This window comes from Podarcis bocagei, assembly GCF_964188305.1.
Source record: "Podarcis bocagei genome assembly, chromosome: Z".
Lineage (NCBI taxonomy): Eukaryota > Metazoa > Chordata > Lepidosauria > Squamata > Lacertidae > Podarcis > Podarcis bocagei.
In genome coordinates, this window is record NC_138140.1 from 50,647,361 (window position 1) to 50,791,539 (window position 144,179).

Genomic DNA, 144,179 nt, shown 5'->3' on the forward strand with positions numbered 1-144,179 from the left:
GTCAGCGATGCCCTTGACTCTTCCTCCTGCACCCACCAGGAAGGATTTGCTTGTTTTCAAAAATCACCAGTGACAAAGTTGCCTGATTAGACTAATTGTCCCATCTCTCTCGGCTCAGGGAAAGGAAGGTGGCATGATGAGGGCCATTAGCAATGCACCTCATCAAGATTGGGTAATTTTGCCAGTCACTTGTCTGGGAATGGAGCAGAGACGAGAAAGCATTGCTTCTACTTCTGTTGCCATACGCTGCTTTTCAGTGTGAGAAAGTCTTCCCTTCTGATGTGGGGGTGGGTGGGCAGGGGATATACGTAATGAAGTGCAAGAAAAGTTTAAACTCCATGTAATTGCTCACTGTTTCTGTAAAATCTGTGGCTGTTGAAGTGTGTGTGTGTGTGTGTGTGTGTGTGTGTGTGTGTGTGTGGATATGGGAAGCGGATGAAGGGAAATGGAATTAGTATGAAAAATGCTTCCATCACATCACTATGGTCTGTGCATTCTGATGTGAACGGGCCACAAGTTCCATTTCCAGCCCCTAAACTCCTAAGAGAAATGGCCGCTCTAAGGAAATTGTAAGGGAATTTGGCAAACAGGGTTACGGTTGCCAGTTTGCTTAATGAAACAGAGGGTGTGTGGCGTCTTGCATGCCCTGATCTGTAGGTCATAAGTCACAGATAGGGAGCCAACGTTGTGGACTCCATTCAGGTCACCAAGACCAATGGTCTAATATTATCAAAACATCCAGAGGGCTGCAGGCTCCTCATCCCTAATCTAAACAGTCATTGCCGCAGTAATAGGCTCTTGAACAGCCACAAACGAAAGGACCTCACCTTGACAACAGGCAGCCCACATCATCAACAGAGCACATAATCTGTATGTGGGAAAGCCTTGGGTTCAATCCCCAGCAGCCCTAAATTAGATCTTGTTCCTAGTTGATTAGCATCATCATCATTATCATCATATAAAAATAAAAAAAACCTAAGTGGGAGGTAGGGATGTCAAAGAATTCTGACAGAAACAGAAGCAGAAGATGTGGGTGTTTGCTTATTTTTCCCAAGTCTAGAATGGAAATCAATTTAGGGAATGCAGTCAGTGTTCACTGTTTTTGTTGCTTTTGGTTTGCAAATGATACCTTATTATTTATATCATGGCCCCACCCCACCCCGCCCTGCCATCACATTTGCACTGTGTTTCCTTTGCATTGAAATGAGCTGAGTGGAAGGAGATGACAATGTAATTGATTATGTCAATAGTATAAGTTAAGTAATTTTGCTGCAATGGGCAAATGAGATAAATGACATAGTAGCATTTGGGGGTGGGAAGTTCAACCAAGTAAAAGAGTTGCAAAAGACCCACCCCACCCCTCTCTGCCTGAAACCCTGGAAAGCCAGTGCAAGTCAGAATATTGCAAGCTTCCCCAACCTCATGCCCTCTAGATATTTTGGAGTTCCATTCCCATCCATCCCAGATAGCACAGCCAAGATCATACGCTGGGTGGGGTTGATGGGAACTGGAGAACCCAGGTTGGGGAAGCTGGAACAGATAGTTCAATTCCCTCCCAGCATTTTCATCTGCCCATGTAAAAAGTAGTATCCACTTCTTGCCTCCCAATCAGGGCCACGACAGTGGGGAGCCCCTCCCATGCCCGTCTCTTAGCCATTCTGGTTGTGAGCCCAGCAGGGCAATTTAAGGGTGCAAAGGGGGTAACTGATCACCATGAGACAAATAATCTTATGCACCCTAAGAACCACCCTCAGACAAGTATGCAAGTAAAACTTCATCTCATGATGTACTAGGGTCGTCCCGGATTATTATTTTTAGCTGAATGAATACAAATTATCTGGAAAGCAAAACAGCTGCATAACATTCTGGAAAGAAATGTAATGTTTGCTTGTGCCTCATTCAGAAGGTCATCACCTCTTTCATTAAGCTGCACGTGTCTTATTTATTTAAAGGTGGCTCTGAGGATGACTTGTTTCTCATCTTGGATGAGTGCCTGGCCTTCCTTAAAACTAATTAGCAACCTATCTCTGCTTATCTAAAAGGGAGAGACTCCATGATTTGCACAGCCCCTGGTAGCTGGCCTGATTTTCCTTGGGGAAAGGGTCATAGCACAGTAGTGGGGGGGGGGATTGCTGTGGCATCTCTAGACAGAGCTGGAATGGAGCCCTGCCTGAAGCCCCGCAGAGCCCACTACCAGTCAGGGTGGACATAGGGCTGGGCAATATCTGGTTTTAAACATTGTGATGCATCACCCGCTAAACATTGTGATATGCCAATATATCACAATGTCTGAAATAAGGATTGAGCTGTGAGGAGGCAATGGCTGGCTTCACGGTTTTTCCCACATTGTGATTTTTGTGTAGCGCGCGCGCGCGCACACACACACACACACACAGAATGATTCATGATATATTGCCAGGTCAAAAATTATGAAACCAATATCACAGTATGGACTTCAAACTAGATTTGGACAATATATTGATATATCACCCAGCCCTGGTGGACAGTATTGAGCTAGATGGACCAATGGTCTGACTCAGGTTAAGGCAGTTTCCTGTACTCCCATTTGAGTAGAAGGTCATAGCTCAGTCTTAGAGCAAGGACTTTGCGTGCTCCAGGACCAATAAAATGATCCAAACACGTTCAATAACGAGGTGCAGCAGCATGGCAGGAAAGGCAGGCAGTAGGAAGGGCAGCCAGCATATTCAATATTTAAAACACTGTGGCTGGGCATCTAGGAGTGTTCATAGCATAGTTGCATGCATGATTACATGAAAGTGGATCTCAGTGGGTTCTGTGCTGACTGATCCTTGGGAACTACGTTTGGGTGCCACCAGGCTATATTCCTTGCCCACCTAGACCAGACTAGGTCTCTGTGTGGCTGTCCAGGGTCTCAGGTCCCTCCCCTTCCCTGCTGCCTGATACTTTAAAATTGTTCTAGCTGGGAATTGAACCAGGGACTTACTGCATGCAGAGCCTGTGCTCTCCAGCTCAGCCATGGGGACTCCCCCACTGCAGCTTTGATTTCTTTATTTCCTTTCTCTTGGCACTTCAGCAGATTTCTCATAGCACCCGGTTTGGGAACTACAAACCTAGGGGCTCCCTAGGGGTGAGTGAATCCACCAGTTTAAGTTTCTCCCAGTTTCCCATTTTATTCTAATCTTAATTTTTCACAGTAATTTGCGGTTTCTTTTTAAAATCCCTGTGAAAATTCTCCAGCAATTTTAGAGCAAATTTCTCTTCATATACGTATTTTGTATGCAATTTTGACTAACGTGCCATTTTTATTTTGCAAAGCCCTCTCCCCAATTTCTGCTTGCTGATGTATTCTTACACACATTTTTGTATCCATAGTTTGGCTAGAGAGCTGCAGCACCAAAATTCAGAGAAGTGTGAATTTCAGATAATTGTGTTTTCGTTCCCGTATTGGTTCAAGAAATGTGAATTAGGCCATTTTTCATCCAGATGCAAAGGGATGAATTTCTCCTGCAGTTCTCGCAATCATTCGCAATCAAGGCAATCAAGATTGCGAAAAACTGGAAAAGTGGTATAATACCGACAAAAACAGAGTGGCTTGCCAAATTATTGGAGTATTACAATATATCCAAAACAATGGAAGAAAGTGGAAGGATTTCAAAAGAAAAGATAGATAGGGACTGGAAGGTGTTTAAAAGATACTTGCAAAATCATATCGAAAAATCAGAACTCCTATTAGAATAAACAAGTTCCGTTTCAAATACTGAAATATCAAATAAGATGGAAAACAATGTGTAATAGAAAAAGAAGAAGGAAATTAGGGTAAAGGTGTGTGAAAGAAAGTAATAGAAGTGGAAAGAAATTGTAATTGAGTAGATTGGAAGTCAAACACAAAGGTGGGGTGAAGGGTTGGTGGATGGTGATGGGGAAAGGAACTATTTGTGGGATTGAGTGTAAGTATGTTTGAACATTTTTAAGGATTGTATGAAATGTATGTTTGCATGCTTGTATATGTGTATTAATGATGAATTTAAATTAAATAAATAAATAAAATGGGGGGGAAAAACAAAAAAAAAATGAATTTCTCCTGCAGTTCTCATGTGCCACCCAGTGCAATTCTGAGCCTCAACTAGGTTGTAAAGTACTAGTGTGAAACCCTCCCCCAACTAATCTGTCTTCTCTCCCCTTGCTTCTCTTCCTCTCTCTCTCCCTCTCTCTCTTTCTGTGTTTCAGATTATGCTTGGCCCTTACCTAAACAATTGTGTCCAATCTGGATTTCCTTAGATGTCCTCTTTTCTACTGCCTCTATCATGCACCTCTGCGCCATCTCTCTTGACCGCTATGTTGCGATCCGTAACCCCATCGAGCACAGCCGGTTTAATTCTCGCACCAAGGCAATAATGAAAATTGCTGCTGTTTGGACCATCTCTATAGGTAAGTCACCCTCCCTGGTTGCCAGCTATAACCTTGTGAATACTGGCGTGGTTTTCTTTTTCCAGCCTCTATTTACTTTGAAAAAACTTCCATAAATTTCAGTTAATATGGGTTGCAATGACTGATGATAATGGACTGTTGCTGCGAACAATAAAGCTTTCTTTTTAATTGGCTGGCAGAGTTTATTAAGCATTATACTTCACCTTCCAATATCAATTATGATACCCATATGGGCAAGCCAATCAATATCTGAAGCTGGCCAAAACCCAGCCTATTGGACAAGGGTTGTGTGAACAGCATAGATACATCTGCAGCAAAGAGTTGTTGGGCATGTGCAGGTGTGTAATCTTCTGCACAAACACTTAAACATGTTACCTTTAAGATGCCAGCAACCCCTCTGGGTTTTATTTCTAAGTGATCAGTTCCCCTGAAGCCTGAAGTAGTGCCATCCACTGAACCTCCTCAGCATTCTGCCAACTGAAATGTTGCTTGTTCTTCATGCCTTTCACATCCTGCATCTCCCACCAAACAACTGTACATTTTGTAAGTGAGAGAGTAGCATGGAAAGTGGTAAATGTTGAGAAGGTCTTGGCCCACTTGGTGGGTGGGTTCCTAGGGATGTTAAGAAAGCAGAAATATCCATTCCAACCTGCATTCATCACCACCAGTGCTGCTTCCATTCCACTGCACTTTGGTTCCCACCAAGTACTCAGTAGTTCACCCTGCAGCCCGCTATTTGATGCAAGTGATGTGAGTTACTTAACTTGCATAACTCTTTATGAAGCTTACATTCAATGTAAAGGAAATGACAAAACAATGTGGTGGTGACACATTCACTGCTTATTGTTTGCAGACTTAAAAACAATATGAACAAATAGTGATCATATTCACTTGACTGGTTTTCCATTGCTTACCAAAGATAAACACATGAATGGCAGCAATTTTTGCTTCCTTTCCTGTTTTTGGTGGAATTCTCTGACATCCCTAGCTCTGACCCAGGTCAGGTTTCTAGGATGGGCCCAGGACATTTTACTAGCTGAGACAGAGCAGCAAATGGTGTGCCCCCCACCCAAGTCAAAGGGTTGTCTTCAATGTTAGTCCTACTCAGCGTAGAACCACTGGAACCAAAGGACATGACAAACTCAGTAAATTCAATTAGTCTACTTTGAGTAGAACTTGGGTAGAACACAAGACTGGTAAGTGATTTTGTCACCTGAGATGCAGGAGTATCTGACTTTTGTAGAACATTAGGCATGAGTTGGTTCCTCGAAAGTCACACTGTCCAACTTCTGCAGATCAAAAACTGGGATGTCCTTCTTCCTGGATGTGCTCCCTGGTGAGTCACATGGTCTATGCTGTGCTCTCCCCCCCCCCATGTTTTTTTTAGGGCAAAATCTTAGTATATGCCATACCAGCCTTGCTCTTTAAAAGCCATAGAAGTGTCACTGATGTTTTAGTCAGTGTAGATGTAACACAGATATCCAAAGGTTAGCCCTGCCAAGTTAGCATCCTTCTCCACCCCCACCCACAATTTGATGCCATATACTCTGCTCACAAAGGAGCCAGGAATTAAGCCGGATGGTGCAATAGCTTCATCCACTGCTTAATGCAATCTTGGGTTGTGGGAAAGCTTTTCAGGGGAGGGTTGCCTGGAGCAAGTTTTTGAAGGTTGTGGACAAGATATGTGATCCTTTCCTCTGTTTCTTTTGTAGCTGATTAAAATAACAATTTAAGTTGGTGGGTATGGAATGTTTTGGGTGGGCAGTCAGTTCAAGATGGCTGGCCATCCTCTCCCTGTACTTGTGGAGCCATCTGGTGGGCAAGTGGGCTAACCTTGTTTCTCCCAGAGCTCTATCTGTTTAGCCAGTGCTTGCAAGAATGTGTATAAATAAGGGAAATGAAATAGAAACATTAGTATATTGGGAGAAATGTCCACTAAAATGCTGGCAACTTTTAAAATGCAAACTGATGTCTAATATCCGCTAGGAATGAAAGAAACTGACGCAGGGAGAGTTGCTCATCCCTATTGTTAAATGAAATTATCATTATCCATTCCAAGCATATAAGTGAGGTTATAAAATGGGTTATAAATCTAAACTGAAATAACATATTTTGCTGCTCCTGCTGTTGTTTTTGGCCTTCCCTTTCCGAATGGATCTCTTCAGGGATCTCGCTGCCCATCCCAGTCATCGGCCTGCAAGACGATTCCCGGGTGTTTGTGAATGGGAGCTGCGTCCTCAATGATGAGAACTTTGTCCTGATTGGTTCCTTTGTGGCGTTCTTCATCCCGCTCATCATCATGGTGTTTGCCTACTGCCTGACCATCCAAGTGCTGCAGAAACAAGCATCTGTGTTCCTGTACGGGGAGGCGCCCAAGCAGAGGAGGAGCAGCATGAGCTGTCTGAAGAAGGAGAACAACACGGAGAACCTCTCCATGCTCCAGAACCATGAGGCCGCATCCCACTTGAACTCTCCTGTCAACAAGGAAGGGGTGCTGTTCCGGAAAGGCACCATGCAGTCCATCAACAACGAGCGGAGGGCATCCAAGGTCCTGGGGATTGTCTTCTTTCTGTTCCTCATCATGTGGTGCCCCTTTTTCATCACCAACATCATGTCTGTCCTCTGCAAGGAAGCCTGTGATGAGGCTCTGCTGGGGGAGCTCCTGGACGTCTTCGTTTGGGTGGGCTACATCTGCTCTGGGGTCAACCCCCTGGTATACACACTCTTCAACAAAATCTACCGCAGGGCTTTCTCTAACTACATCCGCTGCCGTTACAACAATGGCAAAAAGTCAGCGCAGCGGCACAACCAGTGTCCAAACGTCTCAACAACAGCTTTATACGGGAAAGACCTCAATTTGAACAGTTACCGCAATGGGAATGAACTCAACAGCATGGAGATGGACGAGACAGAGGATGCTTTGGAAATGCATGTAGGAACCTCAGAGCTCTCGATAAACAACTGCAGTGGCAAGAAAACGAGTAGTGTGTAAGACTGTTCAAAGACACACCTATGCTCCGGATTTCGTTGTGGCTCAGCTACAGACAATGTATGTGTTAATCAAAGAAATGATGTAAATAATGCATTCTGAACAAAGCAGTCTCTCCTTTTTTAAAATTTGAACTTTCACATTTGTAACTCATTGCTTTCCATCATTCCTAAAGCAGAATCTGTACTTACTGTTAAAAGCAGAGAAGGCAGAGCCTCTATAGGAACAGTGGGTACAAGACCCAAAGTGGCATTTGTTATTTTGCTTCTGAAATGTTGATTTTTCTCCCCTTGCTGCATGAACAAAAGTGCTGACTATTAATCTCAGGTGGTATTTTTTTTGAGTCCTCAATGGTCCATTATGAGTAGTCACAAATCAAATAAAGGGATATGGGCTTGGATAGTTCAACGTTTCTTGTGCTAGCATTGATAGCAAACCCTGGATAAATGCATGTTGTGCTTGGTTGTGGTGGATGAGTTGATGAAAGTGACTACCTGGATGAATGACAGCTGTGGGAAAAGATTAATCCCAGACTAAGGGATCATTAGAAAAGGGATCAAAACAAACCTGTCAATACCACCATGCCTTTAAAGAAATCATGTTTCCACGTCTTCCTTTTATTTTTTAAAGGATCTTTGTAGAACTGGAAATGGTGCAGAAAAAAGTAACCATAGGGATCAAAGGCCTGGGACAACTCCCCTGTGAATAAAAGCTACATTATATTTGCAACTTTTTAATTTGAAAAAGAAGTTGAATAAAGGTGGCATGTTAGTGGTGTATATGATATTGCATGGTGTTGAGAAAGTGGACAAAGTGTTTCCCCACATCCCCCCTCTCAAAATACTAGAACCTAATGGGGCCATGCAATTGAAGATTCATGAGAGATAGAATCATAGAGTTGGAAGAGACCACAAGGGCCATCGAGTCCAACCCCCTGCCAAGCAGGAAACACCATCAGAGCACTCCTGACATATGGTTGTCAAGCCTCTGCTTAAAGACCTCCAAAGAAGGAGACTCCACCACACTCCTTGGCAGCAAATGCCACTGTCAAACAGCTCTTACTGTCAGGAAGTTCTTCCTAATGTTTAGGTGGAATCTTCTTTCTTGTAGTTTGGATCCATTGCTCCGTGTCCGCTTCTCTGGAGCAGCAGAAAACAACCTTTCTCCCTCCTCTATGTGACATCCTTTTATATATTTGAACATGGCTATCATATCACCCCTTAACCTCCTCTTCTCCAGGCTAAACATGCCCAGCTCCCTTAGCCGTTCCTCATAAGGCATCGTTTCCAGGCCTTTGACCATTTTGGTTGCCCTCCTCTGGACACGTTCCAGTTTGTCAGTGTCCTTCTTGAATTGTGGTGCCCAGAACTGGACACAGTACTCCAGGTGAGGTCTGACCAGAGCAGAATACAGTGGCACTATTACTTCCCTTGATCTAGATGCTATACTCCTATTGATGCAGCCCAGAATTGCATTGGCTTTTTTAGCTGCCGCGTCACACTGTTGGCTCATGTCAAGTTTGTGGTCAACCAAGACTCCTAGATCCTTTTCACATGTACTGCTCTCAAGCCAGGTGTCACCCATCTTGTATTTGTGCCTCTCATTTTTTTTGCCCAAGTGCAATACTTTACATTTCTCCCTGTTAAAGTTCATCTTGTTTGTTTTGGCCCAGTTCTCTAATCTGTCAAGGTCGTTTTGAAGTGTGATCCTGTCCTCTGGGGTGTTAGCCACCCCTCCCAGTTTGGTGTCATCTGCAAATTTGATCAGGATGCCCTTGAGTCCATCATCCAAGTCGTTGATAAAGATGTTGAATAAGACTGGGCCCAAGACAGAACCCTGTGGCACCCCACTAGTCACTCTTCTCCAGGATGAAGAGGAACCATTGATGAGCACCCTTTGGGTTCGGTCAGTCAGCCAGTTACAAATCCACTGAGTGGTAGCATAGTCAAGACCGCATTTTACCAGCTTCTTTACAAGAATATCATGGGGCACCTTGTCAAATGCCTTGCTGAAATCAAGGTAGGCTACATCCACTGTGTTCCCTTCATCTACCAGGCTTGTAATTCTGTCAAAAAACGAGATCAGGTTAGTCTGACATGACTTATTTTTCAGAAATCCATGCTGACTATTGGTGATCACAGCATTCCTTTCTAGGTGCTCACAGACTGTTTGCTTAATGATCTGCTCCAGAATCTTCCCTGCTATTGATGTCAGACTGACTGGGCGGTAATTATTTGGGTCCTCTCTTTTCCCCTTTTTGAAAATAGGGACAACATTTGCCCTCCTCCAGTCTGCAGGGACTTCGCCTGTTCTCCAGGAATTCTCAAAGATGACTGCCAGTGGTTCTGAGATCACATCTGCCAGTTCTTTTAATACTCTTGGATGCAGTTCATCTGGCCCTGGAGACTTGAATACATCTAAACTAGCCAAGTATTCTTGTACTATCTCCTTAGTTATTCTGGGCTGTGTTTCCTCTGCTGAATCATTTGCTCCAAATTCTTCAGGAGAATTGTACCACGCGGTGCACAGTCAGAATATGGGATTTGTTTCCATAAAGTGTGACAATGGCCACCAATTTAGATTGGATTAGACACATTCTGCAACGGCTACTTGTAAGGGTGGCTGGATTTTATCTCCAGGATCAGAGATATCAGGCTTCTGAATCCCACTTCCTTAGGAACCACAGTATGAGAGGGCTTGTCTCTTCTTTGTGGGCTTCCCATAGACACCTGGTAAGCCATCGTGGGCAACTGGATGTTGGACTAGGAAGCAGGGCTCTTCCTATGTTCCTTTATTATGAGGAGCAGAATAAAATGCTCTAACCGGGCAAGATTTTTAAAAGCCTGCCAGTGAGAACCTATCAACAGGGCTGGATGTTTGTGTTGCAATTTTGGTGCATGACATTTCCTAAAGAAATGTGCCTCCTCTTAAGTAGGAAGGGAAGTGACCAAAGTGCTCCCTCCAAAGTGCTATTTTGTTTGAACATTCTCTCTAGCCCTTTCCCAACATCCTAGAAGGCAATGCTTTTAAAAGTCTCATCAGGTGTGAGGAAGGGGAAGGAGAGAGAATGCACAATTAGCTTGCTCTTCCTGTTCCCCATTGTTCTCCAAAATAGATCTTGCACCAGGAAGCAAGGATTCAGGCTGGCACCATACCTGGGATGGTGGACTTGCAGGTTGACTGTAATTCATGCATCCCCCAGAAATGTGATGGAACAGAGAGTGAGACAGACAAGATGGCAGAGAGTGAGAGAACTACATAGTCCTGCAGACTTCACTCACTTTGGTCCATGGCTCTGCCTAGTTGACTTTCTATAACCCAGCAGCCCTTTACACCTTGTCCATAGGGAGATGCACAAGATCAAATATGGAGAAAAGTGTTAAAAAGGAAACTTGAGTTGCTGGAATGGAAGCCACTGTACTTTCACCTAACCGGTGAACTATAGTCTACCTATGGAGTGCAAATGGAAAAAGGAATTCCCACCCCTAGGTGCCTTCTGTAACAAATCTGGTGCAGGAAGGAAACTGTATCCTCACCCTCTGTGACCTTCAAGAGAACCAGACCCGAGGATTGTTCCTTGTTGTAAGTCCAATGAAATTTTGGGATTCCATTGAAACTTTTGCTGATGACTCGCACCAATGGCTTGGTGCTCCTCTGTACATTAATTTTTTTCCATGTAGCTAACTTGCTTAGAATCATTTCTCCCAAAATACTGTAGGTAACCTCACCCTCTGGAGATTTCTGATGAAAGTTACTGCTTTGAATCAGTTTCCCCAACCAATTTTCTTGGGCTAGGCAGGGTTTGCAGGAACATGGAGTTCAGGTCTCTTGAAAAGATGTAGTTAGTTGATCAAAACATTATGGTGCTTGAAGCAATCCCCCATTTTGCCCCCGTGTACTAAGAGGAACTACCTAAAGGAAAGAAGTTGCATGTAAGTGGACTGCTGTGTATAACAGACAAGGTAACATCATTCAGCAAAGCACCACAACTTATTACTCAAAGGAGACAAAGGGATATTTTTCTTTTATTCACAAAAAGCTTTTACCAGCACAAGTGCAACAGAATGGCAGCTTCTTATTGTATTGGAGTGGCGTAGATTCTGAGTGTGCACTTTAAAAACACATAACTTGGTAGGAGGGCAAATTTAAGTATCTAAACAACCTCCAGATTTTTTAAAAATAGCTAGTTGCTAAATGTCATGTGCCTGCAAAGGCTTGTAGGTATGTTGATGATTTAGGGTCAGTGCGAGATTCTGAGAAGTTCAGTCTTCTGTGCCTTGGTATCTGGTGCTGTTTCTCAATGAGCAACAACCAAATAAACAGCGCAAAACATCTCTATAGAAACATGTTTCTTTGTATAATATAGATCAGGTGTAGGGAACTTCTGTGGCACACCAGATGTTGCTGGAGCACTCCTAGGAATGTAAGAAGACATCATTATCCATTGATTATCATTATCCATTCCGTCCTGTATTCATCACATGAAGTTTGTCTTCCACTGAAAACTCCATTATTTGTCTCACACTGTCTGCTATGGCAAAGTGGTAACCTACACAATTTATGTAGTTGTCGTTAAATTATGTATTACATTGACAGGCTTTAAAAGAGGATTAGAGAAATCGGTGTTACAGCTATGCACTACCTCCACAGTCACAGAAAGCAATGCTTACGAGTGCTGGGTTGGCTGGAAGCCACAGAAGGGGAGAGTACTGTTGTGCTCATGTTGTGCACCCTGGTTTCCCACAGGCATCTGGTGGGCCACCTTGAGAGCAGGTTGCTAGGCTTGACGGGCCATTGACCTGATACTGCAGGCTGTTCATATTCCACCCCATCAATTTCAGTACAAAGGAGGTGCATTGCAAATGAAGAGGAGTCACATAATCAATTACATATTGCTTGAGGCTGTTGAATGCAACAGCCACAGCAAATAGTGATCACATACGCTGGGTTGATTTCTGTTCTGGACGTGGGCCAAAGAAAGCAATTTCCCCTCCCATTTCTGTTTTTGTTGGAATTCTCCGATATTCCTAAGTACAACTCCAATCAACCCCAGAAAGCATGGTCAACGGCCATGGACGATGGGAGTTTTAGTTCAGCACCATCAGAAGGGCTGGAGGTTCCGCACACCTGATATAGAAGATTCACAAAATTACTGTATTTTTCCATGTATAAGGCTAGGTTTTTTTCCTTTTAAAAAATGTCAAAAATTTGGGGGCATCTAATACATGGATAGTAAAATACACAATTTTTTCTTAAATCAGAGTCCCCCAAAATTGGGGGCATCTTATAGACGGAAAAATGCAGTAATCATTCCTTGGCACAAAATTTAGATTACCTTGATGGCAGTCTTTAGTTGATTGCTTTATTTATACTTAGCCTGTCTCATGTAGATAATGACATTTCAGTCTAGTTCTTAGGACCTGGTTGAAGCCCAATTTTTTTTTATAAACTGAGGATTCCTTGATGGGTAGATTTATCTAATAATCTATACAGCTCATCATATACAATGACAGTAACAACAACAACAACAACAACAACAACAACAACAACAACAACAACAACAACAACAGTTATTGGTATTAACTGCCAACAACAACAACAACAGTTATTGGTATTAACTGCCAGTGCAGTTCTGTCTAAAGCACCACGTTCATTGATAAGTGTTTGCCACCTTCTTTCAAGCTCTTCAGACTCCTCTTTGCATCTTTCTAGCAGAAGTTACCAAAGAGGCAGCATTGCTTCCTCTTGGCTGTGTTAAGAAGATTATCATTCCAGCATCACTGAAGGCAAGGTTTTTGCAGGTGAGTAGTCCTCAGTGAGGGATGCGGGTGGCACTGTGGGTTAAACCACAGAGCCTAGGGCTTGCTTTTCAGAAGGTTGGCAGTTCGAATCCCCACAACGGGGTGAGCTCCTGTTGCTCAGTCCCTGCTCCTGCCAACCTAGCATTTCGAAAGCACGTCAAAGTGCAAGTAGATAAATAGGTGTGTGAAGGTAAACGGCGTTTCCATGCGCTGCTATGGTTCGCCAGAAGCGGCTTAGTCATGCTGGCCACATGACCCAGAAGCTGTACGCCGTCTCCCTCGGCCAATAAAGCGAGATGAGCGCCACAACCCCAGAGTCGGCCACAACTGGACCTAATGGTCAGGTTTACCCCTTTACCCCTTTAGTCCTCAGTGAACACTACAGAGAACACTAGAGAAAGCAGTACAGTCATAGGCTGCATGTGATTTTTGGTTAAAGACCAAACTTCAGTGCCACCTGTCGACTACATCTTCCACGATCCCAATTTAGACATCTTTGGATACTAGAGATCGCAGGGTCAATCCCAAATGGCTTCTCTGGGGAGGACTGAAATCCTGGATAGCTGCTGTCAGCAAGTGTGGACAGCATTGAGCTAGATGGACCAAGCATCTGACTTTGCATAAGGTGGTTTCCTGTGCTGCTCTGTAGCTAGACCAAAGATTGCCAACAGCAGCAAACACCACAAGTTGCTCTGCCCCTTTCCCCCTGTTTTTGGTAATAGATGGTAATGAACAAAGCACTTGTCAATTGCTGGTATCTTGTTATTATTTGGAAGCTGGCTCGTTTTTCTAGTATTAATTTGTGGTGTTGCAGACATTAATCTAGGAAAAACTGCCTGTCTCATTTTGGAAGCTATATCTAGGAAAATAGTTGGTTCTTAATTTGCTTGAGGGTGTGGGAAGGTTAGTAATACTTGGTTCCAGTACTCTGGGAAGTTATATGGTCTTGTTAATGTGTCAAATGGTTTGGTCAGAATAGGAACCTACCAATAAACATTACATTCAAACACTGCAGAGAGGAGGTCAATTTCCCAGAGGTCTTGCCTTTTTCAGTCACCTTTATATCAATCTCCTATTCAGTTACAGACTCCTTAAAAGGGAACTTATAAGAACATAACGATGCATCTGCTGCAGCAGGCCAGTACAATCTGTGTTGCGGTTCTTTAAGGTGCCGGTTTAAGCTTGCATAGCAATCACTCTTCTGTATTTTATTGAAACCTGAGTTTTGGGGATGGCTGCAGAAGTAAAGTAACAGGCAAATTATTATTATTATTATTATTATTATTATTATTATTATTATTATTATTATTATTATTATTATTATTATATACCGCCCTATACCCAGAGGTCTCAGGCCGGTTTACAGAATAATATCTACTCTCTGTCCACTTTCCCAACACTCTTATCTTGTTCCCACTCATGTAAGCATCTTTATTCTAAACTATTATAACTAGTGACAAATGGAATCTGTGATATAGACACAGGTCTCTCAACAGGCTACCCAATGAAGTGAATTTCCCAGGATGGGTTTGATCACAAAGCAATGCTACAGAGGGGTATATTAAGCCCTTCCCAAGGATCACACAATAATTAGGCAGACATCTAATTTAAAATGCAAACATTCAATATGCATTTATGAAGTTGTACCCTGCTTCTTTGGCACTCTGAAAATATATTTATTTTCTCTGAAGGAATCCCATCATCAGGACCTCTTACCCAGTTAGAATCTGTTCATGTTTCTTTTTTCTGCAATATGTAGTACTGATAGAACCATAGCTGTCAACTTACAGATTTGAAAATAAGGGGCCAGCAGCCTTGAAAATAAGGGACCTGCAGCCAGAATAAGGGATTTTAGTCTACCAGCTGAAATACGAAGTTAAAAGGGACCAGATAATTTTGGAGAGCAGCGCTGGTTTTTAGCCCTTCGTTTCCAGAGGTTGCTGCTCAAGACACCAGCCGATGAAACACTGCAATTAAATAACTACAAGCAGCAACCACTTTTCACGCAAAACGAAGTCCAAGCTACGAAGATGCTGCTGCAGTTCTGTATCTTTTCTCTCGTGCTCCATCTGCAGCTCTCAGTTCCATCAGGTGGGGTGGGGGGAAATAGTGCCCAAAGTAAACCCGCAGATCAGACCATCTGTACTAGTCTACCACTAGTCTACCACTACTAATCTACGGGAGAAGCGCTTGCAGTCCTTCCCTTGTAGCCCTTGGAACACCTGCCCACACCTCCGCCTCCTCCTCTTCCTCCTCTCTCTGAACTGCTTTCTCTATGGTTGCCCTCACTCTCCTCTCAAGGCTCCTCAGCAATTCATAGGCCATGTCAGGCTGCCCATCTCATCTGGGTCCTTCGGCGTCACAGCTGCAGTACGGCCTAGTGCAGGGGTCTGCAACCTTTAAGACAAAAAGAGCCACTTGGACCCGTTTCCGAAGAAAAAACAACAACTGGGAGCCGCAAAACCATTGCGACATTTAAAACAAATATATCTCCGGAACCACGATCTGACAGCGGGCGGGAAGGTGATGTCGGGACGGTGCGTGACTAACGCACGCACCGCCCCCATGCAACGTCACAGCCAGTACAGTGCCCGCCACAGTGAGGAGTGTCGGGGCGCACAATGCGCCTCCTCCCCTCGCTAGTATCCGCCCCGGAGCCGTAGCAAAGATGTAAAAGAGCCACATGCGGCTCCAGAGCCGCAGGTTGCAGACCCCTGGCCTAGTGGGAGCGGGAGCAGCGGTGACGGGCAGAGGGGAGGACCCAGGCAGAGACACTCAGTTCAGCGGCCGGGAGGAGGATGGCGGTGGAAGGGCCAGAGGCTCCTGCCAGTCCTGGTGGAGAGGTGCTCCCAGGGGCCAAGCCTGGTGAGAGGAGGCCGGAGGGGGGTGGGCCGGGCAGCCAATCAACACAGTTGGAGCCTCCCTCCTCCCTGGCTGGCAGGGAGGGAGGGAGAGGAGCTGCTTCCTTTGAAACCCGGGAAATTTAAGGGACATCCATCAGTAAGGGACAGCAGTGGGACATGGCACTGGGATAAGGGACTGTCCCTCCAAATAAGGGACGCTTGACAGCTATGGATAGAACAGGTGCCTCAAGATGTCTCTTGGATGTTTCGTCTTTACAAAATATGCAAATAGCACTTGTCAGAGGCAGCAGTTGGATTTTGATCAGAAGACTGCAGAAGACTCTGACACGTGCTTCTGGGAAATGAATTACTGGAATTTTTGCAATATTGATCCTGCCCACTTTCACCTTACTCTGGCAAACTGCTATGAGGTTGGTAGACTGTCAGAGTGAGGATCCTTCTGCTTTATTTTTTGTAGGAGAGAACACAATTTGAATTTCTCAAAAAGCGTTTCTCCAAATATTCTCCATGCTGAAGTCTGGAGCATGGTAGGAGTGCTGCCACTCAAGTCTCCTCGGCCTTTGTGTGATGAGTTTTCTTGCCGGTTATTTTCCATCTCCCCTTCTTCTCTTCCTTCCCTCTCTACACCATGTCTCCTTGTCTGCCTGAACCTCCTGCACCACACAGCCTCTTAAGTTCAGTCATATTTACTATCCCCTTGCTTAGTACTAGTTGTAGGTATTCCACTGTCAGTTTCACCCTCAGCATGTAGAATGTTTATGAACATTCCATCACATTGCAGCATCACAGAGAAGAGCTGGAGGGGACAGGGCTCTCCCCATCTCAAAAATTACTCCAGGCTAATTTTTGTATAGACCAGCTTTCCCCAGTGTGAGGTCCTCCAGGCTAATTTTTGTATAGACCAGCTTTCCCCAGTGTGAGGTCCTCCTATCAGCATGGTGGTTCTGACCAGGGTTGATGAAAGTTGGACTCCAAAACACTGGGAGAACAGCATTTGCGGAGGCTGCTATAGGAATTCGCCTGTCCTTATCTCTTATTTTCACCCCGCTATCCCCAAATCTCTCAAGAATTAACTCTTAATGGTCCTCATTGCCACATCCTCCTTCCCAGGACAGTCCAAAAAAATGCAGTTGAGCAAAAGTGCAGACTAACCAATTCACTAGGATAGACTGACAATCATAGAATAGCTGTGTATTGAATAAGTTCAGCTTAAAATAAATAAATGTGTCTCTATTAAAAAAAATATTCAGTTAGCAGAAATGCAACCTTTAGCTATTAAAGGCTAAAGAAAGACCAAAAATCTTGCAAAGACACGTGAAGCAGAAACCTCAACAAAGAAAAGGATATACAAATCTAACCTCTTCTTGATTCTTCTCCTCATTCTCCAACCTCCCATATGCTAATCTGTCACAAGCAATGATGAGACCTGAAAGTCTCATTCTCTCCTCATTCCTTTGCAAGGTGGGCTCGTCTGTTACCCTGGTGCCCCAGTGGATGTTGCTATCACATTCCTGCTCTGGAAAGAGTCCCAGAGCTGTGCTCCCCTATATTTCCCCCCTTTCTTAAATCAAAGCCATGCATTAGCCAGGTGGAGAAGTCAGGGAAGAAATAGGACAGTTAACTGCTAAGGGGCTGCTTAGGTTCAATTTTTAAAAAGAACTGAAAATGGCCCTATTTTTTCAGCACTCTCAAGGGAACTGATCTAACTAATTGGGGGTGGAGGCTGTGGTTTTCCTGATAGCATTGGACTCCAATTTCCATCAGCACCTGTGAGCATCGCTAATCATCAGGGGTTATGGGAGTAGTACTCTAATAACATCTGAATGGCCACAGGTTCCCCACCCTTGCAGAAAGTGTTGCTCATGTGTGAAGGCACATGCTGTGTTGTTGCAAAGAGACTGCACATCCTACCTTCTCCTCGGAAGGACAGATCTAGGTTGGGTTCACTGTGGCACAGATGTAGAACAGGATTCTTTTCTGTTCAGCTGAAAAGGGGCTTCCCTGATTAGCTTTCTTGCAGAAATGTTTTTGGCACTGCCCCCGTGTTAACATGCTATCTTGCTCATTGTACAGATTATTTGAACAACAATTTCAGTGTCAAGTCTCAAGTAACTGCTGCACCTGATAGCAGGAGCATTGGAGGTGAGAAAATGAATATTGATCTTGGCACAAAGCTCGCAGAGGCTGCAGCTCTGCAAAGCTGTGCTGTGCAATGTCTCTTGGAGAGTACCTGTGTCATGAGGTGCATGTTCAGAGAACTCTTTCAGGGCTCGCACCAATGCTTAAGTCCATGCCTGTGCATGCACATGTGTGTCTGTGTGCACACCTGCCTATCTGAGCAGCACAACAACCCTGAGATCCTCTTAAAACCACTTGGATCTGAAACACACCCATGTTCAAATGTTGCTCTCCTGCTGGTTCTCTGACGTGATCTACAATGACAAGACTCTTCAGCTGCATGTGCAAAGTGTGTGGAACCTTTCGCAGCCTGAGGGTCTTGTTCCCTTTCCAGGAACCATATGCCAGTGGTGGGCAGGACCAGAGGCAAAAGTTGGTGGAGCAAGAAATGTAAATCTTACCTTTGTACAGGAGGTTAGTGGTGCATGGGGTGCTAGGAGAAGGGTAGCACCTCTGGTGGGGGACTCATGGTGCTCTTTCTGGGGTAGTTCATCCCTGCACTCAGCTCTCACCTGGGGCTCCTAGAAGCTGTCAGCATGTCGCAGTGGTTACAATCCTGGGAAACGGCTTGGATTAGCCAACTAGACAAGGTGAGGGCAGCCAATGCTTCTCAAAGCCCCAGCCCAGAACATGGAGGCCATGTTTTCAAGGTTCGTGGTCATAACTTTTGAGCTGTTCTTATGGAAACTGACCTGACCGCTAGAGCAACAGAGCATCCCTGACTCACAGCCACACCGATAAGCAGTAGATCTGATGCTTTTCCTGTTGCAACCCCCTCCACGCCACAGCTCAGAATACTCAGCCACTGATGAACTCAGTGAAACAGCACAAGGATAAAAGCGTGGCTGTTTTTAGCTCTTCCCTTTCTCCTCCAACAAAAGAAGAGGCCAAAGACCTTTATGGAAGCCAGCTGGGATTTCCCCTCTATGGATATGCAGCTTTGTACCATTAAACATTAAACACTGGAAAGAACCTTTCAGTACTCTTGAAAGCTGAACCACTCCTTGCTGTGCTGAAACCTGTCCCACCAGACTATTACAAAATGTTGTCACTAATGGAAAAAGCAGCTGGGGTTGGGATGCAAGCCCTTTAGAAAAAGTAGGGGAGGCAAATGGAATCACTTGTTCCTTTCCCCCAAAACTAGAAGAATTGGATTGGACTTTTTTTTGGGGGGGGGGAGATAAGTTGCTCTATCTTGAACTATTTGTCCCATCAAGCACAAGATTATCCATGTCAGCCTTCCAGAATTTGGTGCCCTCCAGTTCCCATGAGCCTCAGCCATATTACCAAGGGTCAGGGAAGATGGGAGTTTCAGTCCAGAAATATCCGCAGGGCATTTCATTAGCTGCCCCAGTCTAGATTCTTCTGCCTTTTAAAACAGGAGGTACCAAAAGAACCATTTTTTAAAAAATGGTGGGTGTCTGACCAAGGCAGAATAGAATGGTACTATAATTTCTCTTTTGAGTTGGACAGTATAGTTCTGTTGATGCAGCCGAGAATCGCATTACCTTTTTTTGCTGCTGCATCACACTGTTGACTCATGTTAAGCTTGTGGTCTACTAAGACCTTCAGACCCTTTTATTGTATTCTTCTGTCAAGCCAGGTGTCCCCCACGCTCCATTTGTATGTATGTCTGGTTTTTCCTTACATTTGTCCCTATTGAAATTCATTTTGTTATTTTTGGCACAGTTCTCCAGTCTATTAAGATCATCTAGAACCCTGATTCAATCTTCTGATGTTTTAGTTACTCCTTCCAGTTTGGTATCATCTGTAAATAGAGTATCCCCTCTATTCCTTCATCCAAATCATTTATAAAGATGTTGGGGGGGGGAATGCCAGGCCCAGGACAGAACCCCGTGGCATCCACATCACATTTTTCCAGGATAACGAGGAACCATTGGTGAGAACTCTTTGAGTTTTGTCCGCTAGCCAGCTACAAATCCACCTAACAGTAACATTTTCCAGCCTCAATGTTACCAGATTCTCCACAAGAATGTCATGGAGAACTTTGCTGAAAGCCTTGCTGAAACCAAGATATGCGACATCTGCAGCATTCCTCTGATCCACCAAGTTCTGTCAAAAGAAGAAAGCTTAGTCTTGCATGACGTGTTTTGAGAAACCCATGCTGTTTAATTATCCATTCTAGGACCTTTCAAGCTGTGTTCTCTTGGTCCTGATTGTGGAGATCACACAATATTGATTGCACAGAAATACACACACACAGAGAGAGAGAGAGAGAGAGAGAGAGAGAGAGAGAGAGAGAGAGAGAGAGAGAGAGAGAGGCGGTGTTGTTTTCAGTGAACTGGGAGCATTTCCCAGTACCAGGAAAAATATGTAAGGTGGCCACACCTCACCCTCTCTTTAGTGCAGGAAAACAGCAGCTCTTAGAACACCAGGGATTCTTACTGTTTGGTGTTCAAACACCTTACTTACCAATCCTAGCTCAGACTTTGGCTAAAAACACTAATAGGGGAGGGGGAGCAGCAAGACTAGGTCTTTTCATAGAACTAGCATAGGATACCTGCACATTTTGCTTCATAACTTTCTTTCTAGGAAGGCTAGAAACTTTCTTTTTTAAAATGTAAGTTCAGAGTCTGGGGCCCTGCCTGGAGTTGTCAATGAAGGCTTTCACAAGCATGGGCACCATGTTGGCAAGCCCTGTTCTAGGAAACTGTATGTGACATTTAAAATGTGGCTCGTGGAAGATTTCTCTTGAAGGAATATGGTCTTTGGGCTGAGAAAGGTCCCCCACCCTTGATATGGCCACAAATCAGTAACAATGCACCAGCAATGCATTGTGGAGGTCCCAGATTTAATCCCCAGCATTTCCAGTCAGAAGAATAAGATAGCAGGTATTAGAAAAGCCCATTCTTTTCTGCCAATGTGGTCAGCATAGACCACAATGGTCTGATTTGGCATCTATGCCAACATCCATCTATGCTCTGTGTACCTCCCCATTACTCTTGGAACTACACTGCCCCTTTCCCAAATTCCCAAGATGCAAAGGAATTGAGGCGGCAGCATGCTGCAGTGGCTGCAGCCCTGGCAAGAGAGAGATCCATGATTGTTAGTTCCTTGCTCAAGCCATGAAGTTCCTCTTGGCTGGGTAGTGGTTCTCTCTCAAAGGGTGAGCCACCATCTCAGCTGCTCACTGCCTACTAAATTGTGGACTACCACCATCACCTGACTCCTGAACATGAGGCAGGACACAGGAAGGTTTCAGCAGGGACAGTGCGGAAGACATTTATTGCCCTAATCTATAAGCCAAGGGTTCACAAACTGTGGTTTGTGGGCCGCCAGTCCATGCGTTTCATTCAAGGTAGTCTACGGCGTGGCTTGGGCTGTGTGGTTGAAGATGAGATGACGCATCCATCACATTAAATAACCATATTGATTTTAACTGAATTTTATTTGTATTTCTTCTGTTGTGTTTTATCGTACAGCGGTACCTCGGGATGCGAACGGGATCCATTCCGGAGCCCCATTCGCATCCTGAACAGAACGTAAGATGCAACAGTGCGATTACGGGTGCGCGGGTTGCATTTCGCCGCTTTCGCGCATGCATGTGACTTCATTTTGACAGTCTGCGCATGCGCTAGTGGTGAAACCTGTTACTTCTGGGTCGCCGCAGAGCACAACCCGAAAGCGCTCAACCTGAAGCTTATTTATCCCGAGGTATGACTGTATTGCAATTTAAATTCTATGGGGATACAATAAACTACCATCTAAAAGAAATAAAAGAAAGAAGAAAAATAACAGTTGAAAACAATACCACATCATAGAATCATAGAATCATAGAATCATAGAGTTGGAAGAGACCACAAGGGCCATCGAGTCCAACCCCCTGCCAAGCAGGAAACACCATCAGAGCACTCCTGACATATGTTTGTCAAGCCTCTGCTTAAAGACCTCCAAAGTAGGAGACTCCACCACACTCCTTGGCAGCAAATTCCACTGTCGAACAGCTCTTACTGTCAGGAAGTTCTTCCTAATGTTTAGGTGGAATCTTCTTTCTTGTAGTTTGAATCCATTGCTCCGTGTCCGCTTCTCTGGAGCAGCAGAAAACAACCTTTCTCCCTCCTCTATGTGACATCCTTTTATATATTTGAACATGGCTATCATATCACCCCTTAACCTCCTCTTCTCCAGGCTAAACATGCCCAGCTCCCTTAGCCGTTCCTCATAAGGCATCGTTTCCAGGCCTTTGACCATCATACACAGCACATTGCAGATGCTGCAACAGGAATCTGGTATTTAGTGTCATGGCGCATAGCCTTTGGAATTCCTTCCTGTTAAATATTGAGTGCACACCATCTCTGTTGTGTTCTTGCTTTTAAGCAGACATCTTTCCCAGGCTGCATCTGTCCTGGATGCTTTTAAAATATGCCTTTATTGTTTTCTCACTTGCTTGCTACCCTGGGCTTTACTTCCTTCCTGCTGCTGCTGCTTCAGTTAGTGTTAGTGTTGGACCTTCCTTTTGTTGAACTCAGAAGTCCATGATCATAGAATCATAGAGTTGGAAGAGACCACAAGGGCCATCGAGTCCAACCCCCTGCCAAGCAGGAAACACCATCAGAGCACTCCTGACATATGGTTGTCAAGCCTCTGCTTAAAGACCTCCAAAGAAGGAGACTCCACCACACTCCTTGGCAGCAAATGCCACTGTCAAACAGCTCTTACTGTCAGGAAGTTCTTCCTAATGTTTAGGTGGAATCTTCTTCTTGTAGTTTGGATCCATTGCTCCGTGTCCGCTTCTCTGGAGCAGCAGAAAACAACCTTTCTCCCTCCTCTATGTGACATCCTTTTATATATTTGAACATGGCTATCATATCACCCCTTAACCTCCTCTTCTCCAGGCTAAACATGCCCAGCTCCCTTAGCCGTTCCTCATAAGGCATCGTTTCCAGGCCTTTGACCATCATACACAGCACATTGCAGATGCTGCAACAGGAATCTGGTATTTAGTGTCATGGCGCATAGCCTTTGGAATTCCTTCCTGTTAAATATTGAGTGCACACCATCTCTGTTGTGTTCTTGCTTTTAAGCAGACATCTTTCCCAGGCTGCATCTGTCCTGGATGCTTTTAAAATATGCCTTTATTGTTTTCTCACTTGCTTGCTACCCTGGGCTTTACTTCCTTCCTGCTGCTGCTGCTTCAGTTAGTGTTAGTGTTGGACCTTCCTTTTGTTGAACTCAGAAGTCCATGATCATAGAATCATAGAGTTGGAAGAGACCACAAGGGCCATCGAGTCCAACCCCCTGCCAAGCAGGAAACACCATCAGAGCACTCCTGACATATGGTTGTCAAGCCTCTGCTTAAAGACCTCCAAAGAAGGAGACTCCACCACACTCCTTGGCAGCAAATGCCACTGTCAAACAGCTCTTACTGTCAGGAAGTTCTTCCTAATGTTTAGGTGGAATCTTCTTCTTGTAGTTTGGATCCATTGCTCCGTGTCCGCTTCTCTGGAGCAGCAGAAAACAACCTTTCTCCCTCTTCTATGTGACATCCTTTTATATATTTGAACATGGCTATCATATCACCCCTTAACCTCCTCTTCTCCAGGCTAAACATGCCCAGCTCCCTTAGCCGTTCCTCATAAGGCATCGTTTCCAGGCCTTTGACCATTTTGGTTGCCCTCCTCTGGACACGTTCCAGTTTGTCAGTGTCCTTCTTGAACTGTGGTGCCCAGAACTGGACACAGTACTCCAGGTGAGGTCTGGCCAGAGCAGAATACAGTGGCACTATTACTTCCCTTGATCTAGATGCTATACTCCTATTGATGCAGCCCAGAATGCTCCTGATCAATCTACCATACTGTCACCCAGCATCAGTAAGTGTAATTGCACTTTTATCCTGAATAACATTTGAGCAGAATGGTGAAATACATGAGTAAATTATTTGGGCAGGAGCGAGTTTAACTGCCTGGCGGTCATCTTCCCAACTATACTGCTTGTGAGCGAAGATACTTTGTGCTATTTGGGAAAAGATGTCTCTGCTCATCCACCCTCATGCACAGAGACTGAACACTGCAAGGTTCAACATCTGCTCGCAAGTTCTTCTTCTTCTGGTCTCAGGGGCTTGAAGGCAAGAGCTGCTTAAATGAAACAGTGGAAAAATTCAGTGCAGCTCAGACTGGGAAGCAGATGTAGCTATGACTGCCTCCCTGCCCCTTCCAGCAAATGAAAAGGCTTTCCAATGTGAAAGCCTCTCCTGAAAATGAGTCACTTAAGGATTCTCTTTTGATGCCCCCCATTCCTTTAGCCTTGCCAACTGACAAAAGATTGGGGGAGGGAGTGATGCCAGTATGGGTTCAATGACAGATGGGACTGCCTGTCCTTTTCCCCAGATGCCTGCCCCCTTTCCACCCTCATTTATTTGTTTGTTTGCCAAGTGCGTGAAGTTGAATGTGCACAAGTTACATGTGTGTAAGCTATGGGCTTACTGTACTCCTTTTGCAGACTTAGGTAATGCCCAAAGTGGTGAAACTTCTCCTTTATTTAGGGAGTTTTACTTCCAAACTGATAAGTACTCAAGCCACCCAAACACGTACCTTATCCACTTTTTTTTATAGAAAAAACAATCGCATAAGAGCACACAGCCATAATGAAAATGCAACCAGTCAAAAGTCAGGCTCCTTACTAGGCAGCTGCTGACCATTAATGATAGAAGAACAAAACACACATTTGACTACACAAGGATTATGAAAGAGTTTGCATTTTATACATAGATTATGTACATCAGTTTTGGACACGTGGGTCTTTTTCATGCTGATTCCAATAGAAAACTATTTACAGAAGAAAACTAAAACAGGACTATTTTCAATGAACATACACTTGTTGGAAGCTCTAGCAATAAAGTAGTCCTGGGGAAAAAGCAAGTGTTAGAAGAGTCATGTACAAGAAGATGAATGGGGCGGTGAAGCATCTTACAGAACATGAACACAAAGCAAATTAAAATGCAACACCAAATGGATATCGAAATATATAGATACACACACAGAGGAAAAAAGTATAGTCCCTGACTGCTTCTCACCACTTTGCTGCAGTTGTACTCAGTTTTGCACACATTTACACTTAAGCAGCTATGTTGATTTGGCTAAAGTTGAAGGGAAGATACAAAATAAATGAATACTGACCAAGTAGTAGATTCAATATTTAAAAATAAGCAACCCCGCGTGCTCCCAACCAACCCCGTCCCATTATTTTGTCTTAGTTCTACAGAGTACGCAAGAGTTTGCACTTCTTCCCATTAATCCCATCACAGCCCAGCACCCCAGTCTCTTTTGCAGAATGTGTAACACTCACATCTCACACCGTGGTAGCAGCACAGTGCAGTAAGTCTGCCATTCTTCCTACAATACTGCATGGGTTTCAGTAACACAAATGAGCTCAGTGGTTTGTAGTTTAAAAGTGCCACCACACTGAGAATTTGGTTTGAACAGGAACACATTCATATGGAGAATGTCGTGTATGAAATGGATCTCAGCAAATCCAGTTGCTGCTTCACCTCGCCAATTTTTGTAGGTTTGTGACAGTTCATTTTTTACACCCACCCATGCCAAGAAATTAGCAGAGCCTGAATCCCTGGAGATCGCAGGACATTACAAAGTAAGTATTCTATGCACACATGAGTTATTGGGAAGCATCAAACGGAGACTAATTTGTCTGCAAAAGGCAGCCCCAGGAGAATGATTAAACCTGTGTTCCATGAACAGAAGAAACAGGTTCGTGTAAGAATTGCTGTGCTTGGTGAATTATAAAGTAGTAAAAGAAAATAATGTACAACCTCTCTCCTAAATTAAAACACTACAATTTTGTCATTTTGGCAGCCCGGGTGTGTGTGTGTGTGTGTGTTTTACATATCTATAGATTTTGCACATATTTTTAGTCCTTGTTGGAAGACAGAACACCTTTATGTTAGAGTGAAATTTCATCATTTAAAAATTAATAAAAGATCTCAACACCTACAAAAAGAACTTTCCAAATGAAGGAACAATAAATAGGTATAGGCATACCAAATATTTATTTTAATATACTTCAATAAAACCTGTTAATTGCATTTTAATGCAAAACAAATGGGATGGGGAACTTACACAGCATGTAATGCTCCTACCCCCATGTACAATACCAAGTATATTTTACAGAAGGTTTTCTGTATACCTGTGTTAAATGCTGGTGGGTGCATCAGAAAACAGACATTGATAAATAATTTATTGTTCACCAATTAGGAGTGGCTTCACAGATACTATGAATCTAGTTTAATGGCATAATCTAATTATGTCAGTCAGGCCCAAGATTGACAAGTGGGGAGGGAGTGATATTTTAGCAATTCCTAGTGTCCTCCCAATACTAACATTCTTACTTTGAGGAGTCCAACAACAACTGGGGACCCAAGTTTGAGAAACACTGTAGTAGAAAATGCTCTACCTGTCTCTTAACACTGTTTTTGTATATTCCAATGGCTTACTCCGTAGACCAGGTGTGAGAAAACTTTGGGCCTCTTGATAGTGCTGGACAGAGATGATGGGAGTTGTTGTTCAGCAGCATCCAAAGGACCAAAGGTTCCCAACCTGCAACACCTTTTTCAAGGCAGGATACTAATACTATTATGGAGGTGATTTAACTGTGAGAAACAGCGTTCCCTTTTGTGTTCAGAAGTGCACAATTGTGCATGTTGGAAGCAAGGAGGTTTGCTCTTATTGGGGAAATGGTAAAAATGTCCTTCTTAAAAATAATAATGGCCACACCTACCATTATCTTATTATCTAGACCACAGTGCACTCTGAACCTTTAACGTGCAGAATTTTGCAGCTTGCCAATTTTTGGCAAATGAGCAAAATGAGAATCCTGGAGAAATTAGAGCTCCACAAAAGTAATGGGCTTAGATGTACTGCTTGGTTTGCTTATGAAAAGGGGGTTAATATTCTAGGCTAGGACCCAAAACTCCACATTAATACAGTGACTGAAACTCTCGTCCCCCACCCCTACCCCCACTTCAAACCAAACCATTTTTGAAACCAAGAGGAATGTCACTAGTTGTTTGACTTACAGCCTGGGTATACAAATCACCATCTGAAGGACGAGGGCTTGGATTTTATTTATTTGTAATGAAGAACAAAAGAGAATAAACACTTTCATGAACAAGAGAAAGGATAGGAGTGAGAGGAGGAGGAGGAGTGAGCTGTGACATCTCAAAACAGAATCCACTTTTGTACATTGTGGTGTTTGAGTGCTGCATGGTGGAATGCCTAAAAATCTTGAGGTCTGAGCTCATTCTGTATCCAACTGCACCCAACATCACACCAGCTTTTTCTATTAAACTGTGCTAAGGTGATTTTAAATTTCACAAAATCTACAAAAATGATATTTATCTTTTCTTTCTTGTAACAGACTGAAATTAAACCTTAAAAGGTTTTCAAAGCTAACATTAACTAAAAATACAATTATGGGGAAAACTGTGAAAGGAAAGGTCTAATCTACAACAAATCATGCTCTATTTAAAAGCTTCATGAAACAGTTTAGTGTGCTTTTTATTTGGCTCAAGGATGCCATCTAAGGCCTGCCTTAGGCTCACAACACACGCTTGAAGGGAGGAAGAAAAAGCAGCTAGTCACAAAGTTCACTTTGCACATATGTTGTGAAAGCATTCAAGACCCCCTGTACCCCTTTTGCCCCACACTACAAATTTAACCCAGTAACTGTTATGTGGTACTGCAGCCAACAGCAATCCAACAGAGAGTTCCTTGGGTAGTGGAGAGTTAAGAACAAAGAAATATGTTTTATCATTTGGACAAGGAAGAAGAATTTAGTTTATTTGAAAATTGCAGACACACAGCTCAAAAATGAGAAAAGAGTCTGGCTTTTTCCATTTAATTAAATAAATGTATACAATCATACCTCATGTTGCGTCTGCTTCAGGTTATGTCTTTTCAAGTTGCGTCCTGTGGCAACCCGGAAGTACCAGAACAGTTACTTCTGGGTTTTGCCGCTTGAGCATGTGCAGAAGTGCTAAATCGTGCTGTGCATGTGCGCAAACGCTGCGCTTCTGGATGTGAACGCTTTGAGTTGCGGACGTGCCTCCAGGACGGATTATGTCCACAACTCGACGCAAAAATCCATACATGACAAAGAACCAGCAATGGGTTGGGACTCTTCCACTGTACAGTGAAGTAATTAAATGAAAGGTTAATTTCAAAGACATGGTAATTTATCTCATTTCTACCATTCTCATCACACTGTAGAGCAAAAGGGGGAAAGTTACGGGAACACCCATTGTGGCACTGATGGATTTGTCTCCAAGGCCTGTAAACAGGGCACAGAATAGCTTCTAAAATGATGGGGAGTAGAGATACAGATGGACTGATTATAAGAGGTGCAATCTCTTACTAGCCGGGATGTGTCGTGTCATAATGGACCTGCTTCATGAACTGTGGCTCTAGTACAAAGGGGTAGTGGAGGGGGGTGGACAGGAAAAGAGGAGCTATCATCTTGCCTTATGATGCATGGCCATGCATTGCTGCTGCCAGGATGTAGCAATCCCCTTCCTCCTTTTCACCCTGTGCCCAGCAGCTGTTCTTTCCCCCAACTCAACACTTTTGTTACAACAGAAATAAAGGGAGAACAGCAAATAACATGGGGGAACAGGAATCTCTCCTTGCCCCTCACAAGCAAGCAAGCAAGCAAACAAACAAACAAACCTGATTTGCAGCTTTAGGATTACTGACCACACAGTGCAGAGGGAACAGCTCAATGCCCTGAACCAGCCAGCTGCCCAACGCTTTTGTAAATATTGCAAAATAGAGCTTCTTTAGGGCTCAGTTTCACTACTCCGTAGTAACAGAAGTCAGGAGCAAGATGTAAAGTCCTGACAAGTCACAATATAAACCTGAGATTTATTTATTTGGCAGTTTTACCTCAACATCCTTAACTCATAAGCTTCTGTACGACTCCCATTTAAATCACGCCATATGTCACTGTTAAGTGTCAGACAATGAAAATAATTTAAAGAAAGTGGCATCCATTGTCCAACAATACATTGAAAAAATGATTAAGTATCAAATTAAATAGGATAAATAAAAGCATATTTACAATTTTTTTCTTTAGAAAACCAAACCTAATAAATTCAAACTGTGCAAACTGAAGAACATCCAACACTCAGATGTTAGTCCTTTAAACTTTACGTTACCAATCTTACAAAAACCTAATATTCAAAAATACACATTGCATCTATTGAGACACAAAGAAATTGCAAAGAAGTTTAAGACTAGTAAAAGAGTTATCACAGGCACTTCACATGTAAACAATCTACAGTACAACTGAAAAAAAATATTTTGGCACCAACCTAGAATACTGAAAAACCCACATAAAACTTGTCCTTTATACTGTATCTTATTCTGCCATCATCATCATCAATATCATCAATATCAACGTCATCATCATCATCATCTGCCCAACTAAAATACGGGAGATGGTACAACAGCAAGAAGTGCAAGAAATTAGGGACACAATCTTCTGGAAACTGGAAAAAAATGCATCACATGATTTATCATCCAGATTTCTCACACCATGCTGCAGTGATTCTTTTGTTGTTGTTGAAAAAAATGTACATAAAATAATTTTAGACTTCTTTTAATGAAAATGTGATTAAGAGCTGCTATGCATATTATATTTTTAGCGTGGCCCCATAATGCACACACTAAAACCATAATATATGCAAGACAGCATTGCACATTTTTCAAAATGCATCCATGACAAAGAACCAGCAACGGGTCGGGACTCTTTGCCATATAAAAATCTCCAAAGCTCTATGTTTCTTGTTCATTATAAAACGTGTGCAGCAAACCTAGGAGACAGCCTAACACAGTGTAGCATAAAATAGGAAAAAGAAATAATGAAATATTAATAAGAGAACTCAGAATGTGTACTACGTTGAAAAAGAGATTTTGATAATCTCAAAATCCCTTATGGCTCTGGATTAAGCAAGCAAGCAGTACAATTCTTTACCATACTGGAAAACTGTCAGTTTAACATAAACATATGTTTAAAGTAAGGCGCGGTCTACAGGTGAAACTCAAAAAATTAGAATATCGTGGAAAAGTTCATTTATTTCAGTAATTCAACTTAAAAGGTGAAACTAATATATGACTCATGACATGCAAAGCGAGATAATGTTAAGCCTTTATTTGTTATAATTGTGATGATTATGGCATACAGCTAATGAAAACCCCAAATTAACAATCTCAGAAAATTAGAATATTAAATGAAATCAGCAAAACAAGGATTGCAAATAGAGCAATATTGGACCTCTGAGAAGTAGAAGCATGCATATGTACTCAGTACTTGGTTTGGGCCCCTTTTGCATCAAATACTGCCTCAGTGCGGCGTGGCCTGGATGCTATCAGCCTGTGGCACTGCTGAGGTGTTATGGAAGACCAGGAAGCTTCAATAGCAGCCTTCAGCTCTTCTGCATTGCTCGGTCTCATGCCTCTCATCTTTCTCTTGGCAATGCCCCATAGATTCTCTATGGGGTTCAGGTCAGGCAAGTTTGCTGGCCAATCAAGCACAGTAATCCCATGGGCACTGAACCAGGTTTTGGTACTTTTGGCAGTGTAGGCAGGTGCCAAGACCTGCTGGAAAATGAAGTCAGCATCCCCATAAAGCTCGTCTGTGGAAGGAAGCATGAAGTGTTCTAAAATCTCCTGGTAGACGGTTGCGTTGACCCTGGACTTAATGAAGCACAGTGGACCAACACCAACTGATGACATGGCTACCCAAATCAACACAGACTGTGGAAACTTCACACTGGACTTCAAGCATCTGGCATTGTGTGCCTCCCCATTCTTCCTCCAGACTCTGGGTCCTTGGTTTACAAATGAGATGCAAAAGTTGTTCTCTTCAGAAAAGAGGACTTGGGACCACTGAGCAACAGACCAGTTCTTTTTTTCTTTAGCCCAGGTAAGACGCTTCTGACGTTGTTTCTTGTTCAGGAGCGGCTTGACAAGAGGAATACGACATTTGAAGCCCATCTCCAGGATCCATCTCTGTGTGGTGGCTCTTGATGCACTAACTCCAGCCTCAGTCCACTCCTTGTGAAAGTCCCCAACATGTTTGAATGGTCTTTTCCTGACAATTCTCTGCAGGCTGCGGTCATCCCTGCTGCTTGTGCACCTTTTCTTCCACACTTTTACCTTCCACATAACTTTCCATTAATGTGCTTCAATACAGCACTTTGGGAACATCCAACTACTTCTGCAATTACCTTTTGAGGCTTTCCCTCCTTATGGAGAGTCTCAATGATGGCTTTCTGCACAACCGTCAGGTCAGCAGCCTTCCCCATGATTGTGCTTCCTACTGAACCAGACTAAGAGACCATTTAAAGGCTCAGGAACCCACTGCAGGTGCTATGGATTGAATAGCTACTGCACCTTTTCACAATATTTAATTTCTGAGATTGTTAATTTGGGGTTTTCATCAGCTACACGCCATGATCATCACAATTATAACAAATAATGGCTTGACATATCTCACTTTGCATGTCATGAGTCTATCTCATATATTAGTTTCACCTTTTAAGTTGAATTACTGAAACAAATGAACTTTTTCCACAATATTCTAATTTTTCGAGTTTCACCTGTACAATATCTGGCCTGCAATCACTTCTGATGGCTTAGGGTGTTCCTCTGAAGGAAGCTGAACTGGAATCAATCCACATCAACACACATCATGGCAACAAGTTGGTTCTCTGAGTGTCCTGTTACAGGCAGGAAAGCTGTGATGCTTTAGATGAAGGTATTTCAAGAAGAGCTTGAACAGTAACTCCAACTTTCACAAGGCCCCTTTCTTCCAAAATGTGATGGGGCAGGCAAAGTCTTTCCTAGGAAAGAAAATGACTTTTCAGTATGGTTTGTTGCTGTTAATGCCCATACAGACATCCTAACTTTCCAGAATAGCAATTTACTCAAATGTCCTACTTCCTCAGGGATTGGGAACCTCTGGTCCACACCCAGTTACAGCCCATGGAGGCTTCCCTTCCAGCCCTTCCTCCTACTGGAACAAGTTAAAGACATTCCTCCTCTCCCTCCCACAATTGTTCATACTTTGAAGAAAGGCCTGCCCCCAGCAGCTGTTGAACTACAACTCCCATCATCCCTAGCTTGCAGGACCAGTGGTCAGGGATGATGGGAGTCGTAGTCCAACAACAGCTGAGACCCACGTTTGAGGAACATTGGACTAATATATCTTGCATGAGTCTGTTTTATTAATAAGTTTTCTCAGCTTATACTAATCAACAGCAAATTCTTCATCATTTGAACAGGTCGTCACCCCCAAACCTATAAAGCCACACTATTGCTGAGGTTTGCTCAAGTGAGATGGGGAAACCTGTGGCCCTCCAAATGATACTGGACTCCCAATTCCTATCAGTCTCGGGCAAAATGACCAGTGGCCCAGGTTCACCCCCTGGCATTTCCAGATAGGGTTGGAAGACTTCAGTGTGAAATCCTGGAGAGCCATTGCCAATCAGTAAAGTAAGTACTGAGCTATATGGACCACTGGTCAGAGTCCTGGGAAGGCAAATTTTGGAAAAGGGATGACAACATCCCTTTCCCAAAAGATCTAGCAAAAGCTAAGCTGATCTGGTTGGTCAATCAGAAAATCATTTCAGCATTTTTACCTGTGGGACACCTAGTTTTTTGCAAGCATCAAGGAAGTTTTCAACATTTCTTCGGCACTTTGCCATACTGAGTTTAGGCTGTTAAGAGGGAGATACAGCTGTCATTATTCATATTTTTGCAAAGAACTTGAAGCTTTACATTACAAATATACAATAGCAGAAGCTCTGATCACTTAAAACAGTGGTCTTCAACCAGTGTGCAGCAGCACCCTGGAGTACCTTGAATGATGGTCAGGGGTGCTGTGGGCAACACTGGTCTCTGTCCCTCTTTCCTTTCCTCCCTTCTCTGATGCCCTCTCACGTCTCTGCCTACCAAAGGCTCGCACAGCTTTTTACTGCAGCAGCCCTTGCTATAAGCTCTGCAGGCAAACTCTGGGAGGCACCTCTCTTGGGGGGGGGCACCGACTCAGAGACCAGGGACGGCAGCAGTGGCTGCTCGGAGGGCTGCCAGCTCTGCAGGCAAGGAGTGGTGTAACTGGGCTCCTGAGCCCGACAGGGGAGCCACAGAAAGAATGTAGTTGGTCAAGGGAGCCATGGACTCAAAAAGGTTGAAAACATCTGTCTTAAATTATCACTTAAAGCAACTGATCTTAACGCACAAGGTTATAAGGATGCTTACATAAATGCATTGTGAAGGGATGTAAAAAAAGGGAATGGCCGTGTCTGTTTTGAGAATAGATGGTTTACTCACCACAGCTGGTGATGGGACATGAATACTGGCAACAGATCGAGGTCTTATATGATTGGCTAAATGGCACAGAACCACCCCATCCATTAATGCTGCTCCAATGTCATCTGGCAAACTGACCTTCAATCGCGACTCTAGATTCTAGGAGAATAAGAGAGTACAATAAGGATAATGCTCATTTCAAGGCCACTTTAAAAGAAGCCAGGTTTCATATTTTCTGTGTGTATTATTTAACTAAACACATTCAAATGACATGAACGTTAACTCTGCAAACCAAGGAATTCATTTCAGACAGAATAAAATTACATTGCGCAGCTGCTTTATTTGTTCTCTCTCTTCCCTTAAGTGCTCCATTTTCCTCCTCATTGTGAATCCGGGGTCTGCGGCACTGTAGTCCTGGCGAGAGCGGCCAAAAGCTGCAAATGGAACGAGGAAAATCTGAGGAGGTTTTGTTTCCTTAACTGCCCTGTTCACAAGAGTCACTACCAGCAAGACAAAAAGCCACTGATATTAAAACTAATCTCAGTAAAACGTTCCTGTACCACTTGATAACTTGAATCAGAAAATACCTGGATGAAGAACACTCTGGATTTATGCAAATCAACAGAAATCAAGCATATTGCTGACAGTGTGGTGAAGCATATACAATTCCAGTTGTGTAAATGGATTCTGACTTGGGCTCAAACAAGCATATAAACTACTTTGTCCCAAGAGAGATCATTACTCCATCTGGCCCAGGACTAGCTACTTCAAAAATAGCTCTCCAAGATCTCACAGTGGGGCTTGGAAATATGTCTGCCTGGGAGCCATTTTACTAGTGAAGGAGGAGATTGCAAAGCAAGGGCTCTGCAACACCAAGGCTCAACTCACATCTAGCCCCGCCCCCATCCACTCACCCAGAGGTCCCAGTCTATAATTTTTTTTTATTTTTTTTGGGGGGGGGGTCTGCTTTGGTTCAGGGTGGTGCCCAACTAAGTCAGGCTTAAAAGCAGACTCAGGGACATCAAGCCACAGCAACTAATTTTAATGGGTCAACTGAGCTAGATACAACCAAATAACCTTTGCTAGTTTTGTTCAATCTGCATATGACTATTCACATCCTCCCTAACCACCTCTGTATGATTCTCTGCTGAAAAATCACCTTCTATTGTGACTATTTGATTCTCCTACAGCAGTTTGTGAAGGACTTCTCATGCAATTTCAGCATATGTGAAAATATATGGATTATATATCCCAGCTTCTAAGAAACCCACAGCAAGACTGATAAGAGCAATTCTATCCTTTTGCCACCTCCAAAATAACCTATTATGCATCCCTTAGATGTTCAGTATGTGTGGAATGGTGCCTACCTGATCTGGGCTTCAGTCCAAAAGGACCATGAGAATTGCCATCGGCCCTTTCATAATCCTAGAGGTGGGGGGAGAAGGGGGATGTCAGAAGGCCCCAAAACATAACTAAGTCACACAGAAGATTGTTTTCATGTGGCAAGTACATAGTCTTCCTTGACTGAAAGGGGGAAATGTTTTAATTTTTTTTTAAAATTTAGCTCAATTATAATACTGTATTTGGGGAGATGCTACACCAAGATTGCTCACTCCTTTCTCTCTTCTCTGCATGCGTAACAAACATTGGCTGTCGCCAGGGGAAGCCCCAAGGAAATGAACTGGGCTTATACAGGAGAATCTTTTCTTTGGAACACAAGCAACACTTAAAACATGAATTCATCAATAATTCATTCAATAATTATTATTTTTTGGTCATGAAAATAATGGGATATACCTTAAGCAGTTAGAAGCTTACTTTTCTGTGTTTTTCTGACATACATTGTAGCTACTGTATAATATACTCCAGATAATTCTTCAAAAGAACTGTCTTTGTACAGTATTCTCTAATTTAGCAAAGAATGGCATATTTCATGTGAGTTCCATGCAGCGGTGTTAACAGGTAGTGAAAAACACACTGACACAAACACACTTGTACCTCAGATGACACAGGAGACTGTGGGGACACATTAGTATTATCACTGTCTTGCTAAAAAGAAACCAAAAAGATGGAATTATAAAATGAAAGATATGTTTTTAAATAAAAAATTGCATGATTATGAACATGTATGATATACAAGTATTCTTACACATAGATGTATGATTAAACTTGTGTATGCACACCAAAATAACAGCAACAACTAAGACATGGCTGCTCAGCAGTTTCACAATGAAGGATTTGGGAAGTTTCTGAACCTTGGTCCTTCTGCAAGCGGAACAGTGTGCCATGTTTAATACTGCATTTATGGCACTGAACTCAGGAAACTGCCTGCTGGAGAGTTCAAACTGGATGCCATGGCCAGCTGGAGAAAGCAAAGAACTAAGCACAAAGCTAACAATGGGAAGCCCTAGTATTCACTGGGGAGTGTGGTCAGCATCTACATTAAAGCTGTTAACTGTCATTAAATGGTCAGATATAGAAGTCTGCATGAGCTTTTTTTGTATGAGCTTTTTAAAAAAAATGATATCTGGTTTCTTAATCTTTCTAAATTCCCACTGGAGTTTGCCCCTGAGGCATCCACCAACCACCTTAAGTTGAAGAACACAGCATATCTGGTGAAAAAACTTCTTAAGTGATTAAAAACTAGGTGTTATTTGGGAAGCTTCAACAGTATAAAGACAGGGGGGAGTTGGGACACACACACACACACACACACACACACACACACACACACACGATTCAGCTGCACTAGGAATTCTGCCAGTGAACTTCTAAGTAGAAACTATGACCTGGACACTTTTGCATTCAGGCAATGACCGGGTTCATCACATTTTCCCATTTCATCACATTTTGCCCAATTTGAGTTAACATTTCAGTCAAAGCCCCGAAGCAAAACAATTCCTGCAGCGCATGTGTTTGGTTGCCTTGCTTTCCTCTCCTTTTTACCCCTTTTTAAAACCACTTTGTCACAGAATTATTATTTTTTTAATCAAGGTTTTGAGGAAACCAAAGATCCCACTGGTCCCTGTATTCCAGAATACCCCCTCTTTCAAAACAACAAAGCTGATTCAAATAAAAACTTCTAGAAATGAAAAGTGTGCACCTTACCCCATTTGCCGCCTAATATAGAGCAGCACCTAAAAAAATTAACATTACCAGCATGCACTGCCACTGTTAATCACTTAGTGGAGATGGCAGTGACAATGAGAGAAGCAATAAGGGGAAAAAGTGGGGGAGACCCTAAACTCCATGTGAAGTTCAAGGAACTGAGCCTCAACACTTTAGAAGCTCATGCTGACAGACACCATGGAAACAAAGCATCAAGGTACCTTACACTGGACAGGATGAATTCCATCTTTACAAGCAGCATCGGCTTCCCAGAGGTTTAGAAGTTTTGTACATGAGCCTAAAGTAAGGTTTATGCTGATATTACAGCCAACTGGATCAGCACAAGTTCCAATTCCTTATGTAGTTGGCTTCTTATCACAGTGCTAACTCACCTCATCATTTTCATTGCCACTTGAACTCTTCCGGGAAGACTTATACTGAAAGGCAAACAGTTTGTTTTAAACAGCTATTTATAGCATATCATTTATGTTATGTTGCCAGAATCCACTCCTTAGCTGTGCTGCTGCCTTCTGGACCTGTGGCCACAGTTCATGCTTTTCATGCTGTCCACAATGTCAAAAGTCTCATGGGTATTTTAGGGTGGCAACTGACAATTCTTGTGTTTGAGTGGGCTGAATCCTGCCCACGGGTTAATGATCCCCAGCTTAAATCTTCAAGTACAACAAAACATATTGCATGTTCTAAGCAAAAAGAAGCTGAAGGACATATATTTTACTTCCTTCCATATTGCAAATGTCTTTTACAAAAAGCCACAGCATGGTATGTGTTTCTTCTCCACAATGTACTCAGAACTGGATTTTGAGGAAGCTAGTTTAGCAACTGCCTTTCTGTAAAATTACTATTTCCGGAACAAAACTGTTTAAGGGTGTGGTGGGGAACTTGTGGTCTTCCAGGTGTTGCTGGACTACAACTCCCATTATCCCTAATATTTTCAATATTGTGATATATCAACATCATGATATATAAATGGAAACTGCTACTACTTAAAGGTCTTAAACTGAAAACTGATGATATTATCAATCACCTCATGGTGACTTTCAACAGCAGGAAAGCCAAAATGCATCCCAACAGGACTTTCGGTTTTGGGCTTGGTTACTAAATGGTGGTATTCAGGACAATCCAAAGTATGGCAATGAGTCATAGTGAATACAAATAATCTGAGACTGTCAAACTGCCAGCAGGCCTGCTAGGAGACACAAGGGGCAGCACCCTGAGGATGGCAGAATCAACAATGTTTGGGGGGGGGCAGAAGCAGTGGCAGCCTGCAAGGCCTTGTGGTGGTGATGGCAGTAGTGGTGGCAGCCTGCAAGGCCTTGCAGCAGTAGCAAAAGCGGTGATGGCCTGTAAGGCCTTGTCATGGTGGTCACAGCCCCCTTTTTAGAACCTAACTTCGAAGCTGTATGGATTGGGGAGGGGGAGAATTCAGAAGCGGCTATGTGACCATTTTAACCGCAAATATCAATCAAATACCAATTTAAAATATAGATTGCTTTGAAGTGTGACACTGTATTGCGCTTGTCTTATTGTACATCCCGGAATTTTTAAGTGTCATGAGTGAAACATCTGACAAAGTCAACTTCATAATGGAAGACATTCTATATTTCAATCCAACTTGAAGCTTCGCACAGAAACCTCAGTTATGCCCGCTGGGTTCCAAGGGAAAGTCTTCTATCCTCAGAAAGCAGGCAGTGCCCTCTGGTGGTGAACTCTTACTTTCAAATTTAAGCTGTGTTTCTGGTTCTAGAGTTCAACACAAAGTCAAAGGGAAATGCCAGCAAGTTGAAATATTTGGGAAATCTTAACAGCAGAAGTAATTTTCCCCATCCTGCCATCAGTATAAATTTTATTTATTTTTAGATAGCCTGGAAGAAAGTCAGGTGCTTGGAGTCTCGTACCAATATGGGAATACAGCTGAAGAGTATGGTTAAGCAGACATTCTAAAATACCTAGTCCAGTATAAAAGGTAAGGCATTGCTCCAACAGCTAATGTCATTGCTATGCCTCATTTTGTAATGGAAATTATTAAAGACATAGACATGGATGTGGTTGCAGGTTGGTACAAACAGAAATTTTTTGTTCACTGAATGGATTTTCTTCCAGCATACTCAATTTGTACAAAGTAATGTCAATCACACAGCACTTAGCTACATAAAGTGCTTTTCAGCACCATGCAAAATTGCTCTTTATTTTCATTTTATTCAGTAAGGAAATCAAGGGTCTCAGTGGATCTAGGCTTTTGACCTCAATCTGCAAGTACAGCTAGACACAACAGATATTTTCCTTGTATATCCTCCAAATGCTTACTGACTTAAAACAGAAAAGCTAGGAAAACACTAGTTCACGGTAAAGCAAGCCTCACAGACTAAACATGCAACATGAAATAATGCACAAAACCAACTAGTATTTGACACCTTGAGCTGTCATTCAACAACAACATGCTGTTGAGGGGGGAAATTCTATTTCAGTTGTCCCTTGCCAAAAGGTATGGCCAGGGTGATACCTTAACCTAGGCTTTCCTTTTTTTATATAATAAATCTTAATTTTTGTAGAGATACTCAGGCCGCTAATCAGATTAAGCATCAAATTTGCCACCATAAAGGGACAACATACCTTGAAATATTCTTTTCTGATTTGCTTGCTCCGCCTCCTCTCCTCATTTTGCCAGATAACTGGCTGCATGTCCGGCCAGTGTTGCTCATCTGGGTGGTCCTTCCGATCCTCCAGTGACTGATGGGAGAAATAAGTAGCTTTGTAAGACAAGAAATTCCACTCTGACCTTCCAGCAAGCAGTTCAGATGAAATTATGTATATCCTGGTCCTCAGAGTGGTCTGCTGGAACCACCCCCAATGAAAAAATAAGTAGGGGCTCCCCAAACCAGGGATGTGGAACCTTTTTCACAGTCAAAGGTCACATTTTTTCATGGGCCGCCTTCAAGTGGCTAAGTGCCAGTAGGGTTTGGGGCAACAGATGCATAATAGGCTACAGGTCAGTCATGCAAAAGTCAGAGGTTCCTACACAGGCTTGGAGGGTCACATATGGTCCCTGATCTCGAGGATCCCCACTCCTGTCCTAAACAAAGAGCTCTGAAAATCAGAGAAGAGTTTACTGGCTGCACAGCTAGATTCACCCCTCATTACTTCTTACTTAGGGCATTGTAAACTTGCTGATCAGAACAATGAAGATGTTCCTACTTCCAGTCAAGAAACTGAATTACATTTGGTACCAACTTTTTTGTTTACCGTGTGTAAAAAGTTACTGAGAGGAAAGTAGAAGGTTAGAGTAAGAAAATGACTATTAAAATATTACAGTGGCCACTAATTTTCCCATTTAGTCTAAATTATTGTCATTATGTTTCCATTTAAGTAGCCTTGCAGTTGGGTACAGGACATACAAGAGAATGTAGTGAAAAATACCCAAAGACTGATGCACACAGCTACCTCATTCAGGCACAGCACTAAACTATGCTTTATACTAAAATTTTGCATTACATGAATGAACCTGAGTGACCCTGAGGTTAACATATTCCATTACCTATCAACTCTTTTGATGTGGCCATTCTGCTTCCATTTTTAATTAACCAGAGTTTAGCATTATATCTGAATATGGACAAACTGTGATTAAACTGTGGGATACTCAAACAAGCCAGTTTCAAATTCTGGTTCATGAAGCTGGCTTGTTTCAATAAACCGCTACACTTGATCTTAGCCAGAAGGCTGAGAAGTGATAAATGGTCATAAGATTAACCACATTATGCTATGGGGATTATGCTAAATTGTGTTTAGCTGAACACATGTGTGAAAGCTTTCTATCTCCTCATGGCTAAATAATGCCAACTAGGTTGCCGCATGTAGTTATGAACTTCCATGTTTCTGGAATAAGCAAGCCATTCATGTGTATGACTCATGCCTCAAGCATCTGAAAGACTGCTTCCTTCCCCACACTCTCCTGGGTGCCAAGATCAGCAAAAGGGGACCTCTTGAAAGTTCATATGCCCTCAGAGGCTTGGGTAGGCCCAGGAAAGGGCATTATCTGTGATGTCCCCTAAACTGCAGAGCTCCTTCCCAGCAGAGGTGTGTCTGACACCTTCATTATACAGTTTCTGAGGAATGCTGAAGTTGCACTTCTTTACCCTGTATTCTATTAAAATTTATAGCCAAATAACCAGAAAAGGAGTCCCAATCAGGTGTCATCTTGTTTTGACACAATTTTGGCTACTAGTGTATATGCTGGAAGCCACCCAGAGTGGCTGGGGCAACCCAGTCACATGGACAGGGTACAAATAAATTATTATTATTACTATTACTATTATTATTACTATTACTATTATCATCATCATCATCATCATCACCTCCTGCCCTGGGACCTTAAGGTAAAGTGTGGGTTGATAATGGTGATGGTAATAATAATAATAATAGCAGCAATTCCTCATGCGTCTGTTTCACTACACCATGGAAGAGAAAGTTCTCCATTAATGGGGAGAAATGGCCTGATACATTTGTCAAGGCAGTTTATCAAAAGGCTTGCACCTGGAGAAAGCAGTTTAAAAGTGCAATAACTTAAAGATCAGCACTTCTGGGAGAAAACAATCTTTTTGTATTCTATTTTTGTTACATTTGTGCCAATGGCTAGAACTGTCAACTACCCTCCAGAGTTTGTATAGTACATTTGGCTAGTTTATCACCATACATGACCATGGCCATGAAATCAAGCCAGTCAAGAAAGTAGGAGCAAAACTATCACAGCTGCGCAGACAGTATTTTGGATGCTTATGTATCTCTGCATTACCTGCCAACTGTATGGGGATGATGGAGAATTTGCTTCATCTGCTGAAAGGCTAAATGAAAACACACACATAGTTTGTTAGAATGGATTTTTTCATCTTTTACACTGAGCCAAGTCAAGCAACTTACAATTATATACATATCAGCAAAAAAGAGTCTTGTATCAAATGACCTAGACATATATTTTAAAAAAGGGAGGGAGGGAAATCATCCTTATGGGCTATGTAGATGTGGGTAATCACACTCAGAAAGCTTGTTTACTAAGGAATAAACCAATCTAGAAAATCACCATGTTCTTACTGTTCACCGCTGAGAAATCTTATAATAACTATACTCAATGAGAGTCTCCATTAAGGAATTCAGGTAACATACTCTGGAAGAAAGAATTTAAAGAGCGTTGTTTCATATCATGGTGTCACGGGAAATGGGGTTGCTTGTGTGTAAACCTCCAGCGGTTCCAAACTGCTTAGAAGTTGGTGGTGTCTTTCCCTGACTGAGCAGCCTAGGTGCTGCTGCTGCTCAGTCGCTGGACGCATCCGTGAGTGGGTGTTTCCTAAATTTTCTCCAACATAAAAGCTCCTTAACTGACACCCTTCGCCTCGCCTCTCTGCGCGTAACCCTTCTGCGCAGAGTGGGCGTGCCCAGAGGTGCCCCTCCACTCTCTTCACTACCTTCAGTGCCAGCATCTCGGAGCCTCTCCTCCGAGGTGCTTCCTCCCTCCTCCTTCTTCCTGGTGTCACCGGAACATTCTTCCCCAGATGACCTTCTCTCTCTACCCTTACTCGTTCCTTCTTCCGCAGAATCGGGAAGCACCTCCTCTCCCCTCTGCTCCGATGTCAGTTCCCTGACACATGACTTGTCTTTTGGACATCTATCTTGTGGAAGTGTATTCTTGTCACAATACTGAAGTGTTAATTTTAATGATTAATCAGCTCTGCTACATATCTTTGAAAACTTAACACCAGAACAAATTGTTTTCTCAAATACTCAGAAGTTTAAAAAAAGGCTTTCTGGACAGTTGTTTAAATACATTAAGAGATCAGGAATTTACAACTGTTAACGCTGACTACAGCAAACAGTGCTGCGCAATAAATCAACATGGTATCTAGGGAAAGCTGTCTGCGTGCATTTCAAAGATCCATTTTTTAAAGCACACTTGTGCCTTTATCTCTGCCCTTAAAACACTCTTGAAATCTATGTAAAGCTTTGTAGGCTGTTTAATTCTGAAACACCTCGAAACCAACAGTTATGAAGAGCACCCTTGCACAGTGATATATTCTAGAATCAATTTCTGCTATCTGAAGGTAATGTGGAACTTTTGAGAAAGAATTAGGCACTTCTCAAGCAGCCTTTATTCAACCATCCCCACCACCACCACCACAGGGTTCACCCAAAGTATTTTACTACTAAGAAAAGCACAATTGATACCTTTTTTCTGATTCCATGGTCTGTTTTGGTCTGTTTCTTGTACTTGCTGACGTGGAGTGATTCAGAAGTCTAAAATCAAACACACAAATGTGCACTTGAAACCACAAAAAATTCATGCTGAAATTGTGTAGTTTAAAATGCATTTGAATATTTACAGTCCAGCTCTGAGAATTTGAGCAAAAGTTTAGAGTCCAGATATCTCTACATGCTAATAGTCAGAGGAAAAATATGTTACTTTAACACCATTTTTATTGTTCTTAACTAATTTGAAGCCTGTTGTTTTTGGGTTACATGATCAAAGAAGGTGACTATGAGAATCACTGAGAAACATTCAGTCTGACTGGTGACTGAATATTTGACTAGATGAAACACTGACAATGGGGAAGAAAGATGCAGAAAAGGAAACATGATAGAAAAAAAGCTGAGAAAAGAAATGTAGTATTTCATCACAGAGAAGTTATTTGAAGAGAGGTACAATAGCCACGCTCTTGATCTAGTGAGACCCAGAGCACCCCCATCTATTTCTGAGTCAGATGTACAGAGCATGCCTGAATATTGGACACAGGCAGAAGCATTTCCAGTCAGACTTCTAACCATTGGGAAGACCTGCAGGCACACTACCCATAACCAAAAATATAAGTTGCCCCATGAAGAAAAGAACAACACCTTTAAAAATCGCTCCCCTGTGTAAAGTTTCATCACTTCCATCCTCAAAAAGTACTTGTATTATTAAAATTCCAATATGCTTTGAATTTTGTTTTTATGTGAGTCATAATGGAATAATACAATTCTTGCCTCTATTTTTAAACTGTTGCATACGAAATGCTCTGAAATTGATTCTGATAAAGGGCAGCACAATTATTATTTTTTAAAAAACACAAGCAAATAACGATAATCAAGCAATTCTATTGATGGAGCTGGTACTTTTAGAGCCCACTCCAGCTCTGATCTGTATCCTGCCCTATGCTATAGCTCCCCAGTTTGGGGTAAGGATTCTTACTTCTTTAAGTCTTCGCATCTTTAGCAGCACACCAAAAAATGTTTTCATAGAATCATAGAATTGGAAGGGACCCAAGGGGTCATCTAGTCCAAGCCCCTGCAATGCAGGAATTGTCTGTTTGTCCCTTGTGTTGTCAGCTGAAATTCATGTGCCATAAAAGCAAAATACCTTGATGCGCGTCCTGCGACCCTTGTCCTCTGGAAGAGCTTTTCACTGAATGAAGTTCTATAGCTTAATGGTCTCCGTCTGAATTCGTATTTCATGTACATCAAAACCCAAAGATGGAAGAAGGAAGGAGTAAAGTTTGACAGGAGAGGACAGGGACGTCATTAGTATAGTGAGCAGAAAGTAGTAAGGAGGTAGAGCTTTAACAGGGTTTAAAAGACAAAATGCTTAATGGTTGGAGCTTTGTGTTACTCTTTCCTTTTTTCTTTTTGACAAGGTAAGAATCAGAGAATTTTGAGTAATCTTAGTTTACGCTCAGTCAGATTGCTAAACTCAGTTCATTTCAATCATTCACAGTTTTGCACTTACCAGTTTTAAAGTGGACAAATTGCACTCAAATGTTAGCTGCAGAGAAGCAATAAAGTTTGTTCATGTTTATCAACACTAAATCTCAAATATCTGAATATTAGAAGAGTCTGGTTGCTGGATTAGGCCAAATGCCTTTTGAGTCCACCCTGTTCTCAGTGGGCAACCAGATGTGTCTAGGAAGCAGGACCAGAGTTTGATTGATTTCTTAGTTAAGCTTCTGTGTCATTTGCCAAATTTTAAAACTCCACAAGCCTTTAACACAAAATGCAGCCAGGGGACTTGCATATAGAGTTCACCTACTATTGTGATCCAAAGGCTAAATACCTGTTCTTCTGTTCTTGTTGCAGCAGCTGGGCAGCTATTTTCCTTAGGTCAGTCACTTCCTTCAGTTCATCATCTTCCTCTGCCAATACCTGATCCTTCTGAACCCTAAAAAACACCACAAACATTTCTGTTTTAAATCAGAAACAGCAGGAAAAACCTAAGATTCCCTCCTCCAACAGCTATTCATATTTCCCATTCTAGATATTTTTTAGTACCCACCTGATTTGTATAATTTTAAGTTGTTTTAATCTGGTTTTAATATTGTGCGGTATTGTGTTTTAATACTGAAGTTGGGTTTTTATTGTTATAATCTGCTCTGGGACCTTAAGATGAAGGGCAGGCAATAAATCATCATAATCATCAATACTAGTTAGAATGCCCAGTTAGTACTGCTAGGGAAAATACCTCTTCTCATCTCCCCAGTTTTCATTTTCTTCTGTTTTCTGAGACTTTTCAGTCTGCTTTGCTCGTTCCTAACATGCACACCGGGGGGGGGGGGGGGAGAGAGAAAAGAAAGTGTGCAGGGGTCACATTACTGAACTTCACAATATGTAAAGCGGGTTGCTAATATCCAAGTTATTCTTTAAGATGCTACCTTAATATACGAGATCGATGGCCCAGTTTGCACATCTCCTTGGTCACAGGAAGCCACATCCTCTGAGCTGGGGTCAAGGTAATCACACACTTCTGGGTCTGGTCATCAGGGATGATGACAAAGCAAGGGGGGAGGGGAAGGGAGATTTATTTTATACAGATAGATGTATAGCCCAAATAACAAAACAGAACTCCCTGAGATGAACATATAAAAACTAAACCAAACCAAGGCTGGCATGGCATATTGAATTCACAGGAAAATATGATAAAGCTGGTTATCTATATATTTATTATAAAACAGAGACAAGTAAGTGGAAAGTACCATTATAAGGAAGAGAGGAAGTGTGGTGCACATGACTTACAAAATACAGAAACATAAATCTGTAACTGAAACCATCAGAGGCACAAGGAGTACAAAAAATAAAAGCCCCTATATTCCATGAAGGAAATTTGTCAACCAATTAGATGTTACTTATCCCAGATTTCTTGAGGGACTTGTGGAAAAGAGAGATGTAAATTTTCTTTTTTTATATATTCAATAAAATCACACCAAACTAAGACAAAAGTGGTTTTCTTTTCTTTTTTTAAAAAACGAGTATACCGGTTTTCATGTAATGCAATTTTCCATATATTAATTCACCATAATTAAGTGTTAATTTCGGACAATGTTTTCCCTCTCTGGGCGATTGGTAGATGTGCAGCAATAAGAAGGCAATTTAACAAAGGTTTTGATTTTCTATTTTTATTCTCTCCTTAAAAAAAAGACAATACCAACATAGGTGAGAATTATTTCTCTTTTTTGTGGGAGTGGGGTGATCTTATTTATTTCATCAAAAATGCATAAGGCTTCAGGAAGGACACATTCCATTCTTTCACGTGTCCTCCTATGGCTGTCAAACTTGTGGTTCTCATAACAAAGGGCTAATCCTCAAGGCCAAACCCTTGCAAGGTCAAAGAGAGCCACTGCAAGGAGATTGAAAGCACTTGCTTATTTTTAAACAGTTTCACAAGGGAAACTGTTAGTGTAAAACACTGTTGGGGAACTTCAGGCCAGAGGGTGGTCAAATGTGGCCCTCCCAGGGCTCTTTATCTGGCCTTCAACACTGCTCTGCAACATCCTCAAATGCTTTCTTTCTGGCTTCAATGGGTCCTTGAACTATGAGAATGTCCCTTGCTTTCCTGGATGGAAGATGGAGGCATGCAGAAACCTCTAGCTTTTAAATGTGGCTAGAGAGTACCCTACAGTGCATATCTATTGCTTGACCCATTTTGCCTCTGGCCATTCCCACTACTGGCAAGTGCCACCACTGCCACCTGAAGATTTCTCATAAGGAAAAGTGGCTATCAGATGGAGGATAAGTTCCCCACCCTCAGCTTAAACAACAATTCATTGAAACAAGCCAGGGTTAAACCATAGCTGATTATCCAGGCTTCTTTCAAACCACCATAATTTAAACTGACAAGGCTTTCCAGTTAGTGTAAATCGGTATGCTATCAATTGTCTCCTCACGGCTGAGGTAGAGAAAGAGAAGGGGAAGTACATGTGTCCAATGTTCTTTGAGGCCTGTAATCAGTAATGCAGTGTTACAACCAAAGCAGAAGAACTGTGAGTACAAAGAAGACATTCCTGAGAACCAGAAATTGGAACTCACCTTTATGCAGTTCAGGTTTATTTCCTAGTAACTGATTGTCGTTTCTGAGTGTCTGCTCCCTTGTCGATTCCGATACCTGAGAGTGAAGGCTGATTGTGTCATCATCGGATGGCTGAAAAGAGCAGTTAAGAGCATAACCTGCATATTCCACTTGTTGTTCTGATAAACTTTGAATCAGAAAATCAGCTTCCCACCACCACCAGCAGAGGCCACTGTGGCACACTGCTGGAGGGCAGGCCTGTACGTAGAGCATTTCCTACTCACTGAGACAGGAGAAGACATATTTTCCATTTAATGAGGTATCCAACAGATGTCAAGTTTTAAACGAGCTACTTAAAATGACCTAGAATCATAAAATTGTAGAATTGGAAAGGACCATGAGGGTCATGTAGTCCAAACCCCTGCAAAGCATCTTTTGACCATGACCCTGAGATTAAGAATCTCGTGCTCTACTAACAGAGCTATCCCAGCTCAATGAATGTCAAAAGTACACAAGTTCAAGTTCTGTTTGCTCAAGACAAAAAAAAGAGAGGGGGGGGGAATCCTTCAGGGTTATTTCATTTTACCACCATGAAGCTGGTAAGATACAGATTTAATGTTGAGGGATTGTTTACTGGATGGTAAGGTAAACGTCGCCTGGACGGTTAAGTCCAGTCAAAGGTGACTATGGGGTGCAGTGCTGGCATGGGTAATGCTTCAAAACACTGCTGTTAAGGATAAAGTATATAACAAAGCATGCAAGCTATCTTATTGTACTTTACAGTCATTTTTAAACTGGAGTTTATTGAAATCAAATGGATGGAGATTTAGCCAAACTAAGAATTCTGAGACAATGGAAAGCAGTCAGAAGAGATGTTAGAGAAACCCACTGCCCCTGCTACCTCTTTCCTTTGAGTAGTTTAGAAAGGACAGGCTTACTTCTGTTGTGGATAACCTTTTATCCCCATTATCGCTGCCAATGCCAGAGTCTGGGCCGTGGTTTTTATTTGGATAAAAATCTTCCATACTGTAATAAAAGAACAAGTACCTTAATTGTGACAAATACTAAGACGCAGGTTCTGGTTCTCTGAGTGATGAACAGCCACTTCTTGTAGAGCAAGATGCTCTTTTGAAGGTGAATTATTTACAGAGGTTCTTGGTATTAAAAAGGTGTGTCCCACTGAGATGCAATTGGACAATCACAGATCATAAAAAGTCAAAAGGGACTGACTATATTGTCTGATAATCCTGCAAAATGTCAACACTAGAGCTGTGTCAGGCAGGCTGGATGGCCACTTCTCCCTGTTATTTGTGGTTACAAGTCCTGTGCTTTAATCCCAGAGTTTTCCATACCAAATCACAACACTGACCCCAGAAAATACTCATTGTCCCACCTACTCCTTATTTTACTGTAACCAAATACATGCATCACTTATTCCCTACATTCCCACCCCTTTCTCTGCTGTTTCCTTGTGTTTATTTCATATTAGAATCCCTTTGGAAGAAGAATCTTCTATATCTCTTCTTCATAAACCTCCATATACATAAATGGTACTATATAAATAGTTCATGTTAGGAAGAGAGGTTAGTAAACATGTGCAGAAGTCATCTTCCTAGGATTATTGAAATTTTTATTTATTGTAGAAAGATGGACAAGGGATTGAGCTTAGCAGGAAAAGGTACCCTAATGTGTTTTTGCAATCACATAAAGGTTATTTTTTGTACTGCGATCTGAACTAGTACACATATGCACAGTTAGGGAAAAGACTGGGGCAAACGGCTCCTGTAACAATTCCAAGCTTAATTTTATAAAATCAACGTACAAAAACAAAAGAAAAAGAAACCAGAATATATGTTGAATGGAATGCAACACAACAGAGGAAAACTGCTCATCCTTTAACAGCTCATCCTGTCTATGGAGAATGGTTATGTATACATTTGTTAGTTACTGAATATTTTCAGAACATTCACAACTGGCAAGAAAGGATCAGGTCTCTGCTTGTGAGGTGTGAACTGCCTTTGAAAGACAGGCAAGAACAGCTTCTGCCAACTCAGAGTGCCCCCGATGTTTTGATACTCCCATGCTGACTCGGACTGATGGGAGTTGTCATCCAAAATATCTGGAGGGCATCAGGTTATGAAAGGCTGGGCTAACACATGAAATGCTCACTAGGACCTCTATTTAATAATGCTAATGCTGCCCCAGTAAACCAGATACAAGTCTGGAAAAAGTTCTAGTTGTCTAGAGGCAATTTCAGGTGCCAATGGTAATTACAGTGGTGCCTCGCAAGACGAAAAGAATCCGTTCCGCGAGTCTCTTCGTCTTGCGGTTTTTTCCGTCTTGCGAAGCAAGCCCATTAGCGGCTTAGCGCTATTAGCGGCTTAGCGGATCAGCTGATAAGCGGCTTAGTGGCTTAGCGGATCAGCTGATAAGCGGCTTAGCGGCTTAGCTGTTAAGCGGCTTAGCGGATCAGCTGATAAGCGGCTTAGCGATCAGCTGTTAAGTGGCTTAGCGGCTTGGGGGAAAGGGGGGGGGAGGAAAAAAACCCCGCAGGAACTCGCAAGACATTTTCGTCTTGCGAAGCAAGCCCATAGGAAATTCATTTTGCGAAGCACCTCCAAAACGGAAAACCCTTTCGTCTAGCAGGTTTTCCGTCTTGCGAGGCATTCGTCTTGCGGGGCACCACTGTATGCAAATGTGCTTATTACCATAGATTCCGGCGTACAAGACAACTTTTTAACCTCTAAAAAGTCAGGGGTCATCTTATACGCCGGGTATGGGTTCACTGGGCAGCAGCAGTGGGCTCCGCGCTGGGATGAAGCTGCACGGAAAGCTGCCCAGTGATGCTAAGCCAGCTTTGCTGGGCGGCTTCTCCCAGCGTGGAGCCCACCACCTACTGGTGTAGTAGCGGCAGCTGCGGCAGCTTAGCTTGGCAGTAGCAGCGGGAGGCGGGCTCCGCTCCGCACTGGGAGGAAGCCGCCCAGCGAAGCCAGCTTAGCTTCGCTGGGCAGCTTCACCAGGCAGCTTCCTCCTGGCGCGGAGCCCGCCGACCACTGCCGCTGCCGAGTGAAGCTGCCGTGTATAAGACTGGGCGTATAAGTCAACCGGCATATTAGGCGACTGGGCATATAAGATGACCCCCCCAAATTGGCAGCTACCAATTTGGGGGTCATCTTATATGCCCAGTTGCCTAATACGCTGGAATCTACGATAGTTTGTACGAGAAATGTTTCACACTTGTGCCAATATCTAATCAATGCACTGACTCACTGGTAGGAAAAAAAGGACACTGAACACAAGCAGTGTTCTTAATAAAGTTCATAAAACGACAAAAAGAAAATATCCTGTAATGTGTCAAATATCCTGTAATGTGTCGGTAGTGCTCCGGAAACAAGACCGGATCATTCAGAACCCACAAATACAGGAGAAAAAAAAGAACAGAAGCAAAATAATAAACATTATTAATTTATAGCCAACGATAAGTGAACTTATGGAAATATGTTCTGAAAGTTATGTGAGTTTAGACTTGAAAAACTATGTTGTACTTCTGACATTAACTGAGAAGGATATTCCACTCCAGGAAAATAATGTAATTGTTTGACAGTAGGTGGCAGACTTCCCTTTCAGTAAAACTGATCAATTTCTAGTACAAGTAGAAGAAAGCAACTTTCACATTACATATAGACCTGTGTAGCCACAGGAAATGCAACACTTTTCATGAGTAATTCCTTGCTCCCTGCCCCTCCTTTGGTACAGCTTTGAGGAGAATATTGGAACTTTTGTTTTTAATCATGAGGGATGAGCTGAAAATACCTTTAAATATATGGCATTCTTTATGGAAGATTCTGCACAAGTGGAAACAATTTAATTCAACAGTTAATTGCTATAATGCTTAGATTACTCAGAGAACAAATTCACTGTGAGAAGACACCCTACTGAGATGGGAAAGAATCTGCACAAAAATAGTAATGGGAAAGATAGCATCCTAAAGGCTACAACAACTTTTACTTCAGAAGTACTGAAATTATTGCAATAAAGCAAACTCAGAGCATTTCTCCTTCAAGTTTGATAAATGCTCATTTTACACATTCTGAAAAGGGGAATGCAAGTTTACCTGTCCGTGAGCGGCTGGGAAGGTATTCTTTTACCCAAGGATGGAAGATCCAAGGAATCCGGCTTTTTATCTATTCTGAGGCATGCCTGAATGCTGAGGAATTTAAATATGTGTACTTTGCCCTTTAAACATATCTGTTAAGAAGCAGATGGGGAAAGCATTCATTTAGTCAGATGGGAGCATTCACAGAAACCTTAGCACCGTGTTTATTGATTACCTCCAATCCTCCCCCCATACAGAATGCATAACACAGCACAGCACATTCCCATCTGTACCCTTGTAGTACAGATAACTGGGCAGATTAAACAGGACCAAACACATCCATCAAGTTCAGTGGCAGGTATTGCTGCTCACCTTTCCCCAACTTAGTAAGATTTTGTTGGCTAAAGAGCATGGTGAAAACATTGAAGTGCAACAACAGTGAACTGGTTTTTAATATTATTTTCCCTGCATCTTATTTGAGAAGAGTGAAACTCATCTCAGAATATGACCAGTTGATTATTACAAAGGCATGCCCCACTTCTGGCCACTTTCCCCCAGGGCATATTAAAACCAACATTGAAAAGTGATCAAGAAGAAAAAGTGCTTCCACAAATGGATTTTGGTCAAGAAGCACCTTACTCCATGGGCAGCTAGATGAATAAGTATCTCACATAAAGAATTGTTTCTACTTTAAAAATGAGAAAATAATGTTTTAATTGAACCTGTGCTGGTGGTATCTGCATTGGATTATTGTCCAAAATTATGACTTGCAAGCGATGTAGCTTCCTGAAACACACAGGTATTTCTGTGATTTTATTACATGAGAAGTCCAGCTTGACCAAGGGAAGGTCTCCTAATTCTATTGGTGGGAAAGGGAAAAAAATCAGAAGCTCATACAGCAAAAATATTGATATTGTTTAAATGAATTAACAAAGAGGCTGGAAGGGAATAGAAGCTTACCATCAGGTAGTATATGAATATTATTTCTTCTTAAATTTAATTCTCGTAATGACTGCAGCTTTCCAATTTGCTGGGGAAGGACTTGGATCTCATTACAGCTAATATCCTACATTAAGAAACAATGAGTCAGAATGTCAAATAGAGACTGAAATTTCAAAAGCATACATTGAAGAAGGTGGCTAAAGCAAATGAGTATGTTTTAAGGAATGCATGTGCTTGCATTTTGGTTACAGCATTCTTGAATTTTGCATTAGAAATGAAAAAAGGAGATATCCTAAGAACAGAGGAATTTTGCTTTTCTGCAAGGCATATTTTTTAATCTTAAATACTCAAATAGATTTTTTTAAATTTAAATTTTTAGCCGCCCTTCAGCATAAAGTACCAGGGTAGGTTTAAAAAAAAAGGTAAAGCACCCCTGACAATTAATACCAGTCACGAACGACTCTGGGGTTGCAGTGCTCAGCTCGCTTTACTGGCCGAGGGAGCCGACGTTTGTCCCTGACTAACTGCAGCTACAAAAATCTGAAAGAAACTCTTGCAGATGTGGCACTGCCTGTGCCTTGGTAATGGACTGGATGAGAGTCAACACACTCAAGCTCAATCTTATAAGAGTGAGGCACTGTTAGCAGGTGTTTTGCTAGGTTGGATGGATGGGAGGTTGCTTGCTCTGGATGGGGTCGATCGGGGGTACTTCTGGATCCTTTGCTGTCTCTTGGGGCTCTGATGTCCTTGGTGGCATGGATTCCCTTCATCAGCTTTGGCTGGTGGCCCAGCTGTGCCCCTATATGTACAGGGATAGCCCAACTTCTGTTGTCTATACTTTGGTAACCTCTAGGTTATATTGCTCCAAATAATGTAGGGCTGCCCCTAAAGACAGTTTGGAAACTTCAGCTGGCACAGAATTTGGCAGCCAGGTTGCCCACTGGGGCAAGATGATTAGAGCCTATTGCACCAATCCTGGCTTGACTGCACTGGTTGCTACCGTATTTTTCACTCTATAAGACGCACCAGACCACAAGACGCACCTAGTTTTTGGAGGAGGAAAACAAGAAAAAAAATATTCTGAATAGTGAAAGCAGCAATCCCTCTTGCTGTTTTGGCTTCTGGGATAGCTGCGCAGCCTGCATTTGCTGCATAAGACACACACACATTCCCCCTTACTTTTTAGGAGGGAAAAAGTGAGTCTTATAGAGCAAAAATGCGGTAATTATGTTCTAGGCCCAGTTCAAAGTGCTGATTTTTACCTAAAACCCTTAAGCAACTCAGGACTGCAATACCTCAAGGGCTAAAGGTAAAGAGACCCCTGACAGTTACGTCCAGTCGCGAACTACTCTGGGGTTGTGGCACTCATCCCGCTTTACAGGCCGAGGGGGCCGGCGTTTGTCCACTCCGCTGACAGTTTTTCTGGGTCATGTGGCCAGCATGACTAAGCCGCAGCTTTGTCTCTGGCATGACTCTGGTGCAATGGAACACTGGCACCAGAGCAGTGCACGGAAACGCCGTTTACCTTCCCGCCGGAGCAGTACCTATTAATCTACTTGCACTTTGGGGCATGCTTTCAAATTGCTAGGTTGGCAGCAGCTGGGACCTCAACGGGAGCAATAGGAGCTCAACCCATCGTGGGGATTTGTACCACCAACCTTCCAATCCACAAGCCCCAGGCTCAGTGGTTTAAACCACAGTGCCACATGCGTCCCCTACGAGGGTAGGTTAGAGTAATATAATTTACAATTATAAACACAGATATATTGCTAAAATTATAACAACTGGTAGAACTATACCATGTAATTCTGCTTACATGGCATTACACTGACACTGTGGGAAAGAGTAAAGATAAGATGACTAGGAACAGTCATATATATGGGGCTTGGGGGAAATCTTTATTTCATAGAATCATAGAATCATAGAGTTGGAAGAGACCACAAGGGCCATCGAGTCCAACCCCCTGCCAAGCAGGAAACACCATCAGAGCACTCCTGACATATGGTTGTCAAGCCTCTGCTTGAAGACCTCCAAAGAAGGAGACTCCACCACACTCCTTGGCAGCAAATGCCACTGTCAAACAGCTCTTACTGTCAGGAAGTTCTTCCTAATGTTTAGGTGGAATCTTCTTTCTTGTAGTTTGGATCCATTGCTCCGTGTCCGCTTCTCTGGAGCAGCAGAAAACAACCTTTCTCCCTCCTCTATGTGACATCCTTTTATATATTTGAACATGGCTATCATATCACCCCTTAACCTCCTCTTCTCCAGGCTAAACATGCCCAGCTCCCTTAGCCGTTCCTCATAAGGCATCGTTTCCAGGCCTTTGACCATTTTACAATATTCCTTTTGAATCTTGATGACAAGGAGATTGTAGATTATTGACAAGTAGCAAGAGCTTCAGAGTTCAGATGATTTCCATCTTTTGAGAAATATCAAATGAGTGGGATATCAAATGAAAAAGTTATGGAATGAAATCTACTAATGCATCTTTAAAAGGAGGACTTGAGCAGTTGCATAAAAATTAATCCGTTAGATTTTCACTATTTATTCCATCCTAGAAGTACCATATTGGCCTGAAAATAAGCCTCCCTTTTTTTTTCAAATTCTGACCGCGAAAAGTTAATCTGCAGCTTAAATTTGTGACCTTACAAAAATTGGCTTTTACGATATCGCTGCTGAAACAGACATGCGGTAAAACGGAACAGGTGTGAGTGCCTGTGGAATTTTAAGGGAGTGGTATTGTCTTCTCCCCCCCCCCTTGAATTTTAAAGGTGCATTTTATATTCGGGTGTGGCTTATATTCGGGCCAATATAGTAAATTGCAGGATCCAGATGGCATTTCAGTCACAAAAGATATAATTCATATTTTTGTTTCAAGCTACATATAGCACCATTTGTTTAAAATAAAGTTGAAGGAAAACTCATTGCACTTCTATTCAAACAAAAGGATTGCTCTGGGATATTTAAGTATGAATGGATTAATTTAAATTTGCCACTCACTGTGGTAGGGCTTACTACTAATTGAGGATTGGCCCAAACAAAAAATTAACTATAAAGATTCAACAAAGAGAGAAACTATACCATGACACTCACCAATTCCATTATATCTCTCAATTTTCCAATTTCTTCGGGAATGGACACAAGTTTATTATTGCTGACAACCAAAACTTTAAGCGGCAGATCAAACAAGTATTTTGGCAATGTTGATAAAAGATTTCGACTAAAGAGATTAGAGAAAATATATGGTTATGTCTGGCAGCTATCACCATTCAGATACAGAGATCTACAAGCCACTTAAAACCAGCATGAATATTTGCTCAAAATTGTTACTTTAGTGAAGAAGAAGAAAAAGAAGAAGAAGAAGAAGAAGAAGAAGAAGAAGAAGAAGAAGAAGAGGAGGAGGAGGAGGAGGAGGAGGAGGAGGAGTAGTTTGGATTTGATATCCCACTTTATCACCAACCGAAGGAGTCTCAAAGCGGCTAACATTCTCCTTTCCCTTCCTCCCCCACAACAAACACTCTGTGAGGTGAGTGGGGCTGAGAGACTTCAGAGAAGTGTGACTGGCCAAGGTCACCCAGCAGCTGCATGTGGAGGAGCGGAGATGCGAACCCGGTTCCCCAGATTACGAGTCTACCGTTCTTAACCACTACACCACACTGGCTCTCATTCTCATAGTGAGAATCTCATTGATAGTAAAGTGGTGTGTTTTTTTATTCTCTTTTTCCAATCAGTACAAACACAAAACTAAAAAGACACATACAACAAAAACAATTAATAACAATAATAACACAAATTGACAACACAAATTTAGATACAGCAATATCCCTATGCCTACTCCTTGTTTATCACCACTCTCTCCCCCCTCTACTTCCCACTGTTATCCACCTTGTCACTTAGATATTTGTTCCAAATTTCTTCATATTTATCCATTATTATTTTGCGTCGACAAGCAATTCTTTTGTATGTAGCTAATCTGTCCATATTATCAATCCGTATGCTCAGTGGAATCTTATTGCGACTCTTCCAATTCATCAAAACAAGTTTTTTTGCTTCTAATATAATGCAATACAACCACTTTTTTTGGCCCCTTGAGATCTTCCAAGTTTCCGGAATATAATTTAGAATTAAATTCGGTTCTCCTAAATAACAATTTCTTTTTATTACTTTTGCTATAAATATCCTCACCTCACTCCAGAATGGTCTGATCATCGGGCAGTTAATCAACATATGTATTAAGTACGCATTTTTACTCCCACATCCCCAGCAATTATCTGCACTTGTTATTTCTTCTGATATAATCTTGTTGGAGTCAGTGGACTCTAAATACTATTTTCTGTTGAATAAGTCTAAGTCTTAAATCCATAGAGGCTTTTTCTATTGATTTTATACTTGTCTCCCGTATATCATTTGTTATCTGTACTCCTAGCTCTTTACACCATTTTTGACTTCCATATTCTAAATCGTATTTCTTCCTGTTAAGTAAAGTTTTATATAGTGCAAGTGTAGGATTTTTTTGTTTTTGTTGCAGAGATTAAATCCTGTAACGGCATGCATGTTTCCAATGCAGCTATAGCATCAGGGCCAAACTGCTTTTCCAACATATGTTTCAATTGGATATATTGCCAATGTGTTTCACTAGTTAGTCCATACTTTACTTGCAAAGTCTTATATTCCACAAATTTGTAGTTCTCATCAATTAATTGATTCAGTGTCAAAATACCTTTTATCATCCAGTTTTGCCAAATTATTACTTGATTTCCAATTTTTAATTTTGGGTTGGCCCATATTGTTAATTTCTCATGCTGATAAGGGTCATCCTTATTATTTTTATTTATGTTCATCCCCCCAAAAAAATTATATCTGTTGATGAGGTCGCTGCAATGTTGTTTTCCTTTCTTATTAAAGGTATTATTTGGTTCATTTTCTTCTGTTTTAGACAGACAGCTAGAATTTTTGTCTGTCTTTCTCCCTGTTCCCAATATGTTTGTCTTAGACATAATAAGCTGAACTCAATTTTTTGAGCTAGTACAGTGGTACCTCGGGTTACATACGCTTCAGGTTACAGACTCCGCTAACCCAGAAATATTACCTCGGGTTAAGAACTTTGCTTCAGGATGAGAACAGAAATTGTGCTCCAGTGGCGCGGCAGCAGCAGGAGGCCCCATTAGCTAAAGTGGTACTTCAGGTTAAGAACAGTTTCAGGTTAAGTACGGACCTCTGGGACGAATTAAGTACTTAACCTGAGGTACCACTGTATATTATTCAGTTCTAGTGTTTGTTGTTGTATTCTTTCATATTTAACCCTAGATGGGTTATTTGCCATATCGCCCCATAATGTTTTAAAAGAATTTTTAGGTTATTTTCTTTTAATCTTTGCATCTTGACCTTATTGGCAGAGAAATATATTATCTTCCCTCAGATATAAGCTTTGTAGCCTTGCCATTCCATCAGTCTTGACGTTAATGTTTTGGAGTTATTTTTAAAATATATTTGCGTTTCTTGCGTTATATATTGAATGAAGTTTTTTATCATTTAGTAATGATATAGTAAGATACCATCTCCTCATACCTTCCTGGGTACTGAATAGATTATATTCCAATATTACTGCTGAGTGATCAGCTATAATGGGAATATCAATGTCACATTGGCTAGTAAAGGAATGAAGTGATGCTGATGTTTAAAAAAAAAATCAAATCAATTCTGTGCTGGGTATTGCAAAATATGTATAGGATTTTTCCTTAGGATGGTGCAGTCTCCATGAATCCACTAAATTCCAATATATCTTTTAATTATTAATTGTCTCTCTAACATTTTTCATTCTTCTTATTTATGGTGTGAACTGCTGTTTCCATCACACATGTATATTAATAGAGGAAAAAACCCTTTGCAAAATCAAGTTGCAGTTGGTAGTTACATTTCCCACATCTATCCTCATTTGAGGGTGGGGAAGTAAAAGGGAGATCCCTCTCATGTGCTGACTTCAAACACCTAGGCTAGCAACTTCATTTGGAACAGAACTTGCTACCTTCCTACTTTCTTTTCCGTTCATTACATGATATTAAAATTCACTTTCTATAAAGCCAGAGGGGACCCACTGAGTTGGTCAAAATATTGAAAGCTCAACAGTAAGGCAGAATGCTTCAGTCATTTGCTTTATTTCCTTAAAGGGAACTGGGGTTTGGGATTTTGAAAGGGAGGAATACAGAGTGATATGAATAATTGTAACAGGCTTTCTTAAGGAAGTTCCGCCAACTGTAGAATATATATTTTAAAATAAGAATACAGTCAAACCTTGGTTGTTGAATGTAATCTGTTCCGGAAGCCTGTTCGGCTTCTGTAATGTTTGACAACTGAGGCATGGCTTAGTTGCAAGAGCTTCCTGCACTCAAGCAGAAGCTGCTTCAGACTTTTGGCTTCCGAAAAACATTTGAAAACTGGAGCATTTACTTCTGAGTTTTTGGCGTTCGGGAGCCAAAACGTTCCAAAACAGAGGCGATCAGGAGCCAAGGCTTGACCTTAGTAAGTATAGATATAAAGGGCCATTTAAGAGCCCCACTGCATCCAAGACCAGATCACAGGCACATGAGAAAGGAAATATTAGTTGCCACTTTTAACAATACTGTAAATCAGGCATGTCCAAAGTGCGTTTTTGGAGGCCTAATCTGGCCCACCGGTTGGTTTAATCCAGCCCCTGTGAAGAAATAATTCCTGGGGTAAAATCCTAAAAAAACCTCAACAACTTCAATCCTAGAAAAAGGTTAACAACTTCGGTCGGCCCTCACGGCCCTCCACTTCATCAAATCTGGCCCTCTTTGAAAAAAGTTTGGACACCACTGCTGTAAACTATATCTGAAATGTCAGAATTAAAAGGACAATATCCACTGCAAATTGACAGGTTCTTTTCTGCCTTGTCAAATGCATTCAAAACCGGAGATTACATATGCTGCCTAAGTAATATGGTCCATTTCTGGCCTGATCTGAGCAGTTAGAAAGCCATTCCTACTTGCAATCTCAAAATATAAAACTTTTTGTCATTTAGTCCCCTTTAACGTTTTGCTCTCCTCCACAATCTCTTTTTTATGAATCTGAGGTCTGTTGTGGCTTCCTATAATCTCCTCTCATGCCCAGGGGCCTCTTAGCTTTTCCTCTTCTTATGCCAATTAAGCATTTTTGTAGGTCTCCTCTGCAGCCACTTCTACAGTGGTACCTCTGGATACGAATGGGATCCATTCCGGAGCCCCATTTGCACCCAGAAGTGAACGCAACCCGCGCCTGTGTGTGCGCAGGTCGTGATTCGCCACTTCCGTGCATGCATGTGACATCATTTTGACTGTCTGTGCATGCAGCGAAACCTGGAAATAACGTGTTCCATTACTTCCAGGTCGTGCAACCCGAAAGTGCTCAACCTGAAGCAATTTCAACCCGAGGTATGACTGTATTTTTAAAGCTAGGACCTAACTGTTGTAGAACAAGGTACCAGGTAACAAGAGGACAGTTCTCCTACTACGACATCTGAGCTCTCTAAATCTGACTAATTCAAATAAGTCACAAAGCTAACATGCAGAATTAGCAGGAAAGCCTCTGTCTCTCAAAGTTAAAAACTAAAAGCACAGCTGACAAGCTAACTACAGACAACAGTCAGTTTTACTAAAGAGTTTACAAAAGCAAGTTATGACAATATGTTATTTTTTAAAAGCTGGAGTAGCTGTCAGACTCACAATGCCAAAAGGCTACTTCAAATACATTTTTCTTACAGGGCTAGTCTTTGCAATGGGGGGGGGGGAATTACCCACCATGTATGTATCTATTTTGCCATGTATATGGACATGGATGCAGCAAGAGAGAAAGTTGTACATTCTTCACGCTACACTTGTGTCTAACACTCAATACTGAAACTCAAAAATAATCAAACACAACACACACAAAGAGAACACTAATGTTATTTCAGAAAACATTGTCCTGTATCCAACTAAGTTTAACTCAGAGTAGACCTGCTGAAATTAATAGACCTAAGTGAGGCATGTGGCTACTCCAAGTATGACTAGCATTGGATACAACCCATCATCAATCTCTCCTGTGTTGTAGTTGGTCCAGCAAGTTTTTCACAGGCATGCAGAATGAGCAAACCTCTTTTAGCATTCCTAGAAGCTCAAACTGAAATTTAAAACTTTTACCTTTGCCTCTCAAACATCACAATCTGAAAAAAGGAATACCAGGAACAAAGTTAGACTTCCTTATGCTCTACCTTTTGACTTATTGACTGGAAAGTGGTTCTTCAGTCAACTGTCACCCACAGGAGGACGCTGATACAGTCATGCGCTAAACAGGCTACCTTGGATGACAAGCAATTACATTTAGGAAGCAGGAAAATATTACCTACCTGATATTGAGATATGTTAACATTTGCAGATTTTTAATTGCTTCAGGGATTGATTTGATGCAGTTGTGATAGAGGTTCAATGTCTCAAGTGGTGAAAACTGCAACACATCAGGAGGAATTTCAGTAAATCTGTTCTTGGAGAGATCTAAAAAAAAGAGAGGAGGAGAAAAGACATTTCCACGGCTCAGTCTTCTAGTTTGCATTTGAGAGATGTGCAAGAAATGTGCTGTTCTTAAACGATGGCAAAAGCTTTAGTAGAATTGTTAGGCAATTTTATTTTGGAAATTAAAGCACAGATAGATGAAAAATCAAGCATCCACAGTCTATATAGATTGGAATCATCTTCTGCTCAATTCAAATTCTGGGGATAGAAGGGAACTCCCTTCCACCAGTATTTAGAAAAATTAAGTGGGTAAGAGAGGCTTTTGTCAAATGTAATATGGCACACTTCTCCTTAATTCTAAAAATATTCTCCCGCCAAGTCACTATTTTGCACTTTCAGTGCTCTAGTAAAGAACAAAGGAAATCCCGCAAGCCTGAAGTTTGCCTGTCCAATGCTCTTGGAGAGGAAAGAAAGGAGCCACTGTTCCCTCTCAGTAACCCACCAAACAAAGCAACTCCAGCAAACTCTTTTTCCATCAGCAATTGATTTGTCCTAAGAAAAGGCATCCACCTCTGAAAAACTAATTTCTTCCATGAAGCATTTGGATTTGGATTAGCCACTTAATCTTTCTCCCAAACTTAAGAGAAGCCTAAGAACACACAATGGAACTCACTCCTGCAGGAGGCAGTGACAGCCACCAACTTGGATGGTGAAGCCCACAACTTATGTGCATTTAATTGTGCACATTCAGCTTTAAACACTTGGCAAAATAATAATTAATAAATAAAAAGTGAGCAGAAAGGTGGGCAAGGGGGGGGGGAGAGACCTTATTCATCTGAAGATCTCAGGGCGGTTCACAGCAAATAAAATAAAATACAAAATAAAAACACAAAATGCATAGTAAAAGCAAAGCAAACCAATAACCCCCCCTCCCTTATTTAAAAGGGTGTAGAATATTAATCATCCAAAGGCCTGGTAGAAAAGGAATATTTTGTCTGGCACTTAAAGATACATAATAAAGCTGACAGACGAGCCTTCTTGAAGAGAGCATTCCAATGGGAAGCCATTGCAGAAAAGACCCGTTCTCATGTTGCCACACTCTGGAACACTTGTGGAGGAGACACGTGAAGAAGGGTATCAGATGATGATTGCAGGGCTTTGGTCAGTTCATTTGGGGAAAGACAGTCCTTGAGGTAGGGACGTGAGTGGCGATGTGGTCTAAACCACTGAGTCTTGGGCTTGCCAATCAAAAGGTTATGAGCTACCGTTGACGTTCCAGTTCCTGCCAACCTAGCAGTTCGAAAGCATGCCCAAAAGTGCAAGTAGATTATTAGGTACCACTACGGGGAGAAGGTAAACGGCATTTCCGTGCACTGCTCTGGTGCCAGTGTTCCATTGCACCAGAGTCATGCCAGAGACAAAGCTGCGGCTTAGTCATGCTGGCCACATGACCCAGAAAAACTGTCAGCGGAGTGGACAAACGCCGGCCCCCTCGGCCTGTAAAGCGGGATGAGTGCCACAACCCCAGAGTAGTTCGCGACTGGACGTAACTGTCAGGGGTCTCTTTACCTTTAGCCCTTGAGGTATTGCAGTCCTGAGTTGCTTAAGGGTTTTAGGTAAAAATCAGCACTTTGAACTGGGCCTAGAACATAATTACCGCATTTTTGCTCTATAAGACTCACTTTTTCCCTCCTAAAAAGTAAGGGGGAATGTGTGTGTGTCTTATGCAGCAAATGCAGGCTGCGCAGCTATCCCAGAAGCCAAAACAGCAAGAGGGATTGCTGCTTTCACTATTCAGAATATTTTTTTTCTTGTTTTCCTCCTCCAAAAACTAGGTGCGTCTTGTGGTCTGGTGCGTCTTATAGAGTGAAAAATACGGTAGCAACCAGTGCAGTCAAGCCAGGATTGGTGCAATAGGCTCTAATCATCTTGCCCCAGTGGGCAACCTGGCTGCCAAATTCTGTGCCAGCTGAAGTTTCCAAACTGTCTTTAGGGGCAGCCCTACATTATTTGGAGCAATATAACCTAGAGGTTACCAAAGTATAGACAACAGAAGTTGGGCTATCCCTGTACATATAGGGGCACAGCTGGGCCACCAGCCAAAGCTGATGAAGGGAATCCATGCCACCAAGGACATCAGAGCCCCAAGAGACAGCAAAGGATCCAGAAGTACCCCCGATCGACCCCATCCAGAGCAAGCAACCTCCCATCCATCCAACCTAGCAAAACACCTGCTAACAGTGCCTCACTCTTATAAGATTGAGCTTGAGTGTGTTGACTCTCATCCAGTCCATTACCAAGGCACAGGCAGTGCCACATCTGCAAGAGTTTCTTTCAGATTTTTGTAGCTGCAGTTAGTCAAGGACCTGCCCTACCAGGCCAAGTGGAAAAGGCCTTTCAAGCAGGGAGCAGGTCCTCCACTTGCCATTGAACCCAATGTGTTTTGACTACATGCAATTTTGGGTTTCGGTGCAATCCCAGGAACATAAGCCCCATCTATGTTGCAGGCTTACAGTACTCTGTTTCTATGGTCAGAAGCAGTTATACTTCTGAATACCACCTGCTGGAAACCACAGGAGGGGGAGTGCTTTTATACTCGAGTCCTGCTTGTGGGTTTCATACAAGCATCTGGATGGCCACTGTGAGAATAGGATGCTGAACTAGTTGACCTGATCCACTAAGTACAATTTTTGTTCTTGTATTTATAATCACATTAGGGAAAGGGACATAGCTCAGTAGTAGAGCATCTGTTTTGCATACAGAAGGTCCGAGGTTCAATCCCTGACATCTCCAGGTAGGTGGAAAGATGCTGCCAGTCAATGTAGACAACACTAAACCAGTGTTCAAAATTTGCCAGATGCCAGACACATTTTGCACATGGCTATCAGCCAGTTGTGACCAAGTGAAGATGCCTAGGCACCAGGATGGAGCCTGAAGTCTCCACCATCTGGAAGTGCATGCCTGGAGATCCTTGGATCTTGACTGCTTTCACACACTAGCAACACATCCTGTAATTCCATCCATTATATTTTATCTGCACAATCAGAACAAATGTTAGGAACCCAAAGGTCATATTGAAAAATACAACTATTGAGCCATCTGGTCCAAAAATGACAACTAGACATTCTGTTTTGGCGACTGTGACCCTGGTTTAAGGAACCATTTGGGGTCTGGCTTATATATCGGAGTTTCAAACGGTGAACTAAACTAGATGGACCATTTGTCTTGTTCAGTATAAGGCAACTTGTTGTGTTCATATTTGTTACAAGTGCTGCTCTACCACCATCATGACCAATTCTCCCTATCCTCCCTCCTCCACAGCTGTTGCTTGAGGCTAAGGCAAGCACCTAAATCTTATTTGAACAAATTAGAGAACTGGGCAAAAACAAACAAGATGAATTTTAACAGGGAGAAATGTAAAGTATTGCACTTGGGCAAAAAAAATGAGAGGCACAAATACAAGATGGGGGACACCTGGCTTGAGAGCAGTACATGTGAAAAGGATCTAGGAGTCTTGGTTGACCACAAACTTGACATGAGCCAACAGTGTGACGCGGCAGCTAAAAAAGCCAATGCAATTCTGGGCTGCATCAATAGGAGTATAGCATCTAGATCAAGGGAAGTAATAGTGCCACTGTATTCTGCTCTGGTCAGACCTCACCTGGAGTACTGTGTCCAGTTCTGGGCACCACAATTCAAGAAGGACACTGACAAACTGGAACGTGTCCAGAGGAGGGCAACCAAAATGGTCAAAGGCCTGGAAACGATGCCTTATGAGGAACGGCTAAGGGAGCTGGGCATGTTTAGCCTGGAGAAGAGGGGGTTAAGGGGTGATATGATAGCCATGTTCAAATATATAAAAGGATGTCACATAGAGGAGGGAGAAAGGTTGTTTTCTGCTGCTCCAGAGAAGCGGACACGGAGCAATGGATCCAAACTACAAGAAGAAGATTCCACCTAAACATTAGGAAGAACTTCCTGACAGTAAGAGCTGTTTGACAGTGGCATTTGCTGCCAAGGAGTGTGGTGGAGTCTCCTACTTTGGAGGTCTTTAAGCAGAGGCTTGACAACCATATGTCAGGAGTGCTCTGATGGTGTTTCCTGCTTGGCAGGGGGTTGGACTCGATGGCCCTTGTGGTCTCTTCCAACTCTATGATTCTATGATTCTATGATTCTATGATATTATGTAAAGATCGGTGTGCACTGATGTATGCAGATACATAATACTCAGCATGAAGAAGATATTCTGCAAAAACTGTTGGAATAAAATGTATGAGAGATGCACATGAGAACAGAACTAGGCTATGAAATGCCCACATTATCTATGGAAAACTCAGCTGTGCATATCTTTAAAATGATTCTTTGTAGATAGTTCCTCTGTGTCTCTTCTGGTTTAATAGTTCTTTTCAAAGGGTGGGAGAAAGCATCAGCAAGAACTATGGGATCAAGTATTGCTGCATACTAACTTTTACATGTGAAATAAATAAGAAATACTTCTTTGACTTCATCCCTTCGTGTTCTCCAATGACACATAACCTCAAAAGCTTGATTAATAATTATTAAAGCCACAGTGTTTCCTTCCTTGTCTGTAGACTACAGACATCATTCTATTCTGCCAGAAACACGGAAGTGAGAACAGATAAGTACTCTCCTGTTTCACACAGAAAAATCACAGCTTTGTACAGAATCAGAAAAGTCATTTGCCTGAGGCTATACTGTATAGGAAGATACCTTGGAGTGTAAATTCAAAGAAAAATATTTTTGCAATAAGTCTAGTATTCTACCATCAAATATGATAACCTTTTCACTAACAATCTCAAAGATTTATAGGGTAACTTTCTCCAGGATAGCTAGGTATGGTGTTGTTGTTTTTAACAACACTGTATTTTAAATAGTCGTAACTAGCCGTGCAAATAAGCCCAACTAGCTTTCAAGAATGTCACATTGCCTGCAGGAGGGTGGCTGGGGAGGGATGGAAAATCCTGTTCCACCTGCCTATTTCGTTTTTATTCTATCAGCCCACTTGGTCTCCATGCTGGGTGGGAAGAGGATTGACGGAGCATTCTACCTTCCACCCCCCCCCCCAGCGCCCTCTAGCACGCACACAATTATTTTATGTCAGCCCACTCAGTTACCTGCATGCAATTATTTATTTTATTTGCATATTTATAAACTGCTTCGTATCAGTTACCAAGTGCTGTACAATAAAATAAAATATGCAAAATTTCTAGTGCGTACTAAGTACACCTCTGAGGCAAGCAGTACCCTGGCATTGCGTCATCTGAGCTCAGTTGCCATGCATGGACAGATAGCACAAGGTGGTGTCTTTGATCCCTTGTCACTAATGGCTGCCAGGCCAGTGCTTAAATATAAAGCTAGTCATAGTCAAGAAAACAAATCAGCTGCAGTGCAAAGTATAAAACCATAGCAGCGGGATAGAGAGGTTAAAACTTCCCAGAGAATAGCTGATGCCAAAAATACCTTCTCTGGAAAGGGAGCCATAACCAGAAAGGCCCTTTTTGTTTTATTTGCCACTTTAGCAGGTTCATGTGGCAGACACTCCTCCATGTACTACGGACGGAAATGCTTTTATAATGCTAGAGGTCACAGGAGTGGGTAGCCACATTCAATTATTTTCTTCTATCCTCCCTGTTCTTCCCCAACCTTTATTCGTACCATGTGTATTTGAAACCATGTGTATCATAAACCATGATGATAAAATTGTCAACTACCTGCAAGACAAAAATTACTAAATGCATTGTGTGTGTGTTTCCAACCATTCACACATTAGCAACAGCAACGTATGTAAAAACACTTCACAATGTATCGTTAAGAACTTTAGTCTAAAAATTCTATATACCATATTTTTCGCTCTATAAGACACACTTTTTCCCTCCTAAAAAGTAAGGGGAAATGTGTGTGTGTCTTATGGAGCGAGTGCAGGCTGAGCGGCTATCCCAGAAGCCAGAGCAGAGAGGGATCGCTGCACAGTGCTCCCTCTTGCTGTTCTAGCTTCTGGCTTAGCCCCTCAGTCCCTTCCCCCACCTCCCAGAAAAGCCCCCAAGAGCTGTGCTCTCTTTAAAGAGCACGCGGAGTGTGTATGCAGCTCTTGGGGGCTTTTCCCCAAGGAGGGAGAAGGGACTGACGGGTTGCCCTTCTCCCTTCTCAGGGAAAATCCTGCAAGTGCCGCACACATGCTCCACGCGGCTCTGCTGAGCAGAGCCTGGGATGCATACAGGCTCTGTTCAGCACTCCCTTTAAAAGATTTTTTTTTCTTGCATCCCCCCTCTAAAAACTAGGTGCGTCTTATGGAGTGAAAAATATGGTGCGCTGACAGCTAAAGCCACTCCACTGGCGGATCAACTTGGGGCCTGGTCAGCACATTTCTTTAAATATCTGTCAGACCACAAGACATGTGTGCGTATGTGTGTTCCTAAAGTGGAATAGGGAAACTGCAAAACTGCAGTTTTGTGTGTTTGCGCATGTGTGCACCCACCCCTCTTCACTGTGGAAGGTGATAACCAGATACCCATGAATTCAGGTTTTCTTCCAAAGTGGGCATCTAAACAACTACGTCAAATATAACTAACAGAAATTCTCAGGCACCTTTAATTTAATTTGTCAGTACAGTCATACTTCGGGTTAAATATGCTTCTGGTTGAGCGCTTTCGGGGTTGTGCTCTGCGGTGACCCATAAGTAACAGAATGCGTTACTTCTGGGTTTTGCCGCTCGCGCATGCAAAATGACGTCATGTATGGAAGAGGCGAATCACAACCTGCGCACACGCGGGTTACGTTCGCTTCAGGATGCGAATGGGGATTCAGAACGGATCCTGTTCATATCCAGAGGTACTACTGTATTAGCTGAATGGGCAACAAAACTGCAAAAGGGTGTCAAATAACTGGATAGCTGCGGAGGGAAATGGTCCAAACTTCATATATGGAAGCTGATGGGATCTGAACAGGAAAGTGACTTACAGCGGTACCTCTGGTTACAAACTTAATTCGTTCTGGAGGTCCGTTCTTAACCTGAGGTACCACTTTAGCTAATGGAGCCTCTTCCACTGCAGCTGCGCAACCGCCGCCCGATTTCTGTTCTCATCCTGAAGCAAAGTTCTTAACCCGAGGTACTATTTATAGGTTAGCAGAGTCTGTAACCTGACACGTCTGTAACCTGAGGTACCACTGTATTAGGCAAGATCTTGTGGGTGTGGTGGATCAAAATAATAAATTCCATATGAGAGGATTGTGCAAAGGCAAATTCCTTACTAGGGATTATTACAAAGTTGCAGTCAGAACTGCCCACATCTGTACGCCTTTGTATCAGTCTATTGGTCATTTTGGAGTACTGTGTACCACTTTGGTCACTGCATTTCTAAAGAAAAGAGAAACCAAAATTATCAAAGGGTTAGGAGCAATTGGGGTCTTTACTAAGGTGGCTGGGGAAACATACCGTAATTGGGGGGCTTATAAAAGTATGCATGAACGAAATAAATACCCGCCCCTACATCTCTTATAACCCTACGTTCCTGGTTACTCAATAAAACTGGATAGGGAGTATTTTCAGACCATACAACAGATGCAGAACAGACAAAAGAAAGTACTTCAGAGGGCAGAATTTATGGAATTTTCACTGTCACACACATTGTGGAGATCACCAGCGGCTCAGATCACTTTAAAGAGGGGTTAGACAAATGAATTGGTCTTATAATGAGCCACAATGGCAAAATGGATCTTGGATGTCCAGGCACAGCATGACACCAAATTCCAGCTGCTGCATAAAAGCCAATGGAGGAGGTCTGGTCTCTTTCACCCCTTGTTTGGAAGCTCCAAAAAGCATCTGTGAAGTCTGTTGGGGACAGAATGCTGAGCTAAATCAGCCTATGGTCTAATCCAGCAGGTCTCTTCTTATGCTCTCACAGTTACAAATCCCATGTTTGTAATAAAAACACTGCACGTGGCGGGGTAGGGGTGGGGTTTGCAACACAGAATCAGCTAACCCATACTGTGCCAGACACGGGATTATAACTAAGATGGTGTAAAGGTCATTTAGACACAATGAAAGGCCTAAAAGATGAGATCATAGTAATCAATCTGCATTGCAGGAAGCCACACACTAATTACTTTCTGCCCTGAATGTTAAACCTCTTAATAAAATAGTAGAGTTAGCGCATTGACACCATACAAATTTTGCATAAATTATCCCAAACATTTCCAAATACCTGCTACTGTAATGAGGCACACTGGCTATTATTAACCTATCTACAAATGTGCATGTCTTTGTTCTTCAGGTGAACTACAGTATATAGTTTGCTTACAGCATGTGCATGTTGCAAAGAAGGTCAGAAGAGCAACTGGGTAGTAGGGGTGTGGAACTCTACAAAGTAGTTATCCAGTTAATCTAGCACTCTTCAGGAGTTCCTCAGGAATGCAGGCGTCTATTCTCATGCTACACAGCCCATGTGTGTCATGAAAGCATTACACATGTGTGTAAGTAGGCAACTGTTTTGTTTAATGAGACAGATACAGCTGGCTTAGGAAAACACCAACCCAAATGCTATCGTCTATTCACTTGTCCCAAACCCCTCGATGATGCTTCTTAATCTGATCTTCCCTCTTAAATCCAGACTCAGCAAAAGTCTCTTCAAAGCCACAATCCTTTCCGCTCTCAGGCATCCCCAGTAGCAATAATCAAGTTACTTCAAAGCGGCATGGATTTGATTTAAATCAAATCAATTTAAATCATGATTTAAATCCCTAGTCAGTAAGACTTGATTTAAATCTTTCTTTCTTTTTTACATTCTTGCTGGTATAATCTTAATATTTACAACCAGAGGAAGGTTTCATTTTTGGAGTAATAAATTTTCAGAGTAGCTTTTACAGTTATATCAAAAATTACTGATTTGGTCATACTATTAGAAATACTGTACATAGACAGATAATTATGAAATGATTGTGAAGTTTAATAAGTTAACTCTTTATATTTGGACAACTTTTCTGCTGTACTTTATTGGAAGGAAAAAAGTAATAATTTCCTTAATAACAATTTAAACAATTTATTTAACTAAAGCAATAACATTATAGCATACGTATCCATGTTCATTACCTGATGTGGTTAAACGTGTGTGTTTTTTAGTTTTAGTACACATGAAAAACTTAAAACAAATCCTTATCTCCTGATGAATAGCCTTTGGACTATGATGTAGCTTAAATAAAAAACTATCTTTAGAAAGACTTTTCCTCCAAAAGCATTTTATTTTAAAAATCTGATTTATATATATAAAAAATCCGATTTTTTAAAAATAAAAATAAAAAACCATTGGTTTTTATCTACCCTACTTCAAAGCCTTGGAGGTCCACCATCTCAGTGCTGTCTGAAGGCCAGTGCTCAAGCACATAAATTTTGCATCCCTCATTACAGGGGCAACCTCCCAACTGTATGCTTGAACAACCCTCAAAGTCGTCTCATGTGCACAGGAACACTAGCACCACGAAGCAGTACTTCCAAATGTGTGCATGTCTTCTCGTTTCCTCAATAAAACATATCCATGATGATAGATTGGGCAAGAGATGTAGGACATAACATAATGTTTGAGGATTGGGAAAGATTGTGGAAGAAAGGGGTCAAATTCACTGCATGTACAATGTTAAAGGAAAACATAATGAAAATGATGTATAGATGGTATCTGACCCCTGCTAAATTAGCAAAGATTTATCATAACTGTGATAATCTATGTTGGAAATGTAAAGAAAAAGAAGGTACCTTCTATCATATGTGGTGGACCTGCCCCAAAGTGAAAGACTTCTGGTAAAAGATTTATAATGAATTGAAAAAAATGTTGAAATATACATTTATAAAGAAACCAGAGGCCTTTCTCCTTGGAATAACAGGTTTGGAATTGCCCAAGAAAGATGTTAAATTATTTTTGTATGCCACAACTGCTGCTCGAATCTTATTAGCTAAGAAGTGGAAAACGCAAGAAGTACCAACAGTGGAAGAATGGCAGATGAAGATGATGGATCTTTTAGAGCTAGCCGACATGAATGGAAGAGTCCATGACCAGAAGGAGGAGGAGTACCAGGAAAAATGTACAAAATTTAATGATTATTTAGTTAAATATGTTAAGTTAAACTAATTGGAAAAAGCTTGCAATTACCAGATAGACTTAGGATTTAAATATGTAACATGATGAATTAATATGTTTAATGCTGAATTGGAAAGAAAGAAAGATGTTAAGTGATTAAGTTAATTTTATAAGAATACTGATTTGGAAAACCGTTAAAATGATATGCATTGAAATTTAACCGGGGGATACGAGGAAGTCACTTAACAATGTTAATAAGATTAGTTTTAATAAGGTTATGATTTATGTTTGTTTGTTTGTTTATAATTTTGTGAAAATCAATAAAATTTTTGAAAAAAAATAAAATAAAACACATCCATGGAACACAAAAAATGACAAGGGTTCATGTTCCACACAACACAATCTCTGGATTTACAATTAAAAATCCTATCACTCAAATGGCAGCAAAAGTGTTGCACATTAGTAAGGTTAACTTTCTGACTGCTAAGGGGTTTGGAGTTTCAGAGCATGAACACACACACACACACACACACACACACACACACGAATTATGTCAAAATATGCTGCTTGCTTATCACTCAAACTGAAAAGTTCCACTGTATATCTTTCCAAGTTGTCAAAGCCACAGATCAGGATTGGGCCGCTAAAGAAATCCATTCAAACTGAAGGAAGAAAAGATATTGCTGCATTTAAGGTGGTCATCATAGATGTGCACTAAGGAGTATCCTGCTTTGCATATTGACATACAGACCATATTCTTTTCGATACTAATCCTATCTTTCAGTTATTAAAAAACTTGCAATATACTGAACATAGTGTAAATTCCAAGGAAGTCATCAAAGCGGGGTTTCTGTTCTTAAGCAGGTAATTATGCCCTGCTGAATTCCATTTCTTGTAAAGCTTGGCTATTTGTCAAGTGATGATTAGCTTAGCCTAGAAATATGATCTGGCAATCTTTATCAGAGTTTATATACTACTCTAGCAAAGACTTGTTATGATGTAAAGCAAGTTTGCTATTCAGTTGCAGGGGAAAGGCAGAGGGTACCCTTCCGGAAGAATCAATATGGTACTTTTTTATTCTTTTTAGATAAAGTCTTTTGAGGCTGCTACAGAAAAACAGTGCCACACACAGTTTGCTTACCTTGAGTCCATTTCTTTGTTCTTTAATGAGGGTTAAAAAGAACACTCAAGAAAGAATCTTAAGTCACTAGTGGGTCTGGCAACACATAAACCCTATTGAAGACTGTGCAGAAGATTGGTTATCCACAATAAGGGATGAGAGGCATGTACCTATCATTCCCCGAATCTGATATTTTAATGGTAAACAAATATAACTTGGTTCCAAACGAAGGGTAACAAGTCCTATTGAAAAGCTTCTATAGTATGAAGGGGTTGAAGTTTTTTCTGTTGTGAACCATCCCGGGATCGTCAGATGAAGGATGTTATGTTATACCATTACTATTACAGTAGTGCCCCGCAAGACGAATGCCTCGCAAGACAAAAAACTCGCTAGACGAAAGGTTTTTTCGTCCGTGATTTGCCTCGCAAGACGAATTCCCCTATGGGCTTGCTTCGCAAAACGAAAACGTCTCGCGACTTTGTTTCCTTTGTGCAAAAACCGTTAAAACCAAGGGTGCTTAGCTTGAGCAGCTGCAGTTGCGACTTGGCTTCGAGGAGCAACTGTTAGCACGTGGTTTGGTAGCCTTTAATCAGACTTTGCTCACTTTTGAAGATTTTCCAAAACTTTTCCAGAACTTTTCCAGAACTTCTCTTTCATCCATTTGGTAAGTTAAACTTTTATAACTTTTTTGGGGGGTTTTGGATTTTGGGTTGGGGTGTTTGGGATTCAAGGACTTGGTGTTGGGAAGGGGTTTGCGATAATCTGGGGGCTTGTGGGCCTTTTTTGGGAATTTTTATGATTTTCTGTGACCATTGTGCCAGGTTGTTTATTTTTGAAAATTTTTCTGAGTTTGAATTTCTGAGTGCTGGCTGGCTAGGGGAACAGTGGGGGAGGTTTCTGCAGAAATCTGGGACCATTTGGGGTTTTTTTGGAATTTTTATGATTTTCTGTGACCATTGTGCCAGGTTGTTTATTTTTGAAAATTTTTCTGAGTTTGAATTTCTGAGTGCTGGCTGGCTGGGGGAACAGTGGGGGAGGTTTCTGCAGAAATCTGGGACCATTTGGGGGTTTTTTGGAATTTTTATGATTTTCTGTGACCATTGGGCCAGGTTGTTGTTTTTTTGAAAATTTTTCTGAGTTTGAATTTCTGAGTGCTGGCCATGTTGTTATTTTTTGAAATTTTTTTTTGTCTGGGTGGGGAAGCAGTTGGGGAGGGGTTTGCAGCAGTAGGGGAGGGGCTGGGGGAGCAGTTGAGGAGGGGTTTGCAATTTCTGTGTTGTGGGTGGGTTGGTGCGTGTCTGTGGGAGCAGTTGAGGTTTTTGAAGACATTGGTGATTTTTGAAGCTTTTCCTAAACTTTTTTTGCAGCCATTTGAGGTTCCTGAGGACTTCGGTGGTTGATTGTTGAAGCTTTTCCAGAACTTCTCTTTCATCCATTTGGTAAGCTCAACTTTTAAAATTTTTTGGGGGGTTTTGGGATTTTGGATTTGGGGTTGGGGTGCTTGGGATTCAAGGCCTTGGTTCTGGGTTTTAATTTCTGTGTGGTGGGTGGCTGGGTGCTTTTGTATTTTTTGGGTTTGAAGCACATCACTGATTTTTTTTTCTGTTTCTGAGTTTACAAAGGTAGGACCTGTGTTGCCATGGGACCCAAGAAGACTGCTGCTGCGGTGGCCGGCGAGAGGAAGAAGGAGAAGGTGACGCTGGAAATGAAGAAGGACATCATTCGGAAGCACGACGGCGGAATGCGTGTGACGGACATCGCCAGGGAGTACGGCAGGAACCCTTCGACCATCGGGACCATCCTGAAGATGAGGGAGAAGATCATGGCGACTGATGCAGCCAAGGGAGTCACCAGGATCGTGAAGAACCGCCCAGCTGTCCTGGAGGAGGTCGAGAAGTTGCTGCTCATCTGGATAGAAGAGAAGCAGCGTGCAGGGGACACAGTGTCTGAGGCCGTCATTTGTGAGAAGGCCAAGGCCTTGCACGCAGACGTAGTCCAGGAACAGCCAGGAACCTCAGCCGAGCCAGAAGTCTTCAAGGCTAGCAGAGGTTGGTTTGACCGGTTCAAGACAAGATCTGGCATCCACAGCGTGGTCAGGCATGGAGAGGCTGCCAGTTCTGATGTTCCTGCGGCTGAAGACTTTGCAGCGGAGTTCCTGGAGCTTGTGAAGACGGAGGGCTACGTTCCGCAGCAGGTCTTCAACTGCGACGAGACCGGGCTGTTTTGGAAGAGGATGCCCAAAAGGACTTTCATCACTCAGGAGGAGTCCAGGCTGCCTGGCCACAAGCCCATGAAGGACCGTCTGACCCTGCTCTTCTGTGCCAACGCAAGCGGCGACCTGAAGATCAAGCCCCTGCTGGTGTACCACTCGGAGAACCCATGGGCCTTCAAGAGACACAAGATCGACAAGGAGCGGCTGAGTGTCATGTGGCGATCCAACAGCAAGGCTTGGGTCACACGTGTGCTGTTTGTGGACTGGGTCAATCTTGCTTTTGGCCCTGCTGTCAAGCAGTACCTGCTGGACAACGACCTGCCGCTGAAGGCTTTGCTTCTGATGGACAATGCTCCTGCCCATCCTAAAGGCCTTGAGGTGGACTTGTTGGAGGAGTTCAGCTTCATCAACATCATGTTCCTGCCGCCTAACACCACGCCACTGCTCCAGCCGATGGATCAGCAGGTCATCGCCAATTTCAAAAAACTCTACACCAAGGAGCTTTTCAGGCGATGCTTTGAGGTGACTGACTGCACCACCATCACCCTGCGGGAATTCTGGAAGGACCACTTCGACATCGTCACCTGCTTGAAGATGGTCAACACGGCCTGGAAAGGGATCAGCCAGAGAAATTTGAATTGCGCTTGGCGCAGCCTGTGGCCGGACTGTGTGGCACCAAGTGACTCTGATGCACCAGAGTCAACAGTGGTGCAGGACATTGTTGCCTTGGGGAGGACCATGGGCCTGGAGGTCACGGAGGAGGACGTCTGCGAGCTGGTGGAGGGGCACGACGACGAGCTGACCACCGTGGAGCTGGTCGAACTGCAGGCAGAGGCTGCGCAGGAGCAGGCCTCACTGGAAGAGGAGGAAGCAACTGAGGAACGGCTGTCCTCCGAAAGACTGAGGGACATTTGCCAGAGGTGGAAGGAGGTGCAGACTTTTGCAGATCTACACCACCATGAGAAGCACGTGGCACATGACGCTGGGAACTTTTATGATACGAGGGTCATGTCGTATTTCAGGGACCTGCTGAAAAGGCGGATAAAGCAGCAGACTATGGAGAGGTTCTTGACCAAGAAGCAAAGAGTGGAAGAGGAGCCTTCTTCAAGTGGTCCCCCAGAGTCTTAGAAAATGTAATGTACACTGTACTTTGTTGATTTTTAAATGTTTTTCTGTCATGTTTATAAAGTTAATTTATTTTCCCTTCAATTTTTGAACTGCTCTTTACAGTATGTGTGACTTTAAAGAGCAGTTAATAAACTGTTGTTGTACCAAATTTGGCTTTGTTTGGACTTTTTTTGACCATAGGAACGCATTAATTGATTTTCAATGCATTCCTATGGGATTTCGTGCTTCGCAAGACGAAAAATTCGCTAGACGACAAAAATTGCGGAACGAATTAATTTCGTCTTGCGGGGCACCACTGTTTTACTACTACTACTACTACTACTACTACTACTACTAATAATAATAATAATAAAGTAGCTATACATTATAGTATGCCTGGCATTCATGGCTTCCTCATACTGCTGGAAGAAAGAGGAAGTTTTGGGCACAATTGTATAGTCTTTAGGAGAGCATCAGTAGCAGTGTTCGAAATTCCTCAAGCACCAGGTGTGTTTTGCAACTGGTGCAAGTCCAATTGTGACATGGAGATCTCTGGGTGCCAGGTTGGCAACTGACATCCCATCTGGCAGGCCCCTCCAGCTTTCTTAAGCAGGTAAGCAGAAGGGCTTATTTATAGCATTTATATCCCACCTATTCATCCAAGAAGTACAAGTTCACCCCGCTCCTTGGTTAAACCCTACAATGACCCTGTGAGGTTAAGATGCTGTGACTGGCCTAAGGTCAGCCAGTGAGCTTTATGACTGCATGGGGATTTGAACCCTAATCTCCCAGGTCTAAATCCAACACTCTAACAACTGCACCACACTGGGTACCTAGAGTACTTCTGCTATGGGGCAGCCATATAAATTTAGTAGGTAAATAAATAAATATGGAGAAAGCAAAATGTCACTTAGAGAAGGATCTGAAATATTCTCCTTGAAGCCAGAATTTGTTTTATTCTGGATTTTTTAATTTGATGTTTTTATGTGTTGTAAACTGCCTTGAGATTTTTTTCTCACTTTAAAATATAAAGCAGTATAGGAATGAAATTAATTATAGTAAGAAATTTCACTGGCGACCGTAACCCAGGTTTAAGGTGCTGTTTGGCAATAGATATATGAATGATTTTCTAACACTCCACCATAGGAGCCATGGGATACTACAGATCTCACCCTCTTCAGGTAGAGAAAGGGATGCCCTTGGAAACTCATTTCCTGCCAACATGCAATGAACCATTGCTGGTGCTTCCCAGCATTTAGAGCTCCAATGGTGGAAAGGGCAAAAATGGGCCGTTTAGGATTGGGGTTCCAAATCCCTCTCATTCTCTCAAAATAGTCCTAGAATGCTGGGGAAGTATGTTGGCCCTGAGATCAACATACAGATTTTCCTCCTCATTAGCCCCAACAGGAATAAAATCTATTTAAAATAAAGAAAGAAACAGGGGAAGAATAAAAATTCCCTCCCCACAACTTCCACCTTGGTGGCAAGAGCCCGACAAGGTTTTGGATTTGGTGGTTCATCCACCTCCCATCCTCATCCCTGCTCTGGCTGGCTGGTTGTTTTTTCCTGCCTGTGCTGCAGTAGATTCTCATGGCATTTGGTGAACACTATGTTTGGGTCAAGAGGGCACTTTCAAACACAGACATTCTTGTAGCAGGAAGTACACAACTAAATCTGAGGCTTCTTGTCATCCAGCACTGTTCATTCCTAAAGAATTGGAAGAACTCACATTTGAAAAATCTGTCTATTTCTTTGCTGGCTTATCTACCCTGGACCAGAACAGAAGGACCTTGAATAATGATCTATTCTATGTGCTTATGCTCAGACTGAAGCCGTAATAGTTCATTTGTTGACATCTGTCATTTTCACAATATTCAGTTGCAATGTCAGAGAAAGATATTAATTCATTTTCAAAGAAGGGAAATTATATTTTCTTGTTGCTAAGGGATAGGGCTTATGTTTCTATGTGAGGGGGGGGTGGGGGTGGGGAGATATTAGTATGTAAGCACCATGTCAGTGATTCAACTAATCTCAATAAAAAGCCCATAATGCCAAGTTCTATTGTTGCTGTTACTGAAGGCATCTCCCTTGCACCAGTGCCAAAACCAGCATAAATTATATTTTATTGACAAATTTTATTGACATATTTACAAATTTGCCCAAACATAAATAATAAAACATGACTTAACTGACAAAAAGTGAATTATAGGGGGGACTTAAATACAAAATATATAATTTAAAAATACATAATAATGAAGTGACTACAGTAAACCAGTTCTATGGATTCTTCAGTCAATCAACTTGGAAATCACAAATAATAGAAGTGAACTAAAGGGTATTGCAATATACCATATTGCAATATATGTTGTGGGTATTTCTCTTTCATTTGTTCTTTCATTTGTATATTTAATAAAACTGTACCATACAGTATAAAGATTATACTGGTTTTCTTTCTCCCCTCTCTGAAAAAACAATACTTAAGGGAATCTTACATACTTTTGGTTTGCTAGGCTATACTCAAAATATGTCAAGAACCTTTGTAGTAAAATGCTGGCTATCACAATAACATATTTGACTTTTCCAAGTCCATGGTGTTGCTATGCCTAATCTTACAAAAAGAACATTACCACACTCAACGTTTTTATAGAAAGGCAACATGCCTCGGAAAGACCTTAGCAAAACTTCTTAGTGCTTCTAATAGGCACAATTCTGGCAAAAGTCTGTCTGGACATTATACCTAATGAGGGCCATTATATCTAAGGAGGCTGATAATGGAACAGTTTATTTGCCAGTAATTTGCCAAAGAATACGAGTTAGAGAAACCAACTAAAAGACCCAGCAGAACATAATTAATGTGAACATGATACCCAAGAAGGCTCCTTAACAGAAAAGGGTACTAGAAAATGAAATGCTATTTAATGACCACCAGTGGTCCGAATTCCATTAATATTTAAAATAAGGAGAAAGAATCTAAACAGAAAAGTATGCCTTGGGCCAGACGTGAGGATCCAGTCTTCTGGGGCACTAATTGTACTACTTCTCAGCAGATGAAAGTAAATCATGACTAAAGCCTTTGCCTTAATTGTTCACAAAGAGGAAGGAGGGTTTAAGGTCCACTGAACAAAGACATAAATGGATATTATTATTATTTTATTAATGCAGGGAGAAACATGTTACCCGTATATAACCTCAAAGTGTTCCTTTGAAAGATGGCACAAAACAACAACAGGATGGCAGGACAGCAACTAAAGAGTACTTGCACAAAGCCCTGAAGGATGTCATGAGAAAGAAAAGGGGAGTTGTTAATTCACCGGGGCTTCTTGGTAGCTTTTGATACGATTATCTGAGGTGGGACTGGAAGTACTGCATAGTGCTGGTGGAAAACTGTATACAGTGGTACCTTGGGTTAAGAACTTAATTCGTTCCGGAGGTCCGTTCTTAACCTGAAACTGTTCTTAACCTGAAGCACCACTTTAGCTAATGGGGCCTCCCACTGCCACCGTGCCGCTGCCGCGCGATTTCTGTTCTCATCCTGAAGCAAAGTTCTTAACCCGAGGTACTATTTCTGGGTTAGCAGAGTCTGTAACCTGAAGCATCTGTAACCTGAAGCGTCTGTAACCCGAGGTACCACTGTATGTGTGTGTGTCCTCTACTCTGGGTCACTGAAGGGACTGTATACACATTAAGGTAATAGATGGCTAATGAAAGACCCTGTGTGAGACTCAGGGATTCTTTTTATTTCTGTTTTCGTTTCTATCTAGATTTGTTTCTTGTATCTTATTGTACTATGAAAAAGCTTTAATATAATTTTATGGGGAAAGAGAAAAAGAAAAGGGGGGAGCAATATAGATTAGTGGCCTTTAACTGTTGGGTTGGGACCACGACTGCAGGGTTAGGCAGCCTAAGGCCCATGGGCCGGAAGCGGCCCATGGAGGCTGTTTAACCAGCCCAAGAGCCACCCCTGAACCGAGCCGCCTGCTCAGCAAGTCCCCGCATGCGGCGCTAAACTGGCACAGCGTGGCACAGGGACTCTCTTCTGCGGCTCCAGAAATCGCTTCTGCGCATGCCCAGACACCGGAAATTGCATCTGTGCATGTCCGCGGCACCGCAAATCGCTTCTGCACATGCCCAGATAATGAAAATCGCTTCTGCACAGATGCAATTTTTGGCATCTGGGCGTGCATAGAAGCGATTTCTGGCGCCACAGCCATGCGCAGATGCGATTTCCAGTGTCAAGCTGCACCGGTCCGGCCCATGGAAGATCTCCGCAGGAATGATCCAGCCCATGCCCGGTAAGCCTTGCCGACCCCTGCACTACTGCGTCACGGCCTGATTTAAAGAGAGACACAACAGCACTACCATCATGCAAATAAATGGCAGAGGGTCTCCAAATACATGTTTGGTTTGAAGAAGATTCCTAAGTTTGAAAAAGTTAAAGACTACAGATCTAGTTTATCTCTGAAGCTGCTGCTGAATACAGTGTAAGCATGGAATTTAGTCTGTTTTTCTGTGTGATTTTCGTAATGGCAGGAGTCCAGATTTTTCTTCTCATATGGTTGCGGCTTACCCCCATTCTTTTGCATGTTCCAGAGTGAAAAGAAAATACTTAAGATTATTTATTTAACAATTATATAGTTTGCTATTGATAGCTGACAAGACTGAGGGTAACTAGTCAAGTGTCTGCAGCACTGAAGAGGATTCCAAGCCTCAAAATCCCATGACTGCCATACAAGGCTCTGAAGAGGTTTATTTGAACTTATTTCTCCTGGCACATCACACAAGCAGGGCAATCCTCCAAACAAAAAGCAAATGAAATAACTTTCAAGTTTTGGCATCCAAAACATGCAAGATGCATCGTTAAATTATATTTCACCACTTCATTTCAAGAGCCCTCTAACCATGGGCAGCCCAAGCTACGTTTTGCTCCTTGCGCCCTAAGCCAACATCACCCACGCATCACATTTTTTCTCTTTGCAATTATGAATATTATAAGCCTAGTTTTAAAAAGCAGTACTCAGGAAGCCACATTCTTTTCCTGTTAAACAAGAAACAGGGAGAACATGAACTCAGTGTATCTGCCTGTATAATAAGCTGAAGCTTTCACATTCTGCTGGACTCTACCTTAAGGATTTATGCCCTATTTTAATAAAAATGTATTCATGAAATATGGAATATCCTGGAAAAATTCAGGGGAAAGATGCACACCCTTCTCATAACAGAACACAGTGTCATTTGTTCTCCACAACATCTCCTGCTTAAGAGAGCAGTCCTGGGTTACTGCAGAACCAGGGAGTGACCCCGTTATGAAATACATATAGTGACCTAATATGAGCCTTGTGTCCACATATTCTGTTCTTTTGCCACCTCAATCCTCCTCAGCATACTGTGATTAATCCAGGAAGTCTTTAATCAAAAATCAGCATCCCGTTATGTCCAAGTCAGGAAACTATGCTTGCCAAGATAGAACAAGCCAAGATCTTTAACCAGCTTCAATCCTGACACTTCTGCCTTTTAAAAGATTATAAACCCTTATTTGTTGCTGTTACTTTGCTGAGCCTGATGTGTCAGGATAAAAGTAAAAGATAATAATATTCCGCAATTATTTCATACTTTAAAAAGTATTTGGGATGTGCTATTGGTCCAGAAAACAAAACCAACCATATTACTGACATGCACCAATGGGAGCATGTTATACCTATGTTGCAACACCTGCACTGGTTGCCCATTTTCTTCTGGGCACCCTTAAAAGTGGTTGTGACTACTATAGAAATCCTATATGGCCTGGGTCCAGGAAAATTGATAATAGACCTATTCCCTTATCATTCTACGCTCTTCCTAAGATCAGAAAGAGATGCCCTTCTCTGTGTCCCTCCTACTTGGTCTTGTGAAACAAGGCCAACCCTTTCCTTGGCTGTCTTTTGCCAAGTTTTTGCAAGCTAAGTATCTGCTAATTTATTTAGTAGCAGTTTCATATATGCTCTCAACCCTTTCTATATTTTTAGCGTATCTTACAGTTAACTTATGTAAAACAAAATTTGTAATTATCTAATGTGATTATTAAAGTACATTTTCTACTACTGCAATAAAGTTTCTGGGGTTGTTGTTTTTTTAAAAAATCATCAATTTGACCAATCAATCAAATCTTTTTGGTCAAGAAAATGCCCAAACCTGCCACTCTACAACAAAGTTGAACTAGTACAAATCAAAGGGTGTGATCCTAACCTAGGTTGATGAGGGTGGAGGGAGGCTTAAATGAACATCGGAACCACAGCTATACCTACAGCCTTGTCACACACACACAGGGGTTGCAAATTGTTGGGCTAGCTTGGAGCTGGCGCAGCAATGGTCCCTGAATCAGCCCAATGTGACAACAGCAGGACCAGCTCAGGATCCAGCAGAGAACCTGCCAATGGCGCTTCTGCTTATGCAGCACAAGAATGCGTTCCATGCTGGCTGAGTTACACTGGCACCAACCTGCAGGCAGAGGCTAGAAGAGCAGGGCAGGATCATTCTGCCCAATCCGAAGTACAAATGCCACCCCCACCCTCAAAGAGGGTTTGGACTGCTGTACCCTACATTATAAAATGGTAAGTGAAACACTTAAAACTTTCGTAACTCAAGAGTATTGAAGCTTGAAAGGTAAACCAGCAGCTCCTTTAAGGTAAAGCAGCCTACACAAAATACAACCAAGAAACCAGGGTGGACATTTTATTGCTGCTTTCAAATTTGCCCCTGCACTTGTTTTCTTTGACAAAGAGCTTTAAACAAAATTTTGTGAGATATTGACTGAGAGGGACTCATTAATATAAATTTCATTACGTTTTCTTACTTTAACACTGCTAAAGCCAGGTAAAATCAATCAATCGTTTTATTTGTAAGCCGTCTTTCCAAATTTTAGACTATACTCAATATATTCAAAATAACGTAACTACCAACAAACAAAAGTAGTCATAAACATATAATCAAAAAGTACACAACCAAACTGGACCAATTCCACATAAACCATAAGATCCAAAATAAAGATCCAAAAAAATTAACAGCAACAAAAGCAATAGCCCCCTCCCAACAAAATCCTAAACAATTCTCTAGCCCATGGGTAGGCAAACTAAGGCCCGAGGGCCGGATCCAGCCCAATCGCCTTCTAAATCCGGCCCGCGGACAGTCGAGGAATCAGTGTGTTTTTACATAAGTAGAATGTGTCCTTTTATTTAAAATGCATTTCTGGATTATTTGTGGGGCATAGGATTTTTTTCTTTCCCCCCCTTCAAATTATAGTCCACCCCCGCCCCCAAGGCTTGAGGGACAGTGGACTGGTCGCCCCCTGCTTAAAAAGTTTGCTGACCCCTGCTCTAGCCCAAGATTCTGTTCAGCAGTCTCAGCTTTCATAGCTGGAGTCCTTCAGGGCCCCACCCTCCCAGGCCAGGAAAGGAGGCTTGCAAGACAGGGAGCAAGCCTTCAAGGACTCACTGTCAAGATGGTCTTTGATTTTTAAAAAGCAGATTATCACTTCCTGATATGTTAACTGTACATGATTAAGATGTCATTGTCTACATGCATTGTTGTAGAAAGAAAAATTAGTAATGAGGCACCATAAAACCTAACAAATTTATTGAGGAATAATAGCTTTCATAGACCACAGCAGGAGTAGGGATCTTTCCGCAGAGACCATTTTGACAGGTAGGTGACCCCAGCTACCTGTCAATTCCCTGAATATCACTATTACGTCAGATGAAGTTTTTCTTTGATGGTAGGGCAAAGACACAAAGCTTTGTAAGTGCCATGAACCAGCTGATCAGCAGTGCCTGCCAACTTCGCTTTAAGTAGGGAGCAGGTCCTTACCTGCCCCACACCTGGCTTCATATATGACATCAGGTGCAGGGTAGGAGAGCATGAATTGCAGGGGGGGGGTCTTGCAGATAACGACCCTGACTATATCTAATTAGGCCTACAGGCCAGAGATTCCCCATGCCTGGCCTAGAGTCCACACAAAGCTGGGAGGATTGAAAATAGCAAGGAAATGAAATGCAGAAAGTACTAACAGTGATACAGTGGTGCCTCGCAAGACGAAAAGAATCCGTTCTGTGATTCTCTTCGTCTAGCGGTTTTTTCGTCTTGCGAAGCAAGCCCATTGATGGATTAGCGGATTAGCACTATTAGCGGCTTTTAAAGGCTTATCTGCTGATCGGATCAGCTGATAAGCGGCTTAGCGGCTTAGAAAAAGGGGGGGAAGGGGGAAAAACCAGCAGGAACTCGCAATACATTGTCGTCTTGCAAAGCAAGCCCATAGGAAATTCGTTTTGCGAAGCACCTCCAAAACGGAAAACTCATTCGTCTAGCGAGTTTTCCGTCTTGCGAGGCATTCGTCTTGCGGGGCACCATAGTATTGAAGAATACTGATAGCACTATATATAGTAATGATCTTAGTGTGTTCAATATACTTAAGTAGAATCTGTTTATAGGCAAGAGACATTCATTAATTTTATCTCTTGCTTTAATTGTACTGTTTCTAAGGCAACTAAAATTTATATGCAATGGGTAAACAAACTCAACAGTTATTACTCCAAAATACTGTCCAATTTCACATCTGCCCTTCCAGATTTTCTCCTTCCAATAAATAGAGAACTTAACAGAGATCCAAAATGCAGCCCTCAACAGAGATTAATGGAGAATGAGGACTCAACAGTGACCATGGGATCACAGAATAGTCACAGGTGCTGTAGTCTTGCATCCAGAATGATAAATCAATTATCTAACTCTGCACTCTAAGCCACCATCTCAATCTCCAAGCTATCATTAATGTTCAGTTTTGAGAAATGGAAGAATACCAAGCAAGATTTCATAAATGTTTACAGCTCTGATGGATAGTCCTACAAGACTACTCCTGAAGCTTATGAATCCCATTAAATTTACATTGGTCCCAAGAGTGCCTCAAATAAGAACCCTGCATTATAATTTAATAAGTATCTATATATAGCCAATATGCTGCTTTGCTTGTATTTATAAACAAAACCACAGCATGTGTATTTCTTAATGTTCTAGAAGCATTGTGGCATTGTACCTCTCTGGTTAGCATATTTAAACATCGAGCCAGTGCCCCAGTCAAACAAATCATTGATAAAAGAAGCAACCCATTAAAAGCAGTCACTTGTATCTGACATTCCACACTCAAGACACTAATCTGTCATGATTCTCCTACAATCACACCTATTGTCCAGCTTCTTTTTTCTCTTGCAAGTCTAATCAACTAACCTAATCCCTATTATGCTAATTCCCCAACCCTTCTCTCAACCTATCCTTGTGCCTCAAAGCTTCACCTTGCAACTGCAGTGCACCCAGTTCCTATCCCATTTACACACACGTGAGCGCGCATGCACACACACACACACACAGAGAGAGAGAGAATCTCTCTCTGGCAAAGTCTGACTTGCAGTCTATCTCACTGTAGCATCCCTGTAGCAACTCTGTAGCATTTTGGATTAATCCTAGCCTTAATCCACAAAGTACTGTACCAGGGTTTTTTCTCCCATGAAAACCCATCGCCCACCCACTCCCACACACCTTGTGCATCCACTACAAAAGAATATCAACCCACCCCACAGCCTCTCCATCTTGTGCTGCTACAATGATCTTCTTCTCAAATGCTCTGCGACATTTCAGGCCAGCCCTCCTTCTGGCAGCAAGCTGCGCTCCTCTTTTTTCCTCTCTACCCCCAAATCCATTATCGCATTCCCCACACATACTTCTCAATGCAGCCCCATCCCCCCCCCCGCCCTGTGCTTCAAAAGTGCAGCTCTAATCCCAACAACATACCACAAGCTGTATAATATCTTGCTCCACTCTCAATCCAACCTTGTCCTCACATCCCCACAATGTCACCCCGCCACACACACCCTGTCTCCCTGCAACAATGCCAGCCCCGCAGGTATGCTCCTGCCTCCCACTGCAGCTCTATCAGCAGGGCAGGCCTAACCTAACAGCCCAACATTCCCATGCATCCTACATGGTACCTTTGTGATAGATTTTAAATTGCTCCAAACCATCTCCTGAAAAGTAAACAAATAAACTAGGCCCCTAGCCCTGTAATCCAGCCACATGCTAATCCTGTCACCCTTCCATCATACTCGTCACAGAAAGGCAGCTTTGACCTTGCTCCCCAAAACACCACTTTTCTCAAGTCAGCATCCATTACTCTCTTCAACTTCTTCTCCTAAGGAGAAAAATGGATTCCCCTTTACAAGCTTCTTCCCCACCCTTGGCAGCACAGCCCTCTGCCACCCTAGTTTCTTCTCCTGCAGAAGCAAACAATAAAGCCAATTCAGCCCCCCTCCCCTTCATACGCTGCTGCTTCCCCAAGCATCCCCAACACCTTCCTTGCACATAGCACCCTCCTCCTCATGGATCTTCCTGGATCTTCCCCAGGGCCTGGATCTTCCCCAGCCCCCCTACTTGCAACTACTCTCTCCTTGTCACCTTCACCTTCCTCAGCAGCCGCCTCTCCTTTAATGTACACAAGCCTCCTCCCACTTCCCCTTTTCCACCTCCAGCAACATTTTCTGCAACCAACTCTAGCTGCCCCCATAGCAAACCCCTAAATCACAAATACCATTTCTGAAGCCTGTGCCCTTTTATACAAACCCTGCTTCCATCTTCACTCATTCACACACAAACACACACCATTTCCATTCCTTTCCATCCTTTCTTTTTTGCAATCCCCTCTCCTTGCATGCAGGCACCTCTCCAACCGCAAGCCCCCAACTCTTCTCCCTTCAACTCTTCTTTTTTTATCTTTCCCTCATGTCTGATGCATCCTCTTCATTGACTGATTGCATTTACAGTGGTACCTCAGGTTATGTACTTAATTCGTTCTGGAGGTCTGTTCTTAACCTGAAACTGTTCTTAACCTGAAGCACCACTTTAGCTAATGGGGCCTCCCGCTGCCGCTGCGCCGTCGCAATTTCTGTTCTCATCCTGAAGCAAAGTTCTTAACCCGAGGTACTATTTCTGGGTTAGCGGAGTCTGTAACCTGAAGTGTCTGTAATCTGAAGCGTCTGTAACACGAGGTACCACTGTAAAGCCCACCTTTCCCCCAGCAAGCTCAAAGTGGCACACATTCATTCATTGATTGATTATTTGGAGCACTTGCACCCCCAATTCGTCTCCCAAAAAAGGCTACCAGAGCAGCTTGCATACATGAAGTCAAATCAAGACGCTCTCTACCAGCAGACTTACATTCTAACAAACAAACGAACAAAAATACAGCATACAAGGGGGGAAAGGAGGGAAGAGGGAAATGAAACACAAGAAAACTCCAATGTGGCACTGAGGAAGCCTGGTGGAATGACTGCCCTCAGATGACAGCTGAGTGCAGTGCTCTCCTCCTGCCCATTTCACAACCCCGCAACCCTGCGAGGCAGGTGAGGCTGAGTGACTGGCCCAAAATAAGCCCACCCCACGGCGACCCCCCACTCCATGGAACGACCGACACACACACCCCACTCCCACATCCGTCACCTTCTTCTCTCCCCCCCTTCCTCCCCGCGGGCTCCTCTTCTTCTTGTCCCCCCTCCATTCCACCCATTCATTCATCCGAAAACTCCCCCTCCCCTCGCCCCCCTCACTCCCCCGCCCACCCTTCCCGCGCCCTTCTCCTGCGCGCCCCTTCTGCCAAGGGACCCCCCCTGCCCAAGAGAGAGCCCTGGTCCCCCCTCCCTCACGCGCAGACCTGCCTTTCCTCACCGGCCTGGGTGGTGTCGCTGAGGTCGTAGGCGGCGGCCCCGGGCGCTGCTCCGGAGGCTTGCGGGAACTCCCGGAGCTTCCTGCCGCTGAGGCAGAGGATGCCGGAGCTGCCGGCTTCCTCCAGGGCCTTCTCCAGGCTGCGGCCCGAGGGAGGCGCCGGGGAGGACGACGACGAAGACGACGCGGACGACGAGGCGCCGCCGCCCGAAGCGCCTCCGCCGCCCGCCGCCCAGGCCGGCCCCGTGCCCGGGTACGAGAGCGTGAGGTGCGCCGGCAGCCCGAAGAAGCCCGAGCCCGGCAGGCCCAACTCCGAGCAGGGCGGCGGCGGCGGCGGAGGGAGAGGCAGCGGCGGGGGCGGCGGGGGAAGGGGCGGCAGGGACAGCGGGGACGAAGGCGGAGGGCCGGCGGGGCCCGAGCTGGGCCCGGAGCCCCCTGCTCCGCCGCCTCCGCCGCCGCCCGTGGTGCCTCCGCCTTGCCCGGCCGCCATCGATGCCGCTGAGGAGAACCGACGCCGCGCGACCCACAATAATAACAAACGGCGGCAGGAGGGAGCAGCGTCGGCGCGGGTACTGCGCAGGCGCCGGGGAGGGGCCGGGCCGCGCGAGAGAGAGCAGGCGGGGGGGGGGCGCCTCCGCCTGCCTGAGGCGGGAACGGGCGGGCGGGCGCGAGGCGAGGCCGTTTTCTCCTCAGGATGCGCCTCAGGGATTCCGGGGCGGCCTCCCGATTCTGCCCTCAGAACATCTGAGGAGCCGGGGCCGAGGAGCCTTAGGGGGCCCCCGTTAAAATATATGGTGGGGGCGCAAGTTGGCGGGCATTGCCATTCAGAGGGTGTGTGTACACGCCGCCTCATGTCATCAGGGAGGGGCTTACCTGACCCGCCCCCACTCTCCCATGGGTGCAGAGGTCCTCTCACAAATTCCCCCGAAACAAGTTAGAGATGAGCTTGCAGTATCTCCAAATCTGGGAGAGTTGTGTACGGCTATTAACCAAATGAAGAACAACAAAGAGAGTGGGCATGATGGGATACCTGCCGAAGTCTTCAAAGTGGGCGGAATTGAATTTACACTTCACAAGCTCATCAAAATAATCTGGGAAAGAGAAGAAATCCCAGCAGACTTTAGAGATGCCACAATTACCAATCTCTTTTTTAAAAAGGTGACAGAACTGATTGTGGAACCTGTTGAGGCATCTCTCTATTAGCTGCGGCCGGCAAAATTATTGCAAGGATCTTAGCAAACCTTCTCGTAACAATATCCGAGGTGACCCTTCCTGAATCCCAAAATGGCTTTCGGCCTTCTAGGGGGACAGCGGACATGATTTTCACCACTTGACAGCTTCAAGAAAAATGGAGAGAGCAAAACCAACCGCTGTATATGGCGTTTATTGACCTGACTAAGGCTTTCAACACCATAAATTGTAATGCCCTGTGGACTGTCCTTCTGAAAACTGGATGCCCAGATAAATTTGAAAACATCATTTGGCTCCTCCATGATAATATGACAGCAACAATTGCAGATAACAATGGCTCTCAAAGTGAACCATTCACAGTGGGATCAGGTGTTAAAACAGGGTTGTGTTATTGCCCCAACTCTATTCATTATTTTCATTGCCATGATCCTACACTTTGTCGAAGGGAAACTTCCCACCAGAGTAGAAATCATATATCGAACAGATGGAAAGCTCTTCAGTCTGAGCAGGCTGAAAGCAAAGAGTAAGGTTACTGTAACTTCCGTCATAGAGCTTCAGTATGCTGATGACAACGTAGTCTGCGCGCACTCAGAGGATGGCCTCCAAACCATCCAAAATATATTTGCAGAAGCTTACAAAAAGCTTGGCCTATCACTCAACATCCAAAGTGCTGCACCAACAAGTGCAAAATAACCCCTCTGCAGCGCTACAAATCCAACTCAATGGTAACGTTGAAAAATGTGGATCACTTCTCCTACCTAGGTAGTTATATTTCCACAAGGGCCAACACTGATGCTGAAATCCAGCATCGCCTGAGCTCTGCGAGTGCAGCTTTCTCCCGATTGAAGTGCAGAGTGTTTCAGGACCGGGACATTTGTAGGGAAACCAAAATGCTTGTTTACATAGCTATTGTACTACCAACCTTACTATATGCTCGTGAAACATGGAGCACTTATAAACGCCATCTCTAACCCCTTGAAAGATTCATCAACGGTGTCTCCGAAAAATTTTACACATCACTTCGGAAGACAGGCGAACTAATATCAGTGTACTGGAAGAAGCAAAGATCACCAGTGTGGAAGCAATGACTCTTCAACATCAACTTTGTTGGACTGGTCATGTGCAGATGCCTTGTGATCGCCTTCCAAAGCAACTACTCTATTCCAAACTTAAAAAATGGAAAGCGTAATGCTGGTGGTCAACAAAAGAGGTCTAAAGACTGTCTCAAGGCAAATCTAAAAAAATGTAGTATAAACACTGACAACTGGGTGACAAATACTGGCCTCCAGTTGGAGAACAGCCTTTACCAAAAGTGTTGAACAGCCTTTACCACAAAAGTGTCTTTGAAGACACTCAAACTCAGGATGCAAGGACGTGTTAGGAGGAAGGCATGCTTGGCAAATCAACACCATGATCAACTCCCACCCAGAAACCAATGTCTCCACTGTGGAAGGACGTGTGGATCCAGAATTGGCCTCCACAGTCACTTACGGACTCATTGTTAAAACCGTGTTTATGGAAGACAATCTTACTCCGCTACGAGTGATCACCAAAGAAGTAGAAGAAGAAAGAAAATTTCATTCAAGTTGGCAAACCAACCAACCAAATCCCCCCCCCCCGCAATGTGGGTTTTTGAAGAGAAAATGCATACCTCCCCCCAAAAAATATTTCCCATTCACACAGACATTTTATTTCATTTTATTTTTAGACATGGGTTTTGTAGCGTTTCCATATCCAGCCACTAGCCATAGCAATAAAAAACAACTACTTCTGAACATAAAGGTAAAAACTTAACTATACAAAATACATTCTGGTGGTTTGTAATCAAATGATAGATCTTATTCTAATTGCCCCTACTAAAAATTGTTTTGCAATTTTTGCTGTTGCCTGACTGAAACCGCTTCAGTGTTTTCTTATAAATGGAAAGTGCTGCATTACATTTTTTTTCATATTAATTTTTTTAATAACAAAGCAAAAACAAAAAGTCATATGGCATTACTTTTTTTATAACAAAGCAAATAAAATGTTGTTACTCTTTTTTTCCTTGCTGGCTTATATGAAAAATCATCACCATCCATCTCTGCTGGTAGTCAGCGCTTGGGGATTTAAGGAGAACTGTCATCTTCACCACCATCATCTTTACCTTCTGCATAGATGGAGAAATACAAGACTTATTGTCCTTTCTGCTCAGACAGAGCTTGTGGATTTATGTAGAAATATAGAAAAGGCTGTGCTAATCCAGAAGAAGAAGAAGAAACAACCCTCCAAAAAACCTAGCTGGAAACCAGGCATAATAGTGGAATCTACACACATATAATAAAAACCATTCCAAAAATCTTTTTTTAAGTGTTTTTTTAAAAATACAGTACATTGAATTTTCTGTAAGGCTCGCCATCTAGTGTCACATTGTATATTGCACTTAAAACACAAAATGTTTTATTTGCAGCTGTATAGCTGAAATGTCATAAAAATAGCAAGATTCCAAGTCCAGGGCTCTCCATCAAGCAAAGCAAGGGGGGCATCTCCTAGAGGCTGAGCCCTTTTGGGTCACCCCAATATATTTTTGGGGAGTTGCCCCCATGTTCAAAAGTGGAGGAAGAGACCAAGCAATGCGCCGCTTCAGTGGCCAGCTCCTTCGGTGGTGGCAGGAGGAGCCGTGGACATTGAAGCTGCACTGCCACTGCTTTCAGCTCCGCACCCAGCTTCTCTGACATCCTGACATGACACACACGATATTGGGACGCCATGTGCACAACGTCATGTGCCACGCAACATCGGCTCCCCCAGTCTCCTCTGGAAGCTGGCACCTCTGGTTGGAATCATGAATTGGGGTGGTGGCAGTCCAGAAATTAGGCTAAATGTTGTAAGCAGCAGCCATGAGGTCAGGCTGCATGTTAAGTTTCATGATGCCTGCAACTTTTATAGAATCATAGAACTGTAGAGCTGGAAGGGATATTGAGGGTCATCTAGCCCAAAACACCCTGCAATGCAGGAATCTAAGTGGCTGCCCAACTTCTACTTAAAAACATCCAATGAAGGTGAGTCCACAACCTCCCAAGGGAGACTGTTCCACTGTCAAACAGGTCTTACTGTCAGAAAGATTTTCTGTATGTTTAGTAGGAATCTCCTTTCTTGTAACTTGAAGCCATTGGTTTGGGTCCTACCCTCTAGAGCCGGAGAAAACAAGCTTGCTCCCTCTTCCATGTGACAGGCCTTATGGTATTTGAAGATGGCTACCATATCTCCTCTCCGTCTCCTCTTTTCCAGGTTAAACATACTCAACTCCTTCAACTGCTCCTTATTAGGCTTGGTTTCCAGACCCTTGATCATCTTAGTCATGCTCCTCTCATACACCATCAAAAAGTAATCTCAGGATCTGCCGATATAACATGTGCCTGTTTCTACTAGTGTGTTCTGTGCATTCCGCTGAAGTCATATGATGAATATGGGTGACACCTGGGCTTCCATTTCAAGCAATGTACAGGGACCTTCACTTCTTTATTCCAGCATCCTGGTGTGTAACCTGGTGGGCTGGATAGGGGCAAACAAACTGACTTGGAAAGGCAGGTGGGTAGTTCTTGAGTCTGGTGGGCATGGTTTGGGGGAAATGGCTGCAAAGGACAACTGGGACACTCTGGCCAATCAAGACTAGCCCATTTGCTGGAGGCTCCCCACAACTGTGCAAAGGTAGAAGAGCTTCTGGAAGAGTTGTGCAGAGGACAGGAAATGAACTATGGGTGGAGGGGGTGCCATATTTGCCATCCTTGGTACCTCTGAGAAAACTCATTACACCCAACCTGCTGTAGCCTGAAATTGTGTGTGTGTGGTGCAGCAGAAGGGGACACTGTTGTAAGCTGCCTGCCTGAAAAAGTTTTATCAGTCCTGGGCGCCTACCCATCATCCCTAGAGCGAGAGACTAGACTAGGGAGATGCCAGCAGATTGCAAGAACCCTCTTCTTTGTGAGATTTTATTTTTTTATTTTTTTATTTTGAGGGTGGTGATCTGTGAGTTTGCTCGTGTGAGAGCCAGGATGGATGAGTGAAGACCTGGGAGAGAGTCAGGAGACTGAGAGGTGGTTTGTGGGAATGGGTTTCCAAATTTATTGCTGTATTGATTAGTAATTCACATGAATGGTTCTATGGGTTCTTTTTGAAACTTATGTCATTGCTGCTATTTTACAAACTGCTTAGAGATATCTTTTCATATACAGTGGTGCCTCGCAAGACGAAAAGAATCCGTTCCGCGAGTCTCTCCATCTTGCGGTTTTTCCGTCTTGCGAAGCAAGCCCATTAGCGGATTAGCGCTATTAGCGGCTTAGCGGATCAGCTGATAAGCGGCTTAGCGATCAGATGATTAGCAGCTTAGTGGATCAGCTGATAAGCGGCTTAGCGGATCAGCTGTTAAGCGGCTTAGAGGCTTAGGATCAGCTGATAAGCGGCTTAGCGGCTTGGGGAAAAGGGGGGGAAAGGGGAAAAAACCTGCAGGAACTCGCAAGACATTTTCATCTTGCGAAGCAAGCCCATAGGAAATTTGTTTTGCGAGGCACCTCCAAAACGGAAAACCCTTTCGTCTAGCGGGTTTTCTGCCTTGCAAGGCATTCGTCTTGCGGGGCACCACTGTAGTAGATTGTATAGTAATTGCCTTAATAATAATCATCATAAAAGTCAATATTATCTCACTAAATTTTGAGAGTTCTTCAGGGTATTGACAGGCATGTGGGTAACGTGTGGGACAGTATTCATTCATTCATTCATTCATTCATTCAACTTTTAAAACCACCCTTCATCCAAAGTAGATCCCCCAACTGCCTCCAGACACTCACACAGGACCTTCACCACCTTCACTGGTTCTGATTCGAAAGAGAGGTAGAGCTGGGTATCATCCGAATATTGATGAACACCCAGCTTAAACCCCCTGATGATCTCTCCCAGAGGCTGCATGTAGATGTTGAAAAGCATGGGGGAGAGGACAGAACCCTGAGGCACCTCACAGGTGAGAGCCCAGGGGTCTGAACACTCATCCCCCAACACCACTTTCTTGACACGGCCCAGGAGAAAGGAGCGGAACCACTGTATAACAGTGCCCCCAGCTCCCAGCCCCTCTAGACAGTCCAGAAGGATGTTATGGTTGATGGTATCAAAAGCCACTGAGAGATCCAACAGAACTAGGAAACAGCTCTCACCTTTGTCCCTAGCCCACTGGAGATCCTCGACCGGTGAGACCAAGGCAGTTTCGGTCCAATGATGCGGCCTGAATCCCGACTGGAAGGAATCCAAATGGTCCGCTTCTTCCAGGTGTGCCTGGAGTTGTTCAGCAACCACTCGCTCTATCACCTTGCCCAAGAATGGAAGATTTGAGACTGGGTGATAGTTGGCCATATCGGCCAGGTCTAGAGATGTTTTTTTTAAGAAGCAGTTTAATTACCTCCTCTTTCAGCAGGTCTGGGAAGGCTCCCTCATGGAGGGAAGCATTCACCACCCCGCGAAGCCCATCGCCCAGCCCTTCCTGGCTAGCTTTTATAAGCCAGGATGGACAAGGATCAAGGAGACAGGTGGTCGGTTTCACTCGTCCAAGCAGCCTGTCCACATCCTTGGAGGTAACAGATTGTAACTGATCCCACGCAACTTGACTAGACAGGACTCTAGCACTCTCCTGCCCCAGCCCTGCTCCCACGGTGGAATCTACCTCTTCCCGAATCTGAGCAACTTTATCTGCAAAAAACTTTGCAAAATAATTGCAGGAGATCATGTGGCCTGTACTGGGTCCCAATGGACCAGGTGGTTCTGCTAAATTGTGAAGCACCTGAAAGAGTCTCCTGCTCCTGTTTTCTGCAGATGCAATAGAGGCGGTGAAGAAAGTCTTCTTTGCCGTCACCATCGCCACTTGAGGCTCAACATTGAGCTCTAACCCATGTCCAGTCAGCTTCAGAATGAGCACCAGGTCTAAGGTATGTCCGTGACTATGCGTTAAGCCAGACTCAGGGACAGCCCCATGGAGGCCATGCTTTCCATGAAGTCCCGAGCGGCCCCTTGTAAAGTCGTGTCGGTGAGGATGTTAAGATCCCCAAGGACAACCAAGCTAGGTGTCTCCAGGAGGACATCCACCATGACTTGAAGCAGCTTGGGCAGGGAATCCTTGGTGAAACGGGGAGGTCAGTACACCAAAAGGAATCCTGTACTGCCTCTATTGCCCAACTTCCAGAACATGCACTCAGAGATGCCTGGCGCAAACTAATGACTTCCTAAAAATCACTGCAACCCCCCTCCACACCCACAAGGCCTGGGTTGCTGTGCGTAAGAGAAACCTGGTGGACAAACAGCGGCAACGACAGGCTGATCTACTTCATCCAACCAAGTCTCTGTTATACATGCCAGGTCAAGTCCTCCATCCATGATCAAGTCATGGATAGCAATGGTCTTATGAATCATTGACCTGGCATTGCACACCAGCGCCTTCAAGTCATGTGGGTATCCCTTGCTGATTCCACTATCCGTCTGGACAAGGCCAGACCCAGAGGCAGGGATAGTCCTCAAATGACGACTAAACATGCCTCCTCGGTAATGACATGGTCTGGTCTTAGCACAACTCCTCCTTCTACCCATGATTTATTTTTTATGTATACCACTTACAAACACTAATGATTAAGCGACATATAAATGCTTTAGCTAAATGAACAATATCTGGAGGAGACCTTGTAAACTTCTCCCAATCACTAGTATCCAAACCAGCATAGAGAGTGACACATACCCAACTTGTATTCCTGGGCAGCAGCATCAATAGAAATATCCAGGTGTGTGCTGCAAATGATGGGTGTGTCACACCTGGAGCCGGGGTGGGGGTGGGATGTAATCTTCCTTGCAGTAAAACAGTACTGGATCCTAGTGGAACTTACACTTTCCAGCTTGTCAATACTGTATCCTTCTTAGATTATGGCACTCAGAACTGGACACAGTATTCCAGGTGTGGTCTGACCAAGGCAGAATAGAGCAGCATTATGTCTTCCCTTGACCTGGACACTGTATTTCTGTTGATGCAGCCTAGAATAGTATCAGCTTTTTTGCTGCTGCATCACACTGTTGACTCATGTGAAGGCTGTGGTCCCCCAAGACTCCAAGATCCTTTTCACCTGTACTACTGGAAAGCCAGGTCTTCCCCATATTATATTTGTGCTGAGTAGCTTTGCAGAATGCCATGTTCTCCAGCAGTGGAAGTGCTGGTGCAGGGAGAGCAAGTGGTGGCAATTCCAATTTTGCCTCAGGTGGCAAAATGGGAAGAGCTGCCTCTGGTTACTATCCACTGGTCAGAAGCAGCAATGTTTGTGAATACTGGTTGAGCCTGCTTGAAAGTTTCCTGCAGGCAGGGGTGCCAACTTGAATAAAATATTTGGGGGGGGGGCAGATAAGCCCTGTCCTGAATCATCGATAACGTGATGCGGTGTACACACACCATTTGAATAGCAATGCCCACCAAATATTTTATGAGGGTGGGGATGGCGAAGGGTCCTCGGACTCTTGGAATTGACTCCTATGCCTAGAGGCATCTGGTACAGGATGCGAGACTAGATGGGTCACTGGCCTGCCTGTTCCAGCAAACGCTTCCTGTCCTCTTGAAACACTCGCTTTGGGGTGCAGAAAGATGAGGGTTGCTGTGCTCTACCTCCACTGTCGGAGACAGTAACCTTCCTGAATGCGAGTTGCTGGAACCCTCAGGCGAAGAGAGCGCTGCTCCCGGGCTCGGGTTCTCTCCATCAGAGCACCTGCTCGGCCACTGTGAGAACAACATGCCGGACTACACACGGCGCCGCTGCCTTCGGCATGATCCAGGCTGTTTTGGAATTTGAGAGCGGTGCAGAGGCCATGGATAAGAATGGGTCTGCAGGTGGACCCCGCCCGCCTCCCAAGCCGCGCCACAGGCCGGGGCCGGCCTCCGCAGCGGGCGGGCGGGGGCGACTCTGGTGGCGGCGCCGGGGAATGGGACAGCTGGCCAGGGGGCGGGAGCTCGGAGGGCTCTCCTCCGGCCGGCCGCCGCCACCCCTCTCTTTCCTCAGAGGCCATGGCAGCGCCGGGGGCCGGGCAGACGCTCGAAGCCGCCGGTGCTGGGGCAGGATCGGAGCTGGCGGTGGCTGCTGAGGAGATAGATCTGTCTCTGGGTAGGTGCTGCTCTCTACACTCGTCGGGTGTTGGTTGGGTGTGTCCTAGCGTCTCGGGTGTGTCCTAGCGTCCCACCCCACCCTATGGACTTGCTCCGGAGCCGCAAAGGCTTTATTCCCGCGGAACCAGATCCACTCTGGGTGCCCTTCTCAAAGTTGGGGTGGAGGGGGCTGGTTCCAGGTGAGAACCGCCCCTCCTCCCAAAAAAATATGCACTATATACCTTCCGTATATGGGGCGGGGGAGGCTGCCTATGAACCTCTCTGAGGCGCAGAAAATGTCCGGCCAGGGAAGGTTTGGCAAAGTTTGCCAATTCCTTGCAGCCTTCTTTGGTGTCCCAAAGTTGGGTCCCCCCCCCCCGGGGTCTATACCTATGCCATTCCTGATTCCACAGGCCAATTGGCTTAGCTGAACCCAAGAGGGGTCTTCTCCCACATCTTCTGCTTGACACACACACACACCCCACCTGCAACTTCCTCTCCTTTTTCCGTTTCTCAGTAAATCCCTCTCCTTTCACCATGGACAGCCTATTTTCAACCCAAACACTTCTCCCTCCTCCACCCAGAGAGAAGGGAACCATCAGGGAAAAGCAGATGGCTCAGTGTGGACTGGTTGTCTGTAGCTAAGTCTTACTCAGAGTAGACCAATTGAAATTAATGGCCCTTACTTAGCCATTCTAATTAATTTCAGTGTGTTTAATCTGGGTATATCTAGATGCGGCCTGTTAGGTTCAAATCACAGCTACATTTTGGCTCACCTCACCATACCCCACAGCAGTTTTTCCAAGCTCAAAACCCCACAGTCCAGCACGGACATGATAAACTGGCCCTCTCCAAAAATAGAAGCTTGATGTGATGCCTGGTCTATTTATGGCATTGACGGGCAATGCAAATCATCATTTCCTTGGCACAAGATCTGTTTGTGCACACAAACATCACACTCATTTATTCAGTCAGTGATCTGGAAATATGCCCCTGCCCCGTCCAACGGAATTACAATGAAAGAAAGAGGAAAATCTCTCCACTCTCTATTGGCTTGCCTGGCTAATTTGCCTCCCTAAAGCCCCCTCTGAAAATAGGAATGCTGGAAATGTGCTTTCTGTTGTTCAGGGTTGGCATTTGGGCATCCACTGTTATTTGATCAGACTTAACTTAATAACCAGCACCCAGTATTTAATGATTCCCTCTCTGACATTGAGTATTGGGAGTTTATGTTTGATACTATTACTGAAAACCAATTCCTGGTTTCCTCTCATCCCCACACCCCAAGCTGAAGGATATACAGCTTCCTTCATTTTTTCCCCTTGAAGGACTTGCTTTGGGGGGGGGGTCTCTTCTGAATACTTTCAAACTTTCTTGAATGGTGGTAATTATTCACTTCAAGGATCATGCTTGGCTCAATGGCAGAGTAGCTGCTTTGCATGCAGAAGATCCCAGGTATCAATCTTTGATGGCATCTCCAGGTAGGGCTAGGAAATTCAGCCTTTACCCTGGAGTGAGAGTTCCCGTCAGTGTTGACAATACTAAGCTAAAAGAATCAGTGGTCTGGCTCAGTACAAGGCCGCTTCTTCCTATGCTTCTATGATTATGCAAATCAACTCAGTTCTCCAGGTAAGGAGCCCTTGCGTTCAGAGTAAAGCCATACTGATCGCTTCTATATTGGTTAGACGATGCTATTAATACAGCTCAGAAATTGCCACGCCTGTTCAGTTTGTTGCTCACTCTGCTATCCTTGCCTCATTTAATGCAATACATTTCCCCTAGTTGAATTAAAAGAAAATCAACCCTAAGATAAATCCAGATTAAAACACATGCCAACACTTTACATATTTGGATTAGGTTGTCTAAACAAAAATATTTTTAGCAGGTGCTGAAGAGTATAGTGAAGGCGCCTGCTTGATATGAGCAGGCAGGGAGTTCCAAACTGTAGAGGCTGCGACACAAAAATATGCATTTCTTACAAATGCAGAATTGGTAGTACCGTATTTTTCACCCCATAAGACGCACTTTTTCCCCTCCAAAAATGAAGGGGAAATCGGGGTGCGTCTTATGGGGCGAATGCCTGCAAGCCTCGTGCGCCCGGCAGGAGGTCCCACCGGGTGCGCGAGGCTTGGGGCGGCAGCCTGTCGCCCGAAGCACGGGGAGCCCTCGGGAGGGCTCCCCCTGCTTCGGGCGAGTGTCTGCAAGCCTCGCGCACCCGGCAGGAGGTCCCACCGGGTGCGCGAGGCTTGGGGCGGCAAACTGTCGCCCGAAGCACGGGGAGCCCTCGGGAGGGCTCCCCCTGCTTCGGGCGAGTGTCTGCAAGCCTCGCGCACCCGGCAGGAGGTCCCACCGGGTGCGCGAGGCTTGGGGCGGCAGCGGACTGCTTGCGCGCACCTAGAAGCTTGGGGCGCGCTGAGCTCAGCACGCCCCAAGCTCCTGGTGTAGCGCAGCGATCCGCTAGCCCTGGGAGAGCCCCGCGGCTCTCCCAAGACTAGCGGACTGCTTGCGCGCACGCAGAAGCTTGGGGGGCACTGAGCTCAGCACGCCCCAAGCTCCTGGTGTAGCGCAGCGCACCTGGGGGGGAAATAATTTTTTTTTCCTTTATTTCCCCCCCCAAAATCTAGGTGCGTCTTATGGGCCGGTGCGTCTTATGGGGCGAAAAATACGGTATGTGGCACCTGTAATTGTGCCAGTTCTGCAGGTCAAAGGGGTCAACTGGACACATATTGCAGATAAACTGGTCCCAAGTTATTAAGGGCAACTGGAAACTACCCTCTGTTTTGGAATTCTGGTTTGGAATACTGGGATTCCTTAGAGCAGTATTCTATGCCACACTCTCCTTGCCCCACATACTGAGGGTTAGCTTTCCATCCTCTTGTGTTAAAATGCTGGGAGGCCAACATGAAACAAAAGAGAAGATTTCCTTGACGTATTCTGTGTGTGTTGGTTTCCCTAATTTAGATGACATCATAAAGCGCAACAAGAAAGGGCAGACAAATGCAAAGGAAAACAGATGGAAGCAGCCACTCAAGAACTGGAACCCAGCCTATAGCAACAGAAGACGTCGATTCTGGGGCTGGGTACCAAGGAACCTGCAAGGTATGTGTGAAAAGCAATAGCAGGAAGAGAAGGTTTGGGAGTTGGCAAAATCCAGGAAATAAGTTGGTAGGGCTTTTTGTAACGGTTGGCATCCTGAGATATCAACCCCCCCTTCAGCTTCATGCAAGTACCTTTAGCTAGGGGTGACCAGAGGAGGGTACATAAAATGAACATTAAAATGAATATTAAATAATGAATGAATTAATATTAAAATGAAAATAATGAACATAAAAAGAGACAAAACGTTTAAGTGATTTATAACATGAACTGGCTCCCAGTATGACTTGAGCACAGCTCTTTCAAACTGGAGCACAGAACAAAGAATCTCCTCCTTTCATGGTTAATGGGCCTTTGATGAAGTGGGAAAATAATCTATCAAGGTAGGGATCAGTAGTGTTGTGGGAGAATAAGGATCTGCAGAGGAGGGATGCTCCTGAATTGAGATAGGCTTTTCATGTTGGAGATAGACAGATGGGGCTTGTCAACCTGGGACAAGCCATGTAGGAAAAGGAAAACTCTGATCCTAAACATCATCATCATCATCATAATCATCATCATTATTAAAGTTTGTATACCGCCCTGTACCCGCAGATCTCGGGGAGGTTCACAAAAACAAAGACAACCCAATAACCCCCCTCCCTTCTATAACATATTTTAAAAGGGTATTAGATGTCAATCAGCCAAAGGCCTGGTTGAAGAGGAACATTTTTGTCTGGTAGCTAAAGGTGCATAATAAAGGTGCCAGCTTGACCTCCCTGGGGAGAGCATTCCACAAGTGGGAATCCACTGCAGAAAAAGCTCATTCTCAAGTTGCCACCCTCCAGACCTCTCATGGAGGAGGCACACAAAGAAGGGTCTCAGATGATGACTGCAAGGTCTGGATAGGTTCATATGGAGAGAGGCGGTCCCTGAGTTATTGCAGTCCTGAGCTATTTAAGGCTTTATAGATTAAAAACCAGCATTTGAATTGGCATTAGAAACTAGGTGGTAGCCAGTGCAGTTGGACCAGGATCCAACTTCAACCAGGCCTCTGGCTGATTAATATTCTACAGCCTTTTAAATGTGTTTGTGGGGGGAGGTGCTATTGTTTTGTTGTTTTTATTTTAACTATTTATTTGTGCTTTACCCTTGTGAACAGCCCTGAGATCTTTTGATGAAGGGTGATATATTATTATTAATAATACAATAGCAAAAGTGCAGGTAATCTCACATACTCATCCCCCTTTGGAGGAAGGGGTAGGGGAGAGTCAGATGTGGCAAATAGCAGAGAAACATTGTTTTTAATGATAAATTGTCAACACCTGAGGATTGATGAGGAATCACATTCTGCATGGTGTGTCTCTTTAGGACCCAGCAGGTTCAGAGGAGAGTTTCCAAAGCAGCAGAATTACAGGAAGCCTTTCTGGAATGGGGTGACCAGTCCCAGGAGGAGAGCAGCCCTTGGGCCAAAAGGCACGAGCCCCCTAAATCGGCCCAGCTCAGCTCAACAGGTAGGACTATGGCAATCTTTGCCAACTGATACCCTCCAGGAGTTTTGGACGGCAGCTCCTATAAACCCAGACAGCACAGGATGGATGGGAGTTGTAGTCAACAACATTTGGCAGACTCCAGGATGAGGAAGGCTGGGCTTCGACAGCTGTTCCCCTGCCCATGATGCTTTATGTTCAAGAAGCCAATCCTGAGGCAAACTATGCTAATTTGTAGGTGCAGCAGGAAGATGCTACCTTGGTTGGGAGCAGGGATGGCACAACACCCGGTACCCAGCAGAGGGATCCCACAAGGGTCAATCGCTTTCGAAGGGCAGGAGCTGCTCCACCAACCGCCCAAAGGTAAGGAAGCTTGGTTTCAGGAGGAGTAGACTTCTGTGCAGGGGGGCAAACCTGAATAAAATATTGGAGTGGGGAGGTAAGCCCTACTCTGCCCCATTGATCACAAAACGCAGCACATGCACACCAGTTGAATGGCAATGCCCATCAACTTTTGGGGGGAGGGGGCGATCCTCTCAAATATTTTATTGGAGGAGCCAATGGGACCTCAACCCCTAGGAGCTGGCTCCTATGCTTCCCTGTTCCCACAAAAGTGTGTGTGTGACTGCCGGCCACTTTGCAGGACACGGTGTCAGTTTTCGCCTCCCAATCCTGGGGAATCTGAACATTTGCAAAATCAAGTAGCAAATGGCTGGACAATTTTTCAACTGAGATTCCAAATTCAGCAAATGTATTTTTATATGTTTGGGGAGGGGGTCAGGATCCAGATCACCTGCCGCCTACTTGGACACGACGTCATCGCCTTGTAACGTAGAAGAACAGGAGCCAGAGTTTTGTGTGGGAATTTGGCTGATGCTGGAAGCTGAACTGTAAGGCTGTGATTTGGCTGGAACCCCAATGGGGAAGAAAGACCTGCTGGGGTGTGAGTGCTCTGAGCCCCTCTGTCCTATGCTTTGTAAGAGTAGCCATACTTACTAAAGACACCACAGCCTACTCTGACCTTCATTCCTTAGAAACGGAGCCCTGCGTAAGCACAGTCACTCCCAGAGTCTCGCCACTTGGAGACTGGCGTATCTACCACAGTATCTATGGCTTGAGTGTGCGCAGAAATTTGTGTTAATATAGGGTCCTTTTATTTCCCCCCAGTAACCAGCCTTTCCGGCTAAACCGAAGACCAGCTTTCTTCCAGAGGCAATCCAGATTCAACTTCAACCGAAGGGTGAGTTCTTCATTGTCTTTTATATCATGCTTTTGAATTCTGGTGCTGGGGGAGACTCTTGAGAGTCCCATGGATCAAACCTTTCCATTCTTAAGTAAATCAGCCCTGAAGATCAAACCTATCCATTCTTAAGTAAATCAGCCCTGAGTGCTCACTGGAAGGACAGATCCTGAAGCTGAGGCTCCAGTACTTTGGCCACCTCATGAGAAGAGAACACTCCCAGAAAAAGACCCTGATGTTGGGAAAGATTCAGGGCACAAGGAGAAGGGGATGACAGGGGACAAGATGGTTGGACAGTGTTCTCGAAGCTACCATCAGGAGTTTGACCAAACTGCGGGAGGCAGGGGAAGACAGAAGTGCCTGGCGTGCTCTGGTCCATGGGGTCACGAAGAGTCGGACACAACTAAACAACTAAACAACAACAACAACTATTTATTTTTTTCAATCTGTACCCCAACCATTTCTCCAAGGAGCTTAAAGTGGTTTACATCGTCCCTATTGGGAAGACCTCTCTGAGTGCATGGTCTGGAAGTTGGGCAATAGGGGCAGTACAGGATTCCTTTTGGTGTACCAACCTCCCCACTGTGCCAAGGATTCCCTGCCCGAGCTGCTTCAGGTCATACCAGATGTTCTCCTGGAGACACCTAGTTTGGTTGTCTTAGGGGATTTTAACATCCATGCCAACATAAGCTTACAAGGGGCCACTCAGGATTTTGTGGAAAGCATGGCCTCCATGGGGCTGTCCCTGAATAAGTTTGGCCCAACTCATAGTCGCGGACATGCCTTAGACCTGGTGTTCACCTCTAGTGACGTGGATGATCTGACAGTAAGTAAAAGTGAAACAAAAGAAGTGCCATGGTCAGATCACTTCCTAGTGCAACTGGACTTCTCTGCGACCCTTCCCCTCTGCAGGGAGGTGGGACCGATTTGGATGGTCCGCCCCTGCCACTTAATGGATCCAATTGGCTTCCAGAGAGTGGTAGGGGATGTTCCAGAGAGTGGTAGGGGATGTTTTATCCCATGTTGATGGCCTTTCAGCTGATTCCCTGGTGGATTCCCTGGTGGAATGCAGAGTTAACCAGGGCTATCGACTCTCTGGCTCTGAGTGCCCTCTCCAATTGCATGGAGCCCGGACAGTCGTGTGGTTATCTCCAGAACTGAGGGCGAGGAAACAATCACTGAGACGGCTAGAGTGCCAGTGGCAGAAAACTCATTCTGAATTGGACCGGACATGGGTCAGAGCTCAACGTCAAGTCTACCAAGTGGCAACGGTGACAGCAAAGAGGACCTTCTTCACCGGCTCTATTGCATCTGCAGAAACAGCAGCAGGAGACTCTTTCAGGTGCTTCACAATCTATCGGAACCACCTTCGTCACCGGGGCCTGGTAGGGACCCCAAGATCTCCTGTAATGCTTTTGCATAGCTCAGATTTGGGAAGAGGTAGATTCCACCATGGGAGCAGGGCTGGGGCGGGAGAGTGCTAGAGTCCTGTCTAGTCAAGTTGCATGGGATCAATTCCAATCTGTTACCTCCGAGGATGTGGTTAAATCCTGACAGGACAGAAGTACTGTTTTGGGGGGACAAGGGGCGGGCAGGTGTGGAGGACTCCCTGGTTCTGAATGGGGTAACTGTGCCTCTGAAATACCAGGTGCATAGCCTGGGAGTCATTTTGGACTCACAGTTGTCCATGGAGGCACAGGTCAATTCTGTGTCCAGAGCAGCTGTTTATCAGCTCCATCTGGTATGCAGGCTGAGACCCTACCTGCCTGCAGACTGTCTCGCCAGAGTGGTGCATGCTCTAGTTATCTCTTGCTTGGACTACTGCAATGTGCTCTATGTGGTGCTACTTTTGAAGGTGACCCGGAAACTACAATTAATCCAGAATGTGGCAGCTAGACTGGTGACTGGGAGTGGCTGCCGAGACCACATAACACCGGTCTTGAAAGACCTACATTGGCTCCCCGTATGTTTCTGAGCACAATTCAAAGTGTTGGTGCTGACCTTTAAAGCCCTAAACAGCCTCAGCCCAGTATACCTGAAGGAGTGTCTCCACCCCCATTGTTCTGCCCGGACACTGAGGTCCAGTGCCGAGGGCCTTCAGGCGGTTCCCTCACTGCAAGATGTGAGGTTACAGGGAACCAGGCAGAGGGCCTTCTCAGTAGTGGCACCCACCCTGTGGAACGGCCTCCCACCAGATGTCAAGGAAATAAACAAATATCAGACTTTTAGAAGACATCTGAAGGCAGCCCTGTTTAGGGAAGTTTTTAATGTGTGACATTTTAATGTATTTTTAATATTTGTTGGAAGCCGCCCAGAGTGGCTGGGGAAACCCAGCCAGATGGGTGTGGTATCATCATCATCATCATCATCCCTTCCCCTCCTCATTCAATCTCAACAGCAACCCTGGCCACCCACTCAGCTTCATGGCTGATGGGGATTCGAATGCTGGTCTCCTGGGTCCCAACACAACACTCTCACCTCTGTTTAGAGGTTCTAAGATTTTGCAAAATAAACAAGGAATCCACTTTAAGCTACAGTCTGTGGAGAGCTTCGATCCATACTGTGGAACAAAGTCTCCTTGCTTTGGGAGTTTTGATTTCTGTCATGCTTATTGTTCTCTTCCTTCTTACAGCAAACAAAGTCCAATGTGGAGGGGAAGCCTTTAAAGAGGAGGAGGTAAGTTGTGGAAAGAGCCCCCCTTTTCTGAAGGAAGAAAAAGCAGTGGTGGAGGAGAGAAAGTAAGGATTGGCAATATGCCTTCCTAGCATAACCAGAGCACCTGCTCTGTTTTTCCCCAGGTGGGAGGTTCTAGGGTTGCACTGACCTTACTTTGTAGGAGAATTGTAGAGGGCACCTCAGTTGGATCTTGATGAGTGTCTGACCTTTGGAGCCTTCTCAACCTCCTCCAACGCTGGCATGTCTTCATCAGTCTGTGCTCCATTCACTCCAGTCCTCCTCCTGCTGCTAGGAGTCTGGTTCTTTGCTTCCTCTCCCTGTCTCTCTTTCTCTAGGTGGCAGCCAGAACCCAATCCTGGAGGTGTGCTGACCGTTTCTGTGTCTAACCCCCAAGCAAGTCAAGCAAGCATGTATGTTATGTTGCCTTGAGTGAAAACAATGCCCATTCTCTATTGTGCATCTCACCTTCCTGCTCTACCACCCTTTCTTTCTTTCTTTCTTTCTTTCTTTCTTTCTTTCTTTCTTTCTTTCTTTCTTTCTTTCCTTCCTTCCTTCCTTCCTTCCTTCCTTCCTTCCTTCCTTCCTTCCTTCCTTCTTTCCTTCTTTCACACATTTATCTCCCTTCTTTTCCCCAAGCTACTCAAGGTGGTATGCAGAGTCCACCCCGCCCCCACTCACACACATTTTATGGTCACACAACAACCCTGTGAGGTTGGTTGGGCTGAGAGTGAGCCCAGGAAGCTTCCTGGCTGAGTGGGGGCTTGTACCCTGGTCTGCCAGTTCCTAGCACAGTACTCCAACAACTGTGCCACACTGGCCCTCGCTTTGGATTTCTGGCCCACTAGGCCTGTGACACTTGCAGCCAGCTCCCCTTTCAGAGCCAGGGGCATAGGCGAGGGGGGGCACAAAATTAGCTAGAAATATGTCCATAAATATGTCTATAAATAAAAATATTGATTATTGCCTCATAAGGAAAGGTTTTTAATAGAGAGTGAATTGAATTGGGGGGGGTGTTGGAGGAGAGAAGGAAAGAAGAGCTAACTTGTCTGTAGGTAGGGGGCGCAATCTGGATGGTTCTGCCAGGAGTGCAAGATCACCTAGCTACGCCTCTGCGCCTCTGGACCAATGCAGGGGTGGATGGTGCTCATTGGGACTGGTAGGGTGGAAGGCAAAGAGGCCAACAGTAGGTGGCGCCAGAGCCCAGGAGTGGCAGAGCCAATGTGTTCTGTGCCTGAGATGGAGTGGGAAGGGGCTGGCAGCCCTCATGGACTGGCCAGAATCCACTGGGCAAATGCTCATCTTTCAGAGTGTGGGTCTTCTGCCCTCAAAGTACAGAACTTCTGCTGTTGCTCTCTCAGAAACCGTGCCCAGGTGGGATGTTTCATTTTTCTTAGCTGCTTGATCCCTGAGGAAGTTGTAGGCATCTCTTACTTGGGAAGGTTTGGGAGATTAACAAATTCCACCCTTCTTCCTTGGCTCCATGGAAAGAAGGCATATTTATATTCTGCGTGCATTTCACAGGCCAGGAGCCAAGCACCCCTTCCTGAGGGGGAGAAGAGGCCCAGAAAAGATGAGCCGTTCCCAGCCCAAAGGTGTTCCCCTGAGATTCAACTTCCGGGCTATGGCTAACCAGGTTAGGAGCAGGAATATTGGGAGGCTTTTGGAGCAGGAATATTGGAAGCGGGAAGGAACTGATGTCATCTGCCAGAGCAGCTGGCTAATTGAAGGGAATGAGGTGATAACAAGGCTTTCAAATCTTAACTCTTGTTTGTAACCAGGATAGAGGGAGGGACACGGGTGGTGCTGTGGGTTAAACCACTGACCTTAGGACTTGCCGATCAGAAGGTTGGCGGTTCGAATCCCCGCGACAGGGTGAGCTCCCGTTGCTTGGTCTCAGCTCCTGCCAACCTAGCAGTTGGAAAGCACATCAAAGTGCAAGTAGATAAATAGGTACCGCTCCAGCAGGAAGGTAAACGGCGTTTCTGTGCACTGCTCTGGTTCTCCAGAAGCGGCTTAGTCATGCTGCCCACATGACCCGGAAGCTGTACGCCGGCTCCCTTGGCCAATAAAGCGAGATGAGCGCCGCAACCCCAGAGTCGGTCACGACTGGACCTAATGGTCAGGGGTCCCTTTACCCTTTACCTTAGGATAGAGGGAGGTGGAGAACGAGGGCAATATGAAGCAGACTCTGGGTAGTTGGTTCCTTTTCTTTTTTCGGGTTCCTACGTCAAACCAGCAATTTAAATGGCAACACTCCTTTGCAAGATTGTCTGCCTTTTTAATTGTTTGTAATCAAGAAAATGATCAAGAAAATGATAAGTTGATCAAGAAAATGATAAGTTGCCGCTGCCAAAGCATTGTATGCCATCTGGCTGAAGACTTTTTGTTAAAGTTCAATTGTGTTAAAAGTTGAACCTATGCTGGGGGTGCGGTAGGGGGTGTTCATGTGGCCGCCTCTAGCCACCTGCTGAACTTAGGAGTGGGGAGGAAAGCCCTGTTCTTACCTTCTGAGCTTTCTTATGCTTCAGAGGACCCACGTAATGGTGCCCTGGGGGGCGGTACTAAAGTGTTCAGTTTAACCTGGAAATTAGCCAAGCTTCCCCTCAATTCTGGGGACATTAGCTTGTCTCCCTTCCAGTCCAACCCCCAGCTTGAGTTGGGGTTGGGTGGACTCCTCATCTCTTAACTCCTGGGCTTCAAAATATAGAAGGTGGGTTTTGTACCCTATTACACATGCCCTCAAGGAAACCATTCCTGCACATCAGAATCTCTAGGTTTTGTGTTATAACCTTGCCATGGGCAGCTTCGTGCAGGAATGTTTGAGTGTGATGGATTTTTCTCACTTCAGAGCAGGGTGTGTTTAAGCTGAAGGTCGCCAGGAACTCACATGAAGATTGTGGTCATACATGTGTTGTCTCCAAAGCTAAATCTATCTGTGTTCAGCAGAGCTGTGTATTCACCATTCCACCCCCTCCAAAGAATAACAAGAACCTTAGTTTTCCTTTCACAGTGCTACAGTTCCCAGCACCCTTAACAAATCATTGTTCTCAGGACTTTTTGGGTGTGTGTGTGTGTGGGAGGAGATGTGCTTTAAATGTGCTGTGTACTGACATCTGCCAGCACATGTGTGTGGGGATTCAAGACTAACTCTTATGTTTTTCTTCCTTAGACGAGCTTGACGTTGAACGAAAGGTTCTCTGGGTTGAGGAACACACGCCATTTCACAGCGAAGCAGAACACAGGCCGCATGGTCACTCTGCCATTGCACTTGGTGAAGTCAGACTGGCTTTGCAAATGAGCTTGCCCCTGAAGCCAGTTGGTTGGTTGCCTGCCTCTGTCTGGGTGGCAGCTTGGCATCACCAAAACACAAAGAGACAGCCCCATGCAACCTCACACTCAAAGATTTCTGCCCATGCTTCAGACATGCAGCCCTAAGAGCAGCTCTGACTCCCACTCTAGGCCCCTCTGCCCCAGACTTCCTCCTGATGTAGCCTACTGTCTGATCCAGCTTTGAGGTGTGATTCCGTATGGCTGCTAGTACAGTTGTGTTTTTGCCGGAGAGCCATGTGTTAAGGAAGATCTCCAAGCAAGCTTCATAGGGGCCTTCTTTAATCCTCAGATGTGCCCACAAAGGCATGATCCAGCACCCTCATGCCACATCTGCCTCTGGAGTGACCCTCCCTCCAGTAAGAGGCATGCCTCACAGCTGAGTGCCTGGTTGTTTGTGTAGCGTGGGGGCAGGGAATCTTGTGGGCTCCCAGATATTGCCAGACCCAATGGCCTTCTGCCCCAGCCAGCATGGCCGACCGTCAGGGGGTGATGGAATCCAACAACATCTAGAGGGCCACACAATTCCCCATCCCTGGTCTAGTGAATTTGAGGTTCTTTGTTTCTCTCCCTCTGCCCCCTTTTGCCTGGAAAAGCACTTTGGCAGATTCCTTTGGAGGATTTGGGTGTGACAAGCTGTAGCAGTGCACTGAATAAAACAACTTTGAGAAGCTGAAACACCAGGCTGTTTTCTTTTCTAATAAAAATATTCACTATGGAGTTCACAGGCACAAAACACAATGTTGATATTGTCCAGGAAATGGGTTTCAGTTGGAGTGCATGGGTTGCATGAGAGCATGTTGTGTGGGATAACCAGTCTCGTATAACCAACATCTCATATAACAACATTCTTCAGTCTAATTAATGCTGGAAGGGGTTAACGTCATAGAGTAAGCTGTCCTGCCATCTTAGCCATGTCACTTCCCCTTACCTTGGGAGGAAATAGGTAATCAAGGCTATTGTCCCCGACCCCTGGTCTACCTGAAAAACTCAGTGTGTGGAGAGAGTTGAGCTACTTGCTCCAGCTCAACCACATGGCTCTCACCAGACACTCTGGAGCTCCTATACCAATAATCTTTTGGAGGGATTTAGATAAGTAGGAGAAGATACTTTATTTAGCCATTATCCTTCCTCTTTCTCATTTGTGTGAGGATGCAAATGATCTGTTTCAACATAGTTAAATATCACCATGCAGTTTACCTCTGGAAGCTATGAGGACAAGCCTGCAATCTTCTAGAACAAGGCGGTCCAACTCTTCATACCAAGTGGGTCTCAAGAGTACTTCAACATAGAACCAGTGGGCTTCTGGGAATTGGACTCCAGACTGGGGGGGAGGTCTGGCTGTGTGGTGTAGTGGGTAGAGTGTTGGGCTGGGACCTAGAAGGCCAGAGTTCAAATCCCCACACAACCATGAAGCTGTCTGGGTGAGCTTGGGCCAGTTCCTGCCTCTCAGCCTAACCTACCTCACAGGGTTGTTGTGAGCATAAAATGAGGAGGGGGGAGATCCTTGAGCTGCATGGAGGAATGGGGGGAGAATAATGCTTGGCCTCCACAAGGGTTGCTAACATGAATAAAAATGAGGGGAGGGGGGTAAGCCCCTCCCTGCATAATCAATCACACACACCAATTGAAGGGCAATGCCCATCCACTTTGGGCTGAGAGCCACCTTTGGAGTGAAGTCTAGCCATTGGAGATAATGCAATAAACACATCAATATCCTGTTCCACACACTGGCTGACTAGATGCCTCTGGGAGGCCCACAAGCCAGGCAGGAAAGCAACCTCCCCACATGCTGCTTCTCCCCAATTTTACAAGGGTAAAATACAAAGGTACCCAAGCTGCCTTTAATTTGCCCCCCTTTGTTTTTTTTTTAAAGATATTTATTACAATTTTTAAAAACACCAAACATACAAAATACCATCACCATATAACAAACATAGAAATGAAGTAAGATTATAGAGTAAAGAGAGAACAAAAAAGAAAATAGAGATAAAATAAAGATTATTCACGATCATATTTTCATAGTCTTTGGACTTCCTCACATCGCCCTTCCCTGCGTTCCCAGTCATATAGTTATATACAGCAATTTGTTACATTACTTTCATTCTTGTCTTATAAATCTCAAATATTATGTTCCAAATTTGAGTTGACTTTGTCATAAATTACCCTGCTTGGCTTGAACATAATTATGTTTCGAATTTCATCCTTTCTTTAAAACATCATATATTCTCATATGTCTTACAATAAAGTTACTGCTGCCATGTTACTTTCAATCGTGAATTCTCGTAGCATTCATACAGTTTATAGTGCTTTTGTAAGTAGTCCTTAAATTTTTTCCAATCCTCTTCCACCGTCTCTTCTCCCAGGTCTCGAATTCTGCCAGTCATTTCAGCCAACTCCATGTAGTCTATCAGTTGCGTCTGCCATTCTTCCAGTGTGGGTAGATCTTGGGTCTTCCAGCACTTTGCAATAAGTATTCTTGCTGCTGTTGTCGCATACATAAAAAAGGTTTTATCTTTCTTTAACACCCCTTGGCCGACGATGCCCAGAAGGAAGGCCTCTGGTTTCTTAAGGAAGGTATACTTAAATACCTTTTTTAACTCATTATAGATCATTTCCCAGAAAGCCTTAACTTTTGGGCACGTCCACCAGAGGTGAAAGAATGTTCCTTCAGTTTCCTTACATTTCCAGCATTTGTTATCAGGCAAGTGATATATTTTTGCCAGCTTGACTGGGGTCATGTACCACCTATATATCATTTTCATAATATTTTCTTTCAAGGCATTGCATGCCGTGAACCTCACTCCGGTGGTCCATAACTTTCCCCAGTCAGCAAACATAATGTTATGCCCAATATCCTGTGCCCATTTTATCATAGCTGATTTGACAGTTTCATCCTGCGTATTCCATTTCAACAGCAAGTTATACATTTTTGAAAGTACCTTGGCCTTAGGTTCTAACAGTTCTGTTTCTAGTTTCGATTTTTCCACCTGGAAACCTACTTTTTTATCTGCCTTAAAAACCTTCTTAATCTGAGCATAATGTAACCAGTCTCACACTTTATCCTTTAATTTCTCAAGACTCTGCAATCTCCAAGTATCTCCTTCTTTCTCTAGTAGTTCCCAATATTTCGGCCAATTGGCCTCCATATTGAGTCTTTTCTGAGCCTTAGCCTCCATTGGTGACAGCCACCTTGGGGTCTTGTTTTCTAGTAATTTGCCCCCCTTTGAAGCTTGGTGATCCAGGGAGGCAAAACGAGAAGCCGTTAACATCTATTTCACTTACGCTCCAAGTCTCCTGTAGAAATACAATGTCATACCCTTGGTTGAATTGGACAAAAGACACGTCAGATGCCTTTTTAGACCATCCTGCTATATTCCATGTTGTAAAGCTAAGGTTGGGTTTGGCTTTGCTAAAATTTAGTCTTTGTCAATTGTCTTCTGAAAAGTTTTTGGAATTTGCCTATTTATGTGGCAGCTGGATGTTATTTATTTTAACAGTATCTTTGCACGAGGAACAGCCCAGGAGTTTGATGAATTCAGACAATGGATATAAAGTACTCACACTGAAAATTGTAGAGCCTTTGTTTACCAGGGCACCCACCGGAGGATGTTCCATCTGCCTGGAGCCTAGTTCCTCCTCATCTAAGTATCTCGTTTTAGTCCTGAAACCCGGTGGAGGTCACCATGGTGGTGGTTTCCCTTTTTGGGGGGGCAATCTACTACCTTCTCCTATACATTGCACTTTCGTAGTTGAAGGCAGATTTATCTCTGTCATTACCTGAAAGTTGTGAGGGTGACAGACTGCCAAGTTGTGTGCCTGAGAAGGAAACTCTCCCACCATGGGAACCTTTTTGGAGGGAGTCTGGTCGTCTGCTAGATCCTCCTCTCTGGCATCCATACATTCGTCCTTTTCAGTTAATCTGTTTCTAAGTGTTGTCTTTCTAAAATTTTGATTTGTGCTAAGGAAGGTAATGTCCAAAAATGACTTATTAGAGCATTTTCTTCTGGAGAGAGATTATCCTTCCGCTCATTTGCAGGATGATGCAAACTATATAAGGGTGCACCTTTCCTTTTTGATTTTAGAGTCTCTTGTTTATGATGGTCGAACAGGGCTTTTTGGGACCAGTGCCCCTCCCTAAATTTTTCCTGTTCCTCATTTGTCATTGATTTGTCACTCTTGGTAGCAGAGAATAGGGTCATTGGTAACCTATTTTCAAAAAGTATTGGTATTATTATTCTTTTCTTCAGGAATAGATGTCTTAATCTGTGGATAAGTTTAGCCAGGTTCTGATCTTGAAAGGTAATCATTGTTTGTACCGAATAACCATCATAGTATAAATTATAGAAGCAATGTCGTTTGGCTTTACTACATGTGGCAGCATATCATTTAGGATGTTCATTATGTGGTCTGTCCATGATAGAAAGGCCTTCAGTTTTGGGTAGTTGACAAATACAAGTTTGGTATCAACATCTAATTCTACCCTTTTCCCTGGGCCAAAGTTTGCCGGGCAACTGAGTTTCCCTGTAATATGTCACAATCAATGTTATGGGTCATATCTTCTCTGATATCTGTACTTCCAGATGTTTTCCTTCCAGGGTTCAGGGGTATTGCTTCTATTGCTTCATTTGTTTCGATACCCTGCTTCAGGATAGTGGCTTGGCATCTTCTACACTTGAGGGATTGCCTTATGCCCTGTGTGCCTACTCAACCTGCACAACTGGGACTGTTACAGCTGCCACGTAAGACTCATTCCACACTTGCAAGAAATCTCTAGTTTAGTGCAACAGCACTAACACTTTGGAACTCCCTGCCTTCACTGTACTCTTCCCCACACCTCCGTAAAGCCTTCAGGTTTAGGGGCCTTTGGAAGACATGTGGAAGGCTGCAGGGTGTGGAAAGCCTTTTGCTTACTGCTGAGTTTAATGGTCATGGCAATATTTTGAAATGTGTGCCTGTATTTCACTGCTTCATTAAACATTTCCATGAGGAGTTTTTGTAAACTTGCTTTAAGTTTTTTTGACAATCTAGTGGGGTAGAAATGATATAGGATGAGTATACATTAAATTTAAATGAACTCTGTTGAAATTGAATCCAAAGTGGTGAAGGTCTAACTCTCTGCTTGCATCATTCTTGTGCTTCTGCCTGATTTTGTTTTGTCTGGAAACTGAGTGAGATAAAAACTTCTCATGCTACAGCACCCGTCCCCCTGCAGATGTTCAGGACCTCAAGGACGCTAACCCTTTCTCCAAATTCTTTTTTAAAAATCAATTTTTATTAAAAGATTTCAACGTAATATACAATACACGTCTCTGCTGTGCCTTATTCTGAATCCTGGAAGCCCTGGAACCTCGTGTTGCTCAGAGATTGGGGTAGCCTGCAGCATGTGTGCATATGTGCTTGTGTGTATGAAATAGAAATTTGGGTCTACTTCTGGGTGTTAAGGAGGAAGAAAATGCAGGGAGCTCATTTCCCATGGTCTCTCCAAGTAGAGCTGGCCATTAGATTAAAACATTGCACCCTCTGCCACAGCCACAGATGTAAAGATGAAGTAGAGCTGTGAATCAGCAACATATTGCTGACAAGGTACTCCAAAACTCTGGATGAACCCATTTAAACAATGTCTGGGTTGCCTAGACTCACACATGTGTGTGTAACATAGAAGTTCAGGGGACAAAGTGCATGCAGTATGCTACTTGTGAGGTGCTCAGAAGGAAGAATATGCAGAAAGATCCTTCCAGGTGACCTGTTTATTGAGCATTCATCCTGATTTGTTTGTGGGGTGGTGATACTACATGCAGTCAAGCTTTCCAGGGCTATCACTTTTCTTCTTGCAAAAAGCCCAGCTGGGGTGACCTGGAAGTGTGCGGGGAAGAGCAATTTTGTAGTGGGTTTGTTGCACAGGAGCACCAAGTTCACTAACTGGCTGTTTCAGATTGAATCCCATTCAAAAAGAGTGCAGTGATGTGTGTTTCAGCCAGCCATCCAGCTGCTGCAACTATTCCCTGGGTGCCACCACACTGTCCTGTCTGTGTGTTTGGAAGGGAATGGGAGCTATGCTCCCCCCGGAGACACTCCACTCCTTCTTCCTTAGCTGTGTTGCTCAACAGTTGAGGCAACCTTCACAGTTCTGGGATGCCAATGCCAACGACCTGGAAGTGTGCTGTCAATATATTTACAGTGCAGGGGTTCCTTCGGAGGAGACGACCACTTGTTTGTTTTGCGTTCATGTCTTGCTTGCCCAAAAACTTAACACAGTGGTTAGACTCTACTAAAGGAATGGTCAGAGTGCTTTAATCCATTCTCATTGGAAAAGCTGAAGTTCTGGGCTGGACCTGAATCAATCCCACAAAATACTGACAGTCTGAAAACACCCTGGGTGCAAACATGTTTTACTGGGGAAAGGATCTTTGCCTCTTCCTCCTTCCTAATCTGCAAATCACAAAGTGCAGGTTCCCTTCATGGTACTCACAGCCACACCGCTTCTAAAATTATACAAATTTAATATATCAACAACAAATAAACACAATAAGGCTATAATGATACAATCTGAATCATTAGGGGTGCATTGCAGCAGTCATTGCAAATCTCCATGAGTCGCCTTTCAGCCAGAAGCTCTGCAGCACAGGTGGTTCTGATGATTCCCCTGTAAGGAAGGCTTACAATGTAGGAGGCTTTGGGGCTTTGCGAGAGGGGGGAAAGTGGGGACATCATAGAAGTATGCATGATGTGGGAAAGGTGCAGAGCAATGCTTTCTCCCTCATACCAGAACCTGGATCTCTTTAAGAAAGCGGAATGCTGGAAGATTCAGGCCAGACACACAGTGCCTAGTGACACTGAAATTTCCTCCTTCCAGAGGCACTGACGGGGATGGCTTTAAGAGAGGATTAGTCAAATTCATGGAGGGTTAGACCATGTTGCACCTCCAGCCGCAGATGCAGTCTACCTCTGCATACCAGTTGCGGGTGTCCCAGTGGGGAGAGTGGGGCTGCATTTGGAGTCTGCTTGGGGCTTCCCTTGGACATCTGCTGGGCTGCTGAGAGCTGGACTAGATGGGCCTTGGTCTGATCCTGCAGGGCTGTGACAATAAGAGCCTGGAGTATGGCTGCTTCGCGAACAATTCAGGGAACAGTAGTGCAGAATTTCATCTCCCTGGGAAGGAGCACATGCTCAGTAAAGCTGCCTCTTGCTTCTGGTCCTAAGAGTTGGGGTGGGGACAGGGAGGTAAGGGGTGCAGGCTTCTGTAGAGGCTGGAATCTCTTTCCTACCTCTCTCTGCCACCTCTGATGTGCCCTAAAAGGCAGTTGGCATAGGAAGCAAACTAATAGTCAGGTCCATCTGTACTGGCTCAGTTTGACCTATTCTGCGAGATGCTGCCTTTCATATTCACGCCCAAGAGCCTTTCCGCTCCAGAGATCTGGGCCTGAACCCCAGGAGTCACTCCCCCCCCCCTTTCCAAATGCGGTTTGGTTCTCCTCATTCTTTTTGTGCCCTCCAGGGTGCCAACTTGAATAAAATATCCCCACCCCACATAATCAATCACATGACATGGTGCATGCACACCATTTGAATGGCAGTACACATCAACTTGGGGGGCCCGTCCCCCTCAAATATTTTATTGTGGAAGGGCTCCAAGGGGACCTGGGCCTGTGAGAGCTGGCTCCTGTGATGCTCTCTCGCTCCTTCCTTGCCTGGTCTCTCCTCCTCTCTCTGCCATCCTAAAACTCTCTCTGGATTTTGCTCAACTCTCTCTCTCTCTCTCTTTCTGTGTCCATGTTGCTTCACTTTCATTGTCCTCCCTTCAGTCTCCACTATTGCATTATGTCCCCTCTCCTGGCCCATCCATGGGCATTCCACTGCCTGCAGCATGCCAGGGTTCTACACATCCAGAAGCAAAGCCTCAGGTGTTTCCCCTGATTGCATCCTCACTACGACCCTGTGAGGTAGGCTAAGTGGTTGGTAAGGGGCTGGCCCAGTATAGCCCAGTGAAGCTGCCAAAGCCAGCAGGATGGCGATTAAGATTAAACACACACACACTTTCCCCTCAGATGAGAAAGCCGGGATGAGTTATGCCAGCAGCCTGTGGCCTTGATGGGCTTAGAGGCAGCCCAGCACACCTGGTATTCCACCTCTCAACCAAGGAAGAGAGAAAGAGCCAAGCGCCACCAGCGCAATTAGCAGCCACCTTGATGAGGAGCATCCAGAAGCCTTTCACACAAAAAGCAGCCCGTTAGCAAGAGCCACGCGGCAAAGCGCACGGGCAGAGGCGGGCACCCCAAGGCCAGGCGGTATCTCTGCCCGCCCCCGTCTCTGCCCCCTTGTCTGCAAGCAGGCTGCCTCCTGGGAGGATCAGCGCTTTTCTCACGGGACACCAGCGCACGACTTCCCCCTCCCACTTGCCGCCCGCCCCAGTCTTTCTCCGACGCCTCAGATCGGTGCGCGCAGAGACTCATCCCAGGTGGGAATTCGGGTGGCGTTGCTTGCAGAAAGCGACAGAAACTCCAATTCTTCTTATTCGGTAGGTTTTCTGTGATCCAGACAACTTTTTACCAAAAAGTAGGGGTTGATTACTGATTTACCATTTAAACGGCAAAAAGACCTAGGTTTGTAGGACAGGTGAAAAAAACCACGAATTACATTTAAAGTTCTGCGAGATGCGTTGGAAAGCTTGCGTTTTAGACTTCTGTTTTACAGCTTGTTGCTTGGTGCGGTTAACGGAATGGGGGATATTGAGAAATAAGAGACTTTGGGAATTAGAAGGTTGGGATTTAAGGGTTAGATGGCTTGGATATTTGTGGTAGATAAAATTAAAGTAATTGCGCACTTTAAGAACCACTCTGTTAGACGTGCGTGGCGTGTTAAGAATCTGGAAATAGATATAAAGTTAGTTTATGCGCAAAGACTCCATTTTGGGTTTCACCAGAAGCCGCTTTTTACAGAAAAGGGGTGACGGATAAAGAGAAATGGTTAACCTGTCGAGAGTTCTTAAAGTCGAAACGAGGAGATTGTAAAATTAAAACAAGGGAACAATTAATACTGGAAGGTTACAATTTCCAGTGGTTTTCTCTTTTACAATTTATAAAAGAGGGCTCGGTTCTTTTTCGGGGGAGGGGGTGGCGGGGATGTTTGCTGTTGCTGATGTTAATTTTTTACCTCTTTATTTTGGATCATATGATTTATGTGGAATATTATGATTTACGTGGATTTTCTTCAATTTGGTTGTGTACCTTTTGTCATTTTGTTCATTGTTTATGACTAGTTTTGCTGTGTTTGCAGTTATGTAATATTTTATTTTTTGTAAGCTGCCTTGCACATGGTTTGAACTTTGGAAAGGCAACATACACCACTGGGTTTTTCAGGTATCCAGAGAAATTGTGGATTTTAGGACTTAGAAATGGGTCAGTAGCTTTATTTGGCACTGCCAGAAAAGACTGCCCCTTAAAATTTATTTTGACTATGGCAGACCAACACGGCTACCTACCTGTAACTGGAACCATGGAAGGCACCACATTGAGCCGCATGAAATACTTAGTTGGTCTTTAAGGTGCTACTGGAAGGAATTTTTTTTATTTTGACTATGGCAGACCAACACGGCTACCTACCTGTAACCTTAAAATTCTGTTTCTAACGCGTAGTATTTAAAGTATATAAAGGCAAACTTTATCCTGTTTTATGTCAGGAGTTGGGAATTCTAGAAGTAGAATTCCTTTTTACACGTTCTTACTTCCTGTACTGCTTGAATGGAAGAGAAAAAACTTCACTTACTAATTAATTATGTTAAGCGAGGCAAACGTTAGGTCAGGAAGCGAAAGAGAGACTATGGAAAGAGAGACTAGAAAGCCGAGTAAATGGGACTGTATTGCCTTCGCTGCCCATTTCTGCCTTCAGGCACAGAGCACAATAATATTTCAGGTGTTCTAGTGTATAATTCGGAGACAGGAGTTGATTTTACTTATTGTAACATCCTGGTGAGCACAGAGAGAAGTACGGCTATGATAAATGGAGAAAGGGAAGGCTGATGGGTCTGTATGCATTTTGAGCAGAGGAGGAGGGTCTGTGGAACTGCCCACCACTGCCGTGTACTGTTCCCAGGATAGGTAAAGATCATTAAACAGTTTTCAAATTGAAAAAGGTGTTTCATTTTTTAGATCCTTAGTAACACCATCCAGTTCATTTAACCACAACCTACGACCCTTGAGGTTTTTACTGAAGCAAAAGGATTGATTCCATCCCTGTATTGTGATTTGAGGATCGCCTGTTTCATAGCAGCTCCTGTGCCTCTGCCTTCTGCTGCATTTAAAAAGAAATTGCTGGTCATTTCCCCAGGAGTAAAAAGACCTACTCTGGGCTTATTCTTGGGAATTACTTTGCAACAAACAACAAAGCTAACACAGAAGGAAGCTTTTTCCTATTCAATACATATTGTTGATATTTAACACCAGGAGGCTGCATGTGTTTCTGCCATCTGAAGGCAGGCCTGTTTAGGGAAGCATTTAATATCTGTTTTTTATTATTATTAAATGATATTTATTAGGTTTTCAAAGAAAAAAGTTACATAAGTAAAAAAATTAGACAAAAAGACAACAATAAAAAAGGAAAAAGAGAAAAGAGAAAAAAGAAAGAAAAATACAAAATACAGAAAAAAGATAAAAAACATTTAAAAAAGAAGAAAAAACACATCAATCTTTCCATATCATATATTCATATCCTTGCTTCCCTGACCTCCTCACACCTCCCTTTTTTGTATTCCAGTTCAGTTAGTTAATTCAGCAGTTTCTTTCCCTCTTTATTTTTGTCTTAATCCTTTAACTTAATATAATATAACTTTGAGTTCTCACCTATTATTAATCCATTTTTCATACACCTTTAAAACATTGCTGCTTAAACCACTTAACTTCATTCTGACATCATTCTAACATTTATTAATTTTGCAATATTTCTGTAAATAGTCTTTAAATTTCTTCCAATCTTCTTCCACCGACTCTTCTCCCTGGTCTCGGATTCTGCCAGTCATTTCCGCCAGTTCCATGTAGTCCATCACCTTCATCTGCCATTCTTCCAGGGTGGGTAGATCTTGCGTCTTCCAATACTTTGCAATAAGTATTCTTGCTGCTGTTGTGGCGTACATAAAGAAAGTTCTGTCCTTCTTTGGCACCATTTGGCCGACCATGCCCAGGAGAAAGGCCTCTGGTTTCTTCAGAAAGGCATATTTAAATACCCTTTTCAGTTCATTATAAATCATCTCCCAGAAAGCCTTAATCCTTGGGCACGTCCACCAAAGGTGAAAGAATGTACCTTCAGTTTCCTTACATTTCCAACATTTATTATCGGGCAAATGGTAGATTTTTGCAAGCTTGACTGGGGTCATGTACCACCTGTATATCATTTTCATAATATTCTCTCTTAGGGCATTGCATGCCGTAAACTTCATACCTGTGGTCCATAACTGTTCCCAGTCAGCCATCATTATGTTATGTCCAACATCTTGTGCCCATTTAATAATAGCAGATTTCACCGTTTCATCCTGTGTATTCCATTTCAACAGCAAGTTATACATCTTTGACAAAATCTTAGTTTTGGGTTCTAACAGTTCTGTTTCTAATTTTGATTTTTCCACCTGGAAGCCAATTTTCTTGTCCAAATTATATGCCTCCATTATCTGATAATAATGAAGCCAGTATCGCACTTTGTTTTTTAATTTCTCAAAACTCTGCAATTTCAATCTATCTCCCTCTTGTTCCAAAATTTCCCAATACAGTATTTCGGCCATCTAACCTCCATATTAAGCTTTTTCTGAGCTTTCACTTCCATCGATGACAGCCACCTTGGGGTTTTGTTTTCCAATAAGTCCTTATATCTTATCCAGACATTAAACAATGCTTTCCTGACAATATGGTTTTTAAATGCTTTATGTGCTTTGACCTTGTTGTACCACAAATATGCATGCCATCCAAATACATTATTAAAACCTTCTAAATCCAAAATGTCTGCGTTTTCCAGAAGTAGCCATTCTTTCAACCAGCAAAAAGCTGCTGATTCATAATAAAGTTTAAGGTCTGGCAGGGCAAATCCACCTCTTTCCTTTGCATCTGTTAGTATTTTAAATTTTATTCTAGGTTTCTTGCCCTGCCAGACAAATCTAGAGATATCTCTCTGCCACTTCTTGAAACAGTCCATTTTGTCCAAAATTTGCAATGTTTGAAACAAAAACAGCATTCTAGGCAATACATTCATTTTTATAGCAGCGATACGGCCTAGCAGTGAAAGCTTTAAATTTGACCAAATTTCTAAATCTTTTTTCACTTCAATCCAACATTTTTCATAATTGTCTTTAAATAGATTCACATTTTAGCTGTCATATTAATTCCCAGGTATTTCACTTTCTTAAGCACTGTTAAACCTGTCTCATTCTGAAACCTCTCTTTCTCCATCACAGTTAAATTTTTTTCTAAAACCTTTGTTTTTAACTTATTCAGTTTAAATCCTGCAACCTGACCAAATTCTTGAATCAGTTCTAAAACCCTTTTAGTACTAGATTCTAGCTCCTGTAACGTCAATACTAAGTCATCTGCAAATGCTCTCAACTTGTACTGTTTAGCTCTGACTTGTATACCTTTAACCAACTGGTCCCTTCTAATCATATTCAGCAGAACCTCCAGGACCGATATAAAAAGCAATGGGGAGATTGGGCAACCTTGTCGTGTCACCTTTTTCTATCTTAAATTCTTCCGTCACCACGTTATTTACAATTAATTTAGCCTTTTGTTCTGAATAAATTGCATTTATACCGTTTTCAAAACCTTGGCCTACCCCCATCCCCTGTAGGTTCTTCTTCATAAAACTCCAAAAAATATTGTCGAAAGCTTTCTCCACGTCCACAAATATCAAAACTGCCTTAGTATTTATGTTCACTTGTAATTTTTCTAAAATATTGATTCTATTTCTCACATTATCATATAGATGTCTGAGGGAAGCTTTTAATAATAAAAGGGAAGCTTTTAATATCTGAAGGACTTTTGTATTTTAATATTTTGTTGGAAGCTGCCCAGAATGGCTGGGGAAACCCAGCCAGATGGGCGGGGTATAAATAAATTATTTTTATTCTTATTGCAATTTGTTTGAGATACATGGCAAGGAGTATAAGTAAGACTTGTTTTGATGATCCAACTCCCTTTGGGGTGATTTTTTTTTCAATGTCTCCGGGGTGTTGACTGAATGGTCAGTTTATAAAACTGTGCTGTTGTGGTTGGTCACTTTTCTGAGTAATAGATTTAAGTTTTATATTGGTTGAGCTATTTTTACATAAAGTTGCTCTGTTAGGTGGATTATTTAATCGTATGTATATATTGTGATGATTTCAATTCTTTAAAAAGTGTTTTACAGGTGTTGTTCAAATAGATAGATAGCATTTCATTGTTTTAAATAATGCCCTTTCCTCTCAAAATGCCCCTGGCCTAGTACCCCGCTTCGGTACTGATCTCCTCCCTCCTCTTCCGTTCTTTCCTTTTCTTCCTAATGATCTGATTTTAAAAGAGAATTGGAATTTAATTCAAACATGTTGAAGACCACACCTAAAAGCTTTAGCAATGGAGTCATTGCTACTTTTTCCCATTGCAGAAAGTATCTTACCAGGCTGAAGCATTTTTCTGCTGGAGAGGTGGCTCCACAGAAACACCCTCGGTCATACAAGCAGTCCTCTGCAAGGAGATCCTTGGGCTGGGAGGGACCATATTCCGGATGAGGGGGAGCATGAAGCCTGGCTCTGGGCTTTCGTTTCATGTTGGAATGGAGATGTAAAATCACCTCTTTTGTATTCAGGTCAGGACAACAGATCCACATCTGGGAGCTTGATGGAGGGTGAAGGGATCAACGGTAATCCAGGACAAGCTGCACTTGCTGCTCAGGTAAGGCCAGAAGGGCAGTTGGCAGATGAATGGTTTCTATAATAACTGAAATGTGCTTCATTTGCAACTAAGTAGAGCCTGTGATGCCTTTAGCACCCTGGGGTGGATCTCCTTCTCAGTAATAGCACTGTCTGCTTATTCCCAACTTCTTCAACCAGTGCCTCTATGCCTTCTGTAAATGTCTGGAGTAAATGTCTACCAGGAAGTGTCTGTCCTCTCCAGGTCATTGCAAACATGAAGGAGGTGCTCAATGGCCTTAAGACGGCGGTGAAAGCAGTATTAAAGCAGGTTGAAGCATTTTTTGGGAAGCTCCAGGAGCTTGAAGAAAAACTCCAGCAGATGCTAGCAACACTCCAGCAAGCAAGAGGTATTTTTGAGAATCCTGTCTTCACAAATTCCAGGGACATGGCCCTCCCAATGATGTTGGGTCTCAAGTCCCATCATCCATGATGAGCACTGGCCATGTTGGCTGGGGCTTAGGGGAGTCCCACCACAGTCTGGAGCACATTTCAGTGCGCCTTTGTGGGCAGCTGGTAGCCATGCCAGGGCTTGGCATCGGGTCTCTAGATCAGGGTTGAGGTGGTGGTTCCAGGAAATGGGCTCCAATGATTCAGGCCCCTTCCATGGGCGCTGCCATTACAGTCCCTCAAAGGGTTTTAAAATATTGATAAGAAATGGACTGAAAATAAAATAAAATAAAACTTGTCTTTTTGCTGTGGCCCCTGCACTAGCAGAGGAGGGCCCGTGCCTTTCTTTCCCCTGGCTGGTTAACGGTGCTCCAGTTGCTGGGGATATTGGCTTGGGCCTGGGCCTGGGCTGGCTGCTGCATTCCCTCACGGCTTCCCTGTCTCTCCCGATTCGCTCCTATCATTCTCCTCCTCCACCACATGTTAACTGTGGGTGCACTTTACCAACACAGTCGTGCCTTGCATCCCAGAAGTGACTGTTCCAGTTTGCAAACTATTTTTGGAAGCCAAATGTCCGACGGGGCTTCCACAGCCAATCGGAAGCCGTGCCTTGGTTTCCAAATGTTTTGGAAGTTGAACAGACTTCTGGAATGGATTCCGTTTGACTTCCAAGGTACCACTGTATATGTTCTCAGAGCAGGGGCAACCCTATTGCCGCCTTCAGTTCTGGTAAAGCTAAGAACTGCTTATGCAGATCTTGATGCCCTCAAGACCGAGGCTGTCATCTGATGCGACCAAGTACTCCTATTAGAGAACCAAATCCTCAAATAGTTGAAATGCCTCACTTGTTCAATTGATTGTCCATTTAGGAGCCATTTATGCTTCTTGGGCTGTGCCCCCAATACAACGGCTTTTGTCTTGGTAAAATTTGTATTCAAATGTTTGTTATGACCCAGTGTCCCAAAGTTCTTTAGTACCTCATACCCATTTGTGTTTGTGCTAACAACACTGTATCGTTGGCATGTAGCGAAATGGATACATTATGCTATGAAACTGAAACAGGGGGAAAATCTGGCCATTTTGGTTCCTTTATTGCATCATTTACATAAATGTTAAAAAGCACAATTTTAAAAAGAATTTAAAAGTATTTAAAAATATTTAAAATTATTTAGGAATTACAAGGTTAACCTTTTTAAAAGATATTTACAAAGTTTTAAAAGCCTGTATGTGTAACTGATGATGATGTGGGGGGGTGGCGGCAGGTGTGGTTGTAAGACTCCCTTAAAACTGATTTACAATGCTGGCTCTTGGGGATTGAAAGGGCACATAAAAAGGCCTTACCCCAAATTAAAGAAAAAAACAGCAAACAACCCAGTCAAACAATTAAAAAACACACCCGTGGAGCTCAGATGAACAAGTCCCACTTCGGTGCCAACTTCACCCGAATGACATGCACAGATGCTCCTTTCCTTTCCTGAGTTATAGCAGCTCTTTTGGCTGAGGTGTGGCATGCATGCTTGCCTAGAGAATTCGGGAATGGCCACTTCCAATCTACAGGAAGCCTTTTTTCTGCTGGAGAAACAGCTTGCACCAGCAGAGGGAGGCAGCACTCCACAGAAAAAAACTGTCATACAAGCCGTCCTCTACGGCTGAAAAACATGAGGTATCCTAGCACTGCATGACAGAGGGGGAAACTGCTTTGGCTGGGAGGGGACTGGAAGTGACCATATCATAGCTGTCAACTTTTCCCTTTTCTTGCGAGGAATCCTATTCAGAATAAGGAAATTTCCCTTTAAAAAAGGGAAACGTTGACAGCTATGGACCATATTCCAGATGAGGGGGAGAATAAAGCTCTAGGCTTTAGTTTTATGTTGGAATGGAGATGTAAAATAACTTGTTTTTTATTCAGTTGAGGCCATGAGATCCAAGGTGACAATCAATGGGGATCATCCAAGTTTTGCTGTGATATCTGCTGAGGTAAGCCCAGAAGAGTTGCTGAGCTTTGGGGGGAAATCGCAAAAAAATGGACATCTTTGAGCTTTCTTATAGTAAAATCACCAAAAACTGCACTGCTGACATGGGTTGCCATATGTCTGGATTTTTCTGGACATTTTGTCAATTTCTGCCCAGACACTGCTTCCTACAGCAGTATTCCATGTATGTCTGGGAAATTCTGGATGTATGGCAACCCTAGGGTGGGTGGCAGGTTAACTTAATCTGGTTGGATCATTTAAATTGCCAGAAAAAGGGCCAATTTAAAGCAATAGCTGCCTAGTTCACATAGTTCCTGAGCAAGCATACATGGAAAAATGGTTTCTATAATAACTGAAATGTGCTTCATTTGCAGCTAAGTAGAGCCTCTCTGCTAATGCAGAGCACAATCCAAAACTTCAGGCAATGCCATTTATGTACCCAGAATCCAGAGCAGCTCTGAAGTACCACCGCTGTAACACCAGCGCTTGGCCTTCTGGCACCTGCAGGCTAGGGAAAGAGCTCTCTGGGCGCTACCTGTGATGCCTTTAGCACCCTGGGGTGGAGCTCCTTCTCAGTAATAGCACTGTCTGCTCATTCCCAACTTCTTCAACCAGTGCCTCTATGCCTTCTGTAAATGTCTGGAGTAAATGTCTAGCAGGAAGTGTCTGTCCTCTCCAGGAAGTTGCAAACATGAAGGAGGCGCTCAATGGCCTTAAGACGGCGGCAGAAACAGTATTTATGGCTGCACAAATATTTCTTCTGAACCTTCAGGAGCTTGAAGAAAAACTCCAGCAGCTGTCAGCGATACCCCAGGAGCCTCAAGCAGGAGGTATTTTTCAGAATCCTGTCTTCACAAATTCCGGGGACATGGCCCTCCCAATGATGTTGGGTCTCAAGTCCCATCATCCATGATGAGTGCTGGCCATGTTGGCTGGGGCTTAGGGGAGTCCCACCACAGTCTGGAGCACATTTCAGTGCGCCTTTGTGGGCAGCTGGTAGCCATGCCAGGGTCGCCTTCACTGCGTGGAAGGGGTGGCATCCCTCCCCCCAGGAGGCCAGAGGCCAGTAGCAGACTGCGCATGTGCCTCTGAAGGGCACAAAGGTTTGCTGTCTTCCTTGTGTGTCCATTTTTTGCCATAAAAAATGAAAGTACAGCATAATGAAAACATACCCTCCAACATATTTCTCTGATGAAAATAGGGTGATCCTAAGGGAAAGTGGGACATTCTGGAATCTAACTGGAAACTGGGATGGCTTCTCTAAATCAGGGACACCCCTGGGAAATAGGACACTTGGAGGGTCTGTGAAAATACAGTTTATGGTTGTACATGCCATATACCAATTTTAACTGGTGGTTCTTTGGCTTTTCCCTCAGCTATTCTTTCACTCGAGGAAGAAGAGGAGGAGGAGGAGGAGGAAGAGGAGGAGGAGGAGGAGGAGGAAGAGGAGGAAGAAGAGGAGGAGGAAGAGAAGGAGGAGGAGAAAGAAGAGAAGGAAGAGGAGGAGGAAGAGAAGGACGAGGAGGAAGAGAAGGAGGAGGAGGAAGAAGAGAAGGAAGAGGAGGAGGAAGAGAAGGACGAGGAGGAAGAGAAGGAGGAGGAGGAAGAAGAGAAGGAAGAGGAGGAGGAAGAGAAGGACGAGGAGGAAGAGAAGGAGGAGGAGGAAGAAGAGAAGGAAGAGGAGGAGGAAGAGAAGGACGAGGAGGAAGAGAAGGAGGAGGAGGAAGAGAAAGAAGAGAAGGACGAGGAGGAAGAAGAGGAGGAGGAGGAAGAAGAGAAGGAAGAGGAGGAGGAAGAGGAGGAGGAGAAGGAAGAAGAGGAGGAAGAGAAGGAAGAGAAGGACGAGGAGGAAGAGGAGGAGGAAGAGGAGGAGGAGAAGGACGAGGAGGAAGAGAAGGAGGAGGAGGAAGAGGAGGAGGAGGAAGAAGAGGAGGAAGAGAAGGAAGAGAAGGAGGAGCCCCCGAAGAAGAAAAACAAAGAAAACTGAGGGAATATATTTTCATTTATATTTCTCTTATCAGTTATATTCCTATAATTATTTTAAAAGCTTAGCAATATGATGTGTATTTGTACTGAATAGAGATTAGTCTTCTGAGCACACTCTGTGAAAATGTTTCTGAAGATCAGCAGCACTTGGCTTTAGCTTGCTGCTAAGAAATCACTCGTTGCTCTTGCCTTTCATATATCACTGTTTTATTGCAGTCCTTGCCATAGCTGTCCAGAGAAGTATTCTCAGGATCCTGTTGAGGTTTCTGCCTTCCCTCCTTCCCCCTGGACAGAACTGGTTCTTTGGAATCTGGTAGCCACTGTCCCTTAAAGTTTAGCCTTTTGAGACACAGGACCCACTTTTCACCCAAGCATGCACCTGAGAGCTCCTTTCTTAAATTTCTGGGGCATGCATTTATATTCCCTGAATTGTGGAGGCTCCATTGACAGCAATGAGAAACCGAGCCTTTAGAGTCATCAGCCCAGACCTGTGGAACTCCTTGCCAATAGAGATTAAGAGGGCGCCTTCTGTGCCAACTTTTAAACGCCTGCTGTTTCATTCCACCAGGCCTATGCGGGCACACCTCCCACAATGGTATATGGGTGCACTTATACATTTTGTCATTCAGTGGTATATATTCCTTTATTAATAAATAAAATAGTTAACTGAATATGTTGAGAGTGCTTCTGTTGTGACCCTCCCTGACCCCAGCTGAAAGCAACACTTTAAAGCAGGTGTGGGGAACATCATCCAGATGTTGTGAATCTGTAGCACCCCCACCTCTGGTTATCAGCTGCGCTCCTGGAGCTGTTGGGAGTTGCAGTTCAGCACCATCTGGGGGGTTGCCTTGGGTTTCTGCCTTTGGTTTCTGACACTGTGATAGAAACCCACAATGGAGATGGCGCAGCACAGGAGGATGCACAGACCGCTTTGCATTACAGTGCAGAACATGTCTGGGTTCACTGGGATTAGAGATGGCAGCAGTGACCAACCCTTTTTCCCGTAGCCAAAGGGCCCCCCTGCCTCCCATCTGGGGCTAGTGTGTCAGTGATGGCTGTGGTCACTGCCAACTCCCACCTCACATGCACACATCAGAGCACCACAGTGACCAGCTGGCAACCCCTCTCCTGTTAAATCCTCAGCAAAGGACAAGGGCCTGGGGGGGGGCAATTTCCTCCCCATCACAGCACTGGGATGGGCAGAGTGCTTGAAATCTCTTTGCTCAGCCCAGTGCCGAGATGCGGAGGAAAACTGCAACCGCTCTGCTCTTCAGATGAGAGGCAACAGGACTTGGTGTTACCTATGAGATAGTCAAGGCCACTGGCGTCCACCTCCTTCTTCCAAAATTCCTGGATCTGGGCAGTGCAAGGATTCTTCCATGAATCATTCTTTTAATTTCCCCAGGCAGTTTCAGTTTTTGATTGACTCACATTCCTGGGAATGTTGAACCTTCCTCTTGTTCCTGTGCTGTTACATAAACAGCCGTTCAGTAGTTGATGGGGGAAGTTTCTCTAGGGTGTCTCAGTCCAACCATCTAGTTTCCAACACATTCCCATCTAATTGGGGGGTTGGGGTTGGGAATGTGCCAAAAAATACTTCCAAAGCCTTTGGCCGCAGAATGGGGCTTCCTAAACATTTCTTGAGCCTTATACATGCTGCTGAGGTCTTCCAGGTGTCACTGAAGGTGAGGAGCCAGCCAACCTTCTCCTGGCGAGCGGCTCCAAATCTTTGCTTTCAAAGAAACAATAAATGTCATAATTCACGAGGAAATACTCAAAATGTAAGTCATTTTCAAAGGAGGTTGAATCGGTGCACATACACTCTCTTTGACTTGCTCATAAATTCTGGTAAAATATTGCGGTGGCACATCAGCACAATCTGTTTCTTTTTTGAAACCTTTGTTTCCTGCTCTTCTGGTGCAAAAAACCAGCACACCGGGCGGCTTATGGCTTTTAACATTGCAATGACATTTGAAGCAATATAAAATAATTGTGCAAGGTGACAAGGTTGGTGTTTGAAAAAAGGCTAAAACGTAAAAAGTCTGCCAGTATCACCTACATTGATGGGCAGCAGCTCTCCTGCATCCCAGGCAAGCAGAAGCCCCTGGGAGGACAATAAACACTTTTTGGGAACTGTGCAGGAGAGGAGTTTTCCCCTTAACTGAGGACTCTGGAAGAAGCTATTCTGGCAGCAGGACATCTCTGAAGACTCAGCTGCGGTTCTGTAGAGCCTGGTGATACATCGCATTGGTTGAGGTGTGGTGAGCTACAGACTGACTCCCACAAGTCACCAACTGAGAGATCCATGGTCCAGATCCCATTACACCCAGAGGTATTGAAAACTTTAGCAACTTTAACGGCTTTGAAAGGAAATCAGAGAAATTCAATGTTGATATTTACCATATTTTGCGCCCCATAAGACGCTCCGGCCCATAAGACGCACCTAGTTTTTTGGGGGGGAAATAAAGAAAAAAAATTTTATTCCCCCCCCCCAGGTGCGGGGCTGGAAGAACCAGGTCGGGGAACAGTGGGAAGGTACGCTCTGCCTCCCCGCTGTCCCCCGAGCTTGTGGGGCTGGCGATGGGGAGAAGTGCACCAGTCCCGGGAGGGCAGGCAGCTCTGCGCCGCCATCCCGAGCGGGGCAGGACTTAGCGCCCCGCTCGGGATGGCGGCGCAGACCTGCCTGCAGTCCCGGGACGGCAGGCAGCTCTGTGCCGCCATCCCGAGCGGGGCGGGACTTGGCGCCCCGCTCGGGATGGCGGCGCAGACCTGCCTGCAGTCCCGGGACGGCAGGCAGCTCTGTGCCGCCATCCAGAGTGGGGCGGGACTTAGCGCCCCCCTCGGGATGGCGGCGCAGAGCTGCGCTGGTCCCAGGACCGCAGGCAGCTCTGCTCGGCCACCGGGAGCGGGACGGAACTTCTCCCCCGGCTCCCGGTGGCCGGGCAGAGCTGCGCTGGTCCCAGGACCGCAGGCAGCTCTGCACGGCCACCGGGAGCGGGGCGGAGCTTAGCGCCCCGCTCCGGATGGCAGCGCAGAGCTGCGCTGGTCCCAGGACCGCAGGCAGCTCTGCGCGGCCACCGGGAGCGGGGCGGAGCTTCTCCCCCGGCTCCCGGTGGCCGGGCAGAGCTGCGCTGGTCCCAGGACCGCAGGCAGCTTTGCACGGCCATCTGGAGTGGGGAGGGCTTCTCCCCCGGCTCCCGGTGGCCGCGCAGAGCTGCGCTGGTCCCGGGACTGCAGGCAGCTCTGCGCAACCCTCGGAGCCGGTCTCTGGAGGGTTGCGCAGAGCTTCCTGAAGCCTGGAGAGCGAGAGGGGTCGGTGCGCACCGACCCCCCTCGCTCTCCAGGCTTCAGCGAAAGCCTGCATTCGCCCCATAAGACGCAGGCACATTTCCCCTTCATTTTTGGAGGGGAAAAGGTGCGTCTTATTGGGCGAAAAATACGGTATATGCTGTCCATCAGACTGCCCCAGCCATTCTGGGTGTTCCCAGCAAACTAAAACATCAAAAACAGTAAAACATCAAACATTTTTTTTAAAAACTTCCCTATACCGAAGCCAATTGGATAGACTGTTGAATCTTATTCCAAGTACTTTGGAAAGGACAGGATCTTTCACTGCACTTCAGAGCAGTCAGCTAACGTAGGGGTATAGGCCAGGCCACAGGCCACTCACAGGTTGGTCCCCTCACCTCGGCATCTGCTGCCTGAGGCAGCTGCTTCACTCTGGCTCATCACATGGCTGACCGTGCTTGGGAATATGAGTGGGAGAGGGCCATTGCACTCAGGTCCGGCTTATGGGTTTGCTGTGAGCCTCTGCTAGGCAACTATGGGGAACAAGGTGCTGGATTAGATAATCCATTGGTCTAATCATAGAGTTGGAAGAGACCACAAGGGCCATCGAGTAATCCAGAAGGACTGTTCTTACATCCGGGGTGGAAATGGACTGGAGTCAACTCCAACTTGCAGAAATCCCTGGAACACCAAGACTTGCAGCCTCCCACACTAGCAGAAGCTGGCTGAGCAAATGAGCTATTGCTTCACTTCTTTAAAAAAGCAAAAACAAACCCCTTTTGCCAAGCTTGGCGATCACTTCTAGTAGCAAACATACGAATTAAAGTTGCATTTTTGCGTGGGTAGGAAGGGTGTCATTTCCCTTTTGCTTATTTATGTCCTCGGCTTTTAGTCTCCACAATTGGCACAAACACAATTGGAAATCTTGAAAGGGAGGTATGGTTTACAGGCAAGGTGACACAGCCAGTTATGTTTCCACAAAAAAGGAAGGGAGGAGGAGGAAGAGCGAGGAAAGAGTTCTCCACCTCAGCTCAGAATTATTTTGGAAGAGAGGAGGGGGGAAGAGGAAATCTTTCTTCCCTTTCAGTCTCTCTCCCCCCTCCCCCCTTCTTCTTTTTTAAGAATATGCCAGCTCACCCATAGAGGTAGAATAGGATGCAGGCCCTCCAAGACTTGCTTCTCTGCTGTAAACATAGTTAAAATTGAGCTGCAGCTAGTAAGACCAAGCGCTGGGCGCCTCTCACAGAAAGCATTCTCTCCAGAATCTCTTTACAGGATTATAGCTTCACATGTCTCCTTCTAATAGCAAATTCATCTGGGAAGACCTGATAGACGGTAGCCAAACACATGGAAAACACATTTGGGGGTGGGGAATAAGAGTGCGCTGCTCCACAAACCTTAAAAAGCACCCTGTTGTGTGTGTGTGTCCCCCCCCTGGCCCGGGGCTGTGGGTGATGAAACAATTACTGAGACAGCTAAAGTGCTGGTGGTGAAAAACCCTTCCAAATGAGACCAAACACAGGTTAGAGCTCAATGTAGAGCCTTACCAAGTGGTGATAGCGACGGAGGATGAGCGAGGAGGACCACTGTTGCTGGATCTGTTGGTGAAAACAGAACCAGGAGACTCCTTCAGGTGGTTCATAGTCTAACAGAACTACCTTCACCACCAGGGTCTGGTAAAAACTCCAAGATCTCCTGTAATGACTCCTGTAATAAGTTTTTTTGCAGATAAAATCACTCAGGTTTGGAAAGAGGTAGACTCCACCATGGTAGCAGGGCCGGGGTGGGAGGGTGCCAGAGCTCTGCCTAGTCAGAGACATAATATGGCTTGCCAGTTCCCGGGGCCACGTGGAAGAGGGGGTAGGAGGGAGGGAAACAGACGGAGTACTCATGAGCATTCAACTGCCTAATAGCATCCACATCACCCAGGGGATCACAGCCACAGAGATAAGAAAAGAAGAGTCATCCCATTGTCTGGAGAGGTCGCTTACTTGTTCGCATGGACCCCAGTGTCATTGCACCCCAGTGATGGAAGAGTGCAGCTGTACTGAGGCAGCACCAGGTGCTGAAATTTTGCACCTCTAACAATTTTGTGCCTGGGGCAACTGCCCCTGTGCCTCCGCACCCCACTATGCCACTGGGTCTAGTCAAGTTGTATGGGATCAATTACAACCTGTTGCCTCTGAGGATGTGGGCAGACTTGAATGAGTGAAACCTACCACCTGTCTCCTTGATCTTTGCCCATCCTAGCTCATAAAAGGGAACCAGGCATGACTGAACAATAGGCTCTGTGGGCCGGTGAATGTTTCCCTCTGTGAGGGAGTCTTCTCGGACCCCCTTTAAGAAGTGATTATTAAACTGCTTATTAAAAAGACATATTTGGACCTGGCCATTATGTCCAATTATCGTCCAGTCTCAAACTTTCCATTCCTGGGAAAGGTGATTGAGCAGGTACTGAACAACTCCAGGCATGTCTGGAGGATAATGCAAAATATAGATGTTTTTGGCAAAATCTCAGGATATACCATAAATAGGTCCAAATCGGAGTTGATGTTATTAGGAAATATTTTTTTTTGTTCAACTGTTTAAACAATACCAATTTCATACTTGTACAGAAAATGTTAATTATCTAGGCACATTAATACCGTGAGATTTATCAGCAAAGTATTCCCCTCAGCTCCTCCTCCTGACTAGGCTGCTTCTGTGGGAGAAGAGAGCTGTCACGTGCCTTGCCCGCCACCTTTCCAACAACCCAGCTGACCTCAGTGCATTTTGTCCTTTCCCTCAGGCAGCAAAATGTCTTAGGCTGGCCTTGGGCTGGTAGGAACACTGAGCATAAGTACTCGCCACATTGCAACATTTTGTTTCAGAACCCACTTGCATAAATTAAAAAAGGGAAAGAAGGGAATGCTTTTTTAAAAAATGATTTGCTGAGAACTCCTTTCTCTGATCAGTGAGTAAGTCCAAACAGCTCTGTTATGTACTGAGTTGAATAGGATCCAAAAGGCAGCAGTCTGATTGGTCCTAGAACAATAGGATTCAGAATGCAGCAGTCTGATTGGTCCTAGAACAATAGGATTCGGAATGCAGCAGTCTGATTGGTCCTGGAACAAAAGGGTCCAGAATGCAGCAGTCTGATTGGTCCACAGGAGCTACCCAATCCAGCTCCAGGTGGAAGTGAATCCACAACCTGATTGGCCTACAGGTGAATCCCGGAATTAGCCAATCACATGGGGCCCATTATGTAAATAATGTATATAAAGCAGACATTCTGGGGGAACTTCCATTCCTCCTCACCACTATGAGCTGAATAAAGAGCATGAAATCCACTCTCGACTCCGAGTATATTTCAAGCTCCCACACATCTGGGCTTAGGACTTCCAGAGTAGATGTGTGATCCCAAGCTATTGTTTGGCATATTTTTCACTTCAGAATAGGAGCACTCTTGCTGAGACTGTCCCTTTGTTCAGAATGTCACAAGCCTACAGTGAAAAATTGACACTTCTGATTTCAGGTTCAGGCCCTCCAGGTGTTTCTGGACTCCAGATCCTATAATCCCAGATCATTGGTCATGATGGTGATGGGCGCTGGAGGCCAGCAAAATCTGAAGGGGGACAGATCCCCCACCTCAGCTGTAGAAAAATAAGCTTCACTGTCTTCAGGCAGGCTTTGAAATGTGGATCCAGCAACTCCCAAGTTAAGGGGGAGAGCAGTGATAGCTAACCCTAGTTCAGGATGAGGGCCACACTGATTCGTGGTCAACATTCGGGGGGGCACATGTCAGAGTAAGTGCCACTGAAGTGTAAAAGTGGGTGCAGGCTTTTTTTTTAACGACCACATTGTTTGGGGCTTGGTGGAGACACAAAAAGCTTTGGACCTCACAGAATAACAGCAAGGGATCCTCAGGAGAGGTCAGTTATAACAGTACAGTGGGTGGTACCTCGGGTTACATACGCTTCAGGTTACAGACTCCGCTAACCCAGAAATGTTACCTCGGGTTAAGAACTTTGCTCCAGGATGATAACAGAAATTGCGCGGCAGCAGCGGGAGGCCCCACTAGCTAAAGTGGTGCTTCAGGTTAAGAACAGTTTCAGGCTAAGAACGGACCTCCACAACGAATTAAGTTATTAACCCGAGGTACCACTGTATTAGGGACGCGGGTAGCGCTGTGGGTAAAACCTCAGCGCCTAGGACTTGCCGATCGTTAGGTTGGCGGTTCGAATCCCCGCGGTGGGGTGCGCTCCCGCTGCTCGGTCCCAGGGCCTGCCAACCTAGCAGTTCGAAAGCACCCCCGGGTGCAAGTAGATAAATAGGGACCGCTTACTGGCGGGAAGGTAAACGGCATTTCCGTGTGCTGTGCTGGCTCGCCAGATGCAGCTTGTCACACTGGCCACGTGACCCGGAAGTGTCTGCGGACAGCACTGGCTCCCGGCCTCTTAAGTGAGATGAGCGCACAACCCTAGAGTCTGTCAAGACTGGCCCGCACGGGCAGGGGTACCTTTACCTTTACCTTTACCACTGTATTATTTTCCCCATATGTGGGGTGGAATGGGGGGGGCAGGGCTTATAAAGTGAAGTTGATCCTCCACTGTGGGCACTGGTGGAGGAAGAGGAGTGCGGGGGGAGCGCACCGCTCCTGGCAGCGCAATCCCAGCAGGGTGCCATGGTGGCTGCCCCCCCTCCCCCGTGCTGGGCGTCCCGCAGATGGTGCGCCCCGCGCCCAGGACACGCACCAGCCCTGCTCCCGTCTGCTCTCTGCCCCCCAGTGCCAGAGCATGAAGCTCCGCCACTGACTGTGGGTTACTTTTGTTCAAAGCAAGGTTCCTCTGGGGGGAGAGGAAGTTGCAAAGTAAGTCAGAGGCAAAGCAGCCAAAAGCCAGGTTCTATATTTGCACACATGATTTGCAGTGAGCCAAAGGCTAAATTGCTGCTGTTGTTTCATAGCCTAGAATAGCAGGTGTAGGCGAAAGGTCTAAAGTTAGACAACCAGGTCTTTGTCAAGGCATTTGCTGACCAGCAGGTCATAGAGAAGAGGAATATCAGCATTTCAACTCTGAGCCAAAAGTTTGGCTTTTGCTATTTTTTGACACCCTTGGTCATGAGCCAAGTGTGATTCTCTAACTCTGAATTCTGACTTTGCCAAATCCATACAGGCCCTTTTCATCTCTCATGCTCAGGAAGTAGCAGCCACAGCTCAGGAGAGGATTTTTCATTTGCTCCTTTTCCATGGGGTGGGGAAAACTCAACACTTTTAATCTTTTCTTATTTTATGCAAATTGGGTGATCCAAAACAAGGAGGGTTATATCTGTACCCTCTCTTTAGCACAGATGGCCTGCAGGAGAACTTCCTGTCCTTAAAAGTAAAACTGAACTTTTTTGGCTGGGAAGGCATTGTCTGCCACATTTGCAGTTGAAGGCAGAGCTGGGGTTTTTTTGGGGGGGGGCAGGAAGGTTCAGCAGAGGGCAACCAAAATTATCAAGGGGCTGGAGCAACTCCCAGAAGAGGAGAAGCTGAAACATTTGGGGCTTTCTAGTTTAGGGGGGAAATGAGTAACAGAGGACACAGTCAGGGTACATGCATAGTGTATAGAAAGTGGAATGTAAGGAGTTTTTCATCCCTCCATAATTCTAGAACCCAATGGCGCCATCCAATTGTGGGTTACTGGGTTGTTGTTTTTATTTTGATTACAGGTGTACCTTGGAAGTCGAACGGAATCCGTTCTGGGAGTCCGTTTGACTTCCAAAATGGCCAGAAACCAAAACACGGCTTCTGATTAGATGCAGGAAACTCCTGCAGCCGATCAGAAGCCGTGGAAGTCCCGTCAGACATTCAGCTTCCAAAAATAGTTTGCAAACCAGAACACTCACTTCCGGGTTTGCGATGTTCTGGAGCCAAAATGTTCGGGAACTAAGCTGTTCGAAAACCAAGGTACGACTGTATTTATTTTACGGTTTTATATTCTCATTTTTCTCTGCGAACCACCCTGAGACTTGTGGGTATAGGGGGGTATATAGATTCAATAAATAATAAATAATTAAATAATATATTGAAAAGCAAAAAAAGAGGACAGCCTGAGGCGCTGCCAGCCCGAGCTGGGAATAGAGCTGTGGGGGTTGCCACTGCCATGCCCCTTTCCCCAGCTCGGGCTGGCAGGGGTGATGGCGGGCAGAGCAGCCCAATCCCAATCCTGAGCCACCTGAGCCCGAGCCCCCCAACAACTCTCCCTCAACCTGGACATTTCCTTTAAAATGTAAAAAATCGCCCAGATAGGCATGTTGGTCCCCCAAAAGAGGACATGTCCAGGTTTCCCCAGACATATGGCAACCCTAAATTGTGGTGAAAGATGACCCTGAAAATGCTAGCAAAGCCTTGTATGGTACAGCATGGAAAGGGGAACTAGAATAAAGGACTGAAGGGGCTGCATTAGTGAGGTTGTTCGAGCTGTTTGCATAAGCACTTTTAGACATTAAGAGTTAGGGGTTCTCCAAAATGGGTGTTTTATTGTGTGTGTATCCTACAGGTTCCTGCTGCAATTTCAGCAGAAGTGGATTTATTCTGCTTTATTTGGTGCTGTGATGCTGCCCCAGTGCTACCCTATTGTTGCATGCCAACACAATCTCTGAGCAGTGCAAGATACCAGGGGTCCCAGGCACTTACCCAGGACTCAGTTTCCTTGGAATGAGGCTCAGCAGAGATTGTGGTGTCTTTATGATATATGGTTTATTCACACACATATACAACCTGAGCCTAAGACGGAGAGGCTCACAGCATTAACGCCCCAGAAGGTCTTGCTTCTTTCAGTTACAGCCTTCGAAGAAGAAATCAGGCATCTCTCTGTCTCTCTGACTTCTGCCAACTTCCAGCCCAGCTCTCTCTCACAACTCTGACCTTTTCCTTTCTCATTACCAGCCAGGTGAAAGAGGAGGACCACCCTCATTTGCCCTCTGGCACAGAGCAACCTCAAGGTACATAGCTGGCAACTATGACCCTTGCTTGGTTAATTCAACAAAGGAATCCTCCATTAGATTTTCACCCTTGCAGACTAGCTCCCAAACTCACAAGGCTGAGGGACTAGGGAAGACATACTTAACTGCCAGAGTACTGCCTAACCTGTGAGCAGCACCTCTGTCTAACTGGGACACAGTTGTTTGTATTCAGGATAGATGATAATTCAAAGGAGAGGAAATGTGCTGAAAAATGATCCTGGAGAGACTGACAATGCCTTATATGGTATAGCTTTGAAAGTGAAAGTAGAACCAGGACTGAAAATAGTTTGCTAGGGCTGCTGAAGAGCCACTTTTAGACAAGTTGTTGAGTGCAGCCTAATCTCTGGGTGGTCTGTGCTTCCCCTAGGTTCAGTTTCTTTGGAGCGAAGTTCAGTGGAGATGGTGAGGTCTTTCAGATAAATGGTTTTATTTACACGTTTATATGCAACCTGAGCATAGGCTGGAGGGGCACGCAGCATTAATGCTTCAACAGATCTTTTTAGGTTCCCATGCTATGCATTATGTCCAGCATAGAGCAAGACAAGTGCCTGTGTCTCCAGTCTCCAGCATCAGCCAATCCACTCCCCCACCCCCATCTGTTGTTCTTCATCCTAGAATGATGTGGCATCCAACCAGGTTAAGTGGGGAAAGGTCCCTTTGTCTCTTTAGCAAATTCTTCGGACATGTAAATGGAAGTACTTAACTGTAAATGGCCAGCTAAGCCCATTATCTTACAAAGAAGCTTGTCTGGTTCAACAGCATTTTCTACTAGATTCTAAACATCACTGGATACAGAACCACAGGCCTGGAAGGGGCCCATGGATACAATCCAGACTGACCCCCCCCAAACTTATAACAATATGATTTCCACCATCCAAAAATGGGAAGTAGAGCATCTCTGTAGCAGGTGGAAAAGTGAAGTTGAGTGATGGATCAGGGAATAGGGACAAGGCAGCTGTTCGGCATTCAGTCTCAGGCTGGTCCTTGGTACCAACATCCCATTCATCCAGCACTACCCCCACCCCAGAACAGGATGCTAATGCAACATGGCTGACTTTGTAACAACCTGACCTCATGGAAAGGGAGGAAATGAGAAATGTTGTGGTTAAGGACAGGAAAGGATTTCTCCACCAAGGCTATTTCAAAACCAATTTTTAGGTGCATTTAGCTTTGTGTTCTATAGCTTTTAGCCCAATATTGATCAATGGGGAATGGAGGCTTATTTTGGGATGATTTGTGGTGCACAGCTCTTGTGTGTGTGTGTTTTTCAAGGTCTTTTTGCTTGTTCATCGGGATCCTTCAGAAGGAAGAGACAAAAGAGTACAGTGGTACCTGGGGTTAAGAACTTAATTCATTCTGGAGGTCCGTTCTTAACCTGAAACTGTTCTTAACCTGAGGTACCACTTTAGTTAATGGGGCCTCCTGCTGCCACCGCTGTTCTCATCCTGAAGCAAAGTTCTTAACCCAGGTACTATTTCTGGGTTAGCGGAGTCTGTAACCTGAAGCATCTGTAACCTGAAGTGTCTGTAACCCGAGGTACACTGTAGTGGCATTTTGGGATAACATAACAAAAATTTATGCAGGCATAGCCTATTCCATCAGACGCATAAAGGAGACTGGGGATGTTGATTGATAGTTCAAGGTATTGGTTGAGGCCAATTTATCTGAAAAATCCTATCACCCCTTATATACCCAATTGATCACTCTGCTCTGCAGATGATGGCTTCCTGCAGGTACCATCTTATGGGGGGTCCATTCTCTGCTGTCTTTTCAATGCCTACTTCCTCTTCCTCTTTCAAGAAGCCTTCTAAGGAGGCATTTTTGGTTGTTTAACTGTTGTGTGTTTGCTGCCCTGGACTCCTTTGGGAGGAAGGGTGGGATATAAGGATGCCGAGTAGTGCCTCCTGCCCATACCTGAAGGTTTTGTGGAGGCGCCGTAGCCTCAGTGTGTCAGCACCTGCATTGCATGCAGAAGGTCCCAGGTGCAGTCCCTAGCACCTGCAGTTAGAAGCTCAATGTAGGTAGGAGCCTCTCTCTGCCCAAGACCTTGGAGAGCTTCTGCCACTCAGGGTGGAAGTGGGATCAATAAGGTTTAGGATCAGGGACCTCCTTCTCTTAAATGAGCTCCCTTCCCACTGCTCTTCACTTCCCTCTATAGCACAGGCAGAAACCGCCTTCTTGACTGTTGGACCTCCTAGTGGTCTCATCTGCTCAGTCGCCTGGATGTCAGGCCTAATTCAGCTGCAATTCAGCACCGAAACTCAGAGATGAGCAGTAAGGTGGACTCTTTATTCAGAGAGACAAAACCCAACAGAGAAACTCCACAGGCAGGACTAGCCCCAGTTGCCAGAACTGAGGATCTTAGCCTCCTCCTACACCAACAACTTCTGGGTTGTCCTTTAAGAAGCTCAACAAATGTGGGGTCTTCCTAAAAATAGTTCAACAGCTTTCAGGGTGTCTTGGTTTCTACTTTTAGAAATATGGCATCCCTATCCTAATGCGGGTGGCGCTGTGGGTAAAACCTCAGCGCCTAGGACTTGCCAATCGCATGGTCGGCGGTTCGAATCCCTACGGCGGGGTGTGCTCCTGTCGTTCGGTCCCAGCGCCTGCCAACCTAGGAGTTTGAAAGCACCCCCGGGATAAATAGGGACCGCTTACCAGCGGGAAGGTAAATGGCGTTCCGTGTGCTGTGCTGGCTCGCCAGATGCAGCTTGTCACGCTGGCCACATGACCCGGAAGTGTCTGCGGACAGCGCTGGCTCCTGGCCTATAGAGTGAGATGAGCGCACAACCCTAGAGTCTGTCAAGACTGGCCCGTACGGGCAGGGGTACCTTTACCTTTATCCTAAGGCTCCTCCCCAGTCAGCTGACTCAACAGCCGTGGAGGGGCTCTCTGTGCCTTTTGTTCTGCTACATGTAATGCCTCCCTTGTTCCTGGGGACAAAGGAGGAGAAGAGAACACTGGACATGGCAGGTGCCTGGGGATCTGGTGCAGCCTCAGCTTCCACCTCCTCCTCAGCTGCCTCAGTCTCACTTAAGCCTGTTGCTTGTTTTAGCCTCCAACTCATCTGCTCTCCCTTCTTCTTCTTCTTCTTCTTCTGACCTGTCTCCTGCATCCCACCAGCAGTCTCCTGGCTTGGAGCCTTCCCACTTTGATGCTTCCCTGGGGGGTTCCCTGGCTGTAGCCTACCACCGTTCCATCTCCTCTAGCCAGTACCTGACACTGTCTTTGCGTGCAGGGGAAGCCCCTAACTCACTGAAGGTTTGAGACCCATCAACTCCCCTCATCTGGTTTAGCCCGCCAGTTGAAGCTGTTCCTGGGATGTGGCTGCTGCTGCAGGCTGACAGTTTCTAAGAGCTGCAGGTGAGAGCTACCAAAGGCAGACAAACTACCCCAGAAGAAGCACGACACGCCCCCCACCAGAGGTACTACCCCTCCACTCGCACCCTTGAGTCATGAAGGACAGAGGGTGGAGAGATGAATGTGTGTAGAAACCAGCCTCCCTTAGGAAAGCAAAGTTTACATTCATCACTCCACCCACATTCACTTGTGGCCCCTCCCACCACAGGCACACGGCCCCTGGAAGGCTTCCCAGAGGAGAATGTGGCCCTTAAGACTGAAAAAGATCCCCAACTCCAAACTAGTGACTGCTATTGATGGCTCCAGCTGGATGTTGAAATCGCCCTCTAAGTTCCTTCTCAGATCCATGTTCCCTTTCAACAACTGGCTTCCTCCTGCAGGCCAAACAGTCCCCTCAGTACAAGGACCCATTGTTTCTCCGTGTGCATTTTCAGCAGCCTCCCATGTGACTGCCAGTGATATCATTTTCCCATCCTCAAATTTTGCCCCACCCCCAGCAGCCTAAAATTCTCATCAGATTATATCTTCAAAGGAAATAAGACATCTCCAGCTGAGCAAGACCTGGTATTTTCCCCTCTTCAGATAGCTCTGAATATTCAGCTGAAGAGAAAAAATGCCCACGGTCCTTTCAAAATTTCCATTGTATTTGTAGGAACATCACTTGTCTTGGGAAAAAAGGAAGGGACAAATGTTTCAAATGCTAGCTCTTTTATCCATAATTGCTATTCTTAACTCCATGTAATATCATTCATTACCCAGTGTTGCAGTGTATTCCTGTGTTTCTCCATGCCTGATTTGTAGTGTTTTATTTTTCATTTTGGCAACAAAAGCCAAATGCCATGTCATCCTGCCCAGCGTGGACTGGTAAAGTGTGGTTGGGGTGTTCTGGGGCTTCTGTACCTTGAACTAATAATTTCTTGTTTGCATGTTCTACCCCTGCTGCTGCTCCCTGTTCAGTTCAGCTAGGGATTAATTATGCTTTGTCATTTGATTTGTCAGGGTCTGTTCCATACATGCAGGGTGGAGAAATAAGTGTCAATTACTGGGTTTTTTTTGTGAGCTGTTGGGGGGGGGAGATAATGGGGAAAACACACACATTGAAGCAGCTCTGTGTGCATGGAGAACAGAAACCAAGTAGTTAAGGGGCAGTTCATCAAATAACCCCCCTAGTTGTGTAGAATGAGAAGAACTGGGGCAGCTGCAAGGATAAAACTACAGTGGTACCTCGGGTTACATACGCTTCAGGTTACAGACGCTTCAGGTTACAGACTCCGCTAACCCAGAAATAGTACCTCGGGTTAAGAACTTTGCTTCAAGATGAGAACAGAAATTGTGCGGCGGCGGCGCAGTGGCAGCAGGAGGCCCCATTAGCTAAAGTGGTGCTTCAGGTTAAGAACAGTTTCAGGTTAAGAACAGACCTCCGGAACGAATTAAGTACTTAACCCGAGGTAATGGTAAAGGTATCCCTGCCCGTACGGGCCAGTCTTGACAGACTCTAGGGTTGTGCGCCCATCTCACTCAAGAGGCCGGGGGCCAGCGCTGTCCGGAGACACTTCCGGGTCACGTGGCCAGCGTGACAAAGCTGCATCTGGCGAGCCAGCGCAGCACACGGAAACGCTGTTTACCTTCCCGCCGGAGTGGTGCCTATTTATCTACTTGCACTTTGATGTGCTTTCGAACTGCTAGGTTGGCAGGCGCTGGGACCGAGCAACGGGAGCGCACCCCGCCGCGGGGATTCGAACCGCCGACATTTCGATCGGCAAGCCCTAGGCGCTGAGGCTTTTACCCACAGCGCCACCCGCGTCCCCAACCCGAGGTACCACTGTACTAATTAATGTTATGTCTAACTGGTTTGAGTGAAAGGCTTCTCAGAAGCTAGGGCATGTAATAAAATACAGCAATGTACAAAAGCAGGTGGACAGTGGACATTAAAATCAGTAAAAATAATTAAAATGTCTGGGTGCTCAAGAAATGTTTAAATGATAGCCTGTTGGCATAAAAAAGGTACTCAAGAGATGCCTGAAAGTCAGTATTTCATTATAGATCAGCCTTCCCACTGATCTAGATTCTAGATTATTGCTATCACCTCAGATTGCTTGGATCACTATCTCCTAGGCCATCTGTGGAAGGGAGGCACGGCCAGCAGCAAGAGCTGCTCCACAGCTAGAGATACCACAGGAATGCAACCCCATGGCTGAAACTGAGGAGGAGCAAGACTTGGTGGGTTGGGTAGTAATTCTGGTCACTGAAGGGAGGTGTATGTCTCTCTTTGTGTACGTGTCCTTTAGTCTGTGTAACCTTCTGCTTTACATGGGTACTGGAACTGAAGAAGCATGCTCCCCCCTCCCCACAAGACCTCTGTGAGCAGAGCATCACTGCACAATCTCCTCCTGAGCATGCATCCAGACAACCTGTTTAATGAGCATTAATCTTGACTTGTTTGCATACAGATCAGATGATGGATACACACCACTCACCATACCTTTAAAGCTCACTCACATCTCCCCCACCCAAAAAAAGAACCATGGGAACTGTAGCTTGTTAAGGAGGCTGGGATTTGTAGGGTTCTTTTGAGGCCAGATGCTTTAAGTATATGGTGTGCAAGCAGCTAACGTTGGCTATTTTACAAGCATCCATCCTGACTACTTTGCAAAGAGATTCAGCGACAGCTGCATGCCCATCATACATTTAAAGCCATTACCCCAAAAAAACCCCTGAATCCTGGGAACTGTAGTTTGTTAAGGGTGCTGGGATTTGTAGCTCTGTGTGTGTGGCAAGTTACAGTTCCCACGATTCTTTCATTTTTTAGGGGTTGCTTCAAGTGTGATGGTGTGTACCCAGCTAACAGTGGCTGTTATGTACTGAAGTTCTCACCCTGGGCCAGCAGGGGGACACTGTAGATAGTTATGCAAATGAAGGATCGAAAAGTGACGTTCAGTGATTGGATAGTTTTGTATGCAAATGAAGGATCGAAAAGTGACGTTCAGTGATTGGATAGTTTTAGAATGTTGCAACAGTTACAATTGTTCTGTAGCTCTATATAAGCAGGCTGACTGAGCTCCTCAGTTTAGTTCTGTTCTGACATCTGAATAAAGAAGAGCTGTTTGAAGAATCGCTGTGTCGTCTGCTATGTTCGCCCACAACTTAACAGTGGCTATCTGATGAGCATTCATCTTGATTTGTTTGCGTCACCGCCTTAGAATGCAATGAAGTTGTCCCCCCACAACAAACAAATTAGGAACAGCTTAAGCGCTCCAACTGGAGCAAAGCTGGTCTGAGAAGCAACACATCAAACAGTAGTGTTTTATAACAAAGTTCAGGAGACACACTGCACATCATGTGAACACGGATTTACAAAACCCAGCACTGGGAATGCAGTGAGTACATAACAAGGAGTGTGACCCCCCCCCCGAGTAGGACTAGCATTAAATGCTACTCCATATCTGAATGGACTACTTGCAATATTAAGCCCCTGCCTGGGACCCAAACACATATCTTCATCCATCCCTTCATTTAATGCAGCTGCCAGAGAGCGGCAGACACAGCAGAGGAATACTTAAAACCCTAAAAGGGTTTTTAATTAAAAAATGACATGGCAGACAGTATTTCCTCCTCCTTAATTTTGTAACTTTCCTCCTCCTTAATTTTGTAACTTTGCTTCTCTGAGGGAAGCAGTCTCTCTCTCTCTCTCTCTCTCTCTCTCTCTCACACACACACACACACACACACACACACACACATCAAAACAAGTTCAAACGAATGTGATATTTGACTGCAGGATTTCAGCTGGATTTGATGTAAGAACTTTAGAATATTAGAGTCTTAAAGCGGCTTATGCCAATGAAAACCAAAGAAATATGAAGGTGGGGAAGTTGAATTAAAGTTAAAAATGTCCAAGCCATCATAGATTACTGTTCAAATACCTTCCCTTCAAGTTTTGCAAAAAGAATTGGTACTGTTAACACAACTAAAAGAATGTGGGAGGCAGCATTTACAAGTTTCTCCAGTGGTTTGACTTCACCAGCGGAGGTGCACTCCATTGTCTCTCGATACAAATTTATTTTGTCAATTTATCAGTCAATAGGGCATGAGGCTCTTAATCTCAGGGTGGTGGGTCTGAGCCCCACACTGGGCAAAAGATTCCTGCATTGCAGGGGGTTGGACTAGATGACCCTTGTGGCCCCTTCCAACTCTATGATTCTAAGTTCAGGTCAGGCTTTTAACTTTGTATATAGCTGAAGATGTTTTTGTTCCCTAGCTAGCTGTGTCTGGATATGTCAGTAGCAGAATTCTGGGTTTTAAATTCTAAATTGATAGGTGAATTCAAACACAAAATGACATACATTTTGCTGCAATTCCT

The 144,179-nt window shown here is 44.3% G+C and overlaps 3 protein-coding genes and 1 long non-coding RNA gene across 21 annotated transcripts in view; 2 read left to right on the top strand and 2 right to left on the bottom strand.

The window, feature by feature from the left end:
* HTR2C (5-hydroxytryptamine receptor 2C) overlaps nt 1–7,807 on the top strand; it is a 270,325-nt gene extending 262,518 nt beyond the window's left edge. For all 13 annotated transcript variants that reach the window (XM_081180496.1, XM_081180498.1, XM_081180501.1 and 10 more), the window contains 2 exons: nt 4,210–4,410; nt 6,576–7,807. In XM_081180496.1, the coding sequence (XP_081036622.1) occupies nt 4,210–4,410; nt 6,576–7,402 (1,028 nt within the window). In that variant the 3' untranslated portion in view covers nt 7,403–7,807. The remainder of the gene's footprint in view (nt 1–4,209; nt 4,411–6,575) is intronic.
* A 21,297-nt stretch (nt 7,808–29,104) lies between these two features.
* Nucleotides 29,105–87,294, bottom strand: LRCH2 (leucine rich repeats and calponin homology domain containing 2). Of its 6 annotated transcripts, none has more exons than XM_081180433.1 (22): nt 86,788–87,294; nt 60,425–60,569; nt 55,138–55,264; nt 52,063–52,168; nt 51,825–51,961; nt 51,121–51,254; nt 47,945–48,032; nt 47,027–47,138; nt 45,376–45,473; nt 45,186–45,253; nt 44,781–44,885; nt 44,091–44,168; nt 42,923–42,991; nt 41,499–41,547; nt 39,323–39,439; nt 37,084–37,128; nt 35,576–35,632; nt 34,951–35,008; nt 33,908–34,017; nt 33,605–33,742; nt 32,914–32,991; nt 29,105–32,115 (listed from the first exon to the last, which is right to left on the bottom strand). In XM_081180433.1, exons 1-22 carry the CDS (start codon nt 87,272–87,274, stop codon nt 31,996–31,998), a joined length of 2,526 nt encoding a protein of 841 aa, XP_081036559.1. In that variant the 5' UTR covers nt 87,275–87,294; the 3' UTR covers nt 29,105–31,995. The 6 variants fall into 6 exon arrangements, with proteins under 6 accessions (XP_081036559.1, XP_081036560.1, XP_081036561.1 ...); XM_081180434.1 differs by having other exon boundaries at nt 35,582–35,632; nt 86,788–87,291; XM_081180435.1 differs by lacking the exon at nt 35,576–35,632 and having other exon boundaries at nt 86,788–87,292.
* Nucleotides 87,295–95,827: 8,533 nt separating this feature from the next.
* LOC308579328 (UAP56-interacting factor-like) lies at nt 95,828–108,592 on the top strand. The gene is made up of 9 exons (XM_081180253.1): nt 95,828–96,125; nt 99,068–99,205; nt 100,553–100,695; nt 100,910–101,034; nt 101,839–101,911; nt 104,544–104,587; nt 104,923–104,997; nt 106,109–106,220; nt 107,757–108,592. Exons 1-9 carry the CDS (start codon nt 95,843–95,845, stop codon nt 107,883–107,885), a joined length of 1,122 nt encoding a protein of 373 aa, XP_081036379.1. The 5' UTR covers nt 95,828–95,842; the 3' UTR covers nt 107,886–108,592.
* Nucleotides 105,070–106,101, bottom strand: LOC308579329. Its single transcript, XR_014004413.1, has 2 exons — nt 105,711–106,101; nt 105,070–105,624 (listed from the first exon to the last, which is right to left on the bottom strand). It is a non-coding gene; the product is annotated as an uncharacterized lncRNA (long non-coding RNA).
* Nucleotides 108,593–144,179: the final 35,587 nt, after the last annotated feature.

What these genes read in the sequence shown, in the direction of transcription:
- LRCH2 (XM_081180433.1), bottom strand. Translation starts at nt 87,274, where the DNA reads ATGGCGGCCGGGCAAGGCGGAGGCACCACGGGCGGCGGCGGAGGCGGC. An exon ending in CAGCGACACCACCCAGGCCG is followed by an intron (nt 60,570 to 86,787) that starts GTGAGGAAAGGC and finishes TCTTTTTTTTAG; the next exon opens with ATCTCTCCAAGAACAGATTT. An exon ending in AAAGGTTATCCACAACAGAA is followed by an intron (nt 47,139 to 47,944) that starts GTAAGCCTGTCC and finishes TGCTCTTTTCAG; the next exon opens with CCATCCGATGATGACACAAT.
- LOC308579328 (XM_081180253.1), top strand. Translation starts at nt 95,843, where the DNA reads ATGGGTCTGCAGGTGGACCCCGCCCGCCTCCCAAGCCGCGCCACAGGC. An exon ending in GGAGATAGATCTGTCTCTGG is followed by an intron (nt 96,126 to 99,067) that starts GTAGGTGCTGCT and finishes TCCCTAATTTAG; the next exon opens with ATGACATCATAAAGCGCAAC. An exon ending in GCTCCACCAACCGCCCAAAG is followed by an intron (nt 101,035 to 101,838) that starts GTAAGGAAGCTT and finishes ATTTCCCCCCAG; the next exon opens with TAACCAGCCTTTCCGGCTAA.